This window comes from Pipistrellus hanaki (genome assembly GCF_964339955.1).
Source record: "Pipistrellus hanaki genome assembly, chromosome: 1".
NCBI classification, from domain to species: Eukaryota; Metazoa; Chordata; class Mammalia; order Chiroptera; family Vespertilionidae; genus Pipistrellus; species Pipistrellus hanaki.
The window spans coordinates 196,323,750-196,467,928 of NC_140503.1; the positions used below are offsets into that span (position 1 = coordinate 196,323,750).

General features: G+C 38.9%; 1 protein-coding gene across 5 annotated transcripts; it reads right to left on the reverse strand.

Moving 5' to 3' along the window:
- Window positions 1–725: 725 nt before the first annotated feature.
- On the reverse strand, window positions 726–87,769 carry TBC1D19 (TBC1 domain family member 19). 5 transcript variants are annotated; one of them, XM_084890687.1, is made up of 21 exons: window positions 87,459–87,769; window positions 72,863–72,935; window positions 71,221–71,266; window positions 68,448–68,523; window positions 62,822–62,896; window positions 61,611–61,674; window positions 60,546–60,607; window positions 57,836–57,946; window positions 53,055–53,127; window positions 47,172–47,210; window positions 45,519–45,631; window positions 44,101–44,175; window positions 40,443–40,505; window positions 29,248–29,332; window positions 26,569–26,613; window positions 14,637–14,669; window positions 13,264–13,373; window positions 11,042–11,133; window positions 6,823–6,944; window positions 2,354–2,424; window positions 726–1,145 (listed from the first exon to the last, which is right to left on the reverse strand). In XM_084890687.1, exons 1-21 carry the CDS (start codon window positions 87,555–87,557, stop codon window positions 1,071–1,073), a joined length of 1,602 nt encoding a protein of 533 aa, XP_084746813.1. In that variant the 5' UTR covers window positions 87,558–87,769; the 3' UTR covers window positions 726–1,070. The 5 variants fall into 5 exon arrangements, with proteins under 5 accessions (XP_084746813.1, XP_084746815.1, XP_084746814.1 ...); XM_084890689.1 differs by having other exon boundaries at window positions 60,546–60,592; window positions 87,459–87,762; XM_084890688.1 differs by having other exon boundaries at window positions 6,829–6,944; window positions 87,459–87,760.
- Window positions 87,770–144,179: the final 56,410 nt, after the last annotated feature.

The following is a 144,179-nucleotide window of genomic DNA, read 5'->3' on the forward strand; positions in this document are numbered from 1 at the left end:
TTAGAGACTTTCGTTAAATTGATCAGCATCTTGAATTTGAGACTAAAATCAAAAGAATGGTGTTTGGACTTCTTTTTTTTCATACTATCATTCCAAATTACAGAAATGGTAGGCCTTTAGAAAGTAATATACGATAAGACCCTTCACTTATAATAAAGACCAGTATGAGATTGAGCCTTGCATGATGTCAATTCTGGAGGGATTGTCCAGTACCTATTGCTGGTCTCGAAACTGCTCTGCCCTAGCAGTAAACCTCATTAAACAAACCGTCAGAAAAGCAAACGTGGTTTTGATATTTCGTTCCCTTCCTTGAATCCTTAGGTGTCCTCCAAAGTAAAAGAATCTGGCAACAGGCCTCAGCAGTGTCATCTTCTAATCGCAGGATGAAAGGGTGAGAAGTTTGAACAAATAATGCCATAATTTTGACTTTCTCCCCTACCCCAGGAAATAAAGAATACAATACTGGCAGGTGGACACAATTGTATTTGACCTCCCCTAGTACAAACATTAAGTGAGAAATAAAGTGGAGAGAGATCTAGAAAAATCTCTGGGGAAAGAAACCTTGTTAAAAACACCAAAGCACATTTGAATTTCTACTTAAGGGTGTTATCTTTTTCAAGTCTTCTTCCCACATCCTACCCCACCCCTGATTCTGAGTGAAGAGCAATTTATAAGATAAAACAATACATTATCTAGAGATAAATTTACAAATTGACATAAGAGAATTGTCCCAGAGGCTGCATTACCTCTTCCAGTTTATTACAGCATCTTTAGTTCTTATTGCATATGTTGTCGCATGCTTTTTACAGGTCAGGATTGAATCTATAGTACGCTCAAGTCGCCAGAAGTTCAGTCTATTGCTTCTCTCTTGAAAATCAGCAGCATGCAGTGCAATATTTGGTGTGCCGAGTTATTTTTTCAAAAAGCAAAAAGTGACTTAGGTTTAACTGAGGAGGGAACATGATCTTTATTGGCTTATATACGAAGTGGATTTTGGTTTTATGCAGTTTGCACAGTTCATGATTAGCTTCTAATGAAAAACTCTGTGTTGTCAGTGACCTTGAAGAAGATCAGGTGACAGTAGCAAACAAAAAAATCTGAAGAAGAGGCATAACTTTTAGAGTAGAAAGGTCAGCGAGAACTGCCTGAAACAAACAAACAAAAAAAGAATTATTAATGTCAGTATTCTCATCAGCAAAGGGAAGCCTGTGAAATAAGGGGCAAAAATGTGATGCTGGCATCGACGCACCCTCTAAATTCTTCAGACGTGTCCTAACCTCTGCAATAAAGCTACAACGGTCCTTTTCTTCTCTGTGTATCTTAATGTCAGAGCATGTGCAAAATGCTAGCGTGGACTTTAGCCTTGAGCCTTCTTCAAATATACAAGGTAGCATGAGTTTATAAGAGGTCTAACATTTCAACTTGCTTCTATAAATAAACGTACATTAGGAATCCTCATTCTGAGGTAGCAGTATAAGGAGGAACTGACTTCAGGAAGACATTTTGAGATGGGACTAATGTTTATTCAGTTGCAAGACGCATAAACATCCTCTTCCCTTTAAAAAAGAATGTAGGTGGCTATTTTAAGGATAAAATGTATGATTCTATGAGAGATAACAAATAGAGTAATATGGTAAGCCACTGTTTAATTTAACCATGTGTCAGGTATACTACTGAAAAGAAACCAGCTTTAAGTAATTAACTCACAATTAGAAACAACCAAGAAAGCCCATTTATCATTAGTATAGCATACAAACCAGTGGTCGGCAAACCGCAGCTCGCAAGCCACATGCGGCTCTTTGACACCTTGAGTGCGGCTCTTCCACAAAATACCACATGCGGGCGTGCACATACAGTGCTATTGAAACTTCGTGGCGCATGTGCAGAAGTCGGGTTTTGGCTCTCAAAAGAAATTTCAACCATTGTACTGTTGACATTTGGCTCTGTTGACTAACGAGTCTGCCGACCACTGGTCCAAACACATGCCCTTTAACCCTCTCAGCTAGTTTTTCTTTGTTTTATGAGCTTAACACATGGATGCAAACACTAGTAAGAAAATGCATCATAAGACCCAATAGTTTCTATTAAAATTACTAGGCATATTGTTTCCCCATAATAATTAGAATGGCTTTCTACAATAATCTTGTTTATGAACTCTCTCACAAGATTATTTTCAAGTCATTAAAGAACTTTGAATACCCAATACTACTTAGCTCAGAACTTACAGGTTTTACCCACGTTCAAAACTTAGGCTGTGAGTAAAGTGTGTCTCAGGCATCTGAGACTCGAGTGCCCGAGGCTGGCAGGCCCTCAGGAGCTATTTCCATCCCTTCGGAGTGAAACTTATCCTTACTTCAGCTGCAGCCAGTGATGTCACCTCCATCAGGTTGACTGCTCGGAAGGCAAACACGGCAGCTGCCAGGACTGGAAGAGAATGCACACTATTTCAACTGCTGGTCTCATCAGCCCCACAAGTGCACTGCTGTGCCCACAGCCCCGCACGAGAGCTCAGAACGGGTGCTTTGCACCGCACACGCCCGCGCTGAGCGAAGCCTCTGGAGAATAGTGCCTGATAAACTGTATCTCACAGTTTTGGGGAGAAGAAAAATTCAAAGGTCCTGAAAAGCCATTTAATAAATTGCTTCTTTCATCCTTACAACTTAAAGTATTATATAATACTTTTTCAATGGCAGAAAGCTCTAATGACTGTCTTTAAATTAAGGTGTTTCTTACTAATGCAATAGAGAGGCTTCTAAAAAGTTATAAGGAGACTGGATTTTTTAAATATATCACATTGTGTTTTCTATGCATTGAGATGGCATCATGCCAAAAATGTGGCAATAACAGCTTTTCTTAAAAGCATCTCCACAATATTTTGTTGTATTCATATTGTTAGACCGAGCATTGCTCCTTCTTAGAGGGTCACAAATGGACTTGCCTGTGGGGAGAGCTGCTGGGAGGCTGAGCCTGCATTTGGCTACAGGAAAAAGCTGAAACTGAGAAAACCATTATAAACATCTTGAAGGTTAATGTTCTACTTTGAAGAGAAAACAACCTTTGGGCTTTTGTTTTCATTACACATAAGCATATGAAAAACGAGCAATGCTAACATGCACCACTTCTTATGTAATCTCCCACAGAGGGCCCTGTGAGAGAATGAGTCAGCCTGAGCAACGGGAGGGCCCGCGGAAGAGAAAGGCAACCCGATAAGGAGACGGTGCTCCCTGGAGATGATGCCTGACTTCTCCCTCTCCCTGTTTACTCCGTCACCTGAGGTGGTAATGCATTCACTGCCCAACGAGGACTGAAGTCTAGGAAATGAAATCTACAAAACTATTGGAAGGCTGGTTCCTAAGTACATTGTATAGCTAGAAAACACACACACACACACACACACACACACACACTGGAAGACTGGTTCCTAAGTACATTGCCTAGCTAGAATGAACACACACACACACACACACACACACACACACACACACACAGATTTTTACTATGGGAATAATGAAAATAGCAATTAATTATTACATCAACTCTATGAGTAAAATACTACTATCGTCCCATTTTACTACTGAGGAAACTGAGGCACTATAAGCTTGGGTGACATGTTTAAATTACACAGATATAAAACAGTAGACTGAATATATCTGGGCTCTGGCCAGGGCAGCTAACCACCATGTGCTGACATTACTGACATGAAGGTTAGAGTAACGATTTACTCTTGACGTGGAAATCTGTGTGCTTCCTAAGACTGTCTCCTCTGCTATCCCTCAGGGTAACTTCTGAGATAGCATGAAGGGTGATGCCAGGTGGCCCTGGTGGAAGGGGAAGTCAGGGTGCAGTCCCCTAATTTTCCCAGTGACAGGGAAGCACAGGCATTTTTCTAGAGGAGGACAAATTTTTGACAGCTTTGCAAAAAAAGCATGAACATTAGCCAGAGAGAAAAATTCTGGGGGGCGTATGGTAGTGGTAAACAGAATTTAAGAAGTGAAGTCAGCTGGCATTATTTAACGTGTAGCAAGGTATACAAGAGATCCGCAACACAGAATGTTCCCTTTAGTTGAAAAAGAGAAAACTTGAGTACTTTACAGTGACCGAGCTTCTTTGCTTACAAGAATATTAAAAAAAATCACGTATGTGAACCAGCAGCGTCTTCATGGTTTCCCAGTACCTGGAACATGTTTGACCAGGAAGACGTATAGAAGCTAAGGCGTGTGAGCACGCCTTCCCCTTCTGTGCATAGTTGAACAGAGTCAGTGAGAGTTGGCAGGAGAGTCAGATCTGCTGTGCAGGAAAGGGTTTGCATGGCGGGAAATTGTTTTTCCGAATGCAGAGGAGGGAAGAAAGAGCAGGTCACTACGTGACCTCAGCGCCCAGAATGCTCGTGTGCTCATAACCTTTATTTATCTTGGTGTCGCATCACAGAAGTTCCTCCCTGCCTGCTCTTGTTTGCTCTGCCCAGCCCTTCCACAGCACGGCTTTGTTTGCCCGGGAGGAAAGGTCTTTACTTTAGAGGGTTTTCCACTGAAATCATGTTTCATCTGATATATAGAAAAGCTAATATTTACTTTGGTCTTTTGAACTATTCTCATTAATTTTAAGCAAATCTATCATGAACATTAAGGCACCTTTGCTTTAAACAGTTCTACAAAAGGCTCTGATTAATTCACAACTAAAGCCAGTAATATTTACTAAAATATTTCTAAGGACTATATTTAATACCCCATTTGAGCAAAAAAGGTGGATCCCAAATATTCAGAACAAAAAAATAGCAAAATATTTTAAATAATCAAAACTAATTTGTATCCATTTCCCTGAAGTTGTCTGCCCTGTGGCTCTTTATTGGCATCCCATGTGGAGCACCCCTCAGTCCAGTGCCATTCTACATGGTCTGTAATTCTTCCCTGTTGGTTTTTGATGGCTGCAACAGTGTAATTCTTCCCTGTTGGTTTTTGATGGCTGCAACAGTGTAGACTGGGTTTCTACCTATTCATCATTAACTTTTTACTTCAGGTATTGCGTTCATAGCATGTGTCTGCTTAGAGCAAATGCAGTATTCAATATTAATTTATTCCTCTTTTACGTCAGCTTGCTGAAGGGCGATAAGTCACAGAAAGAGAACATTTAAACTGGAAGAGACCTTGAAGGCCTTCTAATTCAGCATTTCTTTCTTAGCAGAAATTTCAACCCTTCAGGTGACAATTAAAAAGTCCACCTACTTTTGGAAAGTTCTAGTTATTAGAAAGTACTTTCTTATACTGAACCCTTTTCATTAACACACTCTAGTATTTTTTTTTTAATGATACAAAAAGCTAGATACAATACTTTCAAAACTTAGGATCCACCCTGAGGAGTTATTTGGTGGAAAGACTAAAATCCTGTTGCCTGAGAAATGGGAGCAGAAAACAAATCCATTTAGCCGGGAAAATAGGAGACTTTGGGGAAAAGAGGGGTTTCTGAGAATAGAAAAACCATGCTGATGACCCTGGTTTACCCGGCGTACATTTCGGCAAGTCGTATTATCCAAAAAGAAATGGGCGACCTGGTAAGACAGGGACCTCCCTGCACCAAAGTGTTCAGGGGATGAGGACTGCCAGAGAGAAACGTGGGAAAGAAGTGATAGCTGAGGACTTCTAAGACCCTTCTATCTCTAGTTTATATAATTCACTTCATTCAGCCAGAAGAGACGAGGGCAGACCATTCTTTCCTACTCCTATTTAGATGGGGTTTAAAAACCATTCGATAGAGAAAACATCACTAATCAATACCTCTGAGTACACCAGGGGTGATATTTATCTTTGTGACATTTTATTATTACTCTAATTTTCCTTTTCAAAATGCCACCCAATTACTCTAGACCTCTCAGCAGTCAATAATATGTTAATATGGTCCCTAGACAACCTTTGACAAGAAAAACACCTTCATTTAAGCATTATTTCCACAGAATCCCAGAAAGGTGTCATATTATACTAGCGATATAAGGGAAGGAAACAAAGGCTTACACAGGTCAAATAGTTTATTCAATATCACACAACTGGAGAAGGTCGGACCCTGTACTCTGCCTACTTTTCCGCTTCCCATCCATTGTTGTAAAAACCTTGTAATACTTATTTGAATTTTCTGATAATATCAATGATAAAAATAGTTGAGTCTACTTTGTATAAGAGAAGCAAAATAATATAATCAGTGAGAATCTGTGCTCTATGTGTTATACAATTGCCTGTGTAACATCTGTTGTAAAACTGCTGAATTATTAAATGAGAGGTGAATCTGACTTCCTGGGGGGAAAAACATAAAATATTTTTGTCTAAGAGAATACCTAAAAGAGGAAATTCAGCCACCAGGGCAGGAGTCAGGGACCACTAGCAAAAGGAAAGGTTTTGAATTTAGCATAAGTTGAAGTACAGGAGCATGGGGAGGCTCAGTGTCAGGTAGGATTTCAGGCAGCAGCTGGGCTGGAGCACAGAACAAACGCTAAGACAGTCAGAGGAATCCAGGGTGGAGTGTGTACCTACACTCTGTGCACAGGCCTCCCAGGTGCTGAACGGTAAGCCCTGGCTGGACTGAAAGTGGTGAAGGGGGAGAAACGAACTTCCCTGGGAGCCAAAAAGAAAGACTGGGAATAGACTGGTGTTGGGCAGTTACATGGAAGTATCTAGATCACAGAACCTCAGTACTTGCCTTCCAAGGCAGATACATGTTCATGGATTAACAATGACAGATAAGTGTAGACGTAAACTCCAATTACAGATGGTGAATATTAGAAAGGAAAAGGGCTTTACTATAGAAACAGCATGTGTTTTACAAATAAGTACTTACTCTTACCAGCAAGAATTTCTAGAGAGTTGTATCCTAGGATTCTATCCCACAAAAGCAAGAGTTGATCTGTAGCTAAGTATCCTGAGAAAGCTCGAACCATCCATTTAAATGATATGCGAAGTCTGCAAGCAAAGAAAATTAAATAAATTTTACCAATGGTTTTTTCTTTCTTCTGAAAAGGCACCATCTTACAAAAGGCTGGGAGAGCCCAACCAATCCTGTTATTAAATGAATCTTAGAAATCACCAGAGCATTTATAACACCGTGAGTCTTCAAATGATTGGCCTCAAAGTATTGAGAGGAAGAATTATATCTGCTTGATCTTCCTTTATGCCACAGCCCAGTCTTTCGAAGACACAATTCTATCTCCTATTTTTCAGGGTATGTACTAATTAGCTATCAGTGAATTGATCTTGTAGTCTTGACAGTTTCAGGCAAGCCATGATCATTGGGAATTTTTTTTTTCAAAATACTTGAAAGAGTACTTGATAGCTGCATAATTTTACTACTCAATAAATTATGTTCCTACATCCCAGACAAATGGCTACATAAGTTGAATAAAAGGAATTTTTGAATACAAAGAAAAATAGTTTTAAAATTATAAGGGAACTAAGAAGTAGATTTCTAATTTCAAACCCTTCATTTTAAAGAGGAGGGGTTACCATAACTCTGAAAGATCAACCAGAAAATGCAACTAAATTCCAGCTCCTCCCCACCCCTCAAAACAAACAAGAAAAAAACAAAACAAAACAAACAAAAAACCCTAAGAGGTATGAGAGCCCACTATTTATAAGCAGGTTATATTACAACAACAATTTATCTCTGGAATCAGGAAATGAACTCTTTGGCCTGATCCCTTCTGTACTATCTATTACTATCTAAACATAATTTTTATCTCCCTGAGAGATGCTAGACGAACTCTTTGATGGAACTGTTATACTATTATGTAGGTAAATATCTGTGCTATTTTCTTAAAGCAAGAGAAGGGCCCAGGTATTGTCTTTGCTGGTGTCATAGTAACTCTCGTAAGACTGAAAGAAGACCCAGAGTTTCAGAAATTTCTCAATATGAAAGAGAAAACTATTGTTCTAATAGAATAAAATACAAAGTACAAAATAATATTGACAAATTAGATGTTTTAGTTGGTTTTAAAATGACTTTTTAAAGATGTCAAAGAAACTTTTGTCCAATGGATATTTAAAAATTTTAAATTCATTTGATTTTTAAGTCTAAATTATTATCTTCAACTAATCTCATTTTACTGGATCTCTCATAGCATCTTCTTAGAACAATAGTACCATATTGTGTTCTTCCCTCCCTAGCTGGCCCTGCTCCCAATCGGCCCCACCACCCTGAATGGGGGTGGGGGGGAGGTGAGGTGGGCCAGCCAACCACTCGCAGCCCCTCCCCCAGCCGGCTGGACTCCACCAGTGCATGAATTGGTGCACCAGGCCTCTAATCTATATAATAAAAGCCTAAGTAACCATTATGGCAGAACTACCACAATGACTGGTCACTATGATATGCACTGACCACCGAGGGGCAGATGCTCAATGCAGGAGCTGCCCCCTGGTGGTCAGTGTTTTCCCACAGGGGGAGCACCGCTCAGCCAGAAGCCAGGCTCACGGCTGGCAAGCACAGTGGTGGTGGCAGGAACCTCTCCCACCTTTGCAGCAGCACTAAGGAGCAGTGAGCTAAGCAGTAAGGAGCGAGGGGTCCCGAACTGTAAGAGGGATGTCCAACTGTCAGAGGGCGCAGGCCAGGCTGAAGGACACCTGCCCTCCCCCTATCTCAGTGCATGAACATTGTGCACTGGGCCTCTAGTCAATAATAAAAAGATGATAGATTTTTACAAATATTTTGAAATTAAACAACACACTCTATATAACCCATAGTCAAAGAGAAAGTCACAAGAGAAATTAAGAAATATTTTGAATTTAATGACAATGAAAGCACAATATATCAAAATTTGTTGGATAAAGGTAAAGCAGTCCTTTGAGGGCAATTGATAACATTATTAGAAAAGAAGAAAGCTCTCAAACCACTGATCTAACTTTCACTTAAACAAGTAGCAAGGCCAGAGCAAAATAAACCTAAAACAACCAAAAGGAAGAAAATAATAAGTATAAGAGCTTATGCTATGACATTTAATGCAGAAAAACAATAGAGAAAATCAATAAAACCCAAAACTGGCTCTTTCAAAAAAGAATAAAATTAATAAACCTCTAGTCAGAATAAAAAAGAGAGAGACGATACAAATATAAATCTCAGGGTTGGGAGAGGTGAAGTCACTCTGAGTCTAGATATCAAAAGGCTAATTGGGAATAATTAGGGAATATTATAAGTAACTTTATGTCCATAAATAAGATAACAGATAAAATGAACCAAGTACCAAAGCTTAATCAAGAAGAAATAGGTAACTTGAGTAGTTCTATATCTATTAAATAAATTAAATATTGAATTAAAAACCTTCCAACACTATCAGTTTTAATTCATGAAAGCCTTTAAAAAATTTATTTCTAGCTTGACAATTGAATTTTTATACTTTTTCCTCATAAGATTTTTAAAAATATATATATTTTATTGATTTTTTACAAAGAATAAGGGAGAGTGATAGAAAGTTAGAAACATTGATGGGGGAGAAACATCGATCAGCTGTCTCCTGCACACTGGGAATGTGCCCGCAACCAAGGTACATGCCCTTGACTGGAATCAAACCTGGGACCCTTCCGTCCGAAGGCTGACGCTTTATCCGCTGAGCCAAACCGGTTTTGGCCTGCATAAGATTTTTAATGTTTATCATGTCTTTAAAATAAATTTACTTTTAATGATTAAAGTGTATAAATAGGCTAGAAAAAATATCAAATATCAGAATTTTAGTTTTTAGCAATCAACTGTCTTCATTCTAGTAAAGTCTAGTTATATTCAATATACAATATTTCTACCACATTCTTGTCTTATAATCTTCATCATTAACAGGTTCCTGTTTTTTAATGGCTACCAAGTAAATAATATCAACTTAGTATTATCAATGTATGATATAAGATGTTGTTTTTATAAATGGCAGTTCTAAGATCTAAGAAGTCTGAAATTCAATGGTGCTTTATTGAAAAAAAATAGAGAGACAAAGAAAGAGATCTATATATTATCTATCTATCTATCTAGCTAGCTAGTTAGCTATCTAATCATTCAATCTTGAAACAACTACATGAGATAGAAATTCTCTTGATTTAAAAAAGGAGGAATTTAAACTATCTTGATTTAAAGAAAAAAAATTGAGACTTAGATAATTAAATAACTTTACCAGGATTATACAATTTAGCAGAGTTAGAATTTGAATCTGGGTCTGTCTCTTTAATCCATCCACTCATCCATCCATCTGTTGTGTCTTTAAGATAAACACTAAACTGTTCCATTTCTCATTAACTCCTTTTGTGGCTTCAAAGAGTTAATGCTCCTTTCAAATATGCCCTCCTGAATAGGGGGAAATTGCTGCACAGAGAATATAGTAACAAAACGCTGTAAAGCCCATTAGAAATTTCTGTTGCCTTATATACATTGTTATTTTTAAAAAAGGGAGAAGAGAACCAATGGGATTTAAGTCCAGAGGTATCTTGCATATTCACTGATAACTCATATTGAGAAATATGAACAAATATTCTAACTTTTGGAAGGAAAAATCATAGTGTACAATCATTGATAGGTAACTGGTTTAGTTTCCTTTAACAAGAGCAAATTTTAAACTTACATAGCTCTCATAAAGTGCTCTCTGATCAATTTTGCCTAAATGGACTTAATTTTAGTATTATCACATTTCTCAGGTTTCCACAAACTTTTTTTTATTTTTTATTTTTTTATTAAGGTATTATATGTATATAAATCTTTCCATTGCCCCCCTCCCCCCCAACCCATACATGCCTTCCCCCCAGGTTTCCACAAACTTTTGCTTCAGTTTTGGCCAACACCTTTCATTATGAATAGAAATTAGTTCATTTTAGTGATAATTATACCAGGCACAAAAATCCTAGCAAATAATCCTCCCAAGAATTTTTGGTACAATGCAGACTTACAATTTACTATTTGATAACTGCTTTATGGGGAAAATTGTTAGTTTAATTTCTTTGAAAAATTACCGCATCTTTGCAAGTGATTTACAATGACGAAACAGAACCTTCTAATGTCACAATGTATTCTTCAATTAGGAGAGGAAAATACTCACGGTTGAGCCCCAATTTCTCGTAGATGATAAAAGAGTTGAGGGAGATAAGTTTGAAGAAGAGTCTCAAATAGCAAACAGAGTGACACAATACCCTGCCAACAGTAAGTCACAAGAAGAAAACATATTATAGTATTTAAGAGTGAACTCTGCTGAGAAATTATTCAAATGAAAATGAGAAAACCAGTATCAACATAAATATTTTTGTCAACATATTTTTACCTTGTTTAAGGGTCAAAAACAGGACATACACGAATGATTTCAACACTATATTTAAAGATACATTTTATTCCTCTTTATGGAAACCTACAGATATGCAATGGAGCTTCCTTTCAACACAATAGGCCCCCGCATAACTTGGTATGTAATATTCAGAGAGTCCAAAGAAAACATCATTTTATAGGAAAGCTGCTACTTTGTAAACCATGCATTATCACTTAGGCCCAGCAAATTAGTTTTCTCTGGAAGCATGCCAGTTTCCAGGTATTTCTCTGGTGCCCCAGCCACACCCTTTACTCTCTCCCCCCACATATCTCTTCTCTGCCAGCTGCCTCACCCAGCAGGGAAAGAATTTCCTGATTTTTTCCACTTTCTTTGAAATCCATCCACAGGGAAAGACTGACTGCTGACTGCTTGAGAGTTGCACCAGAAAGTTATCAAACAAGATTTCTTTATTATTTCATACAAAGATTATTTTTTACTGAAGTCTACTTTCCTAAAAGGGCATTATTTGTAGAGGACAGGAAGTAACCAATTTAAGCAGATGTTTTGCAAGTGCATTTTTTTACTGGACAACTCTGAATGAAGTCTTTCTTGCAGCTCAGCATTCCTCGGGGTTGATTTTGGTAAGGAAGTTTTAATCCTCTTTTTGAATTTCTAAAGAAAAAGAGCTGTAATGGTTTCAAATAGTTTAATCTAGCTGTAAGCCAGGAAAGGAGCTGGCCACTTCTAAGTCTTTATTCCAGGGAATAAAGAAAGGGCAGAGGCAGGGCTGGCCCAATCAATGAGCTGAAAAAGGACACCTCGGGGTCCGTTTGGAGACAGAGGAATACCCAGATGGCTCAGTGTTGAGCTTCGGAGCTCTGTATGGGGAAAACCCAGGGGTGTGTACTGAGCAGCCAGGTCAAAACTCTGAAGCATAAATGGTATAGAACATGAGTGGAAGAAATCTGATGCTGAGAATGAGGCATTAGAAAAGAGCATTAATATACTTCTGAGGATTCAAGATTAAGCATTCATGTAAATTAAGCACTAAATCAAGGTGTCTCGGAGAGAAGAGACCAGGATAACTGGTGGTGCTCCTTCGTGCATCGGTCACACCCTGGTTCCTGTTATTTGCCAGCTTTCACTGGCGATGCGATGCGTGAGAGCAAACTGGAGGTGGGGGAGGGGAATGGAAATGCACAGTTTGCTGATGGAATAAAGGACAACCGTTCAGTTTAGCAGCCGTGACAGGGGCCTCTTTGGGGAAATTTGGTAGCCCCGACACCTTCCAGTTTAATGTTTCTTCCGGAGAGTAAGTCAAGTTGCTCAAAGCAGGCCCAGAGGGGGAAAAAAAGTGTAACTGGAATAAAATAAGCACTGCTTTTACTCAGGCTCATAGCAGGGAGAAGATACAACAAAGGACCAGCCAAAATAAAACAGATAAAAAATGTTCAATGCCCAATCTGCTTCTCCTTGACTTCCATATTGAGGCCAAAGGAGCTGCTTATTGAATAAATACAAGAAAAATATCTAGTATGATAACTGAGAATTAGCCAAACATGAAACTGAAAAATAAGTGACAAATACATTTTTGATTTTCATTAACAAAGAAGAGGTGATAATGATAATCCTAACAATAAAACCCGCCATATTTATTGGAACCTGCCATGAGCCAGTGCCTCTGCAGGCCACAGAACACAACGCCAACCTCATTCCACAGATGAGGAAATCAGTCTTCAAGAAAGGTGGGCATTTTTGCCAAAGAGGAGAATACAGACATTTCTATGTTTTTCTTTTAACATATAAAAGATCATTTAAATGCAACTGATAAAGGACTTTCCCTCTTTTAATTATTACCAAAATATTTAAATATCAGTTTCTTCTTCTCATGTTTATTTGTAAAACCTTGTTGGCAACATCAGAAGTGAAAATTTGCTGCTTTATATTTTAATTGAGTAAGATTTTTTCCTGGATAAAAAACAGATTAGAGTCTGATTTGATCCAGTTTTTTATGAACTTACAGAAGGATGAGAAGAGATGGAATGAAGTCTGAAGAAAAAACGCACATACATCTCACGGAATATCTGATACAGTTTGGAAGGCTCATTGTATAGAAAACAAAGTGGTGCAACTGAAAGAATAAAAAAAAAATCATTGGTAATATTGCAGAACTACTAAAATTTAAAAGATAAATTTATGAAAATGAAAGAGCAAGTCCATCTCTTATAAAAATATTCATCGACAAATTTAAACTAGAGGAAAGTTTTAATCAAATTTTAAAAGACATAAATATTATAATTTGAAAGAAAGACAGTAACTAAAACCGAAGTGGTAAGGGACTAACTACAGTTCCTGGGGGGATGATTGTGATTATTCTAATCTACTGGTTCTAACTAAATAAGTGGTTGCGGCTCAAGTATTTGTGATGCTTACATACTGATGCTTAACATATTTTTCTAAAGTAGTATACTTAACCTCTATAGCATCTATTTCCTTAGCAAACATTTCCTCCCTGTGTGTATAAACCTTAGACTTTTTCAATGACTAGAAATGTGAACAACCAGGAGTTGATGCATTTTGTGCTCTGAGAATTGTTAGATTTAAACTTTTGACATCATGAATTGTCCTCCAAATCATTCAAGTACCCCTTTTAAAAACAATTTGCTCGAAAAATTCTTGCAGGTGAAAATATTAAAATAGGACAAAAGGGCTAGCATTTTTTATTATTAGAGGTAAAATTTATGTCCTTAACCTTTGTAGGTTTTCTATTTTAAGTTCCTCTTATAAAAGAGATAAAGCAGAGCACCCTATAATCCACAAATGTGCACAGCGACATTACATTGCAGCCTCAGTCACCCCAGCCAACACCACCAAGGAGAGCACAAGGCAAAGGTCTTAGGCCCCAACTCCTTTTCACTGAAGGCTAGTTTTCAACGTTTGGTATTACATCATTCACCATGATTATCTCATGTAGGACACCGAGGGCCTTTTTACAAAGAAAAGTATTAATTTACTGCTGATGCTTTTCACAAAAGTAAAGCATTAATGTATTTCTGTTTAGCCTAAAGGTTGGGGTAGCAACAGTGGGGACAACAATCTTCTGTAACCATATATTTGGCCCCCTTTATCCTTTACCACCTTCCTTCCCTCCTAACCACCATACTGTTGTCTGTGTCTATGAGTCTCAGTTTGTTTTAATTCTAATTTGTCAAGCTCACCATCTAAGCAATTATGACGACATTGTGTTTTTTTTATTGGACATATAAATACAAAACTCAATGTTTAAAAATGTGCACAATCACTTAAGTGTGTGGTGATGTGCTATAAAGTGTGATCTCCATGATTAATTGTCTAAAGTGTAATAAAACAGTGAATATTTTCAAGTTCAACTTACCATACATTGAAAATCCATGAAAAGGGATTACACCTAAAAAAATAAAAAAGTATTTCTTTTCAGTTAGTATGCACACTGATTATTAGATAAACTTTAAGGATTAACTTTTAAAGGATTAAAACTGAGAAAAGAAAGTTTTCCTATTTTTTGTTTCTACTTTGTTCATGAATGTCAGAAAGACTTAGTGGTGATAACTAACAAAAGTAAATGCTTTTTAATATCTTAAAAATAGAAAACGAGAGGTTTGTAATATATATCCAGTTAATTTTCTATTGATAATGTTGAAAAATTAAAACTTTGAATATATACTATAAAAACAGGGTAAAACTAGAAAGTAGTTCTCAGAACTAAGGTAAAGAACTAATTATATGGTCTCAGAAAATGAATAGATTATGTCCTTCCTGAAACAAATTTATCCTGAAAATGTGAAAACAATCTGTTAAAAGGAAAGGGAGCATTCCAAGGTACCCTTATATAGATACATTCCTCTGTAAACTTGTCAAAAAATTCATCATAGAATGTGGTTTAGAAAAAGTATTGGCAGGATATAGTATAAATTCAGTGTAATCTTTGGCAAGAATTACACACATGTAAATGACACATCCACTTTAGAGAAATACTCCAAGCCTAACTTTGTGTGCTAAACATCTTGTCACATTGTAAGTGAAAAATCAGAATTTGTACAACTTAGGTTCAAAACAGAAGTTCTGCAGAATACACACACTGAATATCTATCACGGTGCCAAGTAAGGCTGCAAACACATTACAGGAGAAAGCTGAGAAGTTTACTGTTTGGAAAATAGTATAGATATGCTTTAATCATCGACATGCTCAGAGGCAGGGCCTTCCGAGGTCATCTGGAGTGAGTTATAATACATTCTTATTCAGTCTCCATTTAAAGCACGTCCAGAGGCAGGGCATGCATTAGCTCCCGATGCAGCCGATTGCAAATGTTGAACAGGTTGAACTTGGTGGAGTTATTTCTCATGCTGAGTTGAGCTCTGGCTCCGTGGAAGCCTCACTTATTATTCCCAGGTCTGACCACAGAGGTGACACAGAACAGGTCTAACCTGTCCTCACACAGTGGTCCTGAAGAGTGTCCTTACTCTCTTTCCCCTGGACCAGCTGCAGCTCACTATGTCCTTACAGTGAGGCGACTGAAAGCGCCAAGCATTCTCCCTCCCTGCGCACCACACAGCTAAGACACTGCACAGCTGTTTCTGACCTAAGTAAAGGATTATATTCTCACCTCTTTCACATTTGTTCTTTGGTGAGCCATCCCAGTTTGAGACAATCCTGTATTCCCTACCCTTCTTGTTCGCACCGTACTGAAGTATTCTAAGTATACCATCTAAGTCCTCATCTAAAAGTCTGAACAAGGCAGAGTGACGATAGGACTTGTCACTGGAGAAGCCCTCCATGCTGATAGTAATTCATTAATTAACACCTTATCATGGTAAGTTAAGAGCACAGACTGAGTGCCAGACAGATTCGATTGGGTTCATCTAACTCTATCATTTAACAACTTTGTGCCTTTTGGGTGATTCTTAACTTCTTAAGTTTCAGTTTCCTCACATGTCAATCAGAGATAATGCTAGAACCTCATGATATGATTAAATGAGATATGGCTGTATCTTAGCCATCCTATATAATAAAAGGCTAATATGCAAATAGACTGAACGGTGGAACAACCAAACAAACAGTCACTATGATGTGCGCTGACCACCAGTGGGCATGCACGGAACATGGCAGGCGTCAGCTGGTGGGATGGAGGAGCAGGTGAACGGGGGCACCAGACCAAGGTGGGGCACCAGTTGCTGTAATCAGAGTGAGCTTCTGTGGTTACTGAAAATTCTTTGCTCCCGCGTGTTACAGTCCCACCTGGCACTTCCACCTGCTGCTGGCACCGGCCCTGCTCACTCCCAATGCTGGAGCTTCCTTGTTCACACCTGCTGCTGCTCACACCCTCTACCAGTGCCAGCCCCGGTTGTACCTGCAGCTGGCACTGGAGCCATCGCTTACACCTGCTGCTGGTGCCCAACGCTGGTCCCAACTGCTCAGCTGCTGCCAGCGCTGATCGCCCCTGAGGGCTTCTCCACCTCCCCCTGCGCCTGAGGGGCAATTGGGCAGCAGCTGCTGATGGCACCAGCCCCAGTCGCTCTGCACTCTCAGCGGTGCAAGCAGAGCTGGTGTCATTATCGTGCGGAGGCAGAAGTGGAGTGGCGGTAGTGGGGCTGCCAGCAGACAGGGACTGTGGCAGGAGGGGCCATGCAGGGGCACGGAAGATGAGCCAAGACCCAAAACTGTGCCTGCTGCAGCCTTGCGGCCCAAGGTTCCTTTCAAGGTGCGTGAATTCGTGCACTGGGCCCCTAGTTAATAATCATCATAGGCCCTTAATAAAAGTTAATGTTGATATGATCATTCACAAGTAAGCTTATATCCCTTTGTTGTTTCTAGAAGTAATTCAATCAAAGAATATGAAGAAAGTCCAATATTATTGGGAACAAGCATGCCACCAACCACCTTTGGATTTTCACAAGGTATCCTTCCCCCACATCCCCTCAATCTTCCAGAACATACCCGTTCATGTTGTCCATCTGTGGCTGCATGCTGTGCTGCTTATCAATGTTCTTGTTCATCTCTGTCTGAGTAGCCATCCTGTTCTTCTAACCTCTCTTGCTCCTCACACCCAATGCCAGGATTCGCTTTGCTCCTCAGAGGAGGGAGTGCGAGGGAGTGCTGTGAGCCCCCTGCCGCCTGTTCATCACCCCGGTGTCCCTCACATGTTTCAGGTTTTCTCACTTCCCTGAGGAGCTGACAGCTTCACCAGTACCCCAGGCCCTGTTCCCTTGCGGTGGGCAAGCTAGTCAGGTCCCTGGCTTGTTTCTGTGCAGCCCATGAGCTAAAAACGGCTTTTACATTTTAAGGGATTATTTTTGAAAAGCAACAAAGAAGAATGTGTGATGGAGACTGTTTGTGGCTAGAAAACGTAAGATATTTCCCACCTGGCCCTTTGCAGGAAGAATTGGCCAGCCTCGGCTTTGGAATCCTGCCCATCCATTCTCTCCTCCTCCCATCATGTGCAACACTCAGCAAATATGTTTGAGCCTCTACATGTGCCGGACACGGTCCTGACAGTTAGAGCTTCCTTCTTATCAGGGACAGAAATATCATAACGAAATAGTGAGTAGACCCTGGACAGTGGTGAGTGCCATGAAGGGGAACCACGGAGGGCAGGGGGAGGCCTCACTGACAAGAGCCACAGGCGCCAGGGAGGTGAGAGTCCGGGTGGGGTGGCCTGGAAGCCCAGCTTCTGGTGGTGACAGACAGACTGCCATCAGTCTGTGCAGATTAGCAGGCTCCAGGCGGAGAGCGGGCATCTGCTCTCTCTGCCACTAATGGAGGGAGGCAGGGGAGGGTGGGTCCTAGCAAACTACTCACGGCTCCAGTCGGTCCTATTCCGCGGCAGCCTTTCAGCCAAGGATATCACACATTATTATAAATAACCTCAATAGTGTCACCATTAGACATCCATCTCTTCCCCGGACCCACTTTCCCATCAAACAAATCTCTAGTCTCTCTTCTTCCCATAAAGCTGAGCTTAATTTTTTTTGAAAATTATCTAAATTAACTTCCTTTATGTTCTCATTATATGTCCTCGCCTCTTTGTAAACTGGTTTCTATAACCCCAACTTCTACTGCTAAACCCGGGGACCTCCTTTGTGTGTCTTGGCCCAGAGCAACTAAAAGTTCCTTCTCCAGCTGGAGCCTCCGAGGCACTGATGCCCCTGGCAGTTCAGGCTCCCTGCCTCCCAGAAACTCCTGCTGTGTACACGTGTGTGTGTGGATGCATGTTTGCATGCGTGTGGACACTCCTTACCTGTAGCTACTCTATCGTATTTGTTTTCTCTCTCCTTCTACCTGTATGTCTTTATTGACCTGCAAGTCAAACTGGGGAAGCCCAGTATCATGCACCTCATTCTGGATTCTGTTTCTGTAAAGGACTCTGTACCCCCTGGTCTTCAGGGAAGAAAGCTGTGAGCCATCTTTGCCTTCTAGTTCTCCCTCAGCCCTCAGCCCTAAATGAGACTGTTCCTTTCTGTCTAGGGGAAAGGACACTTCACTGTTCAGGATTTGGCCAGAATCCAACATTAGCAGCCTCCTCTCTCCCCTAACCCAAGCACAACTCTAATCCTACTGACTAGATTGCCACCCCTCCTTCAGCCTTGGGCTTAGGACAAGGGCTGTAGGCAATGCTCTCCATCTCCAGGCCCAGGCTGGACCCACCCCTTCAAGGCTGTAAAATCCACACTCCTCCACAGGTCTCCCTGACAGTCCCTGCTCCTTACCCCCAGGCAATTCACTAATCATACCTTGTACTTGCCCTGATTGATTGAGGTGTCCCTTCTCCTCTATGAACCTAGACAGTCGGCATGATTTTGGCTATCCTGCTATTTACCATTAGCCTGCTTCTCCCTCCAGTACTACTCTGAGACCAAGGCAGGAGCGGGGCAGGGCGGGGGGGGGGGGGGGGGGGGGGGAGCAGCGAGAAACATGGAGTAAAGGCCCTGATCTGGCTCACCGCTAACTGTACCCCTCAGCCAGACTCCATGTCCCTCCTTTCAGAACACAATCCAGACTGAAATTCTCAGCCCAAAGGCCCTTGGCCTGCTTCTGGGCTCAGCCTGGCCTCTTCGGTGCAGCCGCCCCCTGGGTGGAGAGGTGGCCAAAGGGGCTATTTGTGGGAGGTGTGAACAGAGCATGCACCTGCAGGCTGGGAGGTCCACGTGCACAAGCATGAAGCCCGTCCAGGTGTGGGATGAAGCCATGCCCGGGAAGGGGTGGGGATACCAGCACTAGGGACTGCTGAGGAGCTTGAGAATCTGAATTTGAACCTGGCCTCCAGATTGCTATAAAGGAATACAGAGATGGGCAAAGTAGGTTTACAGTTATAATACAAATAAATAATACAATAATTAATAAATACTAACACAAGAATAAACTCTTTTGTGTACTCACAAATCTATACCTACTTTTGCCTAGCCCTTTATCTGTTAAGACAAGAAAACAGAGTAGACTTCATCAATTTGTTAGTCTGATGTATAATGTTTAAACATTTAGACTTATGGTAGGTGGGCCTCTATTTGCACTCCTTCCCTGAGCCCTACGAAGGTTAGGAATAGACCCATCTTCACCTTTAATCCTTCAACCTCATTGGATAATATCAGGGAGGTTGTAAAGATTAAATAAGTCATTTATGTAATGTGCTCTGCATCACACTTGATGATACAAAGTCTATACTTAAATAATGTTCCTTCTCTTATCATAGTGTATTATAAACATTTTTTCTCTCTACCACAGAATAAACTCTCTAAGCAAATTGCTATTATACAAAACTCCTATAATCTTATTGCAAAAATGTTTTCCTTTCACTAAGTTACTGTAGAAACATCTGCAAAAGCAGATTAAGGTATTCAGAGATGAAGATCTTACTATTATGATTTTCATCTTCTACAAATATTTATTAAGAGTCTGCTAAGTGTAAGAACACCTTAGTCAGGACAAGGCACTTTTAAATTAGAAGCTTACAGTAAATAAAACAGTGAACTGCCAAGCAGCAGAAAGGGGTGCATGTATTAAGACAACTCACAGCTAAGCACACTTTCATTACATTTCCCTCAAGGTCTGAAATCGATAGTTGTTCTTTAAGCACATAAGGTATAAGCTATATGAGGCAATGGCCACAATTCACACTACGTATTATCTTTACCATGCAACACAATATCTTCAGTGAGTAAGATGCTCAGTGTGTGTTGTTAATGATAGAAATCTGAGCAATTATAAATATAATCAATGCTTATAAATAAAATATTTAAGTATAAGAATAATTTATGAATAAGTAATCACCATATAGAACAGGAAACTCTCAGTAGCCCAGTGTTGGCTTTGAAATGACCAATGAAGTCACACAGAGATGGAATTTGAATACCATGTGATTCTAAGCAAACTACCAACACTCCGAGTCTCCATTTTTACTCCTGAAAATCGCCGGCCAGTAAGACCAACTTCATTGGGTTGTACTAAACACCAATGAGTGAATATATTTAAAGTACACAAGTATAGTGTTTAATACACAGCAGATGCATTAATAACTGCAGCTATTTTATGCTCTCAGCTTAAATGTAAGAAAATCTTGTTCTGTGTTAGATAAGGATTCGTTTCGGCTTAATCAAGATTAACCAGGGCTTAAGACTCCAAGAAAAGGTACACAGTCCACTCTGTTGAAGAAGGACAAAGTCAAGATTCTGGCAAACAGAAGTAGGAGGCCTAAGAAGCACTGAAGAATCCATTAACACTCTAGGGCACATACCACCTAGAACATGTCTTTGATCTTGGAGGCTGTCATGTTCTTGGCCAGTGTTTTAAAATACTTTCCTTTGGCTCTCATCACTTCAGTGTTTCAAGGGTTGAGTTTCACCCACCTGGCCATCGTCCGCGGGTGTTACTTCTAGCAGACATTGGGATGTGAGACGCCATCTCTTATCTAGCCTAAGAGTCTGCTATGAATGATTATTTTAAGATCCTAGCCTTCCCTTATCAATCTGAAGAAAGTCTTAAATATTAATTGCCCACTCCATTCCACAGGAATAATTTCACAAAGTACAAATTTAACGGGCCTTTGACAAAGCCCAGAATGGTAAACATTGTCAACAAAAATAAATCTTAAACTAGATGAGATATAAATAGTAAATATGACTCAGAGATACCCCAAATATTAGCATGCTTTGCACTTTAAATATTTTCCCTTCATTTCCTCACTGTCTCTATTAATACTTAACATTTATAGTTATACCATAACTCTCACATCTGATTCATTTTACCATCACTCCAGTTAAAAGCACATTTTGACACTCTTTCATTTGGGATTACATAATACAGTTTATTTAATTCATTTGTTGAAATAATCATTTCCTCTGTTTATCCTCATTCCACATGAACCTACTGGTCAGGAAGACTAGGGATTAGGACAATGGATAAATTGTGTTCTAAGTATTCCCATGATCTTCCTGAATTCGAACTTCAGAATATGACTGTTACTTTTAGTACTTAAAATTTCCCCAAACATCAGAACATATCTGTATTTAAATATCAATTTACAAGTCACACTTGATATAACATTTTAATTAGGTTTAGAACTTATGTCTAAAGTTTCACATCAAATTAATTTTAGATGTTTTGAATTTATTTAATTAATATAGATGACAAAGTGCATTGCTATTTATCAACTGGACACTTGCAAGCAGATTTAAAATGACCTATTTTCATGATTTCTTCAAAAAACCTTCCCTAATCTTTATTGCAAGGAGCTGTCCTGTGCACTGTAGGACATTTAGCAGCATCACAATATACTGGTGGTACCTTCTTCCCCCTGGTTGTGATAATAAGAAGCATCTTCAGACATTGCTAAACATTCTCAGAGGGTTGGGAAGTGGGGGTAGAATTGCCCTTGGCTGAATTGCCCACTGTTCCAGGGTCTTAAAACTCCTCTACTTAATGTTCCCTGGCAATGAATGACCTTCTCTGTCTTACAGAAACAAATGGCACAGCAGATTGGGAAGTTTGCTTCGGTCTCAGCCAGCACTACGTGTAAGTCTTGCCTTCTTGCTTTTGTTCCTGCTCCTCCATATTCTTCTACCTTCGTTCCCTCATTCATGTGCGAATGGTGATTGACCAGCAACCCCCTGCCACGCATGGCTCCAGGTGCTGGATACCTGGCTGGGACCAGAATTATTCTGGTCCTTGTCCTCTTGGAGCTGACATTAGAGTGTCAGGAGGCTCCTTTCCTGACCGCCTTCCCTAAAATACCCACTGGCCCCCCCGCCCCACTCCCTACCTATAATCAACTGCTTTCCCTTTTTTTGTCCCTGGTTCCCTGACATTATTTTCATGAGCTATTTATTTACTTGTTTACTGTGTCTCCCTCATTAGAATGCAAGCTCCTTAGCAGCAGGCACTTTTACTGTGGGCCCCTCACCTAGAAGAGGGACAGAGCAGTGCATACTTATTAAATGAAGAAATACAGACAAGTTATATGTGTTGAACAAAGAATAGAAACAAGAAAAGTGTATAAAATTCCTGTGCGGCATCTCCCTCAGCTCAGAAATTTTGCTCCCCAGCTGTTTAATGAACGTGCAGCTCCATGGAAACCTGCCCATTGACAAGGCCTCCCATGAGGTGAAGAGGTGACATCTGACACCACTGTGGCCTGTCATGTCCACGTGGGAAAGGGGGTCACAGGTAGCAAATCTCCACCCCCTTTGAGCACCTGCCTGGCCAGGGATGGAGTGTCTGTGAGCTGCAGGCACACCCTTCTGTGTGGGCCACTGAGACCAGGAGAGCAAGGCCAGTTTTGGTGGTGGTGGTGGTGGTGGTGGTGGTGGTGGTGGTGGTGGTGGTGGAGGTGGTGGTGGTGGTGGTGGTAGAAGTGACCTTGAGATTTCAAAGTACTCCTGTCTTTGGCAGAGGTTGAGAAATGTTGGGTGATATAACAACATTGCTGATTATCATCTTGAGTAAAAACTAAAGGGATATCAGACCAACTGGTCTTTGCCTCTTCCTTTTTGGCCACTGTAGACTCAGTGTCCAGAGGAGAGTCCTCCCTGAGTCTGGGAAGGTTCTAAAACCACCCAAGAGAAGAAAGATCCTGAAGAATTGGTATGGGAACAGCTGTGGGGCTACCCCATTAAGCATTAAACTATTTTTATTCCGCATGAAAGTCTTTCTAGAACCTGGTATATACATATTTTACTTTTTTAATATGTTAACCATTTTCTTTTCTTCTAAAAGATGCCGTAACAAACCCAGTGATGCTTTCTGAGGCAATAGGGATGGTGATTAAGAATGCTGTCAAAGAGCTTGGGTTCAGAGCTTGGCACTACCCCTCGCCAGCTGGGCGAGTTAACACTCTGTGCCTCAGCTTTTTTATCTATAAATAGGGATAACAGAAAACATTAGCACCGGCCTCAGATGGTTCTTGTAAGGATTAAATGAATTAATTCATGTAATGGACTTAGCACTCTGCATGGTGTGTAGTATTGCTTGGAAAATGTTAGCTACTGCTGCTGCAACTACTATTACTGCTATTATAGCAATATTTTTTTCTGGGTCCCTTGTGCTCATTATAAATGTCTTAACTTACTATAATATGCTACAACCCAGAGATACCTTTTTAAAGGCACGGAGTTACTGGCTCTCACATAAAACAGTCCTGGACTGACTCACTGCAATGTTCTAACATGCTGTCTTTAGTTTCCTATTTTCCTTTGTAAGGTCTCTGGTTTTTCACTTCTACTATTGTCAGTCATTTCTTCCATCTCTATCAGCCTCTTTCCATGCTTCCATTTTTACAAGGGGGCATAAAAACAGTAAGCCAGGTTGTCAGACCTGTGTGTTAGAAAGAGCTAATATGCTCTAAACTAGGTTGGTAAAGCTCTCCAATGAACAGGCGTAACCTCACTCCACAGACATCTCTTTTGGCTTTTCAGAGGTATTTTATCTCCTGATTTAGACAAATATAAAAAATTATATGAAAATTAAGTGTCTGGTGACATAGATATATGGTTCTATATACATATTAAGATTAAAAAGCCTCTAATTAATCCAAATAAATTATCATTAAACTCTTATTAGAGCTAGATACGAGGGAAACGAAAATGGATGATATACTGGGGAAAAGAAAATGAACGAGCTGGCAGAACTGGAATATATATCATTCATTTTCATTTCCCCAGTATCTAGCTCTAATAAGAGTTTAATGATCATTTATTTGAACTAATTAGTGAGTAAGTCCAAGAAACTTGCAATCCAGAGGGGAGATAAAGCATAAACAAACACTGTCAAGCTAACACAATAAGAGCTACCCAGGCTTTTTACACAGGGCGCTATGGGTGCCCAGAGAAGGCCCTTGGCGACCCTGGGTGCAGGGCAGCTTCCGGAGGAGGAGGTGCTGAGCTGAGACTTGGCAGCCTGCTGAGCAGAGATTGAAGGGACTATTCCAAGCCTGGGAACTGAGGCGGTAACCAGGTAGGAAGCAGCATGGTGCTTTTGTAAGAGTAGGACTGTGTGTGTGTGTGTGTGATTAATAGTTTGATATTGATAAGAAAATGTCCTCATGTGCCATGCCAAGAGGCTTGGACATTACTTATGAAGAGATAAGGCGCCTTTGAGGAACTTCTAAGAAAAAAACAGCCCTTTTCCTTCTAGATGTGTAAAAGGAAAGCATTGTGAAAGCCAGAACAACGCTAGCAAAGGCTGGGAGAAGAGAGGCCAATGGGGTGTCTGTAGCAATTAATGAGCAACAGAGACAGGAAAGCCCCGAGGAGAACAAACAGCAGTGTTGAGAGGAAGTGAGGGGTCCCGTGTAGATTTTGAAGATAAAAGTGGATGATTCTGGTGAATTATCAGATGAGGGGTCCAAGACTGAGAGGAATACTGCCAGGCTTTGGGCTTGAATTAGTGGTTAGATGAGAACCATTAACAGAGAGAAACAGCCGTTCTTTGTTTTGCTTTAAAATTTAATTTTGTTTTTCTCTTTTGAATAGTGGGCATAGGAAGATAAAATAATGAGTTCAGGTTCAGACATGTTTAGTTTGGGTTAGTTATTGTGGAGGGCAGAACTGAAGATATAAATGTTAGAGTGATTAACAAAGAGAGCCAAGAGAGCAGATAAGAAGGCCCTGAACCATGTGAAAAGGAGGGCAGCAGAACCAGGTGGGGTGGGCCCAGAGGTGACACCAGTGCTGAAGGGGGTACAGGAGGGTGGCCAAGCGGGCCTGGGACACACACGGAGAGGTGCAGAGGACAGTGAGTTGTAATGGAGTAGTCAATAAAGAAGCTAAACATGCTGGCAACAGCTGCATTTTCTGAGGACTCACTCCATACCCATGAGGCACTGTGCTGTGCTATACCTTGTACCATTTAGTATCCATACGCTCTACATGGCGAATCTGAAGTTCAGCGAAGTCATGTCACTTACCCAAGGTCACAGGGTGAGCTGGCAGAACTGGGAACTGAACCCAGGTCAGATGGATTACAATCCCATGTTCTTAACTTGGAGCACAAGACCTTCTTCAAGATGCAGCTTAATATTATCATAATGAGGACAGCTATATATTGCTTTTCAAGAAGCATAACTTAAAAACTATTTAACCATCTCAAGTAAATATTTAATATGTAATGAGGCCGTTATACATTTGATCACTTTGTTTAACGAAAGTAGGTTATTTCAGTGAAGTATTTCTTCATAATCTTTTTATTTCGTAAACACTATACTTATCAAATTGTGAGGACATGCCCTAACCGGTTTGTCTTGGTGGATAGAGAGTTTGCCTGTGGAGTGAAGGGTCCTGGGTTCGATTCCGGTCAGGAGCATATACCTTGGTTGCAGGTACATCCCCAGTGGGAGGTGTGTGGGAGGCAGCTGATCAATGTTTCTAACCCTCCATCACTCTCCTTTCCTCTATGTAAAAATATCAATAAAATATATGTATATATTTTAATTGTGAGGATAATAAAGTGCAATACAAGGCAACTTCTCATTAGAGCCCTCCTCCAGTAAAAAAAAAAAAAAAAAAAAAGGGAGCTCCTGGGTGGATTAGTCATGTTCTTCAGAGAAAAACTAGGGGCCCCGGGCTTAGACACCTGTCTACTGAGTTTTCCCACAAATACTACCACTGGTCTCAAGGAAGACCAGAAAGGGTATCATACGCAAACCTGCTACAAACATGGAAAAGCTCATTAAAAGCGGTATCCTGTAGAAAGTATATTTTAGATGATAATTATCAATGTAAAGATAGAGAATAAGAAAGTCATTCTATTATAAAGTTGTAATCTTCCTATTTCCCACTAGAGGAAGCAATAGCATTACTCTTACCATTTGGTGGGTAAAAGACAGCATATTCTTCTATTCCTAGTTTTCCTAGAAGAGAAAGCCATAGAGGGTTTCAGTCTGATTAAATAAGCAAAACAAAAATTAACTCACTTTGTGACTGCACTAATAATTAGTGGAATTTTAAAAAACTACAATAGTAACACTGACAATAGGATGGTGAAGGAGTGGGGTGGGTAGTAGGGGTGGGCCAGTAGGGGTCAATGGGGAAAAAAGAGGGACATATGTTTTACTTTCAACTATAAAGATTAAAAAAATAAAACTACAATAGTAAAATCTCATTTCATTGCATTTTATGATAAGGAATTAATTTGAAAATATGCCAGTCAATCATTGATATTAGCAAATCCTTTCATCAATTGAAATCAACAGTATAAACTTAAGTACAAGGCAAGCCATAAAATAATTAAAAGAACAAATGCTTTCAAGCTTCTTAAGCTCAGAATTGTTTTTGCTAACTAGAAACAACTCTAATCTATTCATTAAAGCAAGCCCTAAGCTTCGCAACGCCTCATTAGTTTACATTTTTATAGAACGTGTTGAAAAGTTAAAAATTAAACTCTTTAACTATATGGTGGTAATACTTTATGAATCCCAAAACAGTTCATATGTTCTAAGAATAAGGCTAAGTATTTGAAATCAAAATTGTCTCAAAAAATTAAAGTATACTCATCATATTCAAATGATTAAAAAAGTCTTTAAAAATAGCTTTTCCTCAAAACTTTTAAGATTCCTGAATATCTTTAGGAAGTTTTTAAGTTTATATTGATAGTTTTTCTAACTCATTGAGTCTATGGAAAAGTCACATGCAATCTTGCTCTAAGCTTTAAGGTAATATTTTTAATTAAATTTAAAACAATTTTTGTTCTTGTTGGGATGGTAGCAAAGAGGAAATGAAGAATAAGAACCATAAGTTAAGGTGGAGATAACAGGACTGATGTGTGTGTAAGGAGAGAACGGAATAAGGAAAAATAGATGATAGGTAGGTAGGTAGATAGGTAGGTAGATAGATAGATGATAGATAGATAGATGATAGATAGATAGATGATAGATAGATAGATAGATAGATAGATAGATAGATAGATAGATAGATAAATGGATAGACAGACAGACAGAGCAGAGCACCTAGGCTAGATGTCAGGAGGCAAACAAATTAAGTAGATAGATAGATAGATAGATAGATAGATGGATAGATAGATAGATGGATAGACAGACAGACAGACAGAGCAGAGCAACTGGGCTAGATGTCAGGAGGCAAACAAAATTAAGTATAAGACCAGTCCCCCAGTCATGTGGCTTATAATCCAGACTGGAACATGAAACATTGAGGATATGTTTGCTAAATTTTCTGGCACAGACTTTAAGTATTATAGAGGTTTAGAGGAGGGAGAAATTGATGATGGATTAATGGCTTGGTGGAATGGCTAGTTCCATGGTCGGCAAATTGCAGCTCTCGAGCCACATGTGGCTCTTTGGCCCCTTGAGTGTGGCTCTTCCACAAAATACCATGGCCTGGATGAGTCTGTTTTGAAGAAGTGGCATTAGAAGAAGTTTAAGTTTAAAAAATTTGGTTCTCACAAGAAATTTCAATCATTATACTGTTGATATTTGGCTCTGTTGACTAATGAGTTTGCCGACCACTGGGCTAGTTCTTCAAGGACATATGATTTTGGAGGAGGAACAGTGGAAATTCTTCCAGATGTGAGGAACATACGGAGGCTAGAATGAACTTGGGGGTCATGTGGGGTAATCAGAAAAGGAACATTAGCTGGGTGAAGACAGGAGCAACTGATGGACGGCCTTAAAACTTGGCTGAGTTTAGAGGTGATTCCATGAGACAACTAAGTTGTACAATCAGGTTTTTAGCACGTGATGTTAAAGAAACAAGCAAACAAAAGGCTTCTGTAAGTTCAAGGTAGGAGCAATGGAACAGAGAGAGTTCCTAGCTTGGGTGGGGGAGCCTGATCCCAGCGTGGGATGGGGCTTGTCCTGGGGCAGGGGTTGGAGAATCAGGCAGATACTCAGACTCAGCAGATACAGGAGAAACCATTTCTTTATGGGACCAGCAGCGGGACCACACAATAGCTTTTAAGTGGTGGGTGTTCACCACTTCACAAAAAGGAGAAGTTGGGAAAGGGTTCCAGGTGAAATGAGTTCAGTTGTCAGGTGATGCAGAATTTTGAAATAGTGATGCTATCTTGTACAGCTAGTGATAAAGAGGAGGAAAAAAAAAAAGCGCTAAGAATTATTGGCATACAAATTATATCAAAATTTTAAGTGTTGTAGAACATTTTGAGAGAAGAAATATAGAAAATTAAAAAAATTAGAAAAGCAAATTCATATGATAAACTTATAAAAGGGAAAATAGAAGTCAAAAGGTAAGACAGAAACAGCAATTGAGAGAGCAGATAGTCTTGCTATGATAATGTAAGTGTTAAAGATTTCCTTGCTCTGGCCAGTGTGGCTCAGTTGGTTGGAGTGTCATCCCACACACTGAAAGGTGGCAGGTTTGATTCCAGTCAGGGCATACACAGAAGTTTCGGGTTCGATCCCTGGTTGGGGTGCATGTGGGAGGCAATGGATCAATGTCTCTCTCTCTCAAAAACTAAACTAAAATAAAATAAAACCATTAAAAATACTTCCTTTATGTTACGAAAATTTTACCTCTTATGTATGATCTTGGTGGTGAAGCACTGTTGTACGCAAAGTGACTCAACACAGATGTATCCCGGGAGAAACAAAGTAAAACCTGGGCATAACAATGGATAAAACAAACAATTAAGCACTGTTTAATTCCTTGCTATTTCCCCATTGGGAGGCATTGAGGTAGAATCTTTCAAGTGCAGTACCATGCTTAGCAATGGGAAGAGCGCCCTCTATTGGTATGTCCACGGTAAGTGTAACTGAGAATGCCAAGTATGATGGCCAATATTCCATCCAAGGATTTCTTACTGATAGCCCCTTAAACTTTAATAATAGCCAAAAATGCAAGTTGCTGACTACCAGTTGATTCTTTTATTGTGTTTTGTAGCTGTAAGTAGAAAAACCTGGGGAAAATTTAACATGAGATATATACGAGGACCTGAGGAACTGCAGTGACATAGAGCAGCATGGCAAGTGCAGGAAACGGGGATTGCTGGAATGCAGCAGCAGGTGGCTGGGCATGTCAGGGTGGGAGGGAAGGCAACTCAAGATATTTCAAAGGGATGGTGGGTGCAGCAGAACAAAAAAACAGCCTAATGCATGTTAGAAGCAGGTAGAAGGTGAGAGTATACCTGAATCAAGAATGTCTATTGGGAGGGGACTGGGTTGCTGACATCAGCCTGGAATTTTGGGGAAAGGGGCCAATCTTCAGGAAGGCAATTAATGACAGGAAATCTGGGTCTTGGTATTAGAAGACCCGGGGTTCAAAAGATGTTACTAAGAAAAGAAATTGGAAATGACTGGAAAAGGCAAGGCCAGTTCACAGAACAGGGACACAGAGTCAGGGCTGGACTAGAGCAGGAGTGAGTAAACAGGGAAAATATGGGCCCAAGACACAAGAAAGGGGTCAGCATTAGAAAAATGATAAATATGAAGACTGCGCAGCTGTCAGGCCTAAGGGTGAAATGTGTACCAACCATTGCCACTGATTAATTTTATTATATTTTTGTTTTATTTTATTTTTTAAAGTATTACATACAATAGTACATATATCTCCTTTTTTCCCCATTGACCTTCCCCCAGCCTCCCCTAACCCCTGTAATTTTACTATATTTTAAAATACTACACAAGCAATATGTGTTTATGATAAAAATAAGAAATACATATAATCAAAATAGGAAAGGCAGTAATAATCCATGCATTAATATTTTATGAATATTCTTTCAGACTCTTTTTATACACACAAATAAAATTTTCAAAAATAGGATTATGATACTGTTCTATAATCTATTTTCTCTCAATAGTATAAAATAAATATTTCCTACCCCATATTTTTAATGTGCAGAATATTCCACTGTATGGATGAACAAGTTTATTTAACCTATCTTTTTTATTGAACATTTAATTATCTCCACTTTCCCCACATTATAAACAATATCACAGTGAACTTCCTTATCCTATATAATAAAGAGGTAATATTCAAATTGATCATCAAACACTCACAGCATGGCTGCCTACGACCAGGCAGACAGAGTTAGTGAGGGATGACCAAACGTCTGAACAAGCAGGCTGCGTGGGGCAACCAGGCTGGCAGGGGGTTAGTGAGGGATGACCAAAAGACTGAACAGCAGGCTGAAGTGAGGGGGGCAGTTAGGAGCGACCAGGCTGGCCACTCAGTGTGTGTGTGTGTGTGTGTGTGTGTGTGTGTGTGTGTGTATGTGTGTGTGTGTATGTATATATGGGGGAAGTGTCCCTCAGCCCAGCCTGCACCCTCTTCAATCTGGGATCCCTCTCACAATCCAGGACTGCTGGCTCCCGACTACTCACCTGCCTGCCTTTCTGATTGTCCCTAACTGCTTCTGCCTGTCAGCCTGATTAATGTCTAACTGCTCCCCTGCCAGCCCAATTTCCCCTAACTGCCCTCCCCTGCAGGCCTGGTCCCCCCCCCAACTGCTCTCCCCTCTGACCTGGTCACCCATAACTGCCCTCCCCTGACAGCCTCATTGCCCCTAACTGCTCCCCGCTTGCTGGTATGGTTTCGCCCACAACTGCCCATCCTGCAGGCCTGGGTCCCCCCAAACTGTCCTCCTCTGCCAGCCCAATTGCCCATAACTGCCCTCCCCTGCTGACCTGGTCACCCCTAACTGCCCTCCCCTGCCAGCCTGGTCCCTCCCAACTGCCTTCCCCTGCAGACTTGGCCACCCACAACTGCCCTCCCCTTCTGACCTTAACTGCCCTCCCCTACCAGCTTCATTGCCCTTAACTGCTCTCCCCTGCAGGCCTGGGTCCCCTCAAACTGCCCTCCTCTGCAGGCCTGATTGCCCCAACTGCCCTCCCCAGTTGGCTATCTTATGGGGGCTATCTTGTGTCCATATGGGGCAGCCATCTTGTGCATTGGAGTGGCGGTCAATTTGCATATTACTCTTTTTATTAGATAAGATATATATATAATTAGAGGCCTGGTGCATGAATTCATGCATGGGTGGGGTCTGGCCAGCCTGGTCAGAGTGAGGGGACATGGGCGGTTGGCTGGCCTGCTTACTGATCAAATTCCTGGTGGAGGGGATAATTTGCATATTAGCCTTTTATTATACAAGATATACACTAAGTGGCCAGATTATTATGCATTCAGAGATCATGATAATCTGATTTATACTGCCTGGCCAGATTATTATGATCTCTGAATGCATAATAATCTGGCCACTCAGTGTATATAGATAGAATAGCCAAGTCAATGGATATATACATTGAAAATGTGATGAATATCTGGCTAATTGACTAAATTCTTTGTTATTAACTACTCAACGTTTTGTTATGTTTACAGTGGAAAGGGGGCTATTGAGTGAGCTCAGTCTCATGTTTCCTGGCTTTCTTTTTTTTATTTTCTGGCTCTTTATTTTCCAATAGAGGCCCGATGCATGAAATTCGTTCCAGAGTGGGCCTTCCTTTCCCTGGCTGCCAGCACCAGCTTCCCTCTCGTACCCGGGACCTACGCTTCCCTCTGGCCCCGGTTTCATCCAGACTGATGCCTGGTCTAATTAGCATTTACCCTTTTATTATTGTAGATTATATATTCTAAATGACTATTGCTCATATTTAAAAGAGTAAATTACTTTAATATTTTATTGGGTAAACAGGTATTTAACTGAATTATCTTATTAGTTCTAATTTCAGTTAATTTCCTTGAATTTTTATATATCTATACTTGATAATTTCTGATATCTGTAACTCTAATTTATTTTTTCTTATCTTATTCATTAGTGAAAAATTTAAAAATGACTCCTGTTTTTTTCATGCTTTAGTGGGGATATCTGTAGTATTCCTACATTAAGTAATATTAACTTACATTAAGATAGCAAATATTGGTTTTATATAAATATTATTTATATGTCAAGAAAATGTATTTCCATTCTAGTGTATAGAGTTAGTAAAAAAAAAAAAAAGGATGCTAGGTTGCATACAATGTGAATACACTCAGCACTGCTAAACTGTACACTTAGAAGTGGTTAAGATAGTAAACTTTATAATGTTTTTTTACCACAATTCTAAAAAAAAAATAGATGCTATTAAATATAGTCTCAAATATGTGTTGGGCATCTATTGACATAATCATACTTTAAAACAGATATAATTGACATATATTAGTTTCAAGTGTACAATATAATGATTCGAAACTTGTATCTATTGTGAGATTATCATATCATGTTTATTTTTAGACCTATAAATGTGATGAGCATTTGCCAATAATTTAGTAAAATAAACTCTTTAAGTTCTAAAATATTCTATATCTAGAAAATATCCCCAAGCCAGTAAATAATATTACCCTCTTCTCTTGGGAGACTTCCCTGTATCACCAAGGTAGGTAGAATAATGCCTTCCTCTCTCCCCAGCCAAGATACACATTTGAATCCCTGGAACCTGAGGATATTGTACCATACATGACAAAAGGAGTTTTGAAGAAGTGATTAAAGTTAATTAGTTCAGAAGATTATCCTGAATTTCTTGCTAGGCCCAATGTAGTAACAAGGATCCTTATCAATAAAAGAGGCAACAGGGCAGAGCCAGGGAGAGATCCGAAGGTGCTGCCTGGCACTTGGAAGATGGAGGGAGGGGCTGCGAGCCAAGGATGCAGGGAAACTTCAGAAGCTGAAAAGGCAAGAGAAGGAATTCTCCTCCAGAGTCTCTTAGGAACACGGCCCTGGCAACCCCTGGGTTAGCCCAGTGAAACTCAGTGCAGACTTCTGCCCTTCAGAACTACAAGAGAATATATTTATTTTGTTTTAAGCCACTAAATTTGTGGTAATTTGTTATAGCAACAATAATTAACTAATACAATTAATAAAATAATTCAACGAGTACAGTGATAACTAATATAATTAAAGTAAAATAATGCAAAAGGAAATTTTACTTACAAATATCTTTCTACTGTTGTCTAGAGAAAAAACAATTCTTAAAGAAATGTTTGTATTAACTGCCCCTTAGCAGGCTGTTGAGAACACAGTCATGTTAGGAGAAATTCTGTGCTGAAATATATCCCTCTGGAGTCCCTTTTGCCCTAGAGAAGACAAGATATCTGAGACTGCCCTACAGAGAATACTGTGCCTGTAAGGTGATAATGCCAGAGGTGGTATATTAGACATTACATATTGGGATGTAAGCAAAGAACTGCCAACTCTCATGATGATGGCATTTTCAGTCAAATGAACTAGAAAGCTTAACTTTGATTACTTACTAATAAATAAAAATTAAACTTTATGAGGATGAGGTTGTACATGGATATGATTTACTTTATTTAGAAGAGCTGTAATAAAATGGACATTTAAGTTCGAACTACGGTTGCAATCGCAGAATCATATCTAAATTGTCCACACACAGCTGCAAAAGATTTATTTGGGCCGATGGCTTTCTTTAGTCCTTTGAAAAAAAAAAAAAAAATATATATATATATATATATATATATATATATATATATATATATGGTGAATGTTTTAAAGAAATAAGTTATTCATGTAATAAAAGGCACATAAGAAAGGATGGAGACTAACTGGAGAGTCAGTTTAATTTACAACTATGAGACAAGTTTTTCATTGTACTGCCCTTGTGTTTTTATCCAAATTTGGAGAACTTCAAATGAGAAATTTTCAAGGACAACTTTTTTAAACACCCTGCCATAATTCACATTTTCATAAACTAAAGAGTACTGGGGCTTACGGGGCTTTGAAACTGAACAGACTGGGGCTGGCCTTGGCAGCTGTGTAAGCTTGGGCTCAGCCTCTGCTTCTCCACCTGTAAAATGGGAATAAAGTTACCTCACAGGGTGTGGTAAGAATTAGTGAATAAAGTATGTGAAGTGTCTGCAGCAGAGTCTGGCACCTAATAAGCACTCTCTAAATGCATGATGAAAATAGTGCTGACAATCTCATTTGCAATGACTGGAAAATATTGGGAGAAAAATAAAAAAGAAAGGCTTTTATTTTTGCTCCAGTTTCGTGCTTAGGCATGGGCTCTCAGATCTTTTTCTTATCACATTTTTATCAAGAAAAATACACTTATAAGTTTTTTCTCTTTTCTGTATCCCTGATTCCAACCTATACAGCTTCCATATGTTTCTAATATTAATTCCTAGATCACCATACCTGGACCTCAGTCATTCTTGATTCTTCAATCTCTCTCCACCTGTATATTTATCCAGCCACCAAAATCCCCCTGGCACTGCTCTGTATTTGATATCTCCCTCCTTCTGTCTTTCCTTCCTACAAGTATTTATTGAACACTTACTATGTGACAGCCACATGTAAAAATACAGCCATAAGTAACAATAACAACAACAACAACAACAACAACAAAACCCCAAATTCCTATCTTCATAGTGATTATGTTTTTATGAAGGGATACAGGATAAAAAGTAAAATGTATTATATGTCATTTGGTGTTCAGTGCCATGGAGAAACATAATGCAGACAAGAGGGATAGTGCATGCATACACGCGCGCGCGCGCACACACACACACACACACACACACACACACACACCCTGTATTTTCCGGCGTATAAGACGACCCCCCAATTTTACAGTTAAAACGTAGGTTTAGGCCTATATTTGCTGTATAAGACTAGCCCCCACTTCCGAGGCAACACCAGTTCTTTTTTTAATAGACCGCCTCTCTGACTCTGGCCAATCTGAGCAGGCTTTTTACTAGAACACAGTGTACATATATCAGTTAGGGAACTGAAACTGGTCAGGCAATCAGCTTACAGCTCCCTGGGAGCAGACAGGTAAGCCTGGAGTTGAAGGGTGAGGTCTACAAAGAGATAGAAAACTGAGAGTTGTCGGTGTATAGGTGGTATCTAAAGCCATGAGAATCACTAAGGGCAAGGACATAAAAACCTAAAGAGATCCAAGGTCTTATCCTTGGGGCACTCCAAAACAGGGCAGGAAGATGAGGAGAAGCCAGCAGAGGTGAATGAATGAGAAGGAAATCTGAAATCATGATGTTCTGGAAGCCACGTGAAGAAATCAAGGAGAATCAAGGAGAGGGTATGATTAATTGAATGACCCAATAGATCAAGTAAGGTCAGAAGTGGGGACGGACTATTGGATTCCGAAATATGAAGAAGTCTCTCATGACCTTTGGTAGAGCCATTGAGGAAAAAAAGAAAAGGAAAGGAAAGGAAATAAGAGAAAAGAAAAGAAAGACAAAACAAGAAAAGAAAGGGAAAGAAAAAAAAAGGGAAAGAAAAGGAAAGGAAAGAAAAATAGAGAAGAGAAAAGAAAGGAAAAGAAAGGACTGCTTTTGGAGGGCTCAAGAGAGAATAGGAGGATGGAAATTGAAAACAGTATCTACGGATTTTTAAAAAGGAGTCGTGCTAAATAAGGAAACAGAGGGTAGGGCAGTAGTTGGAAAGGATCAAGAAAAAATTTTGTTTCACTTTATCTTGCTTTGATTTTCAGATGAGAGTATTAATGGAATATCTGTATACCGAGAGGAGAAATCTGAAGATAGAGAAATCGACAATGGAAAAACTACAATTGCACTGCCTATGAGTACCAAGGGGAGATGAATTTTAGAGTCCAAACGTAGGGACGGGTTTTATCAAACATAAAAGCAAGAACAGTACCTCCATAATAGCAGGGAAAGCTGAGTAGATGCAGGTAGGTGAGTACATGTGGGTTCTCTGTTGAGAGCTTTTATTTTTTTTTCAAAACCAGACATTTCTTACATTTCTATTCCGAAGCCTAAACTGCACTATTCCCAGAATTTACTTCCCCTTTAATTGTGTTTGTATGGAACATTACAAATTACAGAGCCATCAAAATAATTATCAAATTATAACTATGTATTTGCCTTTCCCCTCATTTTCCACTAAAATGTGAGCTTAATCTTCTTATGCAGCATCTAATACAGTATCTGTATCAAAACAGACACTCACTAATTTGTCTAAATGGATACGTGAATAAAGCATATATGCTTGCATCTGGTTCTTCCTTAAACTCCATTCAATGGCATTAAAATATTTGTAACCAAAGCAAACTCTAAATGTCAGAACTACCATTAAGCATATGCAACATAAGCCAAGCATATGACAGAGGATTTGTCATCCAACAGAAAGAGTAAATCCCCTTTACTATAAAGAAATTCTTCCCCATGAATATTTTATACACTTTGGATAAAAAGTTAACTTGCCGATTGTCATGATGTCATTAAGTGTGAAACCTAAAAATGATATTCACAATACCCAATTTACTTCCATGGAATAAGAGGCACGTTCTGTTTGAACTCATTTTAAAACTCTCACATAATTTAGGACTTTCAGCACCAGGAAGTATTCTTAAGAATTTCAAGCAAAATAAAAACTGAACTTTGGAATGATAGAAAGTTGATTTATTACTCAAAATTTTATTTTTATACTAGAGGCCTGGTGCATGTAGGGTCCTCAGCCTGACCTGCAGGATCGGGCCAAAACCAGCTCTATAATATCACCTGAGGGGTTCCAGATTGCGAGAGGAAGCAGGTCAAGCTGAGAGACCCCACCTGTGCACAATCGGTGCCAGGGAAGGACACAGGAGGTTGGCCAGTCAGGGAGGAATTGCAAGAGGGAGGGCTCCAAGGCATGTCTGGCTCATTTCACTCAGTCCTGATCAGCAGGTTGGCCAGTCAGGGAGGAATTGCAAGAGGGAGGGCTCCAAGGCACGTCTGGCTCATTTCACTCAGTCCTGATCAGCTGGACCCCAGCAGCAAGCTAACCTACCAGTCAGAGTGTCTTCCCCCTGGTGGTCAGTACATGTCATAGCGATCAATTTTTCTCTCACATGGATGTTTCTATCTCTCCTTCCTTCCACTCTCTTTAAAAATCAATGGAAAAATATCTTTGGGTGAGGATTAACAAAAAATAAATAATTTGTATACTGGACAGTGTTGATACCTATAAAATTTAGGTAACTACCATGAGACATTCAGGAACAATATCTGTGTATCCTTGTAACACAGGCCAAGATTTTCCTTAGAGGGATTGCTGAATTTTTCTCATCAGTATACAGACACAGCTATGCCACATGCCATCTAATTCTGTAATCTAATCACAAACCCAATAAATAGGTTAGACCATAACATGATCAGAAACATTAAATTCACTCCATTATCACCAACTATTTTCCCACAGAGCACTTTGTTGCTAGGTAGCTCTGCCAAAGGAAAGCTTGTACTTAATTATAAAAAAAAGAAAAAGGCTTTCTTTTGTCTTATCTCACACATATACATACTCACACACACAAGTACATACATATATAAATAATTTTCCTCAGAGACAAACTGGAACTCAATTTTTGATAATCAAATATTATTTTTAATGTGTACAATTGCCTTTTTATTATTTAAAATCAACTTCTCTTCAATAATTCAGATAAATCACTAAAAGTTATTATCATGGAGAGTATGTTTTTAGTAACTATCCACATGAAGAAAATTTAATTCTGCATAATTCCCAAAGACAGAGCTTAGATGGTATAATTATCCTTTTACTTATGTTACAGAGATAAAGATCCACATTAAAGCTTATTTAGTATCATTTCCAGGGCACTATAAGCATCAAAGGCCATGAGATCTGTGACTGAAAAAATTATATAAAATTTAAAATTAATACAATGTAGATTAAAATATTGATAAAAATAAATCACACTCCTATAGTACTTTACTATCTATGACAGTAATTTCTTTAATATCCAATGCTTGACATAACACTTTAGAACAATTTTAAAACATTTTTAATGCCCATGTCTTGTCTCCTTAGTTAGAATAGAATGTAAACCCATAAATCCTATCTAATAAAAGAGTGATATGCAAATTGACCGTCACTCCAAGACACAAGATGGCTGCCCCCATGTGGACACAAGATGGCCACCACAAGGTGGCCTGCAGAGGAGGGCAGTTGTGGGCAGTTAGGGATGACCAGGTCAGCAGAGGAGGGCAGTTAAGGGTGACCAGGCTGCAGGGGAGGGCAGTTGAGGGGGACCAGGCCTGCAGGGGAGGGCAATTGTGGGTGATCAAGCAAGCAGGAAGGGCAGATAGGAGTGACTGGGCTGGCAGAGGATGGCAGTTGGGGAAGACCAGGTTAGCAGGGGAAGGTGTGGGGGTGGGGGGCCAGGCCTGCAGGGGAGGGCAGTTGGGGGTGATCAGGCAAGCAGAGAGGGTAGTTAGGGGTGACCAGGCTGGCTGGAGAGGGCAGTTGTGGGTGATCAGGCAAGCAGGGAGGGCAGTTAGGAGTGACCAGGCTGGCAGGCGATGGCAGTTAGAGGCAATTGGGCTGGCCATGGAGCAGTTAGGTGTTGATCAGGCTGGCAGGGGAGTGATTAGGGGGTGATCAGGCTGGCAGGCAGAAATGCTTAGGGGCAATCAGGCAAAGGCAGGTGAACAGTTGGGAACCAACAGTCCTGGATTGTGAGAGGGATGTCCGAGTGCCCATTTAGGCCCTATCCTACCGGGATTGGACCTAAATGGGCAGTTGGGCATCCCTCGAGGGGTCCCAGATTGGAGAGGGTGCTGGCTGGGTTGAGGGACACCACCCCCGTGGACAAATTTTGTGCATCGGGCCTCTAGTGTGGTATATAAATACAATGGAATATTATTCAGCCATAAAAAAGGACATTCTTCCATTTGTGACAATCTGAATGAATCTTGAGGGCATTGTGCTAAGTTAAATAAGTCAGACAGAGAAAGACAAATAATGTATGATATCACTTACAAAGGGAATCTTTTTTAAAAAAAGGCAAAGTCAGAGAGACAGAAAGTAGAGTGGTGATTACCAGGGATTGAAGGCTGGGGGAAATGAGGAGAAATTGATCAAAGGGTACGAAGTTATAAGATTATAAGTTATATACGATTAACAAATTCTGGAGATATAACGTATAGCATGATGATTATAGCTAATAACACTACTATATATATGAGTGTTGCTTAGAGAGATCTTAAATGTTCTTGCGGCAAAAGAGAAGTTATAATTATATGACAGATTGGAGGTTTAGATAATGCTGTGGTGATAATCATTTTGTAATAAATAAATGTATCTAACCAACATATTGTTCACCTTAAATTTACCCAGTGTTATATGTCAATTATATCTTAATAAAGTTGGGGGGGGGGGAGTGGAGAAAATGAATTTTTCTTCAGCAACTATTTGCCCATCCTAGAAAACAGTATGTACAAAAAAAGTAAGATATATAGGATATCTGCTTGATGCTTTCCTTTGTTCATCAATTTTTAGAATAAGTTGGTGCTCTAGCAAATTCTAAAAGTGACAAATGATATTTTAAAAATATATCAGTAATAAGTTGTGAATTTAAATGCAGTTGATGTGTATGGAGTCAGTAACTATACTTTTTGATGCTCAAATTGTTGCATTTTTGGCCAGCAGAACCTGTTTCAGTTTCTATTACTATATAACAAACCACCCTATAGTATAACTGGTTAAAATAACACACACACACACACACACACACACACACACAAAAAAAAACCACTCTGACTTCAATCTTGTTCTAACATCTAATCCCACATAAGAACAAGAGTTAACTTTATCCCAAATTTAGAACATTTAATTCTAAATAAAATAAACATGGCTTGAATTTCAGGAGGATTCAGTTAACAACAGAGGTATCTCCCAAAGTATCTGAATTAGAGAACTTAAAACAAGAACATTATACATTGTAATTTTTCAACTTACCTGATATAAATAATCTTCAAATACAAAATAATAATCATCATTGCTTGCCGTCAACTTCACATCCTGAAATTAAAAGTAGAGACTGCTGAAAACAACCTAAATAAATATGTCTACAGTGCTAAGACATAAATGTAATATCTGGAAAGAATACTAAAATGATTTTACTACTTTATGTATGACTAGAGACTCAGTGCACAAATTCATGCACCAGTAGGGTCCGTCAGCCTGGCCTGAAGGATCAGGCCAAAACCAGCTCTCCAACCCTCGAGGGGTCCAGGATTGCAAGAGAGCACAGACCAGGCTAAGGGACCCCACTGATGCACGATCGGGGCTGGGGAGGGACACGGGAGGTTGGCCAGCTGAGGAGGGACCGTGGGAGGGCTGTGTCCAGCCCATTTCGCTCAGTCCTGATTGACCAGACCCCAGAAGCAAACTAACGTACCAGTCAGAGTGTCTGCTCCCTGTTGGATAGTGAACTTCATAGCGAGCGGTTGAGTGGCTTTAGCATATAATTAGCATATTATGCTTTGATTGGTTGAATGGGCTACTGGACACTTAGCATATTAGGTTTTTATTATATAGGATTATAAACTTCTCCATTAAATTTTATCACTGCTCTAAATTTACTTGACTAATATAGAATGTGATATCTTATTTGACATTAAACTGCTGACACTTTTAAAGTTTCATTAGTAATTCCTTAGTATTTATTTCAATTATATCTCTTTTTAACCCAATATTTAGGTATCTTGGGAAAATAGATGTAATCATAATATCCAGAAACAATAATAACAATCTGGCCCCAAATTACTGCTCCAATCTCACCCTTCACTGGTCAGGTCCGCATTCTTGCCATACCCTCAAAATACAAAAAATCTACCACGGCTTTGCAATCATTCACTTGCAAGGCATCACTTATTACAAAAAAACAAACAAGTAAGGCAATGTTTATCTTTAAGAAGTCTACAACATCATCAGCAAGAAAACATACAAAGTAGAAGAATGGGAACAAAAAAAAAGAAATACTGAGGAAATCCCTGATAATATTAGTCAGTCTACAAAATTCAACTGAGCCATTGAGCAAAGCAGCAAAAAGAGGATGAAATGAGTATGGATGATGCTGGAAGCGGCTGAATGTGTGCTAGGTCTGGAAAAACTTAAAGACACCGAGTAAGAGAGAAGAAAGGGTCCAGTCCACTACATCAGAAGACAAAACGGCAGAGAGGGAGATCCACATTCTCCACAGGGGTGATATTGCCCCTCAGGGGGTGAGAATTAATTCTTGGGGGCCAAAAATTTTACATATCGCAATGGTTTGTGGACCTCCAAAGTTCATCTTTATCCAACAAAATCTTTTCTTTGGTATTTAATTTTTACATTAGAGAAAAATTAGTTATCTTATGGGTTAGGAAAAGGAAAAGGTTGGCAAACACTGCTATAAGCTGTCAGGACACAGTAAGCGATGGGAAACTGTAGACGATGTGGATAAAACACATGTTTGTGAAAAAAAATGCAGCCCAGAGAGAAACATTTCATAATTTAGCTTATGGAGGGTTTGATGATTTTCTATATTTAGTATTGCCTTGTTCCATTCATTCCTTTAACTACTAAAATAATTGACTTTATTTTCAGTTAAATTAAAATTGAGTCTTTGCCAAAGGAAGTTGTAATGAAACTTCAAATAATTTTTAAAAATGCTCATTCCCTCAAGGACTGATTTTAATAACATTTGGACTTGTTTCAACAAGATCAACAGAGATCAACTAATACAAATTAGGAATAATCAGAGACAGATTTCTCCCTAAAAACTCTCATGTTGTGGTCAGGATTGATTCTACCAAAACTTGTATTCAATTCTTCAGACACAAATTTTTTACCTCTTTCTCACAGCAGATTTTCTTTACTGATTCAAACTGAAATTTATCCTGGCAGTAAAGGCAACTCCCCCTGATATTCTGAACTCCTCTTGTGAGTCTTCTCTTAATTGACTAGAAAAGGAGTTGAAGGTCTTAAAAGCCGAAAGATCTCTTGCACTGTTGCTAAAATAAATCGCCTGAGCACAATCATAACCTCAAAATTAGCAGTAGTATCTCTGATCCAAATCTATGTAAAAACTCTGAGAATTGAGACTTTTCATCAAAAGACTCTCCCTCTTAACTCTGCTCATCTTTGCTCCCTGAGAGCCTAATGGTTAAAAGTGTGGCCGAGAAGTAAATTTACCCAGATTCAAATCTTGTCTTTGCTACGTAATATGTAAATTTAAACAAGTTTCTTTCCTCTCCTGTTACCTTGGTCCCCTCAGCTGTAAAGTACTTCCTGTTTTGTTATAACACATGCCACTATGTGGCTGGTGAGTAAGGAAATGATGTCAGTATAACAGTGGAAATTGTGTTGGTCCATATGCAATTTTTCTTTCAAAAAGGGAAGCCAAAACAGCAGGAGTAGAATTATAATCATGAAAGGATGATCCCTATTTCTGTATTTAAGAATGTTGAAGATGAATGACTGCATTGGGTGCTCCCTCTTCAGAAAGGCACACTCAGCCTTTGTTGCTTTATTTCCTCTCATGCCCACCTTAGCAGCAGTCCCTATAGCTCAGCTTACCACTTCAATATACATTATTTCAGCATTTCTACTTTATTATTTTTGTATATTTTTATTAGCTCCTGCAAGAGCAGCCTGCCTGAGCTATCCAATTCATCTCCCAAGCTACCAATTATTTGCCTTTGTTAGTACTCTGGTTACCAACTGCAAAAGCTACTCAACCCTATTTTTCCCATGAGCTCTATTTTTTTAATGCATGATTGTGTAGAATGTAATTTTTTCCCAAGAAAAAAAAATACATTTATTGCCTAAGTCCTGGTATCTGCTACTCTTATTGTAGCTGTCAGAATCAAATGACAATCTATGTAAAGAGGAACGCTCTATGGCACATAGTAAGCGGTCATTAAACACTCATAGTTGTCATGTTCTCCCAGACAAATCTTCAGGTCCTCACTGTGTAATCTTCTCTCCTCCATTTCTGAGACCTGAAATAATATACCCTTCTCCTCTATCTTGCAAGTTCTAAATTTAAAATCCAACTGTTTTAAATAGCCTAATGGTTAATTCAGAGTTAGTCATACCCTCCATCATGTTTGCAGCATCTACATCTCAACTTCTTATCAGATACCTGGAGACAAAAACTCAATGCATCCCTCTTATAACACTTGAGACATGCTTAACCATGTCTAGAAACTAAAAGAAATAAAAAATTAAAAATGACTTCAATACAAGATAATAAACAAGTAGATCCACAAGAATGAGATAAATAAGATAAAAATATTATAGTCCGATATCTCTTTCAGTTGCTTTTTTAGTTTGTGTGGTAAACCTGAATTTATAAGGATAAGAAGTGGTTATTATTCTCTTAATTTAAAAAAATGGGAGGACCAGTAAAGGCTCATGAAGACAGGTTCAAAAGGAAAGAAGATAACATTGGATGGAGACTGCGAAATTTGAAGGTCAATCTTAACTTTAAAAGTATAATGATCACTTAGAATTATTTTTCAAGGTTAATGTGTATCATTATAAATAGTGCAGGCCCCGCATGTTAAAAGACTCTCAAAAAATGTTTAATGATAATAATGAAATGAAAAAACTATGAAAACTTACTTACTTTATAAATTAGACTGTCCACCAAAAGGTCATGTTGTATCACATTGGTCTTAAGCTGCTCATAATACAAGATATCCTAGAGTTAAAAGTAACACAAAAAAGTTAAAGGTCAATCACATTTACAAAGTCAGCCTTAAACTTTAATAAATAATAATCATCTATCTATCTATCTATCTATCTATCTATCTATCTATGTCTAAACAACTGTTACGATGGATCGATCAGAATTACTGGAATGATTGGTCGCTATGAGGCATACAGACCACCAAGGGGCAGACGTTCAATGCAGGATCTGCCCCTAGTGGTCAGTGTGCTCCCACAGGGGGAGCATTGCTCACCTAGAAGCCAGGCTCACAGCTGGTGAGTGCAGTGGTGGTGGTGGAGCCTCTCCTGCCTCCATGGCAGTGCCAAGGAGCAGTGAGCAGGCAGGTGATAAGAAGCAAGCAGGCAGGTAGTTAGGAACAAGCAGGTGGGCGGTTAGGAGCGAGTAGGCAGCAGTTAGGAGCAAGGGGTCCCAGATTATGAGAGGGATGTCCAACTCCCATATGTCTGACTGCAGGGATCAGGCATAAACTGGCAGTCGGATATCCTCTGAGGGGTCCCAGACTATGAGAAGTCCCTTCCCCCACCATGCACAAATTTCATGCATCAGGCCTCTGGTCTATCTATATAAAACCCTAATATGCAAATTGACCGAATGATGGAACAACCAGTCACAATGATGTGCACTGATTACCAGGGGGCAGATTACCAACTCAACACAGGAGCTGCCCCTAGCCTGCAGGCCCTGACAGGTGGTGGCAGCGGGGGCAGGGCTGGTGAGTGGACGGTGCCAGCCCAGCCAAGGTGGGTGTGAGCAGGCCCCCCCACACACACACCAATTTCCCTGCCAGTCACTCTACAGATCGGCCCTGATCATCAGCCAGGCCTAGGGACCCTCCATGCACAAATTTCATGCACCAATCCTCTAGTGGTATTATAAACACTAAGAGGATAGGGGCTTTATTTTACTCACAACTACATTTTCTACACCTGGCCAATACCAGATGCTCAATAAATATATCTCATTTACTCATACTGAGTTGCCATCTTTATTTTTCCTACTGTAACAACCCATTTCTACCACACATCTTCATGAACTAAATTGGCAGACCCCATTTCTTAAAAATTCACTGATTGTTCTGTTGTATGGATAAGTACACACTATCTAACTAATTATTAATAACAAAGACTATGTTAAGAACAATGATTAAATTATATCAATCTTGTCAGATAACTCAAAACTACACTGTTTTAAAACTAAACAAAAAAAAAGAAGGTAAATAATAGACTAAAGAACAAAAGTATTTCCATTTTGAATAACTGGTCTGAAAAATAAAAATCAATAGTTCAAATTTGGCTTATCCTTTTCCTTCTTACCTCAGGTTGACTGGAAATATTCAAAATGAGAGCCCATAATTCAGCTCTCAGTGCTGTGGGGCTTCCTTGTCGGACATACTGTTGAGCAGCAGCACTATCTTGTTCTACTAGAACTGGCAAAAGTATATTAAAGTCTCATTAGAAATTTCATAATTTAAGAAATAACAGTGGAATCTTTAATTAAAAATCTTTTGGGAAGCCAACATCTCATCTTTATGTCCAATATATTTATATCACATCATGACAACCTTCCTTCGCTCTCTGTATTTTAATGCGGCCCTATTTACAGCCCTATATGTTTTAAGCCTTCAGCTCCTCCACCTCCTACCCTGCCTGGTGAAAACTGTTAATGAAGTTACCTTGAGCTAACTTTGCTTTAATTATAAGCTCCAAGGGTCTGAAACTAGTGCTGCATATATATAATTTTTGGATTCTATGATCAGGTAAAGTCATATCTATAGAAATCCCAAGTTTCTTATGCACAGTCTATTAAGTCATGAATGTTCTATATAGTATTTGGAGTTAGTATGATTTTTAAAGTATTTGGCTAAAAATTATAAAGGATATAAGATAACCATTCTATTAGGTGACTAATTCTTAGTTATCTTCCATAAACGACAAAAAAGAGGTTTTTAAAAGAAAACCCCAAAAATGTGCTAACCTTTAAGGAAGCCAAAATTTTTCATAAGTAGGCAAGTTCACAAAATTGATATACTATGCTTTTGCTTTTTTTTTCTTCATTTTTCTGTGTGGGTGTTTTTTTAAATGAAAATGTCAGCTATTAAGTCTGGAAATAAAGCTTCCCACCCCTCACCCCGCAAACACACACACACACACACACACACACACACACACACAAATAAAAAGACATAATAGATAACCACTGACATTTGTACTATATACTAAGTAAAAATGACAAAACCAAGCAAAACAAAGAAGTATGAAATTAAAAAATAAAATTTTTAATTTGCAATTATGTTTAATAAAAATGTCAATTCATACAAATGAAGTTTTAAAAATAAATATGATTTTGAAAAATTATACCAGGGAGTTTAGGATATGACTATGTAATTGCCCTATAAGGGTCATTCTGAAACAAAGACTTATTTGTAGTTCATATTTCAAAGATAAAACAGGATTTACAAAAACAAAGAAAAAATCTTTAGAAGATGGGAACATTACTTCCCAGAACACCAGGCACCGCTCCAGTTATTAAGTCTCAGCATTATGAACAGTCGCCGGTAAGTGTGATGGTTACATTTTCTCCTGATGTCAGAGCATATTCCCATTAACATTAATGGGAAGTGTGTGGGCGCATCAAAGAAAGAACCTACCTCTTTGATTTTGAAATTAAATTCTACTGCTGAATGGATTAAGCTAACATCCTTGAAGAATGTGTGTCTGCATTTATTTCCTTTTTAGTGAACCATCTGTGTACATCTTTATCTGACATTTATTGATGAAGCCAAATGATGCATTTCCCCTCTTTAGAAAGATTCTCATCATGGTATCTACGCAGTTAAATATCACTCCTTTTTAGAGTTTTAGCTCTTTAGAGATTAAAATTCAGTTGGGGGGGAGGTATATGATACAGATCTTTACTTAGGACTGTCTTATTTTCAGAAATCATCATAAGTATAATCAAAAGCTTACCTTTTTGCCCAATACGTACATGCTCATTTTCAAAAAGTTCTAAAATAAAAAAAAGGTAAAATAAAATCAATAAACATAAATATGATCAGCCATATTTAAAACAATAATGGGTATATTTTTCTGGTATTAATACTTTTAATTATTTTAAAACTGAATGGCTCTATAGAAAAGTATAGAAATATTTATATTTATATGCATAAATTTTTTCTAAACTGTTTAAAGTTTGTAGAAATGAAGAGTTAAGTGCATTTAATTATTATAAAAAATGACAAACTTCTTTTGTTAAAATAAAACAGAATATTTTCTCAAAACACCAAATGTTTCTGCTCATTCATCTTTGGTTTTATCCTAAAAAGAGCAAAATTTTGGGTGATTGCCAGAGGTTAGGGCAGAGATAGGGGCAAAATAGGTCAATGGAGTTAAAAGATAAAAATTTCCAGTTATAAAATAATTAAGTCATGGAATGTAATCTACAACATGGTGTCTATAGTTAATAATACTGTATTACATATTTGAAAAAATAGTTAATTGCTGTAGCTAATTCATGGTCTTTCTTGGTTCCATATAAATTTTTGGAGTATTTGTCCTAGATCTGTGAACTATGCCATTGGTATTTTAATAGGGGTTGCATTGAATCTATAGATTGGTTTGGGTAGTATGGATATTTTAATGACGTTAATTCTACCAATCCATGAACACGGTATATTCTTCCACTTGTTTATATCTTCCTTTATTTATCTCTTTTTTCAACGTTCTGTAGTTTTCTGAGTACAGGTCTTTTACGTCCTTGGTTAAGTCAATCCTAAGTATCTTGATTTGTTGTTTCATTTTAATTAGCTATCATTGCTGAGACTTAGTAACCAAAGAATCAAAGGTTGTCAGCCAATTCTTGTCTCTATAATAGTGGATGATACTACCAGGTGATACACTGAAAGCAGTACAAAATATATTCTTTACAGAATTTATTCTATTATATGAAATACAATAATTTTGCTTTCCAAATACCATAGTATGGTCCAAGAATATGACACCCAAAGAAATCAGAACCAGAATTTCCATTCCTCAAGGAATGGTCTGAGGACAACTATGTTAATAGATGAATATATATTAGGAGATCTTGATTGGAAAAAAAAGATTCTCTGGTAAAATGTTATTAGAAGATGCTAAGATCAACGTTTACTTCGGACTTCTCACAGTTTTTAACATGGTAAACCACACTGCAGCTGTATATCTTTAAAAAGTATATGGCTTAGTCTTCCCAAACCTTATTTGAAAACAAGACCCTCTTTTTCACAAGGCATATTATGAATGTTTCATGGAACACACTCGGGAAATGCTGTACCAAATGAACATGTTTTATTCTTTCTGAAATAACAACCTGAGAAAATGTCTATTTAGCAGAATCCCCATCTAATAGATTCATTATTATGTACTAGAGGCCAGTGCATGAAATTCGTGCATGGGGATGGGGGGTGGGGGGTGTCCCTCAGCCCAGCCTGCACCCTCTCCAATCTGGGCTCCCTCTCACAATCCAGGCCTGCTGGCTCCCAACTGCTCGCCTGCCTGCCTTCCTGATTGCCCCTAACCGCTTCTGCCTGCCAGACTGATCACCCCCTAACCACTCCCATACCAGCCTGATTGATGTCTAACTGCTCCCCTGCCAGCCTGTTTGCCCCCAACTTCTCTCCTCTGCCAGCCTGGTCACCCCTATAGGGTTGATTGCCTCCAACTGCCCTTCTTTGCAGACCTGGTCCCTCTCAACTGCCCTCTCCTGCTGGCCATTTTGTGGTGGCCAACTTGTGTCCATGTAGAGGCAGGATCTTTGACCACATGGGGGCAGCCATATCGTGTGTTGGAGTAATGGTCAATCTGCATATTACTCTTTTATTAGATAGGTTAGAGGCCTGGTGCATGGGTGGGGGCCAGCTGGTTTGCCCTGAAGGGTGTCCCAGATCAGGGTGGGGGTTCCCTTGGGGCGTGGGGTGGCCTGGGCGAGGCGCCTGTGGTGGTTTGCTGGCTGGTCATTCCCACTGGTAACCCAAGCAGAGGCCCTGGTATCTGGAATTTATTTAACCTTCTACAATTGAAACTTTGTAGCCTGGAGTGGAGCCAAGCCTTCTGCTTGCTCCATGGCTGCCACTATTTCTGTTTGGATTTGTTTACCTTCTATAATTGAAACTTTGTAGCCTTGAGTGGAGGCTTAGGCTGGCAAGGGCTGGTGGAAAGCTTGGTTCCTCCATTGCCTGGGAAACCCAAGCCTCCTTCCTGCTCTCTGTGGCTGTAGCCATCTTGGTTGGGTTTATTTGCATACTTGCTCTGATTGGCTGGTGGGTGTGGCTTGTGAGTGCAGTGGAGGGATGGTTGATTTGCATATTACTCTATTATTAGGTAGGCTATTCAGACAATAATATCAGAAATATGAGCCCCCTTTTTCATAAAAGAATACTGATTCTGCACATCCTTTTCTCTCATAGCATAGGTCTTATCAGTGGTTTCCATAGTAAGTATGTGTGTGTCTATATTTATAATAAATGCATATTCATGAGAATTTATAGAAATAATAAATGTATGACTTTGTTATTATTATTAAATACGGATTCTACATTATATTGATAAGGATTCTTCTAGCAACTTTTATATAAACCTGATAAGTTAGTGAGAAATGCACTTCAAATATAAAAATGGAAAAACAGTATGGGTAAAACATAGGTAATTCACATTTTTAAAGATAAGTAGGAAATGAGGGGAACACTATTAAATTATATGATTGTCTAACCACTAAGCTGTACACCTGAAACCAATACATAATAAAAAAGTAAAATAAAATTAATTATATATTTTTAAAAAGATAAGTAGGAAGGATATAGTTTCTGTAAATCACACTTAAACTTAATCCTAAATATGAAACTTGCCTCTAGCCAACTACTATTAGCAATATTTTCAAAACATTTAGCATTACATTTCCAATTTAACCAAACCCATAAACATATAGTAAAAAATAAAAAATAAAAAACTATTTTTTACTCCAGGCAAAAGTAGTTCTATATGACCTCATTTTTCTTTCCAAGTAATTCTGTTGCCTAGCAATTCTGAAGACAGGCAAAATTTCAGTATTATACCACTAAAAAAAGCTCATTGAATGAACACTAATTCAACCCCATTTTCAGCAGTCCTGCTTTGAAAAGTCAGGGAGCAAAAATAACTGCATCAACTAACAAGATTTTCAACTTCCTTCAGGCCGACTGAGGTGCTCTCTCTTCTGTTCCAACTACCCCTTGTCTACACAAATAAAAGAGAAAAATGCTAATTGACTGTACCTTCGTTAAGCCCACAGCCAATCAGAGCAAGTATGCAAATCAACCCAACAAAGATGGCAGTTAATTTGCATACGCTGAGGGAGGGAGGAGTGAAGACTGAAGACAGCATAGATAAAGAGGGAGGGAAAGAGGAAAGCAAGGTGGCTGCCAGAGGGAAAAGACAGGTGGGGCAGAGTGGGCTGGGCCGGTAGCAGTAGCAGCGTGCCCGGCTGCAGTAGCTGCTTGCAGGAATCTTCCTGCAATGGGCCCCCACTATATAATAATAGCCAAAGCTAGGTGAGTCTTATCTCAATCTTATATCTTCCCTAAAAACAAAAATTACGTCATATCTATGTATTCACTAGTCTCTGGCCCTTATCAGGATCTCACCCACATTTGTTGTCTTACGAGTGAATCAAAAAACTATACTCTAGGTTAAGAGAAAAATTAGGTTTTCTAAAGCATAGCTATCTTAAGTTTAGAATGATTTAAAACAATTCTTAAAAATCTTTTTCAAAAGTGAAAAACATAGATATCATTCAAGGTTATATTACTATTTCTTTCCCCTTTTGTTAGTTATATGTGACTAGAGGCCCAATGCATGAAATTCGTGCAAGAGTAGGCCTTCGTAGCTGTGGGCAATTACCTGGATCCCTCCCTTGCAGCCATGGCGGGAAGGACATTCAGTCTAATTAGCAGAGCATGCTTTTATTATTATAGATTATCACTTGCCATGAACAGAAGTATAAGTTAAGATATCTGTCTTAGTCTGTTCAAGTGGCTGAAACAAAACTAGCCAGCTTATAGATAACAGAAAATCATTTCTCAGTTCTGGAGACTACAAGTACAAGAACAGGCTGCCAGGACAGCCAGTTCTGGTGGGCATCCTCTCCCGATTGTAGTGTACTGACTTTTCGCCATGGAAGAGGCTGGGAGCTCTGTTGAGCACCTTTTCTAAAGAAACCAATTCCCATTCAGGAAGGCAGACTTCTTAGTTTTGAATCTTGGTTTACCACTCACTAGTTTTTGTGACTTTGGGCAAGTTATTTCACATCTGCACTTGTTCAACTTTAAAATGGTGGTATTACTTCTATCTCACATCATGGAAAAAAATTAAAACCATAATACAATACCACTATTTACCACCAGGATGACTAAAGCAAAGAAGATGGAATACACCCAGCATAGGCAAGCATATAGAGCAACTACTGTTCTCACACATTGTTGATGGAAGTGTAAACTGGTACTACCACTTTTAAAAGCTGAACTTATGCCAACTCTAGGACCGAGAAATTGCATTCCCAGGTGTATATTCCCAGGTCAACATATATTCACAAAAAGACACACACTAGGATGTTCACAGCAGCCTTATTTGTAATAGCCCACACTTAAAACTTCCCAAATACCCATCAATAGTAGAATGGATAAATAAATGTGCATGGTATGTTGATACAACAGACACTATAATGCAAAAAGCCCCAAATATATATAAATATACAAAGTAATATGGCTGAATCTCACAAACACAATATTGAACAAAAGAAGTCAAATATCAAAGAGTACATAACAAAATTTTATATGTTTTAATTCATATAAAGTTCAAGAATTGGCAAAACTAATCTATGCCAGGAGGAACTGAATAGTGGACTTTGACCTGGAGGGTAAAATTTAAAAGAGATTAAGAATGGGCTTCAATTTATTAATCTGTATTTGTCCAATTAATTAAAATGTCTTGAACCATATCGTATGATATACACTTTCCCCAAGGCATTAAAAACAAGTAATTTTAGAGGAAGTAATAAACACATCTTGCAGATTGCTGAGAGAGTAAAATGAGACAATATACATATAACACATAGCATATGTTCAATAACTGTTTATTATTGTGTTTGTTATTATTACTAAGAATAATAAATATCCAGCTTCCTTATTTTATAGAAGAAACAAGTGCAAAGGTGTAAAGCGACTTGTCCAAGACACACAGCAAGCCAGTGGCAGATGAGAGTCTAGGATAGTTCCCTGACACCTGTCTAGTATTAGTTCCACTACAATACAGGCCTCCCACATTTTAAAGCAATTTTTACTTCCTTTTTATTATAGCTAAATGTGAACCTGGGCTTTTATAATAACCATGTTGCACTTATACACAAAAAGAGAAAAGTTAAGAAAATTTTCTAAATGATTAAGGTTTAAAGAGATAGTGATTTTAAAGCCTGAGTTTATTCAAGGTGGAATGTCTGTGTTTGTGTAATTTGGTGCTATGAAAAATAATAAAAGTAAATAGTGATTTCCAGTAAAGAGATATATGAGTTCTGCCAATAAAGATTTTGCCAACAAAATAACATGTATGCCCCAGAACTTATCGAAATTATTTTGGGCTTCAAATAAAAAGACAAGATCAAGTAGCACTCTGATCATTATAACATACAGAATTCTATTCAATACTTAGTAGAAACCAAGGAGAGGCAAAAGTATGCTTTGTCTTCAGATATAAAAATGTCATTGGATTCATTTGGAAGTAACAAGATACATTTTCGCCTCGCTCTCATTTATCATTAATCTTATGCCATATGGGAGAAATACTAACCAGGAGGCACTTGTGTAGAATCATCTATACCTAGTTGTCCGGTAGTTAAGCCGAGTTCTACAAATAATTCTTTCTGAAAAACAACACACACAGAATTAACATACATCTCAAACTTTGCTACATGTAAAAAAATAATAATCTTCACCGAAACATCAGTGTAAATAAAAATCACAATACAAAATGAATCTTTCTTCCTTCAAATATCTAAGGAAGAAAAGGCCTGCCCTGGCCAGTTTGGCTCAGTGGATAGAGCAGACCACAGTGTCCCGGTTCGATTCTGGTCAAGGGCACATACCTCGTTTGCAGGCTCCTCCCTGGCCAGGGACCTTGTAGGGGCCCCTGCAGGAAGCAAGTCAATGTGTTTCTCTAACATCGATATTTCTCTCTGTCTTTCCCTCTCTCTCCCTCTCTCTCTCTAAAAATCAATGGAAAAATATCCTCAAGTAAGGATTAAAAAAAAAAGAAGAAAAAGAAAAAGCCATTATTGAACCTTTAAATAATAATGCACTGATCAATATTAAGGAGCAGAACAACCATGATTTTTTTTTACTACAGTATTGCTACATAGCATTTACATTTTTTATTTTCATGAGGAGGAAAAAAAAAACATGAAAAGATAAAAGCTGTTAGGAAAAAATCAATATATTATGGGGAAAAACTTAAATATAAAATATTTCTCCAAAGGAAGAGCTTTTAGTAGTATTTTTCTTTCTCCTAATTTCTTTTACCTAAAATTTTTACTTTGTTGTCAATGTTTTAAAAAACTACTTTAAAAATAGTTCTTGATTTTTTTTGTCTTTTTAGGTAATAGGCTAGTCAGTAAAGTAAGAAATGAACTATCCTTTGAAGAAAGAAATATTAACATTCAACTCTTTCCTGAAACACACATCTGCACACACTATATGCAACCATTGTCAATTCTAATATCATTGTCTAAAATTAGCAATATAATTCTGTGTCTATGCTTTGTATGGTACTGTACTTCACTCAGCTCTTAATCAACTAAACAATGAAAATATCCAAAACAACTTAATTAATTTTTAAGTAAGATTAGACTATCAAGTGCTCTGCTAAAATAAGAATAAATTAGATTTATTCTCCAGACTTCCTCTACTTATCTAGTAATGTCTAAGGAAAGTAATCATGTTTGTCTGTTATTTTTTAAAATATATAACAATCCCATGTTATTTGTATTATTTTTCTTCCCTAAGTAATTAAATATTTCTATTAATATTTAATTGGCTTAGTGTTTTGTTACTATTCAATTGCTAAAACCAAACTTCCTTTTTCTTTAAAAAATAAAATGAATTTTAATCCTTCCCAATTATCTATTATTATTTAAGTTCATAATTTACTAGTGTCCCTCACAAGACAGTTATTGAGCCTAATAAGCACATACATTTCATTTTTGTATTAATTTTAAATAATTACCATTATATTTCAATTCTTAACTAAACTTGATTTTCATCTGTACTTTAAAATAACACTGCATCATGTTACCAATTTTTCAGATTAGAGGTAAAAATTTAATATTATTCTTCCATTTTCAACCACTGTCTTCCATTTATTTTAAACTCTTCCTTCATTAAAATCATTAGAATTAATGATAACATATTTGATTTTTAAAAATAAGTTTGATCTTCATATTAAAGAGGAACTTAGTAAGTCCAATAAGCATTTCAGTATTAGGTTCTATTGTCACAATGGGGAATTATACTTATGCTAAGACATGTGAGGAGCATAAAAAAAACTCTGAACATTGTTTTCTATTCCACTGCTCTAGACTTTTATTCATCATCAGTACACCTGGCCCCTAAACTCAGATTACCTTTAAAATTCCCCTAAAATATCATGCCTTCTGGGATACCTTCTTTGATATTTCAGGCTGATTTGGTTAACTCTCTATGCATATGGATTACCTTTTTCAACCTCTACCAAACCATATAATCATATTATATTAAAATTATTTTTTTACTTGTCCATCTTCCCACTACCCCACAGCTCTTGAAAGACAGAATGGCTCATACACATTGGCACACCCAGAACTTGGATGGTGCTAGAAGACCCACAGCTGGACTCAGCAACATTAAACCATGCCATGGAGCTCCAGTTCTACCCTGCTGCCTCCACCTGGCTGAATCAGTACACAGAAGTTAGTGTCTGCAACTTTGTAGGAATTTTCATTTAACATGGGTGAATCTATAAAACATTGTGACCTAGATTTAAGGGCCATCCAGTATAGTAAGTACCTTATGACTCACTGAGTTTCACCAACTTCAATACTCATACAGACAGATCATGGATACAGATAAACCATGCATCCTGCAGACAGAATCATTACACATCCAGGCCCTGTGGTTCAGGAAAGGCAGGGACAACTATCCCTAATGACAACAGGAAGAGAAGGACTAACCATATTGTCAGCAGGTGTAGCCTCAATTTCTGAAATATTAGTCACAAGTTAAGCAGGTACCAGTGGGGGCCCCGGATCGCCCTGCCAATCACCCCACAGATAAGCCCTGATTACGGCCAGGCCTAGGGACCCTATCACTGCACAAATTTCATGCACCAGGTCTCTAGTTTTACAAATAAGAAAAGTAAAGCTCAAGTTAAAATAACTTCCTCCGGGTCACACAGCTAGTTAGTTGACTTTAGAATCTAATCACCTATACTATCTCTACATGCAGAAATAGTTTAAGATGTGAAATCCACTAAAAGACTTAGTACAAAAACAGCATAAGTTCTCTATCTTATACACTCCTCCACATACACACACATTCATAATTGGCCCACTATCCAGGGACAACCATTTTTTTTCTGGTATATATCTCCAAATTTCAAGTAACAAGTATATATTGCTATTTTAACTTACCAGTTTCAGATATTTACTGGGTTTGTTTGTTTTTATGGGAAGCGAGGATTTTTAGCTTATGTACTTCTCACCATCATCCTATATAATAAAAGGCTAATATGCAAATTGACCAAATAGCAGAACAACTGGTTGCTATGACACGCACTGATCACCAGGGGGCAGACACTCAACACAAGAGCTGCCCCCCTGGTGGTCAGTGCATGTCATACCGACCAGTTGCTCCACTGTTTGGTCAGTTTGCATGTTAGCGTTTTATTATATAGGATGATGCAAGAGTTGACCCCTGGTGGTCAGTGCGCTACACAGGGGTAGCACCGCTCAGCCAGAAGCCAGGCTCATGGCTGGTGAGTGCAGCAGTGGTGGAAGGAGCCTCTCCCGCCTCCGCAGCAGCAATAAGGCCCCCCCCACCCCCCCGCCAAAGTGCATGAATTTCGTGCACTGGTGGGGTCTGCCCACCACCCCTCCCCCTGCCTTCCTGATTGCCCCTAACCACTGCTCTGCCAGCCTGATTGATGTCTAACTGCCCCCCAGCCAGCCTGTTTGCCCCCAACTTCTCTCCTCTGCCAGCCTGGTCACCCCTAACTGCCCTCCCCTGCAGGGTTGATCACCCCCAACTGCCCTCCCTTTCAGGCCTGGACCCTCCCAACTGTCCTCTTGTGGTGGCCATCTTGTGTCCACATGGGGGAAGGATCTTTGACCACATGGGAGCAGCTATCTTGATCTTGTGTGTTGGAGTGATGGTCAATCTGCATATTACTCTTTTATTAGATAGGATAGAAGCCTGGTGCATGAATAAGGCCCAGCTGGTTTGCCCTGAAGGGTGTCCAGATCAGGGTGGGGGTTCCCTTGGGGCATGGGGAAGCCTGGGCAAGAGGCCTGTGGTGGTTTGCAGGCCGGCCAATCCCCCCCCCCCCCCCCCCCCCCCCCCCCAGCAACCCAAGTGGAGGCCCTGGTATCTGTGATATATTTATCTTCTACAATTGAAACTTTGTAGCCTGGAGCAGAGCCAAGCACCCTGCTGACTCCGGCTGCCACCATTTCTGTTTGGTTTTATGTATCTTCTGTAATTGAAACTTTGTAGCCTGGAGTGGAGGCCTAGGCCGGCCAGGGATGTGGAAAGCTTGGCTTCCTCCATTGCCGGGGAAAACCCTAGCCTGCTCTCTTCTCTCCAGCTGCTGCCACTTTTCTTTGGATTTATCTTCTATAATTGAAACTTTGTACCCTTGAGTGGAGGCCTGGGCCAGCCAGGGTGTGTGGAAAGCTTGGCTTCCTCCATTGCCGGGGAAACCCAAGCCTCCCTCCTGCTCTTTGTGGTGGCAGCCATCTTGGTTTGGGTTAATTTGAATACTTGCTCTGATTGGCTGGTGGGTGTGGCTGGTGGGAATGGCTTGTGGGAGTAGCAGAGTGATGGTTAATTTGCATATTACTCTTTTATTAGGTAGGCTAGATTCTTTTTTTTTTTTTATTGATTTTTCACAGAGAGGAAGAGAGAGGGAAAGAGAGCTAGAAACATCGATGAGAAAGAATCATCGATCAGCTGCCTCTTGCACACCCCCTACTGGGGATGTGCCCGCAACCAAGGTACATGCCCTTGCCCGGAATCGAACCCCGGACCTTTCAGTCCACAGGCCGACGCTCTATCCACTGAGCCAAACCGGTCCCGGCAGATTCTTGATTAAATCTACAATATATTGTTTGCATTACTATGACAATTTAAATGTAATTCACTGCTGAACCACATAATATGTTATAAATGTATTTCCTTTCTTATACTTTTAAATTAAATTCATTTAACTTTTCCTGCATACTTTAACAATCTGAAAAGATCTTTCTCAATACAATTTTGCATGTGGTCAAGCCAATCAGATTATCTGTACTTTCAGTGTTTTTCTTGGAAACCTATACTTACCAATTCAGGGATGTCTTTTACTTTCAGAGGAACTTGGATTAAACCCAAATGAGTCCTGAAACCAAGAGAATCACCATTTTCATAATTTGGGTTGCGAAGATTAATTAATACCTTTAAAAACAAACCCAACAAAATTGATTAGTTTTGTATAGAACGTTTACACTTCTAAAATTGGCAGTGATATTCTTGGTGTATCACCACAAAATTAAAAACTATTTGGGGTTAATCATATACTTCAATAACATTCTAAAATACTGGAAAATTGTACTAAAATGTTAAAATACCATAAACATGCTTTTAATTAGGATGGCTTAATATTCCAACTGATGATCTACCATTTCATTATAAAAATTTAAGAATTTAATTATAAAAAAAACTTTTGATGGTAAGAAAAAATAAAAATTGTTTGATTATAACAATTTACCAGGAAAGGTGATAGAAAAATAAAAATTGTTTGACTGTAATATTTACCAAGGAAATTTTTAGAACCAACTGTAACCCTTTTAAAAACTAATATTGACAATGTTTTTTAGAAAGATACTAAGGTAATATTGGGAGGTATCACCTCTAAACCAAACCCACATGGAAAAACAAATTTTCAGAAGCCAAGCTAACAAGAAAGACAATTTACCTACTTTTCAAAATTAAGCAGATAAAATAACTCATGGAAATTTGCATATCCTTTAATCTAGGAATCTCATATCTATGAGTACAGTTGTGGAAATAATATAAAATGTTTGCAAAAATAGTGCAGAAAGAATGCTAATGAAGTGCTGTTTATAATGGAAAAACATATAACAACTTAGACATCCCTTTCAAGGGAATTACTTAAATAAATTATGATCAATTCACATAATAAAATACAGTGTAAAAAGTAATTTATGTAAATAATAACATGAAAAATGTTCATAATATAGTATGTTTTAAAAATTATAATTGTGTCTATTGCTGTATGACAGTATTATGAGTAATTTTATTTAAAAATTTTTTCTTATATATGTTTTCTTATTTTACTATCAACATTTATTGGGGGCAAGAATAGTCGTAAGTTTTTAAAATATTTTAAAGTTGAAACTCTTGAGGGAAATCAACAATCAAGAGTCCAGGGAAGGAGATGATGATGACAGAGACACTGTGGTATCTGAGGAAGGCACTGAACTAATAACTAATCGCTGATAAAATGGAATGTGCTATAATACTTAAAGTTTCATAATATTGCAAACACTAAATTTAAACTGAAAATATCAATGGTATTTGTTTAAAAATAAAAGATTTAGCTAAGAATCAACCATGTTAAATACAGTAAGAGAGAACAGCACAACTTCAGACTAATTACATAGATACTGCATGGAGAACTCAAACACAGACTGGGAAAGAAAAGGAAGCTATGAGTACATGGGTGATAGGAAAGAGAAAATGTTAAAAATGCAGGCACTATAACTAAGGAAATAACTATAGGAAATGTTCTTGAATTAAAGAAGAATCCCAGCATAAATAGTAAGAAAAGCATCAACTCAGCAACAGTTCCTAAGGAAACAGAATATATGACTATTAGGGAGAAAACACAGTTAAAAATAACCATATAAAAATTACATGAAATTTCAGCCCTTGGTGCTAGAAAAGGAAAGAGTTTAGAAGAAACCTTTAATAAGCTAAGAGAAATAACACCATCACTATACAGTTTCTGACCAACCTAACTTCTTTTTAAATTTACAAGGAAACTATTTATACTCCAAATAACCTGATAAAATTTCTAACAATGTTTAATGCTGGTAAACTGGTATCAGAGACAACAGGTTCAGAAAAGGAATAAAAATAAAATATGAAAGATTCATTTGTTCATTTAACAACTGTTTATTGAGCAAAAATAAGCAAAGCCTTTGTTGGAGATAGAGCAGTTGAAGATAGAAAGAGCTTGCAGCAGGTGAATTTCTATTTATGAGTATCTCCAAGGATACCTGGTAGTCTGGTCAAGATGGGATGGAATGTACTAACTTGTCATTTATAATGTTCTATTTAATAACCCCTGTGTTTACATTGTTTATTGCCTGGACTACAACAAGGAGGGAATAAAAAGGGAAAAGATTCCCTAAGCACCTATATGTGCCAGGCAGCAGTCAACATGACTTATAGTCACTATCCTATATAATAAAGAGGTAATATGCAAATCGACCAAACGGCAGAATGACCAGTCATTATGACGTGCACTGAACACCAGGGGGCAGGTGATCAGGAGCTGTCCCCCTGGTGGTCAGTGTGCTCCCACAGGGGGAGCGCTGCTCAGCCAAAAGCCAGGCTCACGTCTGGGAAGTGCAGTGGTGGTGGCAGGAGTCTTTCCCACCTCCGCAGCAGCGTTCATGATCCCTGAGGGGATGTCTGTTTGCCAGCCTGAGGGGTTCCAGACTGCAAGACGGCACAGACCGGGCTGAGGGAATCCCCGCCCACAGGGCATGAATGTTGTGCACCAGACCTCTAGTTTTTAAATAAAAATCTTCCTAATCGATTTACTTGCCTCTAAATTTTCCACATTCTAATTAATATATTGTCCAATAGCAATATCCAAACACAAATCTGATCATGTCATTCCACTGCGTCATTGACTTGGGGGCTATTTAGATGATGATTCCTCTGCCTAGAGATATTCTTATATCAACATTACTTTCACATTTTCCCCTCATTATCATACATATATTTAATCAATAGTACTTACCTCAAGAAAATCCTTAGGAGCATAAACAGGTCTGAAATGGCTTAAATCTAGAATGAAGAAAACTGATTACAAACAAAATTTCAGTTAACACAGTACATGTTTATTAATAATAAATATTAATGATTCTTGCATTCATTACTGTGCAGTTAGATTAAGTCAAGAGTTTGAACAGGGATGGTTATTTGTCACACATTGTGGTAAGTATTGGTAACACAAAAATAAAAAGACAGTCCCTCTCCCTTGACAGCCTATATGACATATTCTGAAAGAAACTGAGTCTCCCTTTCATATATTTATAACAGATTATTTATAACTGAATTGAATAAACAATGTCAATATAATATAAAAGTTCTATATGAGAATTCTCAAAGTGCGTAGAATACAAACAATACATTCTCAGTGAATTCCTCTAGTTCTGAACTGTCCTTCCTTTTGAATTTATGTGACACACTGCTTCCTATGTTATAGCACTTAGCATTTATTTCTTGCCCAGTCCCCCACACTTATTTTTAAGGAAGATAGTGAAATTTATGTAGATGTGTACTTATGCCAATATACAGTATATGTATCATAGTAAAGTGTATATATATATATATATATATATATATATATATATATATATTATTTTTTTGTCACTAATTACATGTTTATAAAATTGATTGACTCGGTTTTAAACATTAAAATGACCCTACAATAAATTTCTAAAAATATTTTAGAAGTCTTAGAACTTTTCACCATTTAACTTACCTTTAACATATCAACAGAATTAAAGCTCGAAAAATATTTACTTTAACTTTGAGTCTAAGAAACCTAAGAATTATTTAATTTACTATTCTTTTATAAAAATGTTTTCAAACACTGCTTTAAAAAAGGATAATTGCCTTAAATATTTTCAAAGAAAGAGAACACTGACCAAAGGTAGGAACAAAACAGATGACAGTAAATTTGTGGGAAAGGAAAGTTGCTATCTGTCCTAAAGTACTGTTAATATTGTTACTTTGGGTCCACAATTAAGAAGGCAATTTCCCCCCCATTACCACATCTTGGAATAAGCTCTTCTTATACCTGGTTCATCAGTTCCCATTTCATTCCATTTATTAAGAAGTTCTTTCTGTTCTCCAATTGGCCTCTAGAAAAGGCAATTTAAAAATTAGTTTCATTTTGTGAAGTTTAGCAATGCAGCTGAAAAATAAGAATCAATGACTCATCTAAACGTTTAAATAAGGTACTATAACATAAGGAAAAATAATTTCATTACACACAAACTTTTTTAGAATTACAATTATTATTTAACCATTATGTCTAGTTTCAGTGGCTCAGTTAATGAGTCCAAGAAAAGGAAGTAAATAAACTGTACTGGTCAGTAAATTTCATACACAGAAACTGTTCCTCGGCCACATACTATTGTACATCGCTTACCCCCTCCAGCAATCTCAGAAATGCATTGCAAAGGGGACTGGCCAAAAGAGTGTGACTAAGTCAGTAGCATCACCTTCCTATACAAAAGATAGTATATTATATATACTACCTATTTAGACAGTTTTAATATAAATTTATCTTTTTTAGCACCATCCTCTGGTGTCTTCAGTGCCTTGTCCTTGGATATTATCCGAAGTACATCCACTATATTCTGTTCAGCAGCAGGGAACAAATAGCAGGTAGGAAGAACGAAGTGAAGAGAAACTTGTTCTCTCCTAATTGGGAGCAGTTAGAAAGAATCCAGAACAGCGGCTTTTCTCTCCTTTTTCATCTCTCCTTGCTCGAAGCCCCAACTGACAGATAAATGTTGAGTACTAGATCTAAGTAAAGCTAATACAAATAGTTCCATCTAAATTCCATCTAAATAGTTCTGTAGAGAGATAACAAATCATTCTTTTTATTGCCTATGTTAACACTGAAAGATGGCATCATATTAGGTATTACAAGATGACAGTAAGCCAGCAAAAATATGGCAATTTTGCTAATTAGCCAGAAAATAAGGAGTCAACAGGTAACTGAAATTTCTAATGTGCACCTATAACCTTTACAGCCAAGTCTCTAAATAATCTATAGTGTAGATTCTAAACTTTATTTCTACTTATTCTCAAGTTATAGGTTTATTATAAAAAGTATTACAGCATACATAACATAAATCTATATAGAGTACACGCACATGGTTAAATTTTTGTTTTAAAACAAACTGATATACTAGTAAAAAAGATAAATCTGCCTAAGTTAAACTTCAATATACTTTCTAGTGCTTGATTTATAGTAAAATACTTAAATATTAAAAGTACCTTTCGTGCCAATGGGATACTCAATTCAGTGCACATACTATTTAAACTCTTCAAAATTCTTTTTTCCCAACTTCCCTGAAACATAAAGAATAATTTATTATTGTTTCAGTATTGTTAACAATTAATTTTAAAAAATTAAAGATATTATGAGTTATATAGAAATGGTGAGGTTGGTTGAGATTGGTTATCTTCATACCTTAGTTCAGTCAAAAAATATTGATTAGTCTATACGCTAGCTTTTCTACTTGCAAGAACTTCAACCAGATGGTTAAAGAAGTCATTTCCATAGATATCAGAAACAGAAATAGAATTTACTGACAATGAAGGGAAATCCAAGGAGAAAGTGGTTGCTTTCAAGCTGGGGGTTGACTTTAGGTTCCCTCAAGAACTCTAATCTCAATTAAGTGGCATTTATTCATTCCTTTGTTTACTTGCTGGCTCACTGACCAACATATATTGAATGCTTTTTATATGTTATGCACAAAACTAGGACCAGTGTGTAAATGTAATAAGGAGCCTTTGACTGGTTATTATAAGAAAGAAACTCCCCAACAAGTAGAATGACTTAACCAAATGGCTTAAATAAATGACACTGAGTAATGTTTTCAGAAGTAGTTAAGCAAAAGGCAATAAACTCCAGAGGTTGCATTGGGTAAACTGGAAGGTCTACTTCAGCTCCAGTTTTATAGATAGTTAATTTTTCTCAGGTTGTATTTGTAGAAGTGATTAAACCCTAACTCTCAAAAATAAATGCTTAAAAAATCATAGTTATTTATGAGCTATTAAATTAAAAATTTTAATATTCACTTAGCATCCCCCCAAAAAAATGGAATTAGCAATAAGTTCTTGAAAAAATGACAGTTCATTAGTACAAAATAAAAAAAAGTAATGTTTTCTACCCAAAAGACTTATAAGATAAATAAAGCTTTAAAATGTTATTTAGAAGGAAAATAAATGGCCTTTTACATTTAAAATGTTTAAATAGGAAGATATTACCTTTTACCCAAACTCATATCCTCGCCAAATGAAATTATTGTTGGCTTAAAATCAGTTTCCCTAATAATTGGAATGTATGATATTAATTCAAAGGATTTCAAGAATTTTATAAATAAGGTAATTTCTAAGTCATGAGAGGCAACAGATTAATAAAAGAATGATAATTGTATAAAAATCTTTAAATGGGTATTAGCTATCACCTTGCTATATTTTTATAACAATGGAAATAAATAAAAAGTATTTTAAAGTTGTATAATATTTTGTTTTTATTTTTAAAGATTTTAATGTTGACATTATTACAGGAGTTCCCACTCTCCCTACTGTATAATAAATATGCAGCATGTAAAAAAAAAATACTTTGAAATTATGAAATTAAAAAATTATTTTCTTTACTCTGACAAAAATAAAGTAAAACAAAATAATAGCTCAGATACTTAATGGAAAAATATTTTAGTAATCCTTTTTTGATTACAAATATAACACATTTAAAATAATTTGGAAAACAGAATATGTAATGAATAAAATAATAAATATATATCCACAAATTTCCATCATCCAAAAATAATTGAGATATATATGTGAGTATACATATATACACTCAATGTACATTCTTAAAGTGGAATTATATTGTCATATATTTTGATTTTACCATTTAAGATTACATTCTATGCACTTTCCTATTTCATAATATTTCCTCAAAAATGATATTTTTGATGCCTGTGTAACATTATCTTTTGGAAATGACATGTTATATTTCAGCAAGCCCTATTGTTAGTCATTTAGATTCTTTTAAAGTTTTTACTCTTATCATGAACATAGATTTCTGTGTTTCTCTGATTCTTTCCTTTAGATAAGATTCTAGGTGTGGAATTATACTAGGAAAAGGGGTATAAATAGGAGGGAACATTTTCTATTTTTTGTTTATTCAATTCATTCAACATTTTAAGTAATATATATTGAGCATCTACCACGGGACAGACACTGTGCCAGATGTTGGAGATACAGCTGGGAAAGAGACACTGATGCTGTTTCACAAGGACTTCAGAATCTAGTAATAATACAAATGAGCCTTCCCAGGTGGAGGATTAGACACAAGAAGAGTTAACTGAGCATCTGATACCTGGGGGTCAGAGAGCCTTTCAAAAGGAACTACCATCTAACCTGATCCCTGAAGAATATGCGTAAGTTGGCTAGAAATACATGGGGAGTCTCAGGGAGAAGCAGCAGCATAAGCAATGGTCCTCCTGCTGGAACAACTGGGAGAGGACAAATATGATTAGACAGAGAGAGTGTACATGTGTGTGGAAGTGGGGAGGGGAGTGGGAACATGAGGAGGGATAGTGTGAGAAGCAAGAGATGAGACTTGAATCATAAAAAGGGGCAAGACCAGTTACAGCCTGATAAGCAAAAGTAAAGGTTTGGAATTGTATCCTAAAAGTCTTGGAAGTTTTAAGAGGTGGAGTAACAATACGGAAGACAGAAAGACCAATTAGAAAGGGAATGAGACTTGAAATAATATAAAACTAACAAATTTCCCATTTTTGCTTAGGTTACCGGAATGATAGAAAACAGAGGAAATTCAGCCACATAGCATACCTTAAGTTTGCCTGAAGATTTCTGGACTGTTCAGAGAAATAGGCTGAATACCATTTGGAACCAGACTTCCAGGCGCAAATCCCAACTCTTTCACCTACCAGCTTTGTGAAGTTGAATGAAAGATTATAAGAATAACTCACCTCACAAGCTTGCCATGATTATTGAGTGAACACCTGTAAAGCACTAGAATGACACCTGGCACACGATTAGAGTTCCATGTGCTTACTAATATTATTTCACAAGAAAACCCATGAACTTGTATTTATCATGATGTGTATTCTTTTCTTCAAATAGTGCTTTCTCTGAAGGGTGTAGCAAAGTAGTTCCCAAGATATTTCACATGGAAATGGGGTTCCATGGTCATGTAAGTTTGAACAACACTAAATAAAAGTGAAGTTTCTTTACTGAAGAACTTTTTTGAGCCTTTAACATTCAGAATAAATTGTAAGCAACCAAATTAAGAAGTTTTAGATTAAAACCCAAAGTATAAAGTAAATACCCATGAGTTTATACTGATAAAAATAAGCAGATTAAATAAATAGGGGGGGGGGGGGAGAGAAAGAAAGAGAGAGAGAGAACGAACACTTCCATAAGAAAAAATTCCAAATAATTTGTTGATACTCCCTCCTCAAGGAAGCCGAGCATGAGTACCCCTCCTTAAGTGTGGACTATACACAGTAACTTCCTTCCCAAGAATACAGTAAACAGAGGAGGGAGGGAGAGACTTGACAGTGAAGAAACCTCACAAATTCTACCTCTGCCAGATGATCAAGGTCAACATTAACAAAACTTCCTTGCCACCTCCCCTAGAGCACACAGCACTTTCTTTTCTTTCTTTTTTTTTTTTTTTTAACTTTTTATTTTATTTTTATTTTATTTTTTTAATAAATCTTTATTGTTCAGATTATTACAAATGTGTTCCTCTTTTTTTTTTCCCCTCTGACTCCACACAGCACTTTCTATCTTACATTGCAATTACCTTTTGTCCAAATTTTCTTAAACCATGAGTTTATGTAAAGGCAGAATCTAAATTATTTCTGAATCTCCATAGCACACAGCAGAGTGTCTTCTCCTAGTAGGTATTTAGTAAATATGTTTTAAAATGAATATTGTAATCATTGGTAGAAGAGATTGCAAATGCCTTTACTATTCATTCAACATAAACTTACTAAGCTCCTGCTGTATATAGGTTAACATACAAGATATATTGGGCATATAAAAATGCTTTTAAATCATTACTGCTTTCAAAATACATAAATTTTAGAATAGTATGTACAGAAATTACTGTAATGGAATGCAATTGGTGATAAGGGCCATGAAATGATTGTGTGCTACAAGAGTGTAAAGCGGGAGAGATACTTTTCAACCGTGGTAATAACAACATCAGAGATGTCATCTGAGCTGATCCTCACAAAATAAATAGGATTTTCATAATGCAAATCAGGCAGAAAGAGCTTTCCATGATGATAAAAAAAAAAAAAATAAGAAAGGTATTAAAGATGCAAGAGGGAAAAACAAAATAATTCACTTGGATGGGCACATAGGACAATTATAAGACATGCAAAGACTGATAAAGTGAAAGGGGAAGCTGGAGACAAATAATAAAAATTCTCAAATGTTGGGCTTTGGAGTAGGAAATTATTTTGTTAGGCAACTGGGAGTCACTAAATGTTTGTTAGAAGGCGGTAAAATACATTATAAGGGTTCATCTGCTTGTAGTTCAAGTTCATTGTGTTGAGATTACATAAGGTGATAGAGAGACTCATTGAAAGTTAAGAGGTATAAGAATAAGGCAAGGATGTTAATGTTTGAAGCCAAGTAAGCACTCAATGATAGGCATCATGATCATCATCTTGGTCATTGTGATCACTATGGTAATAATGATGAAAAAGAATTGAAGGCTCTAGGACTGTGGATAGAAATCATTTATAGAACTTAGTGACTATATGGATTTGGAAAACTGAGGTAAAAAGTATTTCATGTCTACATTAATATAATAATAATGGAAACCAATCATCAGAACTAGGAAAGTCAGAAGATGTACTCATTTTAGAAATAACATCAGAAACTTGGTCTTAGACATGCTGAGTTTGATCCAACAGAAGAAATGCACAGTAGACAGTTGATCATAGAGGAATGGATCCAAAAAGATGTAGCAGCAAAGCAGGAAGGTATGGAAGCTCAAATGAAATAACCTAACTATTTCTTAATAAAATAATTGGCAAATGTTCACAATTAGTGAGTTAGAGGTAGAATTTCAGGCTACACAAGCATGGAGAAACTTGGGGAAAACCTAACCAGAAACCAGGTAATATTAGTAAATAATGAATTCTAAAAGGATTGACAGGCAGCAAATGAATCCACTGGAAGATGAATAAATGGATGTAGTAAAAATTAATGGTCAACATAAAACAAATATGATTTTCCTATTCATGTTGAGAGAAGACAACAAGTAGACAGTAGAGAGAGCCTATGCTGAGGGACACGTGACAGGAGTTATTTTCTTTTTTAATTGTTTTTTGCAGTTTTTCTGTTTAAATTATTTTATTCTTTTAAAGTGATTTTTGGTTGTTTTCAGCCCATTTATAGTGTATGTTCCTTTGAGTTCTGCAACAGAACGCAATTGAGTACATAATAGCCTGTTGTGAGAACAAATATTTTTCACATATGCCATCAGCAATACTGGCTTCAAAAGTCAAAATTTTAAGGGGACAGTGTGTCAATTCATCCCCATTTCATTCCTTTAATATCACAGAGCTGTGGAACTTCTATCATACCAGTATTTTAAATTTCAGACCCGTATGGTACATGGTATTTTTTTTTTTTACTCTATGTTTTCAGGATTACTTTACATATGTGTGATCCTTGGTTACTGAAAGTAAAAAGAAGGGTATATAAATACTATTCACATCACTTTATTGGTTCTTACCCAGTTTTTCATATAGTGAATAACATATACTCCTGACACCAATAAGGACCTCTCATTCTGCATTATATAACCTGACATGGAAAATAAAAATAAGCAATAGCCAACCTGTGCTTTCCTCATGTATACCAAAGGCTCTTTAAGATGTTCAGGAGGTACTGCAGGATTAATAGGTAGAGGAAACCTAGGAATAAGAAGAGGCAGTTTAATATTGTACATTACTATTGGTAATTAAACTAATGATCTTGCTTAGAAATTACTTACCTCTGTAGCCCATGTTATGAATGAAAGAGAATACTTATTAGCAGTATATGTATCGGCACAAGGTGCAAATGCCTGACAAACTTCAACTCTTACCCTACAAGTACTGTGGTTTTAGATTAGCAATTTGGTTACTTGTTAAATTGCATAATTATCTGGATTCATAAATTGAATTTAAAATATTATTTGGCTCTGTAGATGCTCATAATTGTCATAACTATTAATTTTAACACAGAAATATAAACATTTAGAGGAATTTTTTATGGTTAAAAAAACAATTAACATACTAACATATCAACTCTTTTCCTTTTCCACGTAATTATATATTCTATACAGTTGAAATAATAGAAATATATATTTGAATAACCATGTTTTATTATATAATACATTCATTTTCAAATTTAATAAAATTTAAAATTTTAATGTTTTATTAATTCTTTCTGTTTTCTAAGTCACTTTACATTTTATACTCAAAATGTATTGTTTTTATTAAGAAAACATTTATTTAGTCAACACATTTTTGAGCCATTCTAGGTACTAAATATATGATAGTGATTAAGGTAATATCCCCTGTTCTCATATACATGACATTCTAGTAAAGAAAGACAGTGAATAATTATAAAAACAAATAAATACATAAAATAACACCAGACAGTATAAGTGGCATCAGAAAATGGGCGTAGGTAATGGATAAAGTGCTTTGGGAGGGTAAGAAGGCATCTTGGGGAGCATCTAGGAAGCAGCAGCCCAGCATACAAAGGTCTAGGGCAAAGGGAAAGCAAGCAGAAGACCCTGAGGGGGAAACATTTGGGATGGATGTTTAAAAATCCTTAAAAAACAAAACAAAACAGAATGGTTGGGATAAAGGCACAGAGTGATGTGAAATCACATAGAAGGCCATGGGAAAACATGATACTCGAATTATTTACTCCAATCTCTTTCACAAAAAAAGTATAACTCCTACTGAAGTTAGTTATAGGGCCTGTAACTGCAGCTAGGCAACTATGTTCCATAATCAAGAACCATACATTGAATTCTCAAGAAATTCCTCATCCAAAGTGAGACACCAGCATGTGAAGGGTTAATGACATACTAAGCTACCTGTACCTATCCCAGAACCTAAATGAAAGAGGCTCAAATGTCCATAACACATGTTTCTAGAATAAAGTAACCTATCCTACCTCATTTAAAGACAGCTTCACTTACTGATTATTTCTAGCTAATTGTTTTCCCCACTAAAATCTATATTCCGTATACCTGAATAAATCACCTTTCATAAAGGAAAACATGATAACCTCTAGATACCTCAGTATTTCTTCTATGCAAGGTCATTTTAAAAACCATTTTTCATGGTGCTCATTATATCATTTGTAAAGGGACATGTGGTTTAGAATTAAGTATCATTCCAAAATCCTTCTATTTTAATAACAATTACAGTCCTCCTAAATGCAATAAAATTTAGAAATGTAGGATTGAAATTAGGTGCACTTACTGAAGAGAGAGGGTTGTCAGATAGAAACCTGTGCATCATTCTTCACTCCTTCCTCTTCCAATCCCCTAAACTCCTCAAAATAGTTCTCAGCTTTTTCCTCCCCACTGACCCTGTTTCGGGGAACCAGCATCTCTGGTCTGCATTCACCGTCAGACTGTCCCTGCTTCTATGCTATTTTCAACCTATTTGCCAATTTGCCTGGCTGCTAGCCAGGAGCAATGTCTTCCATATTCACCAGTGCTTGCAATCTCAGTGTCTAGCATGATGCCTGGCGTATACTAGATAACTAGTACATTGTTAAATGAATAAAATGCAAATATGATCATGTTACTATTCTGCTTACAATTTTAAATTGACACCCAAATGCTATTAGGATCCAGTCTACAAAGCCTTGAGCATGAAGCACATTCCTGCCTCCGTGGCTAATATCAGCCTTTACCATGGCCCTGTCCCCTCTGCCACCCAGCCGTTCAACTGCTGTTCCCTCACTGAGCCCCAGTTCCCCCGCCAAGCCTCTGAGCCCACTGTTCCCTTCAGCCTAGAGCACGTTTCTTCGCATGCTATACTGTATTGAGCAATTCCAGATACTGGTACATAGTAGGCACTCAATAAATAACTGAGGAACGATGAAATATTAAATAATCTACAAAAGCTAACATTCTAGATCTACGTTTTTGTAATGACAAACAGTTCTATATACCTCAATGGATGCTGAGAGCAAGTCCACATACACAGAGGTTAATTTTTTGTATGATATTCTTAGTAGTAATATCATAATTATGTTCAAAAGGTCATTTGTAAAGAGAAAAAGGGTAATATTCCAAATGGTAGAAAAGAAAATCAACAAGCTTCAGTTTTCTGAAATATTCACTTACAAGAAGCATCTTATTCCCTAATTACACTGAATAAATAAATTTGTAATATAATATAAATTTTGGTGACATAAAAACTCTATATAGTTATTATTCTCAGGCAAAACTGTAATTTTTAAAGTATTAACTAATTTTAAATGCTATAAAAATACTAATAAGAAAGAATACCATGAATATATATAACATTACTGTATTCAGCACTTACAAAGTAAATATAGCTAAACATAGTATTTCAACATAGGTAGGAAAAACTCACACACTCAGTTCACTATAAACAGCATTCTGAAGTTTCTTCTCCCAACCTGTTTTTAAAAAAAATAAAATTTAGAACATATTAGTTTCAAAGATATACATTATAATTAAATGTATTTCACTAAAACTGTAACATTATACTCATTTATGAAAAAACTTTATCAGCTGCCAATTGCTACGTAGTGTTATTAAGAATTTAGTTCATTATATCCCTCGGCAAACACTGAGTGGCCAACTTGTCTACATCAGCGTTTTTCAACCGCTGTTCCGCGGCACACTAGTGTGCCGCGAGATGTTGCCTGGTGTGCCGTAGGTGCAGACAAGACAAGAATTTTATAATTTTTCACTATTTTGTTTACTTAATATTTCATAATAAAGTAATTATAAAATACTTTCTTTGTGTTTATTTGATTCCTATTCAAGAGAATCACTTTATATATAGTCAATATAGGCACAGAGTTAAATTTTTTAACATTTTCTAATGGTGGTGTGCCTCGTGATTTTTTTCATGAAACAAGTGTGCCTTTGCCCAAAAAAGGTTGAAAAACACTGGTCTACATGACAGTATATTATTAAGTAAAACTATTGCACCATTTCTCAAGATGGGAGAAAAAAATTCCTTCTTCTAACATTAAGTTGCTCAACAAATGCTAAAATCCCTAGCCATTGCACAACTAGTACTATGAGAACTGTGCCTAGAGGAAGGCAAGGAAGAGCCAGGCAGCCTGGCTGGTGTGGCTCAATGGTTGAGCATCAACCTATGAACCAGGAGGTCATGGTTTGATTTCTGGTCAGGGTAAATGCCTGGGTTGCAAGCTTGATCCTCGGTGTGGGACGCGCAGGAGGCAGCCAATCAATGATTCTCTCTCATTATTGATGTTTCTACATCTCTCTTCCTCTCCCTTCCTCTCTGAAATCAATAAAACTACAGCAAGGTGGAGGAGAAGGGGAAGGAGGAGGGGGAAAGAAAGGAGGAGAGGGAGGAAAAAAGGGAAGTGGAGGGGAGGAGGAGGGGAGAGAAGAAAGAAGCAGCAGCAGCCACCTCTGCAGATACATGGAAAACACAGACCACAAGTAATCAGTTACAATGAACTAGTCAGTAAAAGTCTAAAAGTAGAAGTGGATTATTATAAGGTACCTACCAAGAGTCAGACCAGTTATGTTGCCTGTTAGCTACTTGAACGTTTCTGGATAAGTAAACCACTTAATATCTCAGTTTCCATGTACAAAGGTTAGAATGGGGAACCTCTCTTTTTGCTCTAAAAGGAGGGGGATTTTTGTTGTCGTTGCTCATTGAATGGTGAGGAGGGAAAATAATTGTAGAAGGAAAAAAAACACAAATAAAAGGAAAAGACAAGTTGCTAAATGAGGAAGATTTGTCATATATTCAGGATGTATTTTGATTAGGAAGGTAAACAGTATTTAAAACTAACTGATATAAAGCAGTCATTACCCCAGTGACCCTAAATTTTTTACAGCATTTATTGAAATGTCTGAAAATTCTGATTCTTCCCAAACAGAAATGTATCCAGCCACTGTTTCACAAGTTTGAATGAGTAATTAGATGGGGATGAAATATTTCCTTTAAATACAGTATTTCCTTATTTTGGCTTAAAGAATTAGAAAGAAAAAAGCAACTTACAAACCTGATGTTTTAAAGAATCTCTTAATATCTTCTTTTAGAGATTCAAGTTTAATATCAGTTCTCTGAAGACTGGCCTAATTTTAGAAAAAAAGAAAAGGAGGTCAAGATAAGTCATTGGGTTGATATTTAATGTTAATGAAAATTTTTTAAAAGCGTGTCCAAATGTACAGACCATTTAAAAACCTCGCTCTGAGGTCAGAGCACCTGGGAATTAACTAGATAAGCTCAAAAGACAGAACTCTTTTTCAATTACTCTGAAATAGAGGATCTGTGGTAGTAAACATTTCTACTCAAAATATAAAAACTTTTGGCTCATGACTATCTAACAACATCTAGTGCTTTTATCTTCATGAATATTTACCATCATTTTTCCAATAGAAAAAATAGATTTTATAAGTTCATTCTCCTAATATTATAACCAACATATACAGCATCTACACCTAATGACCAAAAGTCCAGTTGCATCGTTAAAAATAGATTTTTGAATAGAATTTTCCTCTTTGAATTGCTGCTCAGTGTGAACCTACATTTGTTGTGCATATTTATGGAAAATATATAAAACTACTATTACACAAATGCTTATGAGTGTCTCTTTCATCTTCAACATAAGCTTTTTCTTCTACTGATATTTCATACTGTATTTTTTACCAAAAATAGAAATTTCTTGAACCTATAATGGCTTCATGACTTTCAATGTGTTGATCTTTCATCATTTAGCTCTCTCTATCAGAAGAAGCCTACTTCTTAAGAAGTTATTTCTATTAGAGTATCTCATAAGCATTTCAAACCTATGAAATAAAAATATAATCTTCCATTTATTGCCTTTCTCCTTATCTTCTATTTTTTGGTCCTCGTCCATGCAATTACTATCCACCAGATCTTCCAACTCAGAAACATCTGTTATTCTCAATTTCATTCTAACTCTTCTAGGATTTAACCCATTTCTGGAAAGATGGCATTGATGACAATAAGTTGTTTTTGCTTTTTTTAATCTCCCTGATTTCCACATAAAAACAGACCAAGCAACTCGATACCAAAAGCAAAATCCCATGGAAAACACGTGCAACAAAACTTGATAATATATCCCCTAGAAGCCTAACAATACAAGCAACTGGGGACACAAGATCTATAATGGATGGTAGTAGCATCTGTGGAGGGGAAACAGAGGGAAGCAGTAGGGCATCTGATGTATGTAAAAACAGAGAACTTCAAAATAGACAACAAGTTCATTGGAACATACGATAAGCCAATTTTAGAACAGGAGCTGAAACTGAGAGGGGTTTGGCTTCATCCAATCGAGAGAATTAGGTCTGAAGATACTGGAGCAGCCTAGCACCTGTGAATTTTTGAAATTGATCAGTGTACCCTTTTCAGACAAGGCCACCTTGAGGAAAAAATATTGATAAAGTAATAAGAATTGAGAATGACAGGGAACCAACTTGTTACCTTGAAAACTGGTAAATAAAGTAAAAGTAATTTATCTTGCTTTTCCTATGGTAACTGTACCACTGGGCAAACAAATCTATACTAATAAAAGGATAATATGCTAATTAGACTGGACGAATTCCAGTCAAAGCCATGGTGGAGAGGGCCAAGGGAGAGGCAATCAGGCCAACAGGGGAGGGTAGTTAGGGGGCAATCAGGCTGGCAGGGGAGCAGTTAGGGGTGATCAGGCAGGCAGACAGGTGAGCAGTTAGGAGCCAGCGGTCCCAGATTGCAAGAGGGATATCTGGATTGGAGAGAGTGCAGGCCTGGCTGAGGGACTTCCCCCTCCAGGGCCCTCCCTTCCTCCCCACCACCTCCCCGCCCCAGGCACAATTTTCCTGCACCAAGCCTCTAGTCTATAATAATAAAAGGGTAATATGCTAATTAGACTGGACATCTTCTGGACGTTCTTCCTGACTAAGCCAGGGCCAGAGGGAAACTAGCTGAAGCCCAGGTGTCTGCAGGCAGCCCAGGGGAAGCCAGCCCATGTTTTGGGTGCCAGAGAGAAGCCTGTGCCAGCAGCCGGAGGAAGGAAGGCCTACTTTTGCACAAATTTTTGTACATCAGGCCTCTATTAGTAGATAAGAGGAAATGTCTCTTTATAAAGGAATTCCAGCTAATAATTAAAACAGATATGATATAACTAGAATATCACCATTTTGCAACCCCTAATAAATTACTAATTCTAGGCATTGAGCAGAAACAGCTAATAACATTGCAAAAGACAGACACTATGCGCTTCTCGGTAAAAGAACACTTGCCGCCAACATTGGCGGCCACCTGCGTCCGCTCTAGCTGTCAATTTACAAGTCACACAAAGGACAGAGGAACATGTTACACTTCACCATGGGTGTGCAATCAGAAAAACCCAGTATGTGAGAAATTTTAAAGGTCAAATAGGCCAGTTCTTCAGCAATAAATTATAAAGAAAAAGAAGGGAGGAGAAGGAAACCTGTAGGTTTTTAAGGACTTTAAAAGGCACATCAAAAATATTTTTTTAATTGGCAAGACCAAGTTAGATAGACCAATGGATATACATTTGGTTAATAAAACTAACAAGAAATGCAGGAAAGTGATTACCAAATCAGGCGGTGGGGGAGAAAGGGGTTTGTGACGAGGATGGGGCAAATGAAGGGGTTTCTGGTATGGCTGGCAAAGTTTCTCTCCCCGCCGCTTATTTTTTTCCTTTTTATTTTTTCAAGAAAAATGATTTTAAATATAATAGTTTACATGTAATAATCCTTAATATTTCAAGAAAATGATCTTAAATATAATGTTACATGCAATAAACATGAATATCTCTAGAAAAACAAATTTAATTATGATGTTACATGCAATAAATACCAATTATTCAAGAAAAATTATCTTACATATAATACTATATGCAATAAACATTAATATTTCAAGAGTAAAAGAATTTTAAGTTTAATAATATTACCAAAACTGCATCAACATATTATGATAAAACAAAAATTGTGAGAAATATAAAAAATCTGCAAATAACAGAATATTTTAATGAACAAAAATAGTTCTATTATTGTTCATCAGTTTATATTGTTCATTATATTCCACAAATGAGTTTGGTCATATGATATTTATCTTTCTCTGACTGGCTTATTGCACTTAGCTTGATGCTTTTAAAATCTATTTTGTTGGATATTCCAGCTTTTTTTTTTTTATTCCTTTTTCATTTACATAGAAAAAATTTTTCCATCCCTTCATTTTCATTCTGTGTGTATCTTTTGTTTTGAGGTGGATCTCTTGTAGACAGCATATAGTTTGGTCATATATCTATTCAACTTAATTTAATTGGAGCATTTAACCCATTTACATTTAGGGTTATTATTAGAGCATTTAATCCATTTACATTTAGGGTTATTATTGAGAGGTACTTATTTATAGCTATTTTAATTCTGTATTGCTACGTTTCTCTCTCTGTTTCTTCTTCTCAGCAATCCCTTACAGAAATCCCTTTAGTATTTCTTATAATGCTGGCTTAGTGGTGTTGAACTCTTTTAGCCTTATTTTTTTTTTTTTTAATTTTTTTTGTCTGGGAAGCTCTTTACTTGACCGTCTATTTTGAATGTTAGCCTTGCTGGATATAATAATCTTGGTCTCAGATTCTTGCTTTCCATTACTTTGAGTACTTCATTCCATTCATTTTTGGCCTGTAGAGTTTCTGATGAGAAATCAGGTGTCAGCCTATGGAAACTCCTTTGTAGGTAGCAGTTTTCTTTTTTCTTGCTGCCTTTAAGATTCTCTCTTTGTCTTTGATTTTTGACATTTTAATTATGATGTATCTGGGTGTGGGTCTGTTTGGGTTCTTCTTGTTTTGGGTTCTCTGTGCCTCTTGAACTTTTGTGACTTTTTCCTTTACCAGGTTAGGGAAGTTGTCTACCATTATCTCTTCAAACACCTTCTCTATTCCTTTTTCCCTTTCTGCCTCTTCAAGCACACCTACTATTCAATTAGTACCACAACTCCCTTCAGCTGTCCTCCTATTTTATAATTGTTTTTTTTCTTTTTGATACTCTAATTGAGTGATATTTTCAACTCTAACTTCTAATTCATTGATTTGATTATCAGCTTCCCCTAGACTTCTGTATATTTCCTCCCAATGTGTTCTTTATTTGTGTTATGTTATTCTTTATCTCAGACTGTTCTTTTTTCACAGTTACTATATCTTTTTTCATACCTTTGAGCATTTTACCATCATTTCTCTGAACTGTTTCAGATAAATCTCTTATCTCTGCTTCATTTATCTCTTCTTCTGGAGAATTCACTAGTTCTTTCATTGGGGGGGGGGAGGGGGGAGGTTGTTTCTTTGTTTCCTCATTTTGGTTGTCTGTTTGGGTTTGACACTGTTTTAGGTAGATCCTCTATACCTGTCAATCTCTAATGCAGGACAGTGTTAAAGGCTGTTACTGACTAATTGGATCAGACACAGACTCAAAGCCTCAAGAGACTGCCTAGTCTACAGATTAATATGATTCTAACTTGAATTGCCCCCAGGCAATTGTCCTCAGATGTGGCAAGAGTTTTTTCAACAGGGTGGGGCAATTGCTTCTGCCTGGAGGCTAATTGTTACTTTTAATCTCTTTAGTGGCCTCAGGGCAAGGTGTTTTCTAATAGGGTGTGTCCACTGTCTCCCCCACCTCCCCCAAGCAAGGAATATGTCTATGTAAGAAAGATGTCCTCTGCTGTGTGAGGGAATGAGTCAACCCAGGAAACTTGGGGTGTCTACCTTTGGAGCTCTATCCCCTGAGTCCCCAGTCCTGGGTTCTGCTCTCACAGCTCCAGTCTATTTCACCTCCCTCTGCCAGAGCACAAAGTGGGTGGCTCCAAAGGGAATTTTTGTGCATTGGCCCTTTAAGAGGGTACCCGAACTTTCAGCTGCCACTCCGTGGCAGACAGCACCCCACAGCTTTTCACAGCTAGATGTTATGTGGGTACCCTCCTCAGTTTGGTGTTTTCTGCTGGGGAGCCCTGCTTTGGGATTAGATCCCAGAGTTCTCAGTGGCTTCCCCCATAGCTGAGATATCTCTCCAGGACTTTATAATAATAGCTAAGATTTGGAAACAGCCTAATAGCACATCAGCAGATAAGTGGATTAGAAAACTGTGGTACGTCTACACCATAGAATATTACACTTCTGTAAAAAAGAAATAACCCTTTTCGTTCACCTGAAGAGGATTATGCTAAGTGAAATAAGCCAGTTAGAGAAAGATAAATATCACATGATCTCACTCATATGTGGGATATAATGAACAACATAAACTGATGAACAAAAATAGATCCAGAGACATAGAAGCATGGAACAGTCTGTCAATCCTCAGAGGGAGGGCAGGGTAAAGTAGGGGTGGGGGTAAGAGATCAACCAAACAACTTGTATGCATGTATATGAGCATAACCAATGGACACAGACACTACAGGGGTGGAGGCATGTGCTGGGAGTTGGGAGTTGGGAGTGACTAATAGGGAAAAAAAGGAAATATATGCAATACTATATGTAATACTTTAAACAATAAAGAATTTTTTTTAAATGTTGAATTGGATATTCCCGTTGCTTCCTAATAGTTTTGGTTCTTTCTAAAATTGTAGACCAGATCTGTTTCTGTAATCCTAGTAGTCCTGGTAGACATGCATTATAGCCAGGAATGAGTTTTAGTTTCCAAATGGGAGGTCTGGCTCTGTGCGAGCTGACCATGCCGTATACTCAATCTATGTTGTGTAACTGGAGCCCTGCTCTGGTTTCTCTCACCTGGGGATGGGGCCCTCTCTGGCTTTCTTTTGCTGACATCACCAAGCCGGCCCTCTTCTCTGCCAGCATGGGCTGTCTTATCCACCCCTTATGCCACAGTTTTACTTCTTAGCCTCTTTTCATAACATATGTTATGCCTGAAACAGCCTAAACTTCCCCTTTACTAATCAATCGTTTCCCTCTCATTTCAAGTTGGCCTTGCCTAATTCAAGAATCTGACATGACCTTCTCTAAGTAACTCAGTGCTGAAGTAAAATACGAAGAGATATCTTACTTACACAAAGCAAACCTACATTTTAATAGGCATCTTATCCCTCAAGTACATAAATTCTATGAAGACAAGAGGTTACCTATTTTGAAATCCTGTACACCATCATCCACTTCTTCACTGTCTAATCCTTTCCAGGATTAAAGGGTATGATAGTAGCCACAGTAGATATGGGTAAGGATAATACCACTTCAGATTCACTCAAACTCAATCCGAGTCCCTGAATTATTCATATATATCACCTGTGCTAACCCAAGCAAGAGCTTCCCCTAGTGTTTGCCAATTCCCACCTTCGAGAGAAAAAAGACAGACAGGTGATAGATAATAAGCTCTAGTCGTGGCAAAGGCTTTTAAATGCCAATACATGTTCCATCTATCCATGCCTTACATAAAACATCTTTAATTAAAATCTATTTAATTAAATCCATTTGATCTGCATTTTTCTAAAATAAATAAGAAAGGTCATATTCTTTTCTCTTTTTATGATCTCTAAATTCTGGTGCCAATTATTGGTAATGAAGAATACAAAAACAGTATTTGAGATACAATCTCATACGATTTTTATTAGAGGCCTAGCCTTGAGATGCTGTTGGGTTCTAGACCAGTGTTTTTCAACCTTTTTTGGGCAAAGGCACACTTGTTTCATGAAAAAAATCACGAGGCACACCACCATTAGAAAATGTTAAAAAATTTAACTCTGTGCCTATATTGACTATATATAAAGTAATTCTCTTGAATAGGAATCAAATAAACACAAAGAAAGTATTTTATAATTACTTTATTATGAAATATTAAGTAAACAAAATAGTGAAAAATTATAAAATTCTTGTCTTGTCTGCACCTACGGCACACCAGGCAACATCTCGCGGCACACTAGTTCGAGACTGTGACAACATCCTGTCATTTATATTATTTATTCTCTCTCCAAAGCCTATCTTCTTTCAGGTTCCTTCCTTTCACAATTCTATTATTTATAATAATAATCTGAACAACAAGACCTATTAAATATTTAATGGAATGGTAATAACATTTGAGGTTTTACACAACATCCATTTTAAGTACAAATAATGCATGATACAAAGTAATAATGCTGATTTGGTGCTAGACATCAAATGTGGATTTAGGCTATTATCCTAGTATCTAGGATGAGTGAGCAAATACAATTTTAAGATGGAGATTGACTTCATAATAAAGTAACTCAAGAAACTCAGAAAAAACAACACCACAACATAATCCCTTTCTAGAACCACAAAATTCCATGTTATCACACTAATATCTTAAATAATTAAACTTCAATAAATAAAAAGATGCATTAAAATAGAGTTAATGTTTAATTATAATACTAAAAGAGAAGCAATAGTAGGGAAAATTTATATGGTTTAGAAATGTGCTGTGTGGTTTTATTTTTCTAATTAATTTGGGCCACACTGCTCTAGACCCTCTGCGTAGACACAGATAGGCAAAATCAAAGCAATTCATAAAATGCCCACTAGATTAAAATTTTAAAGGCATGTAACAAATAAACAGCCAATTGTTTAAAAGTATATTATCAAAGCTGGTTGTAAAATTGCCTTTAAGAGTTATCTGATTTATATTGTATGTCTGAGCTAATTAATACAAACTAAGGCAAAGTTGTTATCACTTTTTTTTCCAAGTCCAAAACTGCACTATTTTTGAAAGATCAATAATTGCATTTTCATGAATCTACTAGAGGCCCAGTGCATGAAAATTCATGCACTGGAGGGGGGATCCCTCAGCCCAGCTTGCCCCCTCTCACAGTCCAGGAGCCCTCAGGGGCAGAAGGCGACCCAGCGATCAGAGGAAGGTGATGCCCCATCACACCTCTGCTGCTGCCACTGCCAGTAGCACAAGCCTTGGCCTTCGTTACCTGAGCCTTGCGTGGCCATGGGCAGCTGGGCAGCCACCACTATCCAAGGCTTGCCTTCACCTTGGGCCTGCCCTGGGTAGCCACCACCCGAGGCTTGCCTGAGGCTCAGGCCAGCCCTGGGCAACTGGGGTGCCGAGGGGGTTGGAGGACTTCATAGGCAGGTGTGCCTGCCACCCCGGCAGGGCTGAGGGGACTGGGCACCACCATCTTGTGGCTATGGATGCCTCCATCTTTGAGGGTGGGGAAGTCAATTAGCATATCCCCTCCTTATTGGCTGTGGGCTCTACCAACTTTGTTACAGTACTAGGGTCAATTAGCATATTCCCTCTTTATTAGATAATAGTATAAGTCTGTTATTTTCTTTATCTTAAGAACTAGTCAAATACAGATTTTGAGGGTCCCATGTAATCATCTCCTTACACTGCTTTATCTTTCTATTTCCTTGCCCTATTTTTTTTTTTATTAACCATTAAATGTTATAGATGCAGATACACAACCCTTTACTTGAAATTCCAAAATCTGAAGAGCTTTGAAAACTAGTGTTTGAGTAATCGAATTGTGGCAAAATCTGCCCTGATTTGAACTCATTTGATGGCAAAATCTAATCTGACCTGAATGGACATCAGACTATTTATAGTCCTTATTAATCACATTGAGTGTGAAAATTCATACATTTGCCACATAAATATAATATTATTCTATATAATTACTGAATGCTGCAAGAACTTGGTAGGGATATTAAAGAACATATAGAATATACATAAATTACCTTTCTAAAATTTGAAAAACATGTGAATTTTGAAACATATCTTGCCCCAGGTTTTGGATAAGGGATTATCGACCTGTACTTATTTTCAACACTATCATCTCTACATGAGAGTGGTACTTAAAATCTTATTCACTTATTCAATAAAGTACCACTTATTCACATTAAAGTGGTACTTTAATCTTATTATAAAATTGTATGCCCTGGGCCTAGAATTGTGCCTGACATAATAAATACTCTTAAAACACAATAATTAAAAAAAAAAAAAAATGCAATTTTAAAAGGGGCAAAAGATCTGAACAGACATCTCACCAAAGACATACAGATGGCAAATGAATATATGAGAAGATGCTTAGTCCATGCTATTAACCAAAGAATTTATATGCATATATGCATAACTTATAGACACAGATTATAATATGGTGAAGCCTGGAAGGGGGGTGCTGGGGCTGGGGTGAGGTAGAGGAAATAAATAATGGGGGGGAAAAGGAGACATCTGTAATACTTTCAACAATAAAGATAAATTTAAAAAAAATTGCAAATTAAAACAACATCAGATATTACAACATACCTATTAGAATAGCTAAAATCTAAAACACTGAATGCTGATGAGGATGTGGAGTAACAGAAACTCTCATTCATTGCTGGGAATGCAAAATGGTATGGCCACATTGGAAGACAAGTTGTCAGCTTCTAACAAAGTTAATCAGTTTTAGTCATACAATCAGCAACCACCCTCTTGATATTTACCCAAATAAGTTGAAAATGTATGTTGACAAAAAAAATCTACACAGGAATGTTTACAGCAGTTGTCTTCATAAATGCCAAAACTTGGAAGCAACCGGCATCCTTCAATAGGCGAACTTATAAGCAAACTGATACATCCACACAAAAAATATTATTCAGCAAAAAACAAACATAGAACTTAATGTATATTACTAAGTGAAAGAAGCTAGTTTGAAAAAGCTACATACTGTATGATCCCAACTATATGACATTCTAAAGGGCAAAACTATAGTGACAGTAAAAAAAATGAAAAAATAAATAAAATAAATAAATCACTGATCACTGGTTGCCAGGGATTTAGAAGGAGAGAGAGGAATGAGGAGGTGGGAGCACAGATTTTCAGACAGTGCAACTATCTTGTAAGACACTGGGATAGTGGACAGAAGACATTATACATTTGTCAAAACCCATAACTATACAAATAAAAAGTGAAGCCTGATGTAAACTAAGGACTTTAACAATAATGTATCAAGATTGGTTCACTAATTGCAACAAATGTACCACACTACACACATGTTAATAATAGGAGAACCTGCGCAAGAGAAGAGAGGATGCGTGGGAACTCAGTACCTTCTGCTCAATTTTTTCTGTAAACCTAAAACCATTCTAAAAAATAAAGTCTGCTAATAAAAAAATAAACCTCCCCAAAGAAAATCTGAGACACAGGCTTCATTCAAGAATTCTTCCAAGCATTTAAGGAAAAAAACAACAACAACCTCATACCAACCTTTCAGCAAATAGAAGGGAAAAAAAGAGGGAACACTTTCCTATTCATTCTATCAGGCCAGCATAACCTTGATATAACACTTATGGCAGACATTACTAAAAAGGAAAATTACAGACCAATCTTTCTGGACATAGATGCCATCTTTAAACACTTACGAGTAGAGTTTTGATAATGCATAGGATGTAGAAAGCCAGTATAAGATGTGTCACTCTCATCCTAACAAATGAGAAAAAGTGGTATAATCTACAAAATCATAACTTCTGAACCCACCATAAAATTGAAGATATAAGACAATCCGGTGAACTAAATTTCAAAGAGTAACAAGCCCCTCCAAGGACAGTGAGGACCCCAAATGTTTGACAAAGAACAGGAGGAAAATAAGGCTCCGATACAAAAGTGAGAAAGAAGAATTTAGCTAAGAATTCAACAATTGCTGAGTAGATGTGGGCTAGCATGTTCATTTATAATAACCCCCTTGCATGCTCTTTTCCATGGGTCCACACCAGGTGCCCACACGGAAGACGGAGGGCAGAGCATGGAGCTGCAGAGAGCCCCCTTCTGCGGCACAGATGTGCACGGAGGGACAGGCTGCCACTGCAGAACAAGCATAAAACCAAACTCTCCTCTCCTGGAGGAAAATGCCTCAGACCTCTAGAGGAGAACCACTCTGAAAAGCAGTAATTCATTGCTTCTGGGAGTAAGGCAGATGCAAAACCATCTTCCTCATGGAAAGGTAAGAACACCTTTGGGCCCCGGATCCTACACCAGTCTGAAGCAGAGGAAGCCAGCACTAGGGCAGAGCAGGGACCTCTGTCACCCATTATCTGCCACCGACTCAAGGCAGAATTTGACTGCAAAGGGAGAAGAGGAAGGAACACTGAGAAAGACCTACCCCAGCGCACATGGATCGGGACAGGGCCAGGAGAATTAGAACACCTGCACTGCCATGCGCTCAGGACGGGTGACAAGCAGCAGACTACTGCTGGAAGGGCTAAGAGCATGGAGAGAGAATCCCCTCTGGGGCACAGGCAAGCAGGAACAAGTGTCCTAGAAACACTGAGAAAATCCCCCAAGACCCCAGAACCCTTTCTAAGGACAAAGTGCACAGCAGGCCACCAAATCTGAAGCCGTGATACAACTGAAGCTAATGGCATGATAATAAAACATCTGGCAGTGTTGACTGAAGCCTCTTCATAGTAAGATACAGAACACTTGAACAAAATTGTCTGACTATTTGACCTCATTGACATTTGCAGAACAGTAAGTGCAGAACACTAATGCTTTTCAAGTACACATTCAACAAGATGAATAGCCCAAATAGATTTTTTTAAAAAATTTTTATTAAAAATGTTTCCACAAAGAAAATTCCAGGCCTTACTGACCTTACTTGAAATTCCACCAGACATTTGAGGAAGAAATAATATTAATTCTACACAAATTCTTCCAGAAAATAAGAGAAGGGAACACTGCCCAACTCAGTTTCTGAGATCAGCACTAATATCAAAACTAGACAAAGATATTAAAATAAAACTACAAACCAATATTTTTATGAAAATATTCATAAAATCTTCAACAAACTATTAGGAAATTAAATCAAGATATATATAAAAATAACAATGTATTGTAACCAAGTGAAATTTATCCCTGAAATGCTAAAACAATCAGTATTGTTCACCATAGTAACATATTAAAAATAAAAAAAATCACATATATAAGAAGGTACTTAACAAAATTCAACATTCATTCATAATAAAACTCTCAGAAAAACAGGAGTAAGAAAGAGTTTCTCCAACCTAATAAAAAGTATCTATACAGCATTGTACTGGAAACAGTAGCCAGTAAAACAAGGCATGAAAAATAAAAAACATATATATGGGAAAGTAAAAAGTAAAATTGTCTTTATTCACATAATAGCAATATACAAAAGAGGTACAATAATAAATAAGTTTAGTAAGGCTGCAGGATACATGGCAAATAGACAAATATCTATTGTAATTCTACATACTAACAAGAAACAATTGGAAATTGAAATGAGAAAAAAAAATCAGCATTTATAATGCCATAGAAAAAGAAATACTTAGGGGGAAATCTTAAAATATGTGCAATATTTGTATATTGAACTGTAAAACACCAAAAATAGAAAGTAAAGATATAAACAAATGAAGAGATAAAGTATATTCATTGGCCAGAAAATTCAATATTGTGAAGAGGTCAATTCTCCCCAAATTGATCTATAAATTCAACAAAACCCCAATCCAAACCCAGGAAGATTTTTGGTAGTAATTTATAAGATAACTATAAATTTTATATGGCAAAGCAAAGATAAAATCTATATGGCAAAGCAAAGGACGTAGAATAAACAAAACAATTAAAAAAAAAAGTTGGAGGACTAATTACCTGATTTCTAGACTTCTATAAAGTTACAAAAGTAAAAAAAAAAAAATGTATCATTAGCATTAGTGATAGACAAACAGGTCAATGGAACAGAACAGAGAGCCAGACACAGTCCTGTGTGTGTGTGTGTGTGTGTGTGTGTGTGTGTGTGTGTGTGTACAAAAGGAATTTTCAACAAAAGTGCCATGGAAATCTGCAAAAAAGCACTAGAAATAGGTGTGGTATTGGGCATCTATGTGCAAAAGAAAAAAAAAGCTTGACATAGCAACACACACAACAATGAACTGGAAATGGATCACAGATCTAAATGTAGAAGCTAAAACTATAAAACTGCTAGAGGAAAGATTCTTAGGTAAGGCACAAAAAACACAAATCATAAAAGAAATTGATAAAAACATGTCACCAAAATTAAAATGTTTTGCTATTTGAAAGACTCAGTTAAGATGAAAAGATAAGCCACAGACTGGGAGAAAATATTTGCAACATTTGTGTCCTTTATATAAAGAATCCTTACAATTCAACAATGGGAGAACAAACTATTTTTGTAATGGGCAAAGTATTTGAACAGCTTACTTCACCAAAGAAGATATACGTAAGCATGATAACACGCTCGATATCATTGGTATTAGGAAAATGCAATTAAAGTTTCAGTGCGGTATCATTACTCTCCTTCCAGAACATTGTAATTAATATATAAAAATTAATAAAAAACTGACATAGGTATTAGCAAGGATGCAGAGCAACTGAAACTCTCATAATTGCTGGTGGAAATGCAAAAATGCTACAGCCACTTTGGAAAAGTCTGGCAGATTCTTACAGAATTAAACATATACTTATGCAACTTAGCCATTCTACTCCTAGCTATTTATCCCAGAGGAAAAAAAGCAAAACACAAATATCCAAACAAAATCCTACACCAGAATGTTTGTATCAGATTTATTATACTTAAAACCACCATAACAGGAAACAACCCATAACTTCATAACCCAGGATGTACCCAGCAATCAATGATCGCGGATAAACAAATCACAGTCTATCCAAACAATGAACTATTACTCAACAATAAAAAGGAGCAGAACTGTTCTGGATGACTTTGCTCAGCGGTTAGAGCGTCGGCCTGTGGACTGAAAGGTCCCAGGTTCGATTCCGGTGGAGGTTACATGCCTGGGTTGCGGGCTTGATCCCCAGTGTGAGGCGTGCAGAAGGTAGCCAATCAATGATACTCTCTCATCATTGATGTTTCTAACTCTTCCTCTCCCTTTCTCTTTGAAATCAATAAAAATATTTAAAAAAAAAAAAAGGAATAGAACTTATATGGGAATCAGACCTATCAGGGTACGTAAATATCTAATCACTATGTTGTACGCCTTATACTAACGTAATACTGTAAGTCAACTGTCATTGAAAACTAAAAACAATTTTTTTTTTTCCAAAAGAAAACTACTGAGATGCCAACAACACGAATGAGTCACAAAAGCATGATTCTAAAGGGCAGAAACCAGGCACAAAAATGTGCATCCTGTATAATTCCCTTTGCATGGCACTCACACATACACAAAGATCTCTTCATCACCCTCTGCATCAAAGGACCCAGCACACAGGGAAATGCTCAGCGAATGAGGGTGGACGGACAGAGGGCGGATGGCTGCAGGGAGGGGAGAGGCAGGAAGGTGAGCGATGCTAAGGCACAAACCCACGGACAGAAGAGGAAAAAGTGAGGCAAGGCGTGGCCCAAACTGATACCAGCCGTTTTTAATATTAGACCCTGTGAAAGGCTATAAGAAGAATAAACATCTCGAGCGTTTCTGTGTCCTAAAGAAAGGCATGATGCGCCCCACCCTCCTTCAAACACCCATTACCCCACGCGCGAGACTGAGCTTGGGGACCTGGAGGAGAGGGCTTTCCGCGCCAGAAGCGGAGCTGGGAGGCCGGAGGGGCTGCAGCCGGGGTCACAGGGATTCATTCCCCCAGAGCCCGCCCGCCACAGCCCCGTCCCCATCCCTTCCCACCGGCCTCACTCACCCAGGCCTGGCGTTCCAGCTGAGCGTACAAATTGGAGCCCTTGAGTTTCTGGACCATCTGGGCAATGCTGAGAGACAGATCCGACTCCTCCTGCCACATTTCCCCTGCCGCAGCCCGCCAGGCGGCGGGGACAGGCCGCCGGCGCGGAGACAACGGGCTGTGAGGTCCGGCTTAAAGGCTAGTGACACTTCTCCCGGACCTTATTACGCTGGGACGCCGCAGAGGGGCGTTACCAGGCAACCGTCTGGCGTGCGTCCGTTCCTCTCTGGTGTCCCCCCGCGCCTGACGACCCCAGCACCTGCGTTCCGACTGCAGAAACGACACCAGAGAGTAGATCTTCATGGCATTGTTCCTGCTTAGTCTGTGGTTGAAAGGCAAGAAGAGCTCTTTCCTCCAGAGCCTCAGCGCCTCCGATGCACGAGTTGCTTATTCTTGTGTTTTATTATAAAAGATCCTTCCTCTTCCACCTTTCCATCTCTGCAGAAAGACATGCAAATTACTTGCAAGAATAATCAGGCTCTCTGATCCTAGCAATGTGAACTTGGGCGAGGTACTTAAATTTCAGAACTCAGTTTCTGCCTCTTTAAAATAATATGTACCCAGTTCACTGATATTGTGATGATACGCTGAGATAACAATTATAAGGCTGTCTAACACTGTACTTAGCTCTCCGTCTTATTTGCATTTCTGCTGCTTCTATTCGCTGTGGGTTTATGCCAGGAATAAACAAACGAGGTCTTCTCATCTAACAACTTATCCAGGACGCGTTTATTATCAAGTTTTCTGAGACACATTGGCAGTTCAAGGATGACTAAGACATTGTCCCAGTCTTCAAGGAATATGCCATCTAGATTCCTCTTCTTTCATTTATAGGGTCACTTATTTAGAATTCATTCAGCTTTCAACATACTGCACAGTCGCATACAGGGATCTGTGTGCCCACAAAGTAAAACATGATTCTTGCCTTCAAGGAAACATCAAAGCTTTTTAGGAAAACCAGAAGTAGCTGAGTTAACTAATTGAATGATATTACCAAAGGCAACTAGAAAAAGGCCTATGGGATAATACACAAACTAAAATAATATTGACAAAATAACAAAGAATTTATTTCAAATGCCTCTATGCATATATATTTTAAATTAGATTTTGTTGGGGTGGCATTGGTCAACATAAGCATATAGGTTTCATGTGTTGATTTCTAAGTTACAAAATCTGTATATAGCACCATGTGTCCACCACCCAAAGTCAAGTCTTCTGTCACCTCATATTAGGACCTCTTCTTCTCCCTCCCCCCATCCCTGTCCTGGCAATCACCACACTGCTGTTTGTGCTCATAAGTTTCAGTTTCATTTCCCACATATGAGTGAAATTGTATGGTTCTTAACTTTTTCTATCTGACTTATTTCACTTAGCATAATGCTCATCTCTGTTGTTTCAAATGATGCTGTTTCATCCTTTCTAATGGCTGAGTAATATTCCACTGTGTATAGGTACATCTTTTTTTATTCAGTCCTCTATTACAGGGCACCTTAACTGCTTCTATGTCTTGGCCACCATGAATAATGCTGCAATGAACATGGGCTTGCATATATATTTGCATATAAATGATTTTGAGTTTTTCGGGCATATACTCGGAGTGGGGTTGTTGGGTCATACGGTAGCTCTATTCATAATTTTTTGAGGACTCTCCAGACTGCTTTCCATAGTGGCTGTATCAATTTACATTCCCACCAGCAGTGAATGAGGGTTCGCTTTTCTCCACAACCTCTCCAACACTTGTTATTGTTTGTCTTGTTGATAATGGACCTGTAACAGGTGTAAGGTGGTATCTAGTTGTAGTTTTAACTTACATTTCCCTAACTTATGCATATGTTTTAAGTAAAGCAGAGGTCAGATTCCAATAGAACAGACCAAGGTTGCTGCAAAAACTGTAATCTAACCTCCTTAAACATTAATGTGCTTAGGAATCACAGATTTTTTTTTTTTTAATTCAACAGGTCTCTAGTGGGATCTGTTAATCTGCATTTCTGGAAACTCCCAGGAGATTGTGACCCTGTTGGTCCAAGGGCTACATTCTGAATAGCAAAGGACCAGAAGATGTAAACAATGGGAATTCAAAGGGACTGGATCTCTGGCATCTATGCATGACACCTGGCATTCATAAAACCTCTGTTCAGAAATTGTAATGGGAAATGCAAGAGTCCAAGTAACCTATTTGGTCAGGGTTATTTGTTAAAAACAATTTTGGAAAGAGGCAGGCAGGGGAAAACAAAGTATTTAAAGACAATTAACGACCGACTCTACCCAACGTGTAATTTCTCTACAAAACATGTGATTTCTCTACAAAACATTCTCCTACAACTCAAAATTTCTCAGACTTGCAGATGAGTGAATCTCGACTTTTTACCATTTCTTCATCACAACAGCCTGCTATTCATGAATCTCCCAGCACAAACCTCACTTTAAACAGCATCAAAAGAAAAAAAACGATGGTGACAGTTCGTTTGAGATAGAAAGAGATGATGTGATTAATAACTAAAAAGATAAGGGTGCTTATGCTGAGAAGATTAAAAATTACAGAGGGGAAAGAAGAAGATGTGGAGCAGAAGAAAAGGCAAGGTGCCTGGAGTAAGAAACTGCCTAAGCTCCTTCCGGCTATGTACCCTTGGGACTTCATGAATTCCTTCCCGCAAGAGGGTTTCAACTTTCTCACTAGTAACAAGAGAGTAAAATACCCACCTGAGGGGATAGTGTGAGAAACAAACGTACCCAGCATTAAAACATTAATAAGTATGAATGAATGAAATGTTAAAATTGAGATAATAAAACGAATGCTGTGTACTGTTGACATGGGAATGAATGAAATAAATGTAGCAACATACATGAAAATGTACAGAGTCTTTAAAAAGTTGTGTTTTTTTAATTTTTTAAATATATTTTATTGATTTTCCACAGAGAAGAAGGAAGAGAGATAGAGAGCTAGAAACATCGATGAGAGAGAAACATCGACCAATGTACATGCCCTTGACTGGAATCGAACCTGGGACCTTTCAGTCCACAGACCGACACTCTATCCACTGAGCCAAACCGGTTTCGGCAAAAGTTGTGTTTTTTTCTTTTTAAAGAAGAGAATAATTTAAAGTCTTCAAAACAACAACTTTGAAGTTTGGATTTGATTCTGAGGCATGGCCAAGCAAAAAAAAAAAAAAAAAAAAAAATTAATTCCAACATTTAAAATTTGTTTTTTACATAGATAGAAGCATGTGTGTTGGAGTATAATACAATTCCTGGATGCCCTTTGTTCTCTTTTTTGGATTCAATTTAGCAAAACTATTCAGAACAACTGTTCTGTGATAGAAATAGCAGAAACACACTCACACACACAAAAAAAAAATTAGTAAGAAATTGTCCCTTCTCTCAAGGAATTCTCAATCTCAAATGGATGATGAAGCCAAAACTCACGGAGCTATAATGGTACAGAGGCCCTGTTAATCTCCCACCCGTGCATCTAGAAATTGCATGATATACTTTGAAATCACTGTTACATAAGAAATGGAATGTGTAGATTCCAATCTCCATCTCACAAAGGGGAAGTTTGACTTGGAAATTCTTATTCTACCCAGAGTGTGTAAGGATTGTGGAAACATTCTATTTCTGACATTTTGGAGTAGACCAGGACTCAGCCTAACAGATTAGTAGAAAAAGGGATCCAAGCCCATCTGAGTAGTTAAACTTATATAAACAGAGACAAAAGACAAACAGAGGCAGAGTGACGTCTCCTCAAAATTCCCTTCAATTCAGAACAGAGGCATTTCAGGGCCAACTGTGTAAGGCTCTGGGCCCAGTCCTGCCATTCTCAGGCCTGCTCTACTTTGATCCATTTCCATACAACGTGAGCCTAACACAAACATGAGGCGCACTTTAAGGTATACTGGAGCATGTTCTTACTCTATTCACATGCATGTGGCCTGCATAAACCTTACAATCTGCAATGGAAAGTATTTTCAGCTCTTGGCAGGCTGTGTCTGCTGAATAGATTTATTGAACTGTGTGATCTCTGGAATTGACTTTAAAAATAAAAAGCATATCGCCCTAACCGGTTTGGCATCAGCCTGTGGTCTAAAGGGTCCCAAGTTTGATTCTGGTCAAGGGCATGTACCTTGGTTGCGGGCACATCCTGAGTAAGGGGTGTGCAGGAGGTAGCTGATCAATTTTCTCTCTCATCAATGTTTCTCTCTATCCCTCTCCCTTCCTCTCTGTAAAAAAAAAAAAAATCAATAAAATATATTTTTAAAATAAAATAAAAATATTATGCATGTTGTATTGTGAATAATTGGCCTCAGTGTCTTTGGGAACAAATGAGCTCATAGTGATACCAGTATCCTGCCACTGGATAAATAGCACCCACCTCAATGCTGGAGCAGGGCCTCCAGCTCCTTGTCAAAGTCTTGTCCAGTTACTTTGGGAGTCCTCAGGACGTGGCTAAGAAAAAGTCTGTTTGTGATGTGCTCTACCTGCTTCCGTGATGTCTGATGCCCCAAAGCCAGGGTGCAGGCTGAGTATCAGGCTGAGTATGCCGTCTTCCACTTCCCCATTCTTCATGGCTCTAAATAGGGAGAACTGGGCAGCTGGCTCTGTGAGCAAGCTCTGGACTGTGCTGACTCACAGTAGAAATTCCAAGCAACAGCGATTTAAAACATAGAATATTTATTATTACCAACAAGTCTGGACCAGGGTCCCAAGGTTGGCTCAATAATTCAGCTGTGTTTGTCTTTCTTTCCCCTTCAGCCATCTTTGGCATGTTGGCTTCCACTCTCCAGTTTATTGCCTCCATCCCAAGGTGGCTGTAGTTCCAAATATCACTCTCTCCTTCCACTGCCTACAAAGGCAGGCATGAAGGGGGTGGGATAAGAAAAATAAAAAAGTTCCCAATGTCTATGTATGGTTCTCTTTTGAGGAAAGGCTGGTTTCCCAAGAAGACTTACCCATACATCTTATTGCCTGAAGCTGTGTCACATGACCATTTCTAGCTGAAAGAGAGGCAAGCAAGGAATGATCTGGTATTTTATCCTCAATCCTGAGAGAATGATGAAGGAGAAGAATAGCTTGTAGGTTCTCCAGAGGGACAAAACCAATAGAAGGGACAGATATAAACATAAATGATAGATTATAGATATAGATATAGATATAGACATAGATGATAGATGATAGACAATAGATATAGATATATAGATATAGACATAGATATAGTTACATAGATACATAGATTTATTTTTTAAAATTGACTCACATGATTGTGGGGACTAGAAAATCTGAAATCTCTAGGGCAAGTCAGCAGGCTGGAAATTCAGGTAAGAGTTGATGCTACAGTCTTGAGTCCAAAATCCATAGGGCAGCAGACAAAAAACTCAAGCAGAATTAGTTACAGCCTTGAAACAAAATTCTTCCTTCTCCAGGAAACCTCAATTTTTGCTCTTATGGTCTCCAGATGATTGAATGAGGCTCACCCATATTATGGAAGGCATTGTTCCTTCCATAGCTACCACCTTCCATAGCAGGCGAGTGGTAGCTATGATTCACCATTAGTATTTTAGCCAGTATTTTAGTGGTAGCTATGATTCACCATTAGTATTGGAAGTCAACTGACTGCTGATTCTAACCAACTCCAACAACCTAGGTTAGTGCTTGACCAGACAACGGGGCACTTTAGTCTAACCAGGTTAACATATAAAAGTAACCATCACATCACCGAAACCGGTTTGGCTCAGTGGTAGAGCGTCGGTCTGTGGACTGAAAGGTCCCAGGTTCGATTCCGGTCAGGGCCATGTACATTGGTTGCGGGCACATCCCCGGTGGGGTTGTGCAGGAGACAGCTGGTCGACGTTTCTCTCTCATCAACGTTTCTAGCTCTCTCTCTCTCTCCCTTCCTCTCTGTAAAAAATCAATAAAATATATTAAAAAGAAAAAAAAAAGTGACCATCACAAGAGCATCTGTCTTCTTAGCACAGTTCGTTAATACAGCCTTGTCCTAGTTACACTTTGTCCTCTCCACAAAGTTCCATTCTACTTGGACCCCTCTTTGTCTGCCTGACATTCTGACTTTCTCTAAGGCACTTCAATTCTGAACTTCTGTTTTATGGGGCTCTTTGGCCCCTTACACTGCTGCATTGTTCTTCGGTTACTAGTTTGTCCCTGCTAAATTGGCCTCCACCCTTGGGACTGAACTCTTGAGCTAGGTCCAGAGCCCCTTTCCAAGGTGTTGCTTGTCAGGCATGTAGGTTCCCTAGTCCATTGTGCTCGATCCCAAACAAGGTGTGATTTTTCTCTCCAGATTCCCAAAACAAAGTTTAATTCATGATTAAACATGAAATACCTGTCAAATAGTACTTTTGTTAAGGGAAAGGGAAGGTGGCAGAGTCAAACCACAGCTTCTGGAGAAAAGGCAGGTGAGTGGTAGCTATGATTCACCATTAGTATTTTAGTCAGACTGTGTGTGTGTGTGTGTGTGTGTGTGTGTGTGGAGTATCTACTAGTATGTGTGTGATGTTTGATATAAAAACATACTAGAAACAACTTAAAGGAGTGTCCTTGAGCCCTAGCAGGTTTGGCTCAGTGAATAGAGCATCAGCCTGTGGAGTGAAGAATCCCGGGTTCGATTCCAGTTAGGGGCACATGCCCATGTTACCGGCTTAATCCCCAGTAGGAGGCATTCAGGATACAGCTGATCAATGACTCTCTCTCATCAATGATTTTCTATCACTCTCTCCCTCTCCCTCCCCCTCTCTAAAATCAATAAAAAATATTTTTAAAAGTGTCATTGACATTCTATATGAGATAAATGTTTCCATTCAACTGACTTGTTTGCAATTAACAACTTCACTTGACAACACAAATGAAGAAAGGGGCAGGAAATGTGGAGGATTGAAAAGCACATTTTAAGGTTTTCAATATATAAGTCGAGGTGTAAAATTCTTCTATAAATTTCAAGGATTACATTTTTATGTTCCTGCAACATGGACTGTCAGAATTAGAACAAACCTGGGAAGCCTAACAAACTCATTTTCCTTTTGACAAGAGTGAAATTTGCTTTTTCCAAGAGTAAAATTAATGGAATTGTTTCAAGTCACACAACAAGATGGAGGCATACCTCCAAGTTCACAGCCAAGTTTTCTGATGATTTGTCCCATGCATTCGCACAATTCCAGAATGCTTATTTTTGGTGTGTGTGGTTTGTTGTCGTCATTGTCTATTTTCTTTCCCTTCCTTCCTTCCTTCCTTCCTTCCTTCCTTCCTTCCTTCCTTCCTTCCTTCCTTCCTTCCTTCCTTCCTTTTTTTTTTCTTTTAAGCTTAGAGATGCAGAGATTCAGCATGGAGGAGAAAATATTATCTCATTTAACCCGTGTAATACCTTCTAATATAGATGTTGTTTTCTTTAAATTTTACAGACCATCAAACATTATATAACTTGGCAAAGTTACAATAAACTTTATAATGACAGAGCTGGGATTTGAATTTGGCTTATTTAGCATTACATTTCCTCTCTGGGATAGATGGGGGTAATTTTTGCCTCAAAAATATTCAGGTCCCACCTTTGCCTTACAAACCCAACTGGAGATAAAAATGATAATTTCAGACGTTTTCAGAAATTCCTTTTCTTCATAATTATAAATTTAAACTTGAGAAATTCTACTTACTAAACAGGTTACAAAGTATAAAATGGGAGAATGCTTCCTTTTATTCATTGTGTATTTCTGCACATCCCTACAAAAGTTTCTCTGGACATCTAATATCTCCCTCTACATTATTAATTTCTACACATTAGAAGAAGAATAAGATTTTATTAAATCTTAGAGATTCAATCTTGAAAATGTAAGAAACAGGATTAGTAAGAAAAAAAGGAGCATGGGACTCTGCAGCTAAATAATACTATTTTGGTCTATTCTTCTGGAAAATGTATGTTTTCTCTAATAAATGGGTAGACCTAAGGGTCATTTTTTCTATTCTTCATTTGAAAGATAATAACAAAATGCAGGGAATTATTAGTTTTGTATCTGAGAGCAATTATTCCTCTAGCTAGCCCTTGAGTTAAGTAGGCTTTATTAGATTTTGAAGTATGTTGGCATTTACCCAAGAGTCTATTGTTTTGCTCAAAAGAGTTTTGTTAGCCAAATATTTTTATTTATTTTTATTTTTTTTTAGTAACTAAATCACCTGAGACACTGGGGTATTATTTAATTTAAAAAGACTTACTTAGAGAAATCTGATATAAATTTAAATGAAATTCATCTTTAGATTCTGCAAAGAGAAAATACCATCTGAGCAGAGAAGTATAGTGGTCATGAACTTGGGGCTCATGGTCTAAGCCTATTGGTACTTGGGTTAGAAACTAGGAGAAGCCATTTACTAGTTGTGTGATCTTGGGTACTTTTCTAAGGTTCTTGATGCTTCAGTTTTCTCATCTATAAAATGGGGATAATACCACTTCCTACTTCATTCAGCTATTATGAGAACTAAATGAGTCACTGAGTGTTAAGTACTTAGAAGCATGCCTGGTTCCTGGAAGGCCTTAGGGAATGTTTAAACCAGAGCTTCTCAGCCTTGGGTAGGTATTAGAATTTCCTAATGAACTTGACAGAAATACAAAGACTAGGGTTCTGGTCTACCTCAATGAGCTTGGGCCTTTATCTTTTTTATTAGCTTTCCAGGTGACTCTGGTACACATCCGATATTAAAAATCACTCGTTTAAAGAACATCCATAAACAGTAGTTTATCCTATGGAGGAATACACACTGGAGGGGGGTTGAGTGCCTATCCATGCTTCCACATAGACCAATCTATTCATTGGCTAGTGCTGCCATAATAATCTCCCACAGACTGGGTGATGTAAGCAACAGAAATGTATTTCTCACCATTCTGAAAGCGGGAAGTCCAAGGTCAAGTTGTTGAAGGTTTTGTTTCTCCTGAGGCCTCTCCTGCTTCCTGCTGTCATTTCACCTGTAAAGAGCTTATAAGCCGAGTCCTTATCTGTATTCTTTGTTTCCATTCCATCCCATTCTGGTGCACACTCAGGGGCCCGATAATGAGGCCAGGAGATGGTGCAAAATGCTGCCTGAAAGAGGTGGCTGACATTCGCCATAAATCTCCACTCTTTTTTTTTTTAATATATTTTATTGATTTTTTTACAGAGATGAAGGGAAAGGGATAGAGAGCTAGAAACATCGATGAGAGAGAAACATCGACCAGCTGCCTCTTGCACACCCCCTATCGGGGATATGCCCGCAACCAATGTACATGCCCTTGACCAGAATCGAACCTGGGACCTTTCAGTCCGCAGACTGATGCTCTACCACTGAGCCAAACCGGCTTCGGCAAATCTCCACTCTTTAGACTTCAGGGGCAACCTAGTGGCCGGGGGAAGGGGGAGACAGAAGCTTTGCTGGTTAGCACCCACTTTATTGACTGCAAATACATCACAAAGGTGACAATTTTGAGAAGCAGGTACGGTGCTAAGACCTTTTGTGTGTTTCCTCTGAGCCTCGTCTCAGAATGATCTGCATTTCCCAGGATTTATATCTCAGCTGTTGCCAATGACTAGCCTCTTATTTGTGGTGCCAGGAAGACCCAGATACTCTGCCCTCTGTCCCCTACAGGATGGCATTCCTGAGGATTACTGCAGGAAGCGCCCCAACCATGCAGTTCAAGCCCTCTATGCAATATCATACCTTTTTTGCCTAATTTATTTATGCTCTTTCATCTTTTTGCTTTCTTTAGAATTTCCACTGGTAGAATCATTTAAGTTAAGTAAGTTCATAATAACCAATTAATAGCCATTTTCCTTTTAATTATCTGTCTCTGTGTGTTTTATTCAGTCATTTTTTTTTAGTTATTCCTAACTTTTTCCAATTGCTCCACTTATCTTCTAGGACTTCCTCTTTTGCATGGCAAGTTGTAACTTAGTTTTCATCCCAAAGGAAAGAAAGAGATGTGATTAAGGCCATGTGCCTTAGGCTTTCAGATATTCATTTAACAAATATTTATTCTGTGTCTTCCATGTGCCCAGCTCCAGCCCAGATACTAAAGGTACAGCAGTGGACCAGAATCTGGTCTTACAGCGCTTACACCCCACAGAGCAAATGCACGGTAAAGGCATAACCAAATAATCTTTTTAAAAGGACTATGTTCAATAATCCTGATTGGTTTAAAGAAAATTAAACACTGTGATGGATGGAGGTGTCTGTTGTATAGATTGGGAGGTCAGAAAAGGCATCTCTAACATGACAAGAATGACCTAGTTTCCTTAGTCACCGACATCAAACTATGCTAATCTTCTAAATAATTAGTACAAACTTAATGATAATTATTGCTGTGTGACCGAATGAAAATCAAAAGAAACAAAGCCCAGGCTCCTAGTGGTTGGAAATTTGGTAGCTCTGAGCAGCAAGGTTCTGCAGGTTGATGGTTAGATGTGAGTGAGAGCAGACCTTTCTCATTCAGTACAATCTCCTGCTTCAGTGAGTTCCACCCCGCCCCCTCCCCACTGTTTTCTGGGCACCAGGAATTTCTTTGCTGAACTCTCAGATGAGTGTGAATACTCAGGGGTTAGCCTTCCAGAGACCCTGCCATTATACTGAAACTTTTCCAATCTTTGTCTTAACGAGCACTTGCACTTAAAATACACCTTATCATGCCAATGGGATGCTGGCTTCTGATTACAAACTGCAGCTCAATTGCTTCAGTCCTTTCTCTTACGTGATATTTTTCCTTCAACGAATTTTTGGTTATATGAGTTGGGCTGGTTGTATCTGACTATGTGATATACATTTATTAAGCTAGCAGTCATCAAATCTGTGCCTTAAGTTATCAATTACATTCCAGGCAGAAACAAATTCTTCCTTGACAATATCGCAGGCTTGAATTAGATTGTGTCCATGACTGTAAATATGGATGATAAAGAATTTAGGCAGCCCTGTGTGGCTTAGTGGTTGAGCATCAACCTGTGAACCAGGAGGTCATGGTTCAATTCCCAGTCAGGGCACATGCCCAAGTTGTGGGCTCGATCCCCAATGTGGGGCATGCAGGAGGCACCGATCAATGATTCTCTCTCATCATTGATGTTTCTCTCTCTCTCTCTCTCTCTCTCTCTCTCTCTCTCTCTCTCTCTCTCTCTCCCTCTCTGAAATCAATAAAAATATATATATTTTTTAAATTTAAGCAGTCATAGATACTTGGGAATAGTCACGTGGCCAAAATACCTAGAAAATTGATTATGGGGGGAAGGGGGGTGTTTCCCCTACACACACTCAATTTTCCTTCAGATGATTCAGTGTGCATGCAGCCTAGGAATTGTAAATGCTCAATCTCACGGCAGATTACAAATGTACCCACATGAGGCATCAGGTTTTCCTCAGGAAGAACAGCTTCTCCATGGACTGTTAGATTACACTGTCCATTTTCTTAGGAATTCTTTGACATTAATCTTAAATGTAACCTTTGCTCTTTAAGATGAGCTTCTGAATTTTAAACACAAAACTGGAGACAGTTAATGACATATAACAAACAGCCAATTCAGATTTTATTGGCTTTATCACTCAGTTAAACGATTTCCTTCCTTATAAGGCCAACCAAAACAAAAGGATGTTGAATGGAAAAATCTCGGAGACAAACAGATCATCTCAGAGCATTCTGAGTGATCTCATGAAGCCTGGGAAAAGAATAACCTCTTCTATTCCAGAGTTGGATTTACTCCAGAGGCATGCCAGCTAGCATTCTCTAGGTTTGAAGTTTATGGAATAAATGTCTTTCTGGAGCCACCAGAGGCCTCGGGGCTTGTAAAACGGTGCCATGTGGTAGCGTGGACAAAGACCAGGCTCTCATTCTGATTCTGCTACAAATTCAGTGTGAGATTCTTTGGGTCTCAGTGACTCTAAAAACATGATCTCTAAAGATCTTTCATCAAAAATCTACAATGGTGTAAAGCTAACAAGGAGTCCAACAGCTCAGCAATGCTGTATTTTAAGGAAGGATGTCTTTGGTAAGGTGATGAAAGAACCTAGAATTAAAGAGAATCTGTGGACTTTCTAGTATGAAATATTAAAGTTCATGAATACTTACAGAATTATAAACTAATAATGATTAACCTAGGGACAAAAGGTACTGATTATCATAGATCAAAACCAAACATTGATAGGCAGTGGAATAGTGACATCTCCTATTTCTCAGATGTACTAGTAGTTCAGTTGTACTTATGTATTATAATAACAACAGCAGCAGCAGCAGCAACAAAAAAGCCAACCTACTATACCTGGCCGTTGTCTAAATAACAATACATCTTAAGAGACTTTCTTAGCCAAAACCGGTTTGACTCAATGGATAGAGCGTTGGCTTGGGGCCTGAAGGGTCCTGGGTTCGATTCCGGTCAAGGGCATGTACCTTGGTTGTGGGCACATCTCCAGTAGGGGGTGTGCAAGAGGCAGCTGATCAATGACTCTCTCTCACTGATGTTTCTAATTCGCTATCTCTCTCCCTTCCTCTCTGTACAAAATCAATAAAATATATTAAAAATAAAATAAATAAATAAATAAATAAATAAAGTTAAAAAAAAAAAAAAGACTTTCTTAATCAACTCGATGTTTGGTTCTCACATCATCAGCTTCCTTATATTAAATTATTTTGTACATCAAAATTACAACTCAACTACAGAACAACCATCATTCAGAACCACCTGAAATCTAGCTGAACAGAAATCCTACAACTAAGAATATGAAGAAGGAGGCACATTGAAACTCGTAGGAGGGGTGGAGATGTGGAATGGGCTGGTCTCACACTCACATGTGACAGATAAAAATCAGGAGGAATATCTTGGCTGCAGAGTTTCCCTCTGAGGAGCAAGGTGATCCAGTCTCACACAGCCCCCCACCCCCACCCTCCAGCTTAGGGTTCCTGCACCAGGAAGAGAAGTCCCTATAACTTCTGGCTCTAAAAACTAGTGGAAATTGTGGCTGAGTAAGAAAGAGGGCTGCTGGAGCCCCAGGCAGTTCCTCTTAAAGGGCAACATGCAAACTTATTTGGACTCACTCCTCTGAGTTCCAGGGCTGGAGATGGTTGAAAAGGTGAAAGGATTAAGAAGTACAGATTGGTAGTAACAGAATAGTCATGGGGATGTAAAGTATGACACAGGGAATATAGTCAATAATATTCTAATAACTATGTATGGTGTCAGATGGGTATGAGATTTATCCAAATGATCAGTAGTAAGCTAGTCACTAAGATATACATATGAAACTAATATAATTTATATGTCAACTTTAATTAAAAAAAGAAAAACTAATTTCAAAGAAAAAATTTTTAGAAAAGGAAAAAATAAAGCATTTTGATCTGTGGTTTTCACTAATCAGAATAATTTCTTGTCCTTAATTTTCTTATCTATAAAATAGCAGGTTTGGCCAAAATAACTCTAAAATTCTCCCCATCTCTAAAATTCTGAGTCTACATTTTTGGATAGTTTGCAAATATGGACTTTAATTCATTAAATTCAACCAAATATAAGAAATGTAGCTTCCTCAGCCACTCCTAGCACCAACACGGTCTGGGGAGGCCAGATGGATGCCTGCTACACCACCCCCTCGCCCCGCACCACCACCAGAACAAAAGCTGCATGTGGTGTGTACTAGTATGTATTCACAGGATATTCTCTTGAGTTGTCCACTTGCTGAAATCCACAACCTATGGAGGCACCACCACAGTTTCCCGCCCCCACACACTTATCTTAGGGCAGAGACAGATTTCTCCTCACCTTCTCTGGGGTCGAGTTCACCATTGGTTGCCTGGATGGCCACCGGACTTAGTCGACAGGCCTTGGAGAGACTTCCTCCCTGTACTATAAATCATAGATGTTGTGTGGGGTGTGGAGGTTGTGGGCTGCAAAAGAGAAGAAGGAAAAGAGGAGGGCGGGCAGGCAGCCGAAGAAGAAATCCAGGAGGAAGGAAAGAGACCTGATACACTGGGCTCCAAGGGCAGTATGCATCCGAATGGTGCCTCCCGCTAAAAACTGGACTTGGTAAGTATGTATTCAGATGATATTTTCTTGAGTTGTCCACTTGAAAAACCTGTATTTTTGTTTTGTTTTGTTTTTTGTTCAGTTCCTTACAAAGACTCCTATTTATTTATATCTGATGTATTCATTTTTTATTTTATTTAAAAACCCATATGGTGCCCTGACTGGTTTCGCTTCATGGATATAGGGTTGGCCTGGGGACTGAAAGGTCTCAGGTTCGATTCTGGTCAAGGGCATGTACCTTGGTTGTAGGCACATCCCCAGTGGGGCATGTACAGGAGGCAGCTGATTGATATTTCTCTCTAATCAATGTTTCTGACTCTCTATCCCTCTCCCTTCCTCTCTCTGTAAAAATAAAATAAAATAAAAAATCAATGAAATATATTTAAAAAATAAAATAAAATAAAACCAGTATGGTTTTATGGAAAAATAAAATAAAATAAAAAGAAGAAGAAGAAATGTATGCTGAGCCTTGCAAGACCTGAATAGAGGAACACTTTACCAGAAAGCAAAATGGTTTCCTAAACAATTTCATTTGGGGACTATCAAAAAGGACACTTCAAGTCGTATATTCTCCCTTCCCCCAGAAAACCTCTCCTGCTGCCTGACCTGAATTACAGATTCATGTGTTTAACTTCAGACCTTATCTTCTGGTAAAATACAAATGCCTCCGGAAAGGTCACACATTTAACATTATCAGTCATTTTACCTTTGTTTGAATGAATTTTTTTCTTTTCTGTCTGATCCTGTCTGGTTCCATAAAAGATTTGAAGCTGCTTCCTGGGAATGAGTTGAGATCAGATTTTATGAAAGCCCAGAGGGGCCAGGGGAGAACACAGGGGCCAGGGTTCCACCAATAAGAAAAGCTCTATGTAAATTGCAAAGTGCTGTAAAAATATTAGATGTTGTTATTAATAACGGGGAGAGGCTGGCTGGCTAAAGATAAGCCTTACTCATTTCCCAATGATTCAGAGTCTGCTATTTCAACATGTCAAATTGTTCTTTATTCTTCTATGAGTCGTAATGTTCCTTTTGTGATTCTTTGGACACTTTGTTTGAAAAAGAAATCCATTCATAATTTGTTCTTTGCCTTGCTCATGTTGCTTTTCTATTTCCTGCATGGCATGAAATTCTCTTAGCTGCTCTGCTGTCTGGGACCACTATTTGCAGTCTCATGATCTTCTCTGTTTCCTGGAAATGCAAAGATCTTTTCTCTATCTTTGCAGAAATAGGTATCTATTAAGCTCAGAAAGGGAGAAAAAAAAAAAAAAGAATGACTTTAATTTGAAATGACTCTCTCAACATGACCAGAGCTGACTGGAGCAACACTAATAGGTCTGTCAGAAACAACAAAGACATAATCCATTTTCAAAGATACAAAAATCAAGACATTTCTTAAATTGTACTGTACAGATCAGGTCTCAAAGATAACATAACCTTGAGAAAGAAAGATAAAAAAAAATGCTTAAACCCTGAGAATTAGAATGACACTATGTCAACGTAGTAGAAGATGCCAGTGCAAGAGGAAGCACCTGAAAAGAGAAGCAGTCCTCTGGGGGTAGCCTTTCTGACCCTGCCCCCTGCCGGCAGAACCAATATTGAATAAACAATTAACATATCCTGTTAAGGAACTGTTTTACCATTGTGTAACTCTTGGCCCAATTTTGCATTCTCTAAAACAGGATTGTAAGATCAAGTTCTTTTTATATGCATTTATCTTATAAAAATAAAGTTAAACTTCAGTGTTATGTACTGTTAGGACTGCCCATATTTAGTCACTGGCCGTATTGTACACCAAGCAATGGGAAGTACCCTGGCTGAAGGGTTTCAAGAAGGGCTGACCATGGTTGTCTGACACATTTCACTTTCAGCAGTGTGGGACCCATGGACTTGAGCAGGGGGAAGTCACTTTAGATTGTGTGCTCATGTTTCAATAAAATCAGCCCCCCCCCAAAAAAAAAGGGTCAAATAACAACAATAAAAAGATACCAGAAAAAGCCTCAACCAAACTATATTGTATTTATAATCAAAGGACACACACGTAAAATAGCTAAGTTGTATTTTGCAACTCCTGGTACAAGCCCTTTGTCAACCACATGACAATGTAAGATATTATTAAAAACAATGATATAACTAGAAGTTGGCCATATTCCTTGACAATTTTAATAAATCTATATAAAATATTGGTTTGCATCCACTTTTTAAGTGCTTCTCCTCACTTTAAATGTACCTTGTAGTTTAGATATTAGTTATTGATAGTCTGGAGACATCACTGAGAAGGAAACCTCTATTTGTAATAAACTGCTGTTTGGAATTTTCTGCTGCTATTCTTAGATAAAATGTTGCTTTCTAGTCTGCTTCAGCCTGTTTGAAGAATGATGATAATAAACTTAGCTGTATGACCTTGTAGGCCGGAGACTAGATATGCCCATAATCTCAATGCCATGCCAGCTGCATTTTTTAATTGGATAGAATTGTATTGTTTTCAAGGCTAGCATCGAGATAACCACTGAATGCACATAGGGCTGTCTCTTTAATAAAAAGGGAAGTTCTGCTTGTGGCTTTTGCTTAGAATTTGAAATCATTTTCTCTAGGCCCATCGCGTGATGAATAAACTAAGTCTCTCCAAACTCTCCTTCTGCATTGTTTGATTGTTCGGGAACTCTGTAACATCACCATTTTTAAGTCCCTTAAAATCAAGCAGGAAAGGATTCTGGGAAGAAGGCAGAGTAGAAAATATCATGAATCTATCCACTCACTCAGGTAATAATCACACTGACAGAATCTGTCTGATATAACAATTTTTGGAACTCTGGAGTCTATTGAAGGCTTGCAACTTTTGGGGGAAGGCTTGGATGGTCAATTTTGATCAATTTCAGCTCTTAGCTCAGCACCAGCTAATCGTCACCCACTCTGGTGGCAAGGAGCTGTGCACATGTTCCTGGAGCCACTTGCTTGCAGTGTGTGGGAGCCAGGGTCGGCAATAAAAACCATGCAATACTAGGGATCTGTTGCCTGATTCTGATGGTGGCTTCTGATCGCAGAAATAAAGAGACAGAGGTGGCCAGTGTTGTCGCACTTCCCTGCATTGCGCTACGCCCCTATTTCTCTGGGTGAAGTGACTTTCAGAAGATATGAAGGGCTGGAGCCTTTGTTTTCTCCCTTCACTTTTTCTTTATTTCCTTTATTTATTTATTTATTTTTGGATTCAGACATTAAAGACTAGAACATTCAAAAGCAGCCACACATAAGGGGGAAATTAGAGAGTCACCATTTGCCGAAGGAAAGGTACAGGCTCAGAAAAGCCCTAAAACGGGACTTAATTTACAACTCAGATCAACTCTTGCCAAGACACAGTCCACGGCAATCAAAACTAAGCAAAGCAAAGCAACAAAAACAAAAACCCAGAAAAACCTGGGCAAAGGGGAGAATTTGATTTCCAGTTACCACATTATTAGATACAAATGTCTAGTTTTCAACAACAAAAACTCACAAGGCATACAAAGAAATAGAAAAGGGGAAAACATACATATACAAAGGGAAATATATACATATACATATACATTTAAAAACTGTCTCCAACTCTAGCTAGTTTGGCTCAGTGGATGGAGAATTGGTCTGTGGACTGAAGGGTACTAGATTCGATTTAGGTTAAGGGCACATGCCCTGATTGTGGGCTATATCCTCAGTAGGGGGAATGCAGGAGGCAGCTGATCAATGATTCTCATTCATCATTGATGTTTCTATCTCTCTCTCCCTTTTTCTTTCTCTCTAAAATCAATAAAAATATATTTAAAAAATAAAAATAAATAACTGTCTCCAAGAAAGACCTGATGACCTATTAGCAAAGACTTTAAAACAACTGTCTTGATGGTCAAAGGTTAAAGAAAGACATGATGAAACTCAAGAAAATGATGTATGAATAAAACTAAATACCAATAAAGAGATAGAAATACTAAAAATAAACCTAAAAGAAATTCTGAAGCTTGAAGTACAGAAACTGAAATGAAAAAATTTACTAGAGGGATTCAAAGGCAACTTTGAGTAGGCAGAAAAAAGATAGAGCCAACTTCAGGATAGGACTATAGAAATGATCAAGTGTGAAGTACAGAAATAAAAATAGATTTTAGAAAAGTGAACAGAGCCTAAGGGACTAGTGGGACACCATCTAGAAGAAAAGAAGGAGAGAGGGGTAGAGAGAATATTTGAAGAAACAATGGTCAAAACTTCCCAAATTGATGAAAGACATGAATATAAACATCCAAGAAACTCAAAAAACTTTAAGTAGAATGAACTCAGAGACCCACACTGAAATACATTATAATCAAATTGTTGAAAGACAGAGAAAGTATCTTATTAGTTCATTGCAAAATAACAATAACAAACCCATTATATATTAACCTAAATATTTTCATTTAAAAGAACTGTATTTTTAGAAACAAAAATTAGTGCCTAAAAGAGATTCTGCAAATGGCTCTGATGTCTGTCTGGCTTAATGTAAGACAGCTGGGTTCTTCAATCTGCTGTGGTATTCAACCTGTGGTGCTATGTTGTTTTGGTTGATAAAAGCAATCCAGTGTCACACAAATGTGTAACTGGAAAAGGGGGAAGTGTTTTGATATCCTTTTCAGATACTTATGGATATTCTCCTTTGATAGCACATCAAGTCACATAATGAAGTCAAGTAGTCAGCCCTGAGTGGGTGGCTCAATTGGTTGGAGTGTCGACCTGTACACCAAAAAGTTGTGGGTTCAATTCTGGGTCAGTGTGTGTGGAGATGGGGAGGGTAAGGAAGGCAGAGACAGCAATCTATATTTTTCACTCTCTCACTCTCCCTTCCTCTCTTTCTAAAGTAAAAATTTTAAAAGCATATCATTGGGTGAGGATTAAAAAGAAAGCAAGCAGGCAGAACATGAAAGACCCCCTACTGCTTTTCAGCAATATTTAAAATCATGTGCTATCAATCTAACACTTTACAAAATTTGGTTCAATTGAGTGAGAAATATTTGGAATGCTCATAGTAGATGTCTTAAGACTGAAATCAAATAAGCCACATATCACCAGTGGAAATACTAGTTCCTCCCAAGGTGGTGAAAATGGCTAAAACAACAAATTGAAAACAGTATGGTTAAAAGCAAATATATATTCATAGGCCAGAAAATATTGTTGGAAGATGTCAAAAATAAACCCTGAAAATTTGAATAAATTAGTGTTAGTACAAGTTAAGTTGCCAGGGTTCTTGTTCCAGCATTACAAAGGGTTCAGCAATCTGGAAAATGGCTGTGTGTAAATTAAATAAGAGTCCAGAGATGAAAGATAATTTTGAAAGGCATTGGGAGGTCAGAGAAGAGCATGGCCAGCATGGCTCAGTGGTTGAGTGTCAACCTATGAATCAGGAGCCTGTGGCTCAACATTCTTGGTCAAGGCACATGCCCAGATTGTGAGCTGGATCCCCAGTGTGGGGTGATCCCCAGTGTGAGGCATGCTGATCAGTGATTCTCTCTCATCATTGATATTTTTCTCTCTCTCCCTCTCCCTGTCTTAGGAGTGGGGGAGGGGGAATATATATGAAATATATATATATATATATATATATATATATATAAAATTTTTTAAAAGAAAGAAAGATGTTCTAGTTAAAATCTGTGTTAGAGTCACTCCTGATGGGGCAAGAGTACTGATAGCAATAAATAAACACATCCCTGGGGGAGACTGAAATAGAGCACTGCTGGTTTGTATGGCATTCTAGTGACACTCTCTTGTCCTCACAGAAAAGGCCAGCAGATTGGTAAGATTTACATGCTTTGTGTATGTTTGTATGTAAAATAAGAAAAATGTAGTATTATCTTTAAGTTTCACAATGATTTTACCTTGAGATAACAGCTTTGTCTGTGGGGTGTGTCACAGGTTTCAACAAGATGAGAAATGAGCACGAAACCCATTGGGAACCCGTGCTAAGCTGAGTTATCGGTTCCTTTTTTTGTTTTGTTTTCTTTTCTTTTTTAAAATATATTTTATTGATTTTTTTACAGAGAGGAAGGAAGAGGGATGGAGAGCTAGAAACATCGATGAGAGAGAAACATCAACCAGCTGTCTCTTGCAAGCCCCCCACTGGGGATGTGACCGCAACCAATGCACATGCCCTTGTCTGAAATCAAACCCAGGACCCCCCAGTCCACAGACCGACGCTCTATCCACTGAGCCAAACCGGTTTTGGCTGAGTTACCAGTTTCGGTTATTCATTTTCCTGCTATAAAATTATACTCCAAAACCCTTGACGTGGACGCGTGGTGAGCAGAGTGCTCTTTCTACTTTGGAATCTGGATTTAGGCTGTGACTCATTTTGGCCAAGGGGATGGGATGTTAGAGCAGAGGTAAATTACACTAGCCAGTCCCTGAGAAGAACACGCCTGGGTGGCTGCTTCCTGACAGCCTGGGTTCTGGAATGAGACTCATGGAGTAGCCCAGAGCCAAGTCCATTAACCACAGCCCAAAAGCAGAGTCACCCCAGACCTGGAGCAAGAAAAAAATGCTTACACCGAGACCACTGAGGACAAACAAAGCAGTTATCCCAAGGTAAAATCATTGTGAAACTTAAAGATAATACTTTATTTTTTGTACAAATAAAATGTAAATCTTACCAATCTGACCTTTTCTGTGATGACAAGGGAATGCCACTAGAATACTACCTTACAGATGTTTTTGAAATAAGTAAATATATTTGATCTGTCATTTCAAGGTAAAGGTAATTTTTAAAGATGAGTACAATGGTCATTGCTTCTTGCTAATACATTTATGCAATGGAGGGATTATTTTGGAAACTGGTGCTGGGAATTTTTCACAATTATTTCATGTTACTGCTCCAAAGAGTTTAAGTTTGTTACCTGTAAAAGCAGCCATATTTGCACACTTGAAAAACATGGAAACTGAATTTTCTGCTGTTTAAAAACCCTCTATTTAGGTTAAGATCAGTGTATTTTACTGTGTGTAATAATTATTTTTACTAATTAAAGAATTTATTTTTTTTAAAAAAACACCTTTATTGTTGAAAGTAATACACATGTCCCCCATTTTCTTTCATTGATCCCTTCTGGCCCACCCCTGTGTCCTGCCCCAGGCCTTCACCCCCTATTGTCTGTTTCCATGGGTTATGCATATATGCATAGCAATTCTTTAGTTTATCTCTTAAACCCACCCTCTCCCGCCTTCCCTCTGAGTAAATAAAGAATTTCAATGGGTTTGAATGCCATTTGTTAAAAATATAGACAGAACACCTTACAATTAGTTTACAAAAATAAATGATTGACATCTGGGAAGATGGAAATTTCCTAGCTGAATTTCAGTAACAGCCCTTGCATAATTGATAGGTGGAAATGAAAAAATGAATATCATTATTTGGCAAACAAAGCAAATGATTCACTCGTTTGGTTCCATCTACATATCTTTATGAGGCATCTTTTTCAGGTATGATGAACATAAAATCAAGTGTCAAAATAAGCTGAAATTAGAACTAGACCTTTGAATATCCGTAATACAAAATGGTAAATCAAGACTTTCAAAAACAGTGAAGCACATTCAATGACTCTGCTGCTACTAAAAATATTGTGATTATTAATAATATATGGTAATGGATATAAATAACATATTGAGTACAACAGATTTATGTATCACCAATAAATAAAGCTATTTTAACATATCTTATTTTATATCATTTTAAAATATTCAATTAGAAAATTTTATAATGATAAAATTATGGCACATACGGGGGGGGGTGGGGGGGAGAGTGTCTTTGATCTGATCCAGGAGTGGAACCTCTGCAACATGGTGGCTGGCCCAGGGCTGAGGAGGAAGCTGCCAAAATTGATGGCCCCTCGGTCCCATTTCTGTCCTCCCCCCATGAAGAGCATAGCCAGTGAATTCTAGGATTTGTGGTGTCTGATTTAGACTGATATCACGTTTAATGTGCAGACAGAGTTATGAAGTCCCAGGTGCCCTGCTGATGGTCTCAGCTCCTTATGCCAGTGTGAGGGTCTGTGTTCCCTTCTGCATCACTAAAGACTTAATCACTCCTTTCTCCCTCCAGAAGTGAATCCCATCAGTGACATCAACAAAATCAATAACAAGCAGAAGTTTTGAACTTATTCATTTCCCCAAAGGCTGCAAAGACCACACCCCCAAACCCCAAATCAAATTCAGCACTGGGGATACAACAGAGAGCTTAAACCAGCATGACCTTGCTCCTAGGGTTTCACACTAGTGGGAGCACACCTGACTCAACAAGGCATGCAAGCAGATGTAGAAATGCAAGTTGCCTTGAGGAAAGGGACAGAGCTCTATAAAAAGGGATGCACCTAGTTTTAGAGATCAGGGAAACTAATATTTGAGTTGAGATTTGAAGGATGAGAAGATGGAATCAGCATGTTCAATGGCTGTGGGTCTGCCCATTAGGGAACTCCTTAAAGAGACAGTGCACCTTATACTATTGCTGTGCCTGACATTCAGTGTCAAGCTTCAGAAGCTCAGTAAACATCTATTGATGGAAGATTTATTCCAAACTAGAGGCCCGGTGCACAAATTCATGCATGAGTGAGGTCCCTAAGGGTGGCCTGCGGAGAGTGGGCCCCAGCTCGCACTCCCAGCCTCGCAGCCCTGCAGCCCCACCTAGCACCCCACCTTGGCCTGGTGCCACCCCCTCACCTGCTCTACCATCCTACCTGCTGAGCAATCAATTGGGGCTGGGTCCCCCACTCAGCTCCCTCAACACCTGGGAGCCGGGTGGTGGCCCTGCCCCTGTTGTCACCACTGGTCACCGACTGCAGAGTGATCAGTGGGGCAATTGGGCCCCTGCTCACACCTGCCTTGGCATGGTGCCACCTGCTCACCTGCTCCACCATCCTGCTGCAATCTCGCTCTCACTGGGGCCCATCAGGGCCAGCAGTGCTTTTACTGCCACCTGCTGCCAGTGCCACATCTCCAATGCCTGCGATGTTCTGTGCCACCCCCTGGTGGTCAGCTCACATCATAGCAAGTAGTTGAACTCCAGTCTCCCAGTTGAACTCCCCATTGAAGGACCATATGAGGGGACGATTTGTATATTAGGCTTTTATTATATAGGCTAGCAAAACATTTCTGAAGTGACAGTTATTTTTGCCCATTCAGCACATACCCTCAAAAGTAGAGAAATGGATTTCCCCTCCAACTGAGTGATTGCTCTGTCCTACCTTCAACCCGGTCCTTCAGCCATTTCTCTGTGGAAGGCCACAGTGTTCCATTTACCTGGACTTGGAAAAGAGTTGAAAGGTAAGAAAGTATGAACCATGAGGTCATGGTTTGTTCCTGATCAGGGCACATGCCTAGGTTGCAGGCTCAGTCCCCAGTGTGGGGGGTGCTGGAGGCAGCCAATTAATGATTCTCTCTCTCCCTTTTTCTTCTTCTCTGAGATCAATAATATCCTATATAATAAAAGGCTAATATGCAAATCGACCAAACAGCAGAATGACCGGTCACTATTACACACCCTGGCCAACAGGGGGCAGATGCTTAATGCAGGAGCTACACCTTGGCGGTCATTGCACTTCCACAGGGGGGATGCTGCTCAGCCAGAAGCCAGGTTCATGGCTGGCAAGCACAGCGGTGGTGGTGGGAGCCTCTCCCACCTCTGCAGCAGCACTAAGGATGTACGACTGCCACCTTAGTCCCATTACCCATTGGGAGTTCAACTGGGAAGGGCCTAAGCTGGCAGTCAGACATCCCTCAAGAGCTCCCGGACTGTTAGAGGGTGCAGGCCGGGCTGATGGACCGCCCCCTTGAATGCACAAATTTTGTGCACTGGGCCTCTAGTATATACTAGTATATATAAAAGAAGTGGATGCCACTGTTATACAACCAACAGGGGAAACACTCAGCAAGGAGTTACAATACAGTGTGAAAAGAACAAAGACAAACTATAAACGGGATACAGTGATTCTGCAACTACAGGACCATTCCAGTTTCATCTTGTCATTTACCATTTATGGAGAACTAATATTTAAATGGCAATTGCTCCTGTCCTCTGACTCCCCAAAATGTGTAGGTGAACAATTTACATAAAATGCAATGCAGTTTTTTTAAATCTTAAAATTACCCTTTCTTATCCTACTGCATGACCATAAGTTTAGATCAAGTAGCCAGTTAGCATGCCTTCTTCTCAGTTGCAAAGTAAGAAATTGTTTTAGAGCAGGGACATTTAGGGTACATCTTTTCAACCTGTCCCCTCCTTTACCATGAAAAGATTGGCTTTTATGCTTTCTTCACACATTTCTATTCCTTGAAACCTTGTCTCAGCTCCTCATCAGGTTCTGTCAAATTCTTTCTAAAATGGAGTTTGGACCCAAAACTTGAACTTAAAGATAATAGGAGCTTTCTTGGTTTGTTTGTGACTTTCCTGGGCACAGATTCAGGGGAGGTTTGGATGTGCCTCGTAGAGCCTATGTGACCCAGGGCAAGTTATCAATCTCTGCGAATCTCAGTTTGCTTATGAGTTAAATGGGGTGGTGGGGGGGGGGGTGTGATAACATTATTTCTCTTATAGGATTCCATAGTGCCTGTCTCTTTAAGAGCATATAACAGTTGCCAGCTGTCATCTCTCTGTAGGGTTGGGTCCAGTGTGAGTTGCACTAAGAGCTGATTCTCCATCTGTCCTGTGTACACCCAAGTCTTTCACAACCTGACTCACTGCCATTCATTTCCCCCCCAAATTACCTCACCTGTTCCTTTTGAAGTTTATTTTTATTCTTGATGGATCATTTTCTCTTTGGTAAAGGTGACTTTGAGTTCCATTTATTTTCCCCAATGTGTTAACAACAAGTCTCAGTGGAGTAATCAACAAGCAATATAAACAAGCCTTCACATGTTTTCATTCCCATAATAAGAACTAAATCATTTTGACCTCTATCTCCTATGGTACCAATCAGCCTGAGTCTCCAGGGTGACTTCCAGCCACCTGTCGGTCTACTTGTACCACATCTTCCTGACTTAATGAGGAAAATCATTATCATCGTCAGATTTTTATTAACCGCCTGAAGCAGTGCTAAGGGGAGAGAGAGAGACAGACACAGGGAGAGAAACGTCAGAAAGAACTGATCTTGCTTAAAGAGAGAGACATCCAAATACAAAAACTTGAATAGAGCATGTGGTCACTAGGAAACAAATGAAGGATAACATATTTGACTGCATTTTAGGGCTGGGAGCCAAGTTTGGGTATATTAGCTATGATATTATTCTAAGTCACATCCTGTTCAAGGAACTTGGGCTATAGAACTAATAGAAACTCCTTGCCTTCATGGAGTTATAACCTAGTGAAAGTGACAGATAAAATTATTAAATATATGAATGCATATATTGCATTAGGTTGTCATTAGTAATTATGAAGAAAATAAAACCATGTAGTAGGGTTAAGAAGAATGAGGATGGGAAGTGAGGATTCTATTATTTAAGAAACTAGAGGCCTGGTGCACAAAATTTGTGCCCTGGGGGTGGGGGGGTCCCCTCAGTCTGGATTACAAGAGGGCATAGGCCAGGTTGAGGGACCCCACTGGTGTATGATCAGGGCTGGGGAGAGATGTGGGAGGTTGGCCAGGCAGGGAGGGACCGCAAGAGGGCTCCAGGCATGTCTGGACCATCTCACTCAGTCCTAATAGGTCCGGACTCCAGCAGCAAACTAACCTACCTATTGAAGCATCTGCCCCCTGGTGATTAGTGCACGTCATAGCAACCTTAGCATATTATTAGCATATTATGCTTTGATTGGTTGAACAGCCGACCAGACGACCAAACACTTAGCATATTAGGCTTTTATTATATAGGAAGAGGCCTTGTTTTAAATGAAGTAATATTTGAAGCAGATTTCTTAATGGAGTGAGATATCTGGCCATGCATGCATCTGTGGGAATATTTCTCAGGCAGAGGGACACAAGTTCAAAGGCCCTGAGGCAGAAATGGCTTGACACATTGGAGAAACAGTAAGGACAGTGCAGCTAGAGCACAGTGGCAGGATATGGGAGAAGGAAGGAGGAGGGGATAAAGTCAGAGAGATGGTGGAATAGGGGTGTGGGTACCTATATCGTGTAGGGTCTTGTAGGATTCAGAATGGCTTTAGATCTTGTTCTGAGTGAAGCAGGAAGCTGCTCGACAGGAACAGCAACAGGCCATGTAGAAGCTCTGTCAGTGCTACAGCTGAGAGACAATGGTGGTTTAGACTGTGTGGGTAGTGCTGGAAGTGGAGAGAAATGGTCAGACTATGGCTTATTTTGGCAAGATTTACTGATGGATTAGATATGGAGGATAGGAGAAAGCAATGGATCAAGGGTTTTGGCCTGAGCAACTGGGAGACTGAGCTAACATGTACCGAAATGAACGAGGAATGAGTTTGAGATTTGGGGTGGAGTAAGAGTTTGGTTTTGTCATATCAAGCAGGGCCAAGATCAAAGTAAAGCAAGCATTATTCTTGACATGGGCAGGGAATTTTCTTATTTTTAAAGGGCACCAAAAGTATCAATTATAAAGATATTCTAAATAAAAAGTATTGCAAAAAAATGATGTTGAAGAAAATATCAGAATTTTAAGTGAAGACAAGGTCTTGTTTTATGATCCTGCATTATGATGCCACTGGAGCAATCATTTGCATCGGCCTGTGGTCCTGGTGCCCCCTCTATGAGGGCTGACAATGGTATTAGAACCGATCAGGCCACACAGGGTTTACATATAAAGTCATTTTTTAATGTAGCACTTTTATTACCTTTTCCCACTTGGTTCAGAATACTGCAGTATATGTTGGTAAGCGTACATAGGGACTCACGTGTTTGCCTTTGCCTCAGGCTCCAATATGCTCAGCACAGCACTGTATCCCAGCAGAAAGACTGAGTCTAGACAGATAGCATGGAGTAGAGGAGAAAAGTGGGAGCAGGAGTGTAGGGCCTGAGCACATAGATGTGGTATTTAAAACCCCAGAACTGGTTGAGGTCAGATGGAAGGAAAGCATGAAGACAGAGGAGGTCAGAAGTCTGAAGGGCACACCCTGGGGAGGGAAGGAGGAGGTGAGGAGAGATCAAAAGGAGCAGCCAGGAGAGGATTTGAGAGGGATGTTGCTGAGATCAAACAGCAAGAGCGTTTCAAGAAGGAGAGGCTATAAAATTATATAGAGATATGATCTATAAGGTGGGTAAAGTTTTTTTTATGAATAAAGGTTTAGGGATTTTATTTTATTTACTTATTTATTTCCATTTAATTATTTTTTTATTTTTCAATTACAGTTGACATGCAATACTCTAATATAGTATAACCCCCCATCATTAAGATGAGTAATTATTTTTTAAAGTTTTAATAAACTTGTAGTGGGTTGGAATGGTGGTTCCCAAAAAGGTATGTCCATTAATAATGAATGCTCCATTATTTGGGTAAAGGGTCTTTTGCAGACATAATCCCATTGAGGATCTTGAGATGAGGATATCACCCTGAATTCTCCAGATGGGCCCTACATCAAATGCCCAGTGTCCTTCTAAGAAGGAGGGAGAGAGACATTGCACAGCCAGAAGAGGACAAAGCCATGTGAAGATGGAGACAGAGACTGGAATGATGCTGCCACAAGCCAAGGAAACCAGTGGGTTCTGGGAGTCACCATGAGCAGGAAGAGACAAGAATCTCCCAGAACCTCTCAAGGGAGCATGGCCATGCTGGCACCTGGATTTTAGACTTTTGGCCTCTGTTGAGTTGTTCTAAGCCACCAAGTTTATGGTAATTTGTTATAGCAACTCCAGCAAATGAGTATAAAACTCTAGAATTAAGTGTGTGGGGAAACCAATGCTCTCACACATTAGTGATGGGTGAGAAATTACAGAGCAACCTTTACAGAGGGCAACTGGCAATGCTTATCAAAATGTCAAACCCACACACCATTTGAACCAGTAATCCCAATTTCAGGAATTTATTATACAGCTATACTCACATGCCTATAAACATTATGTATGTGCAAGGTTATTTATTGAAGCATTGTAGCAATAGACTGGAAATAATTTAAATGTGTTGACCTTTGTGTTAAATGAGCTCGATTCTATGAGGTACAAAATAAAATATAATTTATTTTTTCTCTCAACATGGGCCTAGCTTCTTTTCTGCCCCAGGATGAAATTGCAAGCTATTCTTATATTTTATTTACCCGTCATTTAAGACAATAAAAAATGCCTTTGGTAGTTTTTAAATTGGCCCTATTAGCCTGAATATCCAGCCCAGGACAATATCAAAATTGTCATATTTTTAACCTATTTAAGAATATTCCTTCCCCACAACCACAGGCTCTAAGTCTGCCATGGGGAAGGGGCATGGCTGGCTGGCTGCCTTATTTATTTATTTATTTATTTATTTATTTATTTATTTATTTATTTATTATTAGCTTCTCTCCTGTTACAGAGTCAGCCTCTGATTTTTCACACGTTAGCGGGGGTGGGCAGTGGTGGGGAGAGGAAAGAGAGGTTATGGTCAGATATATTCCGACAAAGGTGTCAATGTGTATCATTGAGATTTACACTAACTGTATTAACAAACCATCCTAAATTAGAGTGACTCAACAGGGACATTTATCTCTCACCCATGTCACAGGCAATGAATCAGCATTTGAGCTGGGTTGGGAGGCAGAACTCTGATCCACAAGTCATGCAAAGCTCCCCTCCTTCCAGGTTATGGTTTCTCCATTTTTCAGAGCCTCATCCTGCTCTGCTGTTGGTGAGAAAAAGCAGAGGATCCCTTGGATGAACTTTAGTTGGGAAGGGGTTTAGCATGCGACTCCTGCCCACACTCCATTGGCTGTCACTCAGTCACATGTTCCCAGAAAACTGCAAGGGCAGCTGGGAAATACGCTCTGTGTGCCCTGGAGTTGCAATGCATGGCATCGTCTCTACTATATGGAGGTTCCCAAAGCTGATTCTTTCTCTGGTGGGATGTTTTCATGGATTCCCTAGATTTGCCCCAGGAGATGGCAGCTTCCTTAATGTGGAGGGTCTCCTCTCTCATTGGCTACTATAATTCCTCCTAAGCCTGAGGATATCTGGCTGTCCCCTCCCTCAGTTTGGGCCAACTTTATCCTTCCAGAAAGTTCTTCTGGATGGAGCCCAATAAAACTCCATTGAGTCCTTCCAATTGGCCACCAGTTGGTCCTGCAGGAAGCATTTGTGCTCCGCATCAGCAAACTGCAGTTTGCTCCCACTCAGCCACCTAAGGCTGCATCGCAGGCCACCTGCCTGCAGAATTTTGCAGAAGTAGGTCAAATCCCAGTGCTCCTTCAACTGCAGGGAACACGTGGCAAGCTCTCTTGTAACCTTCAGAATTTGGGTTACATGGGAAAGCAGCACCCGCCTCCACGCCCTCGTCAAAGGAAGGCAGAGCACACGCAGAGACAACTCTCTTTCCTCAGTGACCTCTCCAGGTCATTCATGTGGGGGCCACCACACGAGTTTTTTAAAATACCTTTTGTAAGCCCTGCATAGATGGTCTAGCTTCTCACTCTGGAAAGTAGAAGCTCTTGGCATATTTTCTTGCTTATGGTATTTGTGCCACGTAAAAGCTCTTTGTTGTTGGTTGATTATTTGTTTAATGCAGCCAAATTTCTCATTCTTTTGGCCCTAGGTCAAAACCAAAGAACCTTGGTTTCTTTACCAGTAAAATGGAGTGATAATATGCAAGTTACATTCATTGTGGAGGTCAAGCATAGTATAGCCTGTGAAAGCACCTAGTTACTGTGCTTAGACAGACTGGGTGTTCTATGAGAAAGATCTGCCTCCATTCTCATTTTAAATGTTTTTTAAAATATGTTTTTATTGATAATAGAGAGAAGGGAGAGGGAGCGAAACATCAATGAGAGAGTCATTGATTAGCTACCTCCTGTGCACCCCCTACTGGGTATCGAGCCCACAACTCAGGTTGTGCCCTGACCAGTTATCCAACAGCGATATTCTGGTTCATGGGTTGATGCTCAACCACTGACAGAGTGATTTAAGGTAAACTTTAGATTTTACTTTATTTCAGCCACCCCCAGGTAAACATTGCTAAACTGCAAAAGCTATCTACTGCTCTCTGGTAAGATCTTTCTGAATATAAGATGCCCTGGAAAGACTGATGATATGCTCTGAAATAAAGCAAAGAAAGGATGTATTTGGTTTGCAACGGACCATTGGATTTCTGTACAGTGTTTGGATAACACAGAGTCCTGACATTACCAGGGAACCCTGGCAAGTGTACACACACCCGGGCAGTGATGCGGGTGGTCCTGATGTGTGAAGTCAACTCCTGGCATTTGCAGTTAAAACAATGAAATCACAAGCCAAGCCTGAAGGTTTACTGCAGCCTGCTGGGTATCTGTTTGCTGCATAAGGCATCTCCCTTTTCTGGGAAACCGGACGGGTTTGAAAAGGGGTAGCTCTGATCATTTCAGGAGTCAGAAATGAAATTTTCAGCTGCTTCCGATTCAGATTCCAGGGTCTTTGATCAAGCTCCCACCGTGCAGTGGGGTAGTGCTGGGGCCCTATCAGTTCTGAAGTAATTGGGGAATAAGACAATGGAGTTCTATTTTAGCAAGCACGTGTGTTGGCTCTTCTGCCACCTCTCTGAAGTAGGGAAGAACGCCACACACATTCCCAGCCGAGGTTGAACTAGGCCGGTGGTCGGCAAACTGCGGCTTGCGAGCCACAGGCAGCTCTTTGGCCCCTTGTGTGTGGCTCTTCCACAAAATACCATGGCCTAGGCAAGTCTATTTTGAAGAAGTGGCATTAAAAGAAGTTTAAGTTTAAAAAATTTGGCTCTCGAAAGAAATTTCAATCTTTGTCCTGTTGATATTTGGCTCTGTTGACTAATGAGTTTGCAGACCACTGAACTAGGCAATGCTCTACCTTTTGTTTCAGCTCTCAAACTGGAAACAAGTGTCCTTTTGCAGTCTCTTTAGGGCCACCTTTTGCATTTCTGTGCCTTTTGTTGGTGATTTCTCTGTTTAATTCAGTCCCCCTGTGTAATGGTGAAGTGCTGTCTACTGTTCCTAAGTTCAAGAAGGCTGTGCCACACCTTGTAGAGAAGATACAATTTCGATCAGTTTCAGGGATAAGTTCTAGTGCCATTGGCCGTGAATTCAATGTTAATGAGTCCACAACATGCTAAGGTGTTTTTGAACTGAAACACTCGTGAAATAAGGGATGTATTGATCTACTGGTAAACATGTTGTGACCATAGGCTTGCAGGTGCCTAACCTTGTATTTCCCCTTGGAGCAATGGCTCAGTGTCAATTAATATAAAGTTCTTGGCAATTCTATAGAACATTCATTACTGCAAATAATAAGAATCAACTGTAATAATAGTAATAATAATAATATACCAATGAGGTCATTTTGTTATTTTTTTAATGACATAATCGTTAGAACTATTATTATAAGACAGAAAAAATGGGCAATAGAACATCCTAGTCCCTATGTCTCATGGTAACAGAAATTAAAGCTTATACCCACGTAAGATTTGCAGTAACAACTGAAGGTGTAGCCGTCATGTAGGCATGGCTGCAGGCCATCAGGGACCCATTTAGTCCCTGCATCTTATTTGGCCCTTTCTTTCAGATTCTCCAAATGCCTGTTGCAGGATGTGATCAACCTACTTTGATGGAGATCAGTAAATGCAATTTTTTCACAGTTGGTGGGGTTGCCAATAGAAAGTGTTAACAAGATGAAAGGGTTGAGAAAATCAGCTCTAGGAAAAAAGACTAACAAAATTGGTGTTATTTTCCTCAAGGAAAGAGGAAGAAACACGATAAGTGGAGAGGCCATCATTAAGGGCTATGAGTAGGTATTCTGTCTAAGGACAAATAGGTTGGGCTGGCAGCACAGCAAAGTTTGCTAATGGAGTCGAGACTTCCTGGTGCATCCATAAATCCCAAGATAAAAAAAAAAAAAAAAGATGCTTTCTTCCGAAACCGGTTTGGCTCAGTGGATAGAGCTTCGGCCTGAGGACTGAAAGATCCCAGGTTCAATTCCAGTCAAGGGCATGTACCTTGGTTGTGGGCACATCCCCAGTAGGGGGTGTGCAGGAGGCATCTGATTGATGTTTCTCTCTCATTGATGTTTCTAGCTTCCTATCCCTCTCCCTTCCTCTCTGTAAAAACTCAATAAAATATTTTTTTTTTAAAAAAAGCTTTCTCTTTTTTTCTATTGACAATATTTTCTTAATCAGAAAAGTATTATGAACAAAACTTAAAGCTGCTGAAATCTCATCAACAAGAGATAGCTACTGTTGAATTTTTAAGACATTTTTAGAGCAGTTTTAGGTTCTCAACAAAAATCAGAGAAAGATACAGAGATTTCCTATATTCCTCCTGCTCACACTTGCATTGGCCTCCCCTATTATCAGTATCACTCATCAGAGTGGTGCATTTGCTACCAAGGATGAACCAACACTGACACATCAGAATCACCCAGTCCATAGTTTACCTTGGGTTTCACTCTTTGTGCACATTCTATGGGTTTGGAAAAATGTAAAATGACATGTACCCATCATTATAGTATGGATATATATCATCGTTAGACATTTAAAATGATTAAAAATCCTCTGCACTCTGCCTATTCATTCCCTGCCCCCAAGGCAACCACTGATCCTTTATTGGCAACCACTGATCCTTTATTATCTCCATAATTTTGTCTTTTCCAAATGTCATATAGTTGAAATCACATAGTATGTGACCTTTCATATGGGCTTCATCCACTTAATAATATGCATTTGAGAATCCTCCTTGTCTTTTCATGACTCCATAGCATATTTCTTTTTAGTGCTTAATACTATTCTGTTTTCTGAATATGCCACAATTGATCCATTCACCTGCTGAAAGACACCATGGTTGCTTTCAAGTTTTGGAAATTAAGAATAAAGTTGCTGTGAACATCTGCATGTAGGTTGTTGTGTAGACCCAAGTTTTCAACTTCTTTGGGTAAATACCAAGGAGCATGATTGCTTGGTTGTATGGTAAGAGAATGTTTAGTTTTGTAAAAAACCATCAAACTGTTTTCCAAAGAGTCTGTTTTGGTTTTGGACTTCCACCAGCAATGCATGAGAGCACCTATTACTCCACATCCTTGCCAGCATTTGGTATTGTCAATATTCTATATTTTGGCCATTTTAGTGTAGAAATGGTATGGTGGTATCTCAAAGTTGTTTCAACTTGCCATCTTTATATCTTTTTGGTGAGTTATCTGTTAAGTTCTTTGGTCCATTGTTTTCATCGGGTTTTTGTTTTTTTTTATTGTTTAGTTTTAAGGGCCCTTTGCATATTTTGGTAGCAGTCCTTTATCAGATGTGTCTTTTGGAAATATTTTCTCAAAGTCTGTGGCTTGTCTTCTCATTCTCTTGACCTTGTATTCTGCAGAACACAAGTTCTTCTGATACATATTTGTCTCATTAAATTATTGAAGATCTTACTTCTTTTCACCCCAAGTAAATAAATAAATAAATAAATAAATAAAAATTTAAGTGAACTACAGTTGGCATCTTGAGATGGAATTCCCTCTCCACTTTCTGGTGACAACCTGACCACTTCAGGGAGAGGTAGTACAGGCTCACTTCAAGGAGAGGGCATTCCACCTCTCATCTCCACTACAAAACAAAAATACTAGCAATAAAACTCAGAATTACTGGGGGGGGGGGGGGGGGGGAAGAATTTTCCATCTCCCGAAAGGTACTGAAACAGTGAGGGCTACATAATCACAATAGCTAACACTTGTGTAGTATTTATTACATGCTAGGTACTATCAAAGAGTTTAGTCATTCGTTCATTGAAAATTCCCAACTAACTCAAGAGACAGAAAGCATCATTCCTAGTTTACAAATGAGAAAACAGGGGCACATAAATGTTAAGGAACTTGCCCACTATTACAAAGCCAGTAAATGACAGAGCTAAGCTTTGAACCAAGGCAACCTGGCTTTAGTATCTGTAGAAGCAATCATTAGATTAATAGCCTCTCCAAGTACTATTTGGACATTGCATTCATAGAGAATAAAAGGCTTGAGAAGCTGAGGTATAAAAGATATATTCAACCCTTGGTTAAGTCTTGAAGTTGCTAATCTGGACAGTAAGAAATGAGAAGAGGCACAGGAAGCAAGGTGAAGTGGAAAGAATTCTAAGTATTAGAGGAAACTGGTTGGGAATCCTACTGCTGCCACTTCTAGGCTGCCTACTTTCAAAACAGTACTTCACACTTCCAAGCCTCAATTTGCTCATCTGCCAATAAGTTCAATGATACCTCACATGGTTGCAGACAAGTTGAGATGCTGCTTAATGCTTGTGCTCCATGCTATCCCTCTTACCCCTGAAGTCTGAGTAACTGTGGGCCGCCACTGTGCCTGCTTGCTCCCTGCTCACCCACATACAGAACTCAAATAACTTTTTCATTTTCCCAAAGAATGCACTTGTACAGAAGCATTTGTCAGTAATGCAGAATTTCCTGAAGATTATGTGTGGGCAGTGAAACTTTGCCTGTCACCCACCATAGCAAATGACAGCAGTTCTTTCTCCAACTCCCTTTTCTGCTAACTTCCCATGAGAAGCGATGGAGTAGAATGAGATGGTCACTTGAGCTCCTTTCTCTTTCTCCTGCTTTATCTACCTATCATCTATCTATAGATCAATGTATCAATCATCTATCTTCACCTATGTTTCTCTCCTCTTGTCTATACAGTATCAGCTTTTAGACTCCTTCCCCTCCAAGATCTTTCACCCCAAGCCACTCCATCAAAATTTTACTTCCATGCAATGGGCTGACAGCCAGATCTGAATTCTACACCAACACATGCAAACTCGATCCACTGCTCAGCACGCAAAGGGCCCAGTTTTTTTACTAGCACCCACCATTTTGGTTTCTTATTGCTGTATTTAAAAAAAAAAATCCCCAAATTTACTGACTTAACATAACAACAAGCATTTATCTTTTTCATGGTTTAGGGTTAGCTGGGGTGAGCCTGGTGGTTCCTCTGTTCCACCTGGTCTGACAGTCATCAGGAGGCAGTGTAATCACATGACTGGCAGTTGGTGCTGGCTCTCTGCTAGGGGCTGAACTAGACAAACTCAGGCCTCCTCCATGTGGTCTGTCCACTTGCCTGGGCTTCTCATAGTGTGACACTGGGTGCAAAGAGGAAACACTCCAATCATTTGGAAGCAGAAGTCATAGCTCTTTTAAGGTATGGCCTTGAAAATTCTACAGTAAAAACTTCCACCACTTTTTATTGGTCAAAGCTAAAGCTGCTCAGATTAAGAGGAGGGTGGGGGGGGGGAAGTACCATCTTTAATTCTCCACATCCATCATCTTAAAAACAAAGGGTTTTTCAACAACAACATGCATGGCATGTAAATGCCAGAATGAGATTTTCTGACGCTCCCTGTTTCTTGCAATGAAATGGGTATACTAGTAGATTTATGGGCTCGGAAATGCAAAGGGTGGGACGTATTGGCTGGAAATAGACCCTAATTTTTATATCTGCATGCAAGTGCCCTCTTTTGCTTAACCTTAGATCACAAACTCCAAAATAATTAAGCTCACATTGATCAGATAGTCCTTCTTTACCTCCTCCCCATCTGTGGGGTATTGTTTATCCCTTCCCACACCCTAGAGTGGGTCAGAGTGGGGGGCATGCCCCATACTTCCACTTTGTTCTCAGTCTCAGACCAGCACATCTGTATGCCAAGACCCTGAATTGCTCGTCGTTTTTTTTATTATTATTATTTTCTTTGCAGATTGTTTATTATCATCTGAATGACACATTTTAAGTCTATAGGGAAATCAAGAAAGCAATATATTTTATGTTGTCAGTAAAAAGCAATCGTTAGGCCCTAGCTAGCCACAAGAGCCAAATCCAAACATTCTCGAGTGGCTGTAATGAAAAAGAATAAAGTGGGTTCTTTTTAACTGCCCCGCGTCCGCCTCCACTTCAGCAATAAAACACTCAGCAATAACCTTGTAAACAGAGTTGATGGAACTAGAGGGGAAATCTGCATTGTGACCCAAGTCATTTCTCTTCCTAATTAAAAGAATCTCATAAGTCTAGACATGGATTAACTTTCATTCCTCTAAAAGACAGAAAGTAATTTGGACAATAAAAATAATTAAACTTTCCAAATATGTAAGAGCAATTCTTAAGAGACTGAGAGACACAATAGCCTCTTCCTTAGCAATATAAATGATCGTCTAGTGTAGAACAGAGCTGGTTTGTAGGCAATTCTGAGAGGACTAAAATAGCTTCATTTGGACTCAGATTGTGTGATCTCTGATGACCTTCCAACTCTGTTTTATTCCGTTGACTCTGGCTTTATGCGTGTGCATATTTTAAAGGGGACAAACATCCCTGTGGGGTGGATCAGTCAAGTTGTTTATGGTTTCTTAATGCAAAAAGGGTCAGATTGTCGAGCAGTTGGACCTATCGATCTGCTCCTTTGCGATTTCTTCTATTGCTTTTATGCTCAGAAAGTATTTCCTTCTCCAGAAGTCAGTTCAATATTCGCTTTTATCTTCTTCCAGTCTTTTGAGGGCTCCCTTTTCTACAGTTAACTCCTTAATTCCTAGAGTTTATTTGACAGTATTGCAATAAACATTTATTACTTTTTTGATGGACCATCAATTTGGACACATCCTTCAAGTGTATGTGTGGGAGGAGGGGATGGCCCCACCTATAAACTTGTACTTTCCCCAGGATAGAAGCTAGAAATTCAATGTTCCAGTTGCCTGTGAAAATGGGACACAAACACGTGATCAAGGCTCTACCAATCCAGGGAAAATTTTAATGTAGAAACCAGTGATGAGCAGAGTAGGGGCCTCCAGAAATCCTTTCTGGGGAGGGGGTGGCACAGGCCTCCAGATCTCAGATGTAGTGATGGCAGAGCTACGATGGCACCAGTTTTTTTCTGGCTATTGCTGTGAGGCCTGGAGGTTGGTACTCAGGAGGGGAGCAGTAGGGTCCCCATGGGAGCTGGGGCCTCATTCCTGGCCTTCTTAGAGAGGCTCAGGTCACTGAATATCCTTTAATAATTTCCTTTTCTGCTTAAACCAGCTAGAAAGAGTTTTGTTGTCTGCAATCAAGAACACTGACTAATTCAAGTATGCTGTGAAGTAAGAATAGAACTTAACTTTTTTCAAATAGATAATCGATATATAAATTATTTAATATAATAATGGTGTATTTTTTTTTAAATCCTCACCCAAGGATATATTTTTATTTATTTTAGAGAGAGGATGAGAGAGAGAAACATCAACGTGAGAGAATCGTTGATCAGTTGTCTCCTGTACTTAACCTGTCCAGTTATCAACCCACAACCTGGATAGGTGCCCTGACCAGAAATCAAAACTGTGATCCTTCGATGCATAGAACAGCGCTCCAGCCAATTGAGCCATGTGGGCCAGGGCACTAATGAAATATTTTTTACCCCAACTGAGTTGAAATGCCATCTGCTATAGACTGAATGTTTGTGGTCCCCCAAGATTCTCATGTCAAAATACCAATTCCCAATCTATAGGAGATAGGCCCAATGTGTTAGGTTGTGGGCAAGCATGGAACTTGGTTGGAATGTTTGTCTCTAAGGAGGATTCTCCAAAAGGTTGGGGGCCTCTGGAGGGACCTTGCCAAAGGCAGCAGTCTCTGCCTTGACTTTTCCAAACAAGTCTAAGCCTCCAGGTGTTTTACTGGAATCTCTAGGTTTAGTTTTTAGTCACAACCTCTTAGAAGCATGTGCTTTCTCAAGGATATTTAACCTGCTGATAGTAACTAGAGGTTAATTTTAGTTCAAGCTGTTGCTACAATAAAAGGAGGCTAGCCAATAGGACTGTCTGGTTCCTTTAGCCAGGTAGTCCCTTAGCCCTCTCTTTCATAGAAACATGTATCTGAGTCATCCATTCATCCATTGCTCAGGGTCTGCTGGTCAGTCCTAGCATTAGGCCATGAAGGAGAAGCCATCATGAATAGGATTAGTGAGATAATTATAAAAGGGGCCTCAGAGAGCTTTCTCATTCTTTCCATCATGTGAGGACACAGGGAGAGGATATCTCTCTAAGAACTAGGAAGCGGGCCCTCAAGGGCACTGAATCAGCCAGTCCCCTGATCTTGGACTTTCCAGCCTTCAGAAATGCAAGAAATCAATTTCTATTATTTGTAAGCCACTCAATTCATAGTATTCTGTTAGAGGAGCCCAAACAGACTAAGATACCATCTTATTTTCTTAAATACACTGGGTTTGGTTTCTGTGTTTGATTGATCAACTGTCAGTTACATTGTCTGGGAGAGGAAGGAAAGCAGACAGCACAAACCGTGTTCTGGACAGTGACAGTGACTCTCTGCTTTCTGATTCCACCTCCAGATAATTGTGTTCTTGCCTAGACTGCTATTCATATCATTTAAAGTAATGTGATTTTTACATTCTGAGTCACCACTCTAATTATTTTCCTTCAACAAAGCCGACTGTGGAGACGTCTAGCTCTCCCCATACTTGTGCAGGCATCCTAATGGCAATTAGAGAATGTTGTTACTTAGCTGCTGAGAGTAGCAAATAAAATTGGTGTGACAAACAGAATTTTTCCATGTCATTGTGTAGATAAAACAGGTGATTAAGAAAGTAAGGTCAGGAAAGACTTAGTAACTTGTCCTGTGTCACACAACTAGTAAGTGGTATAGGCGGGATTTGAACCCAGGCAGTCTGGTTTCAGATCCTGTGCTTTTAACCACACGGTACATGTAATGCATAACATGTAGAGTAGAGATATTCTACAGTGCTGGTTCAGGATACACAGACGTATTGTTGTTGGTACAGAACAGGGAATCTAGACATTAAAGAGAGGTTTAAGAAGTCATCATAAAGGTGGCATTTCAAAATCAAAAGAGTGTGTTGGGATAATTGGTGCCCAATTTATTAAATTAAAATTAAGTTCATCCTTCACAGCATGTAAATTAAAAATAAACTAAAAAGTAGTAAATATATATTGGAGGAAAAAAAACAGTTACTGATTGAGGTAGATTTTCCTAATGATGAAATGAAAACAAAAAAGACCACTGTACTAGGAAAAACTAACAAATTTGACTATTTAAAAATAGAGGGCAATTTTCTCTTTGTTAAATTAAGGTAAAATGAGTTAACATAGATCAAAATATAAAGACTTCCTACAGTATCAATAAGAAAACTCAAACCACCCAATAGAAATAAGGTAAAAAAAAATTTACAGTATTAAGGAAATTCACTGAAGATATATTAATGATTAATAAATATTAAAAAGGAGCAAACTCCTGCTAAGAGTAAATGAAGTAATGAGACTTCATTTTCTACCTGATGCCCAGCTAAAATACTAAACATTGATTTCCTCTGATGATGGGAAGTGTGTTGAGAAACAGAAATTCCCACTTGCTTTGATTTCAGTATAAACTGATAAAGACTTTTTGGAGTATTATTTGACAATATCTATAAAAATATTTACATGTTTAATCTATGACCCATAAATTCCACTTTTAGAAACTGAACCTTCAGAAATACATGTGTCCTTGTGTAAAGATATGTGGATGTAGATGTTTATGGATTTATTGTCCGCAATCACAGAAAATAGATACAATGTTTTAGTGTCCATTAATTGGAGAATGATTAAATACATTATGACATAAATAGACTATGAAGTATTATGTAGCTTTTGGAAAGAATAAAATAGAATTATAGGATATCCCAAAAAATGTATACACATACATTTTTGATAGCTCAATTGATGTTTCTTTTCAGATTTAACCCATTAAATTAATAATTGTTTAAAGTGTGTATACATTTTGGGGGGATACCCTGTATATGTGTTGATCTGGAAAGTGTCCATTATGTATTAAGCAAAAATAAAAACTGTTGTGAAACAGCATAAAATAGTCCTAATTACTACCCTAAGGGAGTGAAAATGGAGAATAGGGAAAGGAAATACATATATATATATATATATATATATATATATATATATACCTTTAATTTTTTTCAAAGAATTTTTGAAATGTATAAAAATTATCTGGAAAGAGTCAAGTATAATTTGTTAAACAGTAATTATTTCTGGAGAATTGGCCTGGGCAAAGTAGATTACTGGAGAGTGGGAGTATGTTTTTCATTATATGTTTTCTATTTGATGTTGTTACAGGAAGAGTGCATGAATTTTATAATAAAAATCAGAGGAAAACAAAAGAAAAAAAATACTGTCACTATGGTCGGCAGCTTTTACTGTTTTCTCTTTAATCTCTCTCTTTCCCATGTAGAAAAAATGACTATTAAGACTATTAAGAAGCTGAACATACTCAAATTAACAAAGCTTGATGGCATTTATCCTAAGGTACTCAGGCAAAGGGAAGTTATTACCACAAGCCATTAACCATTGTTTCTTAGTTCTTCAGAAAGAGAAAGGAAGCTCTCGATAAATGAGAAAAGGTCACCCTTCTACTCAAAATGAAAAAAAGGATGACCTTTGGTTTGTAGGCTGGATGTTTTTGTCATTAAGAAGATACTGGAGATGATGTTTAGACAAGTAGAAGTACAGCTGCTGAGATACACAGAGTTTGAGGGGTAAGGATGGGGGTAGGGATGACATCACACTCAGATGGGGGGACCCCTGGCCCTTGGAAGGGGTCTCTGAGCAGCAGCAAATACACCCGTGGTGTAATCAGGTGGTCCTGGTCACATCCTCTGAACCACGTGGAGCATGTGGGGTCTGATCACAAAAACCCAGCTCACCTGGCTTGAGTTAGAAGGGGAGTGTCTTTTCTCTTTCAACCAAAAACTTCCAGCTGGATCCAGGTTATAAAGAAGCTGACTGATTTCAACTCTTCATTCTTCTGGGTCACCTCCATTTCCAGTCATCACTTTTTTCTTATGGTTCCTCCTTAAGCTTCATGTCCAGTCAAAAAGAGCTCTTCTTCAAGCCACTCTCAGGATGAGCTTAGGTTGGCAGTGAGGAGGTCACTGACCAATTTCCAAAGTTGTTCAGGTGGTGTATTAGCCAGTTGTGGAACCACTGGGTGACTCAGCCTCACAAGGAGCTCACACCCAATGGGGGAAGTTGGCATCAATAAAAACTGGGATGGGCCCGGCCAGCGTGGCTCAGTAGTTGGGCATCGACCTATGAATCAGGAGTTCATGGTTCGATTCTTGGTCAGGGCACATGTCCTGATAGTGGGCTCAATCTCCAGTGTGGGACATGCAGGAGGCAGCCAATAATGATTCTCTTTCATCATTGATATTTCTATCTCTCTCTCCCTTTCTCTCTGAAATCAATTACTATATATATATATATATATATATATATATATATATATATATATATATATGAACTGGGATGTTATTAGAATATTGGGAATGGATGCTATGTGAATAACAAATATCTTACAATCACATTGGATAGATCACCAAAATACCTGAGTCTCAGTTTTCTCACCTGTTTAACAGGTATAAAATACCAATCTCGTGAAACCATTAAGAGTATTAAAGTAATGTAAACAAAAGCCATTGTCATTAAGAGAGAACTATTTAAATATTAGTATATGAATATCACTATTGACCTTAAATAATAGAAAATAACTAAATGGGAAAAGAAAAGAAAAAACTGGAGAGAAATGAATTCATAAAAAGGTATGTCATCCCCAAGAGAAATGAATATGGCAGCAGAAAAAATTAACCTAGGCCTCAAATTTAAAAATAAAAGCATCTCCCTGGCTGGTTTGGCTCAGTGGATAGAATGTTGGCTCTCAGACTGCTCAGACTGAAGAGCCTCAGGTTTGATTCTGGTGAAGGGCGTGTACCTGGGTTGCAGGCCCAATTTCCACTGTGGCCATGTGTGGGAAGCAACCAATAGATGTGTCTCTCTCACATCGATGTTTCTTTCTCTGTCTCTCCCCCTTCCTTCCACTCTCTCTAAAAATTAATAGAAAATATCCTCGGGTGAGGAATAAAAAAAGAAAGAAATCACATGGCAATTTGCTAGAGAATGATTCTTGATATGGGCAGAAGAAGCTCTGTCTAGAATTGGGAGCAAGGACAGTCTGAGCATCCGAGGATGAAGAGGAGCCCTCCGTCTTGGCAGCCAGGGGGAGCAGCAGTAGCAAGCAGCAGAGGGAACCCACAAGGAGCTCCAAAGAAGATGCTAGCATTCTTCTGTAGACAAGAAAAATGCTGAGCTCCCCTCTCAAAATGTAAATAAAGGCTTGCTGGGCCTGCCTCCGTTCCCTGGCTCCCTGGACGGCCTTGGGTCGGCACTACACACAGTTGGAAAGATAAAGGCATTAAGGTTTGTTTTATGAAAAGCAAACATTTGTCCAGCATTTAACGTGGTAAGGGCTGCGTGGGCAGGGTCATTAGATAACACTTATTTTTCTGGAGGGAATAGGCCTGTTCACGCCAGTGGGAGAAAGGTGCCTCCGTAGAGTCACAGTTTTACAGGCCAATATCTGGCTTAAATCTCACTTCCACCAAAACCTCGTTAAGTACTTCCATGACTTCTGAGCATCATTTTCCTTGTCTTTAGAATGAGCTAACAGGTACTTTCTTGATTTCTTAATCATACCTGTTCCCAGAGAAGAAGAAAAGGAAGATAAGAAACCCTCTTATTAGGATCCACAAGGCCAGAGCTATACCTGTCCTGTGTATTGTTTCATTCCCACCACACAGAATAGTGACAGGTGCATAGTAGGTGTGGTGTGTAAAATAAGTCTACATTGAGTTGCTTTGTTTATTCCTTGTATTAAAAGGCAGATGTTGCCAAAACCGGTTTGGCTCAGTGGATAGAGCATCGGCCTGTGGACTCAAGGGTCCCGGGTTCGATTCCGGTCAAGGGCATATACCTTGGTTGTGTGCACATCCCCAGTAGGGGGCGTGCAAGAGGCAGCTGATCGATGACTCTCTCTCATGGATGTTTCTAACTCACTATCTCTCTCCCTTCCTCTCTGTAAAAAATCAATAAAATATATTTAAAAAAAAAAAAAAGGCAGATGTTACCCATCATTTTACACGTAACCCAAATAAAACAAGAACACCTTAAAAGAAGCACAAATCTAACCTGCTGGCGATGAAAGCAACAAATGTGGAGGTTGTACTTCAGGGGGAGGGGGCATGATAAAGACACTGTGGTGGTAAAGAAGAACCCGCATTGCACAGAGTGGACCCTCCTTCCCGAGCTCAAAACTCTACCTCCCCAAAGTCTCACCTCTTCTCTCCTCAACGCTCAACACTCTCAGCCAACAAAGGTTCACCAGTCCTCTCTCCTCTCCACTCTCAAGTTTTTTTCTCCCTGTGGCAGTCCAATAGCTTTTCTTTATTTCTCCCCAAAACATATTTGTTTATACAATACATTAAATTTGTTTCAACTGAAACAAGAACGTAATCCCATATTCTTTTTTTTTTCTTTTTTAATATTTTTATTGATTTCAGAGAGTAAAGGATAGGGAAAGAGAGATAGAAACATCAATGATTAGAGAGACTCATTGATTGGCTGCCTCCTGAACGCCCCACACAGGGGACTGAGCCCACAACCTGGGGATGTGCCCTGACTGGAATCAAACAGTGACTTCCTGGTTCACAGTTCAACACTCATTCACTCAGCCACGCTGGCCAGGCCCATATTCTTACTTTCATTGTGCATTAAATACCAGTTCTGCTGCAGTCTTCCCAGAGCTCATTGGCCCCTCATTCCTAACTGCCTTGGTCACACTTACTTCTCTGCACAGATTCCAACACTAAAGGAAACATTTTCCTTAGATTCTACAAATCTCCATCTTGACTCCTGTCATGTTTTTCCTCTTAAGCATCCATTTCATCACCACCATGACTCCACTACCTACTCTAAAGTCACAGGCTCTTCTGTCTCTTCCTAGGCAGACAACCTGTTTCCTCTCTTCCTCATAAAGTGTATGCTGAGTCCCAGGACTGCTCTCATCTGGAAATATTTTAATTCTAGAGAGAAATTAATTTGTCAGCATCTCCTCAGAGCCATCTAGAATAGATTTGTAACTTTATCCATTAAAAATGCACTCATTTATGACTCCTATCATACACATCATCTCTCCATATAAAAGTCTAAACAACTGGCCTGGCTGACCTGCTGAGCAGCCAGCAACTATGACATGCACTGACCACGGGAGGGGTGTGTGTGTGTGTGTGTGTGGAAGGGGCAGATGCTCAACGTAGGAGTGGAAACCACAGGCATGGAAACAGGAACAAACTGATGAATCTCAGAGGGAAGGGGGAGAGGAAGGGTGGAAAGAGATTAACCAAAAATCTTACATGCATACTAAAGGCCCATGCATGGATTCATGCACCAGTGGGGTCCTTCGGCCTGACCTGTGGGGATTGGATTGAAACTGGCTCTCCCCATCGAGGGGTCCTGGATTGCGAGAAGGCACAGGCCAGGCTGAGGGACCCCACCGATGCACGGATGCACTGGGCCTCCAGTTAAAAGACAAGCCCTTTAAAAATAATTAAATGGGAAAAGAAAAGAAAACTAGAGAGAAATGAATTCATAAAAATGTAATAAACTCTCTTTATAACACAGCAGTTGGCTCATTACAGTAGGCACCGAGGCCAATGTTTAATCACAGCCCTAATTAATTTGAACTTCAAGAGAAAAATCCTCAAGATCCTCACTGTTAGGCTTATTTCCCCATCTTTTCTGTGAACTGGTAATGAAAACCATTTATTTTCATAAATAAATGGATTTCTTCACATTTCTTGTGTTTTGTTGCCTGTGTATTCCTTTGCTCCATGATTTGGACTTCCCCTCAGTAAGAAGAATTCCCTGCTTGTCAATAAATTTGAGCTACAGCAAAAGACATTGCCAAATTCAGAGGTTTCCCACTGCTGAAATTTTCTGTTTACATCAATGAAATTTATAACTGAAATAAATTCCACTTCCATTCCCCATTATGAATTCTCTGAGCTGGGTAAGAGTAATACCAGCTAAAGGCGTTCCTATATTCTTTATACGTATAGTTTACTCAGTGTATGAATTGCCGATGTCTACACTCGTTACATACATGGGGTGTTTCTCCTGTGTGAATTTTGTAATGTTGAGAGTTGTTTGGGCAGGGCCTTCCTACAATCGTTCCGTCCATAGGGCTTTTCTCCAGTCCTAATTCTCTCACTTTAGGCAAAGCCAGAGTCATGGCTGAAGTCCTGGCTTTCACAGTCTTTCTATTCATAGGCTTCATGTTTTGTTATTAATTCTTTGGTGCCTGGTAAGGTCTGAGCATTTGCTAAAAGCCCCATACTCATTAAATTCGCAGGCTTTCCCACAATATGGGTTCTCTGGCAGAGTAAACATTGAGCACTGGCTGAAAAAGCCTCTCACATTTATCATATCCACGGCATCTTTTCGCCAGCATCTACCCTTGATGTTGAGTAAGATAAGAGCCATGGCTAAAGACCTCCTACATTTATTATATTTACAGATTTTTATTCCATTACGAATTCTGTGATGTTGGTAAAACTTTGAACATTGATGAAGGCCATCCCATAATCCTTACTCTCAACAAATTTCCTCAGGATAAAATTACTGCTCTTAAGCAAAAGAATTAAATCATCTTCAAATTCATTACCAGCTCAATATTCTTTCTTCTTTCATAACTAGTTTTCTGCTTACTGTGAATATATTTCTTTTAAAACTTTGATCATGTGGCTGATGCATATGCACTCTCTATCTGAAAAGGCTATTGAACAAAAACAAATAACAAATAAAAACTAACTTCAGATGAAAACATCCCCCGAACTTGTTATATTTTTGTGTGCTTTTTTGTTTTTGTTTTTTTCCCCCACAGAATGAATTTCATTATAGCTACCTCTGTCCTCAAATTGTTCATCCCTTCCCATTTTTGCTTGAAGAAAACATCTTTAGAATATGGCTTGTACAATGATTTCCCCATCATTAACTTCCTGTGTAGCTCTTGGTAAAAGTCCAACTTTGGACTTCACCTCTTAACCACACAATCAGACTGCTCCCCTCTCATCGATGGCTGGTTCTGTGGAATACGTTTCTGATGGGACACGTGATCAGAAGTGAAAACTCACAGCCACTAGGATGGGGGAATAATGACTCCCAAAAGGATGCGCATGTCCTCATCCCTGAAACCTGTGAATATGCTACTTTACACAGCAAACAGGACTTTGCAGAGGTGAGCGGGTAAAGACCTTGCAAGAGAAGATTAGCCTGAATTGCCAGGTGAGCTCAATGTGACCACAGGGGTCCTTACAAGTGGAGGTAGAGGGTGGAGGCAGAAGAGAGGAGAGAGGGAGGGAGATGTGACTGCAGAAGAAAGGTCAGCGATGGGATGTAAGAGGACTCCAACTGCTGGCTTTGAGGATGGAGGAAGGGAGCCATGAAGCTCTAGAACCTGAGAAAGACAAAGAAACAGATTCTCTCTTACAGCCTCCAGAAAGAAGCCCAGCCCCATGTTACTTGCCTGTAGCTTACAAAGACTCTGGTCAGACTCCTAACCTCCAGAATTGTAAGATAAAACACATGTGTTGTTTTAAGCCAATGAGTTTGCAATAATTGTTCCAGCAGCAATGGAGTACCAAAGCCATCAAGTGGACTGCCATTTCGGCACAGAGGGTAGAGCCATCCCTACAGGTTGTCTACAGTGGGCCAGGGAGCATGCCTCTCTCATCTCCCTTCAAGAGAGAAGCTGTGTGAGGAGTGTAGCAGCTGACAGCCCTGAACTGGAGCATCACAGAATTGACAGTAAGAACACCTTCTTGCCTGGGCTGCCCCCAGCCAGTGAGAATGGTGAGGGTACCAGAGGCTGGCCATTCGTGTCCAACAGGGGACTCCTCTAAACGGAAATCTCTGATCTGCACTCTCCATCAGCCTGGCCAAGATTTCCTCAGAGCTGCCCTACAGACAGACACTCTTCTGACTAAATTCTCCTTCCCTCCCACTCTTTCTTCACAGATGTCAGATTTTCCTCCTCCTTCTAATTCCTCTCTCTCTTATCCTACAGGGTTTTACTCCAGTAAATCTCTGCACTTTTTATTCTATCTTGGTGTCTGCTTCTCTGAAAATAAAAAATGAACCATCTAATGCCCGGCTGGCATTGCTCAGTGGTTGAGTGTCAACAGCACATGCCTGGGCTGTGGGCTCAATACCCAGTAGGGAGTATGCAGGAGGCAGCTGATCCATGATTGTTTCTCACCATTGATGTTTTTATCTCTCTTCCTCTCTGAAATCAATAATATTTTAAAAGAGCCGGCTTCCTGAACCATTCACTGGGGCGAGAGGCAATATCAGTGAAGATTTGAGGAAAGGCAGTGCTCTCAAAGACCTTTTGGGTAATTCAATAAATCATGGCTGGTTTGCACTGGTACCTAGATTTTTTGTCCATCCTCAGTGTCAACTTCTATCTAGGCCTTCTCTTACCACTGCCTCTAATTCAAAGTGAATATGTAAAAATAATTTGTTGATTGCTAGGAAGTTCTATTTTTTTTCATCTTATCTTTTAAAAATTCTTCCATAATTTATAAATATAAACCAATAGACCTACAGTGGGGGTACATGCACAAAAAAGTTTGGTTGATGGGTGAGTTACGTAAAAAGTTTGGACACAATTTTTAATATCTCATATTTTGAACTTTCTAGATCCTTTAAGGTTATTCATTTTTCAATCTTTCACTTACCATATATTTACTGAGTGCCTACTATGGGGTATCCCTGTTCCCAGTGTGGAATTACAACACTAAGGTGGAAAATTTTCTTGCCTTTACTGGGATATATAGACAGTAAAAAATACTTAAAATATTTATTATTATATCATAATAAGTACAATTTAAAAATTAAGCAGATCAAGGAGCTAGAGATGATGTGAGGTGCTATTTCAAATGAGGTGGTGGCATTTCCTCTCTGAGAAGGTGGCATGTAAGTACAAGTTTTAAATAAAATAAAGGCATGAATCAAGCAAGGATGAGATAGGCTGCTATGACAAATAGATCCCACAATACAGCTTCCCAAACAAGGTCAATATTTATTTTTCTATTGCCTTGAACAGACTAAATAAGCAATGCAGAGCTGATATAATAGGAGCTGGAATTTTTCTTTGGCTTCCCTGCCATCCCCTTGAGCAGAGATCAGCAAACTTGATCCATTGTATGTTTTTGTCAGTAAAGTTTTATTGGAACACAGCCAGGCCCATGCATTCACATGTTGTCTTGACTTCCTTCAGGCTCCAGGTGAAGTTGAATATAGTTGTGACAGAGACCACATGGCCCTCAAAGCCAAAATACTTATTATGGGCAGTGCCCTCTGTGTCACCAGGATTTGTCTCTTGCTCCAAAAGTGTTTGGACAGAGCTGATTTGGGATGCCCCTCTTCCAGCCTCCGACCACCCTCCAATCTCTTTTCCAGTCACCACCCTTGGAACCACACCAGCTGTCCTCAGCCTCTGAGACTAGCCAACACTGTTTTTTATCTTAACTGCCTATTGCTGAGCAACCATGAGCTTCCAAATTCATCAGAATTATTCAACCAAGGTGAAGGCTGTCATAATCACCTGGTTTCCCTGCACCCATGGGCCTCCTACACCCACCTCTCCCTGGGCTTCTATTCCACACCAGCCTCTCCATGGCTTCTATTCCACACCTACCTCTCGCTGGACTTCCATTCCTACCATGAAGTGGTGGTCCTGGAGGGCGGGGGCCACTTCTGCGAGTTGGTAGAGAAGAAGCCGAGGGCTCAGAGCGTATCTGAAAGATGCAAAATCAACACGGTGGCCACATTCTCTTTCAGGACGAGCTGAGGCCTCCCCAGAGGGGTGGGGCAAAACTCAGGACACCAGGGAAGCCGACAAGGCCTAGGACAAGGCCTAGGAGAGGAACCTGACCCAGGCCCTTGTAGAGCTGCCTGCCCTGGGTTCTACCTTCCCAGACCGTAAGCTTCATGACTTCCTGGAGAACCACTTCCGGGGTGAGCAGGTGAAACTCCTCAAGAAGATGGGCAACACCTGACTCACCTCCCAGGATGGGCTGGGCTGGGCGAGTGTCTCTTCCAAAGGTTCACCCCCAAGCATGACTAGGAACCTTTGGAGCTGAGAGGCCTTGGGGGGCCCCTCTGCCTCCCCCTGGAGTCTGGCTTCTGCCTGAACCTCTCCCTGAAACCAGGAGGCATCCTTTTACCACCCTGGAGCCCTCTCCCATGGACCAAATGGGAACAATAAAGCTCTTTGCGGGGGAAGAAACATTTTTTTTTTTTACTATGTGCCACTTTTCTGAAAAAGGTTCCTGATCCTCGCTTTGGCTCCTTGTTAGAAGACCACCTTTTAGTGTCACCTTTGCCACTAAACAGTTAGCTTCACTGAAGCAGGAAAGACCCAGAAAGAGAGGCAGGGGCCATTTCCCTGGTCCTCACTGTTCAGGTCACTCAGAAAGGCTTGGGATTCTGAGCACATAGTAGGTTAGGTAGCCCCATGCTCTTTACCCACCCACCACCACTTCCCTACCCCACCCCCACCAAGCTCCCATAACAGGATGTTTGTGTTGTGACCCCACCAGACTGACCACCCCCAGAAACACCATCATCCCACACACTGGCCCTCCCTCCTCACTGCTCTCTGGAGGGCAAAGAGTTTTTGGTGTGCCTGTCACCCAGTGTCGGAGGAGGCACAGCATGGTGGGTGCTCGGAGCTGTGAATCCTTTGAAGAATTTGCTTCCTGAACTCAGGAAATCACAGCAGGACAGTTAGGAAGTTGGGTCAGAGATAGGAGTGGATCTACCTGAAACATGACCTCCACTGGGCAAGCACGAGCCCACCCTGCTCACGTGGCCCTCCCAGCTCCAGAGAGACTGACGCTATCCTGGGCCTCCCTGATGGATTGCACCCAGGGGCTGGCCAAGGGCTGGTTGGAAGAATGTGGATCTGCATTGTGTCAAGATTTCACAAAGAGAACCTCTTCTTTCCCTCCCCTGTGTTTGTGAAGTGTGTCAAGATTGAAGCAACTCAAATAACATCATGATTTGTGGCTACGAAACCTGACATCATCCTACTTCATTGCCAGGGCCCTGTTTAAGTCGAAGATAAAATAAAGAGCAGGAGACTTGAAATATTGCGTGTAGGTCATTTCAAGAGATGCTGGTGCTGCTTCCAAAGTTTCAGGGGACAGGACCGTTTTTCCATCTCACAGCCTGTGTTATATCAGGGTTCCCCGGCCCCACTGGATGCATAATTAGATCCAAAGAAAGAAGCCAGGACATGAGATGCCATTGTATTGGGGGCTTTATAATCAATCAATCTAAAATTGTGAGATTATCATGCTAAGCGAAATAAGCCAGTCAGAGAAAGACAAACACCATATGATTTCACTTATGTGTGGAATCGAGTGAATGAAATAAACTGACAAACAAAAGAAAAGCAGAGACATGGATACATGGAACAGATTGACAAAGGTCAGAGGGGAGGGTAAAAGAAGGTGGAGAGAGTAGCCAAAGAACATATACACATAGCCCATGGACATAGACAACAGAGTGGTGAAGGCTAGGGGAGTGGCTTCAGGGGCTGGGTGGAGGTGGGAAAGGGGGAAAAATAAATAAAAACAACTATTTTAGATTGGTTGTCTGTGCTAATCAGAATGGAATGAAAGGTTAGGTGAAAGGCTATGTGGCAAAGTGAAAGGAGTGAGCCAATAGAAGTGTGCAGGAATGAGAAGGGGTAGGCAGTGGGTCACACTGGCTCATTACCAAGAGTTCGCATCTAAGTGAGCAAAACTGCCTCAGGAGGGACTAGTGGGATTGGGCATCCTCGGCCTCCCCTAAGTCCCTCCGAAGGCCCAACCCCTCCTGGTTGCTTCATTTCTGGTACCAAGTCCAGAATGGAGTTTGTGCTAAGGAGAACATGACTGGTAAGAGCCCAGTGTGGTCCCAATCCTGACCCTCTGCTTGTTAACAGGAATGAAAGATAGACTCTGGTGCTGGCATTCCAAAGCCAAGAGGGAGAGGTTTGGGTAGGATGCGACTTCCAAGGCCTCGTATTGCATACCCAGTAGATGGTGCCTCCTAGGCCCTGGAGTACAGGGAGGCACCTAGCTTTCTGAAGGGTACAGGACAGTGTGTGTGTGTGTGTGTGTGTGTGTGTGTGTGTGTGTGTGTGTTGGAGGGGGGAGAGGGAGAGTTAGAGGAACAGAAGCCTGGGAATAGCATCCAATCCCAAGAGAGGAAACAAAGGAGAGTTAAAGGTTGTATTGTATGGAGGTAAGAATGCTCAATATAACTACTCTGAAAAACAGTTTGGCAATTTCTTAAAAAACTAAACATATCCTATTAAACATATCCTATCTAATAAAGGGTGAATATGCAAATTAACCATCACAAAATATAACAGCACCCATAGCCACTAGATGGCAGTGCCCAGTCCCCTCAACCCTGCTGGAGTCCCCCATTCCTTTCAGCCCCACCCAGTGGGGGAGGGGGCAGCAGGCGCACGGTGGGACCAGACCCACCCTCAGCCCCCCAGCCATCCAGGGCCAGCCCAAGGTGCAGGAAAGCCTCAGATGTCAGCTGCCTAGCTGCTCAGGGCAGCCTGAGGCTCAGGTAACCAGGGCCAGTCAGGGCTTGTGCTGCTGGCAGTGGCAGCAGCAGAGGTGTGATGGGGCATTGCCTTTCCTTGATCACAGGGTTGCCTCCTGCCCCTGAGGGCTCCCAGACTGTGAGAGGGGGCAGGCTGGGCTGAGGAACCACCCCCCCCCCACTCCAGTGCATTTTCATGCACCAGGCCTCTAGTACTTACCCTAAGACTCAGCAATATAATTCCTGAAAAATTTTCCCTAGAGAAATTAAGATTTAGATTCACACATCAACCTGTACATGACTGTTTATAGCAGTTTTACTTACAGTTGCCCCAAACTGGAAACAACCTAACTTGTCTTCCATAGGTGAATGGATGGATGCTCTGTGGAACAGCCGCACAAAGGAATACTGCTCAGCAATAAGAGGAGGACACCCTATGGATATACACAACAAACTGAGTGGGCCCCCAGTGCATTGTACTGAGTGAAAGAAACCCAGTGTGATTCCGTTTGTATGACATTCTGAAAACATGAAATGATGGTGGAGAACAGACCAGTGGTTGCCAGGGCTTGGTGAAGGGGCGGCTTTGTCTATAAAAAGCAACATGAGGGAGTTTTTTTGCTTTGCTTCGCTTTGCTTTGTTTTGTTTTGTTTTGTTTGTGATGATAGAACAGTTCTGTCATTTGATTGGAGTAAGGAGTACACAAATCTATACATACCCCCAAATCCATAGAACTCTATATATACACACACACACCAAAATCAACTATACTGTATGATCATTTAAGACATTTAAAAATTAATAAATCTTTTTTAAAAAGTGCTTGGTATAGCTTAAAGAGACCTGAGTGCCAATTCTTAGCAGATTTGATATCCATCCATTTGTTCATTCACCCATCATTTATCCCTTCATCCATCCATCCATCATCCATCCATCCATCCATCCATCCATCCATGCTGGGCAGGTATTAAGGATGCCCATATAGAAAGCTGAGTTTCTGCTCACAAGGAACTCGTCTAATGAGAAGACCAAGCCTTATATGCACTAGTGAACATAGTTTGATAGAGCTGTGTGCGTGGTGGGATGGCAGTGCCTAGGAGAAAACCCTGAGTCAGACTGAGAAGACCATAGATGGCTTTTCCCCCAAAGGCTCTGTCTCCTCATTTGGAAGTTTGGAGGAAATGGGTCCTTCTGCCTCAACTATTCTACAGGTATTTTGAGGGGAGGGGAGCAATCAAGTTCATAAAAAAGTCTGTAACCTGCAGAGCATGGTCGTACAGAGAGTCTCATGATCATTCAGATTCAGAGGAGCTGTTTGGTCTCTCAGGTCAAATGCGTGGTTTTAAGAAAAATGACTTTGAAGGTGATGTTACAGGGGGAAGAAGACAAGATGTCACTGCAGCTTTTCCAGGCTGTTATGAAAATGTTTTTTCTAAATTTGTTTTTTTCAATGAAAACTGAATTTTACTTCTCTTCAGGCTTTCCCTTGCTGTGCTAACAATTTGATTTCTACAAAACTGTCTGGAAGTGAAAATAAAATAGACCTATTGTAGGAATTATAAACTAAAATCAGATGTGATTTTTTTTTCTAGTAATCATCCAAAAAGAACTCTCAGACTTACATTTGTTTTCCTGTAGAAAGTAGATCTATAACGGATGGGTATAAGTTGAAGGTAGACATTATTTTTGCTCATACATAGAAGAATCTCTTAAAAGGTAGAATTAATGATTATTTTTGAGTACTTGTTATATGCCAGGCACTGGATCAAGTATTTCACAGTCATTATCTCATTTAATTCTAGCAACACCTCTGAAGGTAAATGCTTACTTCCAATTTGCAAGTGAGAACTCTAAAGCTCAAAGGGATAAATATTTATTGAAGTCTTTTAGAAAGTCAATGTTAGTGCCAGGATCCCAATACAGTGGGTAAATTACAAGCACAAGAGAGGGATTGAGAGTAAAAATATATTTAGCATAGTTAATAAATGTTTAATATCAGAATATAAAAGAGCTCATAAGTCAATGACAAAAAGGAAATGCATGGAAAATGAGCAAAAAATGAGTGGGTAATTCACAAAAGAAAGAATACAAGTGATCAATAAAATCTGAAAAGATGTTTAATATGACCAGTAGTCAAAAATGCAAAATAAAACAAAATAACATTTGTCATCAATCAGATTGGGGGAAATTGAAATCATTGATAAAAGTAATGGCTGACTATTGATAAATTTGAAACCTGTACATTGTAGGAGGGGGGAAAAACCTGGCACTTGCATTCTTCTGGAAAATTTGGTAGTATATTTTGTATTTTTTAAAATGTACCTGTTCTATGACCCAACAATACCAGAGTTCTGGTGTTCTCCAAACACCTGCTCATGTGCTTGAGAAGTGTGTGCAAAAGTGTTCACTGGGGCTTTGTCTGCAACAGCAAAATTCTAGAAATGAACTAAACCTTAGTAAGAAAATGGTAATAGTGTGACATATCCAAAGTATAGAATACTACATAGTAGTTTAAAAGAACATGGTAGGTTTATAGGGGCTGAAAAACCTCCAAAATGACTCTTAAGTGGGAAAAAAGTAAGTTGAAGGGAAAAAGATGCAATAGAATATCAATGGGTACATAGATGGGTACTTAATGTACAGAAAAAGCATATAATATAAACTGCAACAATGAATACTTCGAGGAAGGGTCCTAAAAGTTGGTGGTCAAGTTTTATTTTTTTGCATGAACCGGTCCAATTCTCCCAGCACCATTTATTGAAGGGACTGCCTTGACTACACTGTATGCTCTTGCCACGTTTGTCAATTTCTGGGTTCTCTGTTTTGTTCCATTGATCTATATGCCTATTCTTGTGCCAGTACCAGGCTGTTTTGATTACAGTGGCTTTGTAGTATAACTTGATATCTGGTATTGTGATCCCTCCAACTTTGTTCTTCTTTCTCAAGATTGCAGTAGATATTTGGAGTCTTTTTTGGTTTCATATAAATTTTAGGAGTATTTGTTCTAGATTTGTGAAATATGCTGTTGATATTTTAATAGGAATTGCATTGAATCTAAAGATCATTTTCAGTAGTTTGGGTATTTTAATGATATTAATTCTATTAATCCATGAACATGGTATATTCTCCCACTTGTTTATATCTTCCTCTGTCTCTTTTATCAAGACCCTGTAGTTTTCTAGTATAAGTCTTCTACCTTCTTGGTTAAGTTTATTCCTAAGTATCTTAATTTTTTTGTTGCAATGATAAATGGGATTTTTTTTTTAAGTTTCTCTTTCTGAAGGTTCATTATCAGTGTATAAAAATGTCATCAGTTTATGGGTGTTACACCATACACAAGAATAAACTCAAAATTGACAAAAGACTTAAATGTAAGTCATGAAGCCATAAAAGTCCTAGAAGAAAATGTAGGCAGCAAACTTTCATGTAGCAAAAATTTCAGCAATGCATTGCTTAGGGCAAGAGCAACACAGGAAAAAAAATAAACAAATGGAACTACATCAAACTGAAAAACTTCTGCACAGCAAAATAAACAAGTTTCAAAATGAAAAGGGAACACACTATATGGGAGAACATATTTGCCAATGATATATCTGTTAAGGGTTTAATTTCCAAAATATATAAGGTACTCATACAACTCAACAAAAGGAAGACAAACAACCCAATTAAAAAATGGGCAGAGGAGCCAACAGACACTTTTCCAAAGAGGTCATACAAATGGCAAAAAAACATGAAAAAAAAAAAAAAGGTCAATGTTACTAATCATCAGAGAGATGCAAATTAAAACATAGATACCACCTCACACTTGCCAGAATAGCTACCATCAATATATCAACAAACAATGAGTGCTAGCAAGGATATGGAGAAAAAGGAAGCCTCATACACTACTGGTGGGAATGCAGACTGGTGCAGCCACTATGCAAAACAGTGTGGTTTCCTCAAAAAATTAAAAATGAACTGCAATTTGACCCAGTGATTCCACTTCTAGAAATATATCTTAGGAACCTTAAAACACCAATCAGAAAGAACATATGCACCCTTATGTACATAGCAGCTTTATTTACAATAGCTAAGATCTGAAAACAGCCCAAGTGTCCATCACTATATCAATGGCTAAAATAACTATGGTATATTTACATAATGAAACACTATGTAACTGTAAAAAAAGAAAAAAAGAAAAAAAAAAAAAAGAGGTTCCCTTACCATTTGAGACACCATGGAGGGACCTTGAGATGATAATGCTAAGTAAAATAAATCAGTGAAAGAAAGACAAATATCATATGATCTCACTTATATGTGGAATCAAATGATGGCAATAAACTGATGAGTAAAATAAAACCAGAGGCAAGAAAACATGGAACAGACTAATCTCAGAGGGGTGGGTGGTAGGAAGAGATTAACCAAAGAACTTATATGCATAAACACAGACAATAGGGTGGTGAATGCTTGGGGCAGAGTGGGAACCTGGTGGTGGGAGGCAAGTGGGGGTGGTGAGCAGAGTCATCTGTAATACTCTCAACAACAAAGATTAAAAAAAAAAATTTAAAAAAAGAATTATAATGTGACATTAAATGACATCAATAGTCCCATCTGTTCAGCCCTTTTTTACCTAACAAACATTGAGGGAACACTTCTAATGCACCAGACATCATAGGAACAGCTGGACTTGGAGCTGATGGCACCCTGCCCTCCAGGAACTCGTGCTCATTGAGAAAAAGGGATTTTGAGTGACAGTACCTCAGTGTAAGCTCTGAGGCGGGCCAGGTAGGTGCTGTGATTGCTCTGGGACCTGCTGGTGCCTTTCTCAGATAACTGAATTTCAAACCAAAGGTTTTATTCTTGAAAGGCAGAGAAATGGTCATTTTTAATCCTTAAGTCTGTCATTTCTCCTTACATTTATTGGTCCATGAAGGGGGCTAAGAGCAAGAGTTTCACTCTGACCCTCCTGTCCGCAGTAATTAGGCCAGGTCTGCATTATGGTGCTTAAACATTTCAAGGCACTTGTGCTTCCCATTGCTTTCACTTTTAGTCCAGTTAATGGACTCGGGAACTGTTAATTTCCCAAAATAGCAAGTGGACACGTGGGTGGAACAGA

Excerpts from the sequence above, each read along its gene's own strand:
- TBC1D19 (XM_084890687.1), bottom strand. The coding sequence starts at position 87,557 with ATGTGGCAGGAGGAGTCGGATCTGTCTCTCAGCATTGCCCAGATGGTC. Across the intron at positions 71,267-72,862 it reads GAGATTCTTTAAAACATCAG|GTTGGGAGAAGAAACTTCAG; the intron begins GTTTGTAAGTTG and ends TTTTAAAAACAG. Across the intron at positions 53,128-57,835 it reads TAAAAGACATCCCTGAATTG|AAAGAATTATTTGTAGAACT; the intron begins GTAAGTATAGGT and ends GTTGTTTTTCAG.